At 35.0% G+C, this 130,754-nt stretch overlaps 6 protein-coding genes, 2 long non-coding RNA genes and 1 pseudogene across 11 annotated transcripts; 4 read left to right on the top strand and 5 right to left on the bottom strand.

The window, feature by feature from the left end:
* The first annotated feature begins 9,391 nt into the window (after nucleotides 1-9,391).
* LOC126694557 (probable F-box protein At4g22030) lies at nucleotides 9,392-10,910 on the top strand (annotated as a pseudogene).
* An 18,413-nt stretch (nucleotides 10,911-29,323) lies between these two features.
* LOC126694556 (imidazole glycerol phosphate synthase hisHF, chloroplastic) lies at nucleotides 29,324-36,415 on the bottom strand. Its single transcript, XM_050390903.1, has 19 exons — nucleotides 36,153-36,415; nucleotides 35,975-36,057; nucleotides 35,643-35,737; nucleotides 34,961-35,064; nucleotides 34,059-34,228; nucleotides 33,823-33,937; nucleotides 33,485-33,540; nucleotides 33,352-33,390; nucleotides 32,996-33,094; nucleotides 32,753-32,815; nucleotides 32,608-32,670; nucleotides 32,406-32,488; nucleotides 32,124-32,232; nucleotides 31,959-32,012; nucleotides 31,225-31,312; nucleotides 30,776-30,813; nucleotides 30,481-30,586; nucleotides 29,983-30,149; nucleotides 29,324-29,696 (listed from the first exon to the last, which is right to left on the bottom strand). Exons 1-19 carry the CDS (start codon nucleotides 36,334-36,336, stop codon nucleotides 29,637-29,639), a joined length of 1,776 nt encoding a protein of 591 aa, XP_050246860.1. The 5' UTR covers nucleotides 36,337-36,415; the 3' UTR covers nucleotides 29,324-29,636.
* A 12,466-nt stretch (nucleotides 36,416-48,881) lies between these two features.
* Nucleotides 48,882-62,882, top strand: LOC126694555 (uncharacterized). 2 transcript variants are annotated; one of them, XM_050390901.1, is made up of 3 exons: nucleotides 52,966-53,426; nucleotides 53,971-54,125; nucleotides 62,777-62,882. In XM_050390901.1, exons 1-3 carry the CDS (start codon nucleotides 53,144-53,146, stop codon nucleotides 62,849-62,851), a joined length of 513 nt encoding a protein of 170 aa, XP_050246858.1. In that variant the 5' UTR covers nucleotides 52,966-53,143; the 3' UTR covers nucleotides 62,852-62,882. The 2 variants fall into 2 exon arrangements, with proteins under 2 accessions (XP_050246859.1, XP_050246858.1); XM_050390902.1 differs by lacking the exons at nucleotides 52,966-53,426; nucleotides 62,777-62,882 and adding an exon at nucleotides 48,882-49,346 and having other exon boundaries at nucleotides 53,971-54,464.
* Nucleotides 62,883-63,021: 139 nt separating this feature from the next.
* Nucleotides 63,022-65,257, top strand: LOC126694554 (uncharacterized). The gene is made up of 4 exons (XR_007645803.1): nucleotides 63,022-63,465; nucleotides 63,587-63,657; nucleotides 64,126-64,197; nucleotides 64,526-65,257. It is a non-coding gene; the product is annotated as an uncharacterized LOC126694554 (long non-coding RNA).
* A 2,022-nt stretch (nucleotides 65,258-67,279) lies between these two features.
* LOC126695845 (L10-interacting MYB domain-containing protein-like) lies at nucleotides 67,280-68,185 on the bottom strand. The gene is made up of 2 exons (XM_050392649.1): nucleotides 67,946-68,185; nucleotides 67,280-67,858 (listed from the first exon to the last, which is right to left on the bottom strand). The coding sequence occupies exons 1-2, from the start codon at nucleotides 68,183-68,185 to the stop codon at nucleotides 67,280-67,282; spliced, it is 819 nt and encodes a 272-aa protein (XP_050248606.1).
* Nucleotides 68,186-93,378: 25,193 nt separating this feature from the next.
* Nucleotides 93,379-95,403, bottom strand: LOC126695844 (mitogen-activated protein kinase kinase kinase 18-like). The gene has a single exon (XM_050392648.1). It carries the CDS (start codon nucleotides 94,795-94,797, stop codon nucleotides 93,379-93,381), a length of 1,419 nt encoding a protein of 472 aa, XP_050248605.1. The 5' UTR covers nucleotides 94,798-95,403.
* A 2,906-nt stretch (nucleotides 95,404-98,309) lies between these two features.
* On the bottom strand, nucleotides 98,310-103,981 carry LOC126694553 (aspartic proteinase-like). Of its 3 annotated transcripts, none has more exons than XM_050390899.1 (14): nucleotides 103,817-103,972; nucleotides 102,024-102,403; nucleotides 101,848-101,908; nucleotides 101,414-101,508; nucleotides 101,196-101,308; nucleotides 100,924-101,092; nucleotides 100,790-100,829; nucleotides 100,574-100,638; nucleotides 99,894-100,007; nucleotides 99,729-99,793; nucleotides 99,459-99,612; nucleotides 99,260-99,379; nucleotides 98,796-98,884; nucleotides 98,310-98,624 (listed from the first exon to the last, which is right to left on the bottom strand). In XM_050390899.1, exons 2-14 carry the CDS (start codon nucleotides 102,393-102,395, stop codon nucleotides 98,540-98,542), a joined length of 1,542 nt encoding a protein of 513 aa, XP_050246856.1. In that variant the 5' UTR covers nucleotides 102,396-102,403; nucleotides 103,817-103,972; the 3' UTR covers nucleotides 98,310-98,539. The 3 variants fall into 3 exon arrangements, with proteins under 3 accessions (XP_050246856.1, XP_050246855.1, XP_050246857.1); XM_050390898.1 differs by having other exon boundaries at nucleotides 103,782-103,918; XM_050390900.1 differs by lacking the exons at nucleotides 98,310-98,624; nucleotides 98,796-98,884 and having other exon boundaries at nucleotides 99,355-99,612; nucleotides 103,815-103,981.
* Nucleotides 103,982-109,472: 5,491 nt separating this feature from the next.
* LOC126694552 (uncharacterized) lies at nucleotides 109,473-112,295 on the bottom strand. Its single transcript, XR_007645802.1, has 2 exons — nucleotides 112,011-112,295; nucleotides 109,473-111,023 (listed from the first exon to the last, which is right to left on the bottom strand). It is a non-coding gene; the product is annotated as an uncharacterized LOC126694552 (long non-coding RNA).
* A 9,453-nt stretch (nucleotides 112,296-121,748) lies between these two features.
* LOC126695843 (uncharacterized) lies at nucleotides 121,749-123,258 on the top strand. Its single transcript, XM_050392647.1, has 3 exons — nucleotides 121,749-122,219; nucleotides 122,693-122,763; nucleotides 122,811-123,258. The coding sequence occupies exons 1-3, from the start codon at nucleotides 121,749-121,751 to the stop codon at nucleotides 123,256-123,258; spliced, it is 990 nt and encodes a 329-aa protein (XP_050248604.1).
* Nucleotides 123,259-130,754: the final 7,496 nt, after the last annotated feature.

Here is a 130,754-nt window from a genome sequence, read left to right as displayed (position 1 = left end):
ATATCGTCCAAGGCTGATGATTTATAAATATTCCATGCGAGCAATCGACTGGGAGTTAGGGAACTCCGATGGCGCTTTTGCGTACTTGGTTTCCCCATAGGCTTGAGTCCGAGGACCATGCAAGGCCTTGGTTCTGTCTAAAACTTGTATGCTTCTTTTTAAGTAGTTGGTTTCCCCAGAGGCTTGGGTCCGAGGACCATGCAAGGCCTTGGTTCTGTCCAAAACTTGTATGCTTCTTTTTAAGTAGTTGGTTTCCCCAGAGGCTTGGGTCCGAGGACCATGCAAAGCCTTGGTTCTGTCCAAAACTTGTATGCTTCTTTTTAAGTAGTTGGTTTCCCCAGAGGCTTGGGTCCGAGGACCATGCAAGGCCTTGGTTCTGTCCAAAACTTGTATGCTTCTTTTTAAGTAGTTGGTTTCCCCAGAGGCTTGGGTCCGAGGACCATGCAAGACCTTGGTTCTGTCCAAAACTTGTATGCTTCTTTTTAAGTAGTTGGTTTCCCCAGAGGCTTGGGTCCGAGGACCATGCAAGGCCTTGGTTCTGTCCAAAACTTGTATGCTTCTTTCTAAGTAGTTGGTTTCCCCAGAGGCTTGGGTCCGAGGACCATGCAAGGCCTTGGTTCTGTCCAAAACTTGTATGCTTCTTTTTAAGTAGTTGGTTTCCCCAGAGGCTTGGGTCCGAGGACCATGCAAGGCCTTGGTTCTGTCCAAAACTTGTTGGAGATCAGCCCCTAGACCATGGCGGGGGGATTTGGCCTGAAGCCGGAAGCCCCTAGAGCTGTCCGTGCTGTTGACACTGCAGGGCGTAGCCCCTAGCAAAAATTCGGGTCGGAGCAACGACGGCATGTCGCCGGAGAGTTGACTCAAACACCTCCTACGCCAACGCGCAAGCCTTCCCACAGACGGCGCCAATTGTAAGGACACAAAATCTTTAACGGCCCAACAACGATGTTGGGCTCGCACACGGAAAGTCCCTCACAATAATATTTGTAGAGAGTGGGCTTGAAAGGCCAGCGTTGGATCACAGGGTGACATTTCGGGCCGGACTATAGGCGAACCAATATGAGAAAGAGCTTTGGGCTGTATATTCAGGCCCTTCAATCTTGTATCTAGGAGGACTTGGCTCCTCGGATCATGTCCGAGGAACGATGGTGCTATCCCCGGTTACCCGTCGGAGGGTTTTTATGTGATGTCCGGCATGTATTATCCAGGTCTTCTCTTTCATCAAGTCTTTCTCCAGAAGCTAGATGGGAGCCCCCCCTCTTGGTCACATAACATTCTCTTTTATACTAGCCTACGTTCGTTGTCCTTCGTCCACGTGTAGGGTCGATCTTTCCAGGACAGATATCTGTCCCATCAGTCTAATCCCAAAATTACTGGAGATGATCCATAAAGCCTAAGATCCCGGCTCTGTTAGGGGCAGTGTCATGTCAGGGAAGGGCATTAAAGACAACTTCCCCAGGATATTTTCTGATCTTTCTAGCTTACTCGTGTTCCATTACTATCCCTGAGGTTTTGGGCCTGCCGAGGACGAAACCGTCCTCGGCTATGTCTTCGGGCTATTTTTATGTTTCCTAGTTTCGAGCTTGGGCCCTGGCCTCCTTCAGTTTAAGACCGGTGGGCTTCCCATAAGCGTGTGGGCCGGACCCATAAATTATTGGTCCCCACAACTATTTTTCTTTAAAAGATTGTATTAGCTATTCTTAGTAAGTGCAATAATTTCAAAACTTAATATATTTCAAAGTAAACAAACTTTCCATATACATCTAACAATTATAAAAATAAAAAATCATAAAAAATAACACATATCTCTCTTAAATTTAAAAATAACAATTTTTAAGGAAATATAATTGTATGAGTAAGAAATTTCCAAAAATAAGTGTTAAGTTTCATTCTAATGCTATAACTCACAACCAAACTAATGAATAAGTTTAGTTATTACATTACAACACATTTTATTCCTAGTAATAAAGATTATAATTCCTATCATAATTCTCATTTAGTGTACCAAACGTACTCTTGGTGAAGGGATAGAATCATTTGCAAAGGTTTCAATTGTTAGAAGGATACGAGATTGTGACTTTTTATGAAGAGATGGATGTGTATATAAATAGGAAAGTACACATTGTTGTCAAACAATTAATTTGAGTGGTGTTCTATTAATTCATTATTTCATTTAGATTGTGGATTTTGTGTTAGTAAGACAATACAAGATAGTGAAAGACAAACGTAAGACAGTAAGAAAGATACATGAATACAGAATTCTTATTTTTTTTTTAACGTTCAAATTTCACTTTTTAACATTAAACAAATGGAACGTTAATCAAACATTTAAAATAATTTGATCATCGTACACCCTTTGTGTGATGGTTACTCCACAAGTATAAGTGCCTGTGAAGTGTGAGGGGTAAGGGTCGATATTTAAGTCTCTAGAGGGAAATTTCACACTTATACACTTAGATTAAACTAGATTAAAATTCTATCTTGTATAAAATAAAAAATTGTTTATTTATTTTTGTTAATGATGATTTCTAAAACTCTTTAAACACTTCATTATTTTTGAATGTGTAGTTACTTAGTTCTATACGCACTAAGTAATTATTCTGAAATCCACATTTTCATTTAAAATAAATAAATAATTACAAGGAAGATTTTCTTAGATTAATCTCAAGATATTGTATAAAGGTTTCGAAAATAAACCCACATGAATCTCATTAGTCTTAGTATCCATTAGACCGACCATGGATTCAAAAGATTCCTTCAACAAGCTGGGAAGCCACACCAGTACATTTGGTACCCTCCACACCGTCCAAGGATCCAAGCCAAAGTGCAAAAACCATTTTTGCTCATTATTTGGCCAACGGTTTAGGTGCAGTGTGGTTTTGTACCATTTTTAATACTACACTTTGCGATACGGTTTAGCCAAAATCATAATTACGTACCTTATTTCTGCGGTAACATGTGCAATGTAATGCGGTGCAGTACCAGCCAACACAAAAATAATAAGAAAAAGAAAAGGAAAAACAAAGGCAACAAGTACAAGTAACAGTAACAACGCGTTTCATAAGAGGCCGAAGACCTATGACTAATCAGGAGCATGGACTTCCATTTCAAAGTTTGGTGGACAAAGACCGGCGATTACCCAGACCCAAAAGTCACAAACATTATCATTCAACGTCAACCTCCAAAGTAAAAACAATAAACAAAACTATTTTGTGGACTGTGTGGAGTGTCTATTTTGTGGACCATGGAGTCTCAAGCTTAAACCAAGAAATAAGGCGTTTGATAATGTTGAATCAGTAATATTGTTTAAATACTGTGAAAATAAGTGCGAGTAAAAATGTGTTATGAAAATACGCATTGTGTTGTTTAAATAACGAAAACTATTGTTCTAACAATGTTACCGAATATGTCCTAAATAAACCATTTTGTGGACTGTGGAGTCTCAAAAAAAAAAAAAAAAAAAACATTTTGTGGACTCGGAAGTTTCAAGCTTTCCTGACCCACACCATCTACTTGTATGGTGCACTTGAGCCTAAAAGCCGAGGTGTGTCATGAATCATGATTACTTAATAGAATTTTTGGACATGTTATTTTAGTAATGTTATTTGTATTTTTTTTTAAATATATGTGGGTGAAAAAATGTATATTATTGTTTAAAAACTGAAAACATGTGTTTAAACACATGTACCAAATAGACTTTCATTTAAAATTCGATGGCCCCATTAGTTTATTTTAGAGTTTTTATTTTATTTTATTTTTCAAATTAAATAGTTACAATGAAGAAGGATAATTTAAATCTTAAATATCTTCATTGAAAATAGTTAGAGATGTCACTAGTTGAGTTATAAGACATTTGACGTTAAATTTTTATTTTTAAATTAACAATATGTGAAAATAGGATATTTTTTCCCTAATAAATAAGAATACAATATTTAATACACTTTTAAATTTATTATATTTAATTTGAATAATAAAATGAATCTATTATAAATGGAAGCAGTTTTCCTTCTTATCAAAATCTTAATTTTATTTTGGGATATTACTAAAATATACTTTAAATAAATTAATTAATATAAATTACAATTTTTTTTCCCAAACAGATGGATTGGCATGTAATTTTAACCAGATGTGTACTTATATTTTTTATTAGTTAATTCTTAAGTCAAGTGACTTCAAAACAATTCATGTTTTATAAGTATTACGTATATAATTTTCTCACTCTTAGATCTTTTTTTGACCATGTTTCTTCTTAATCTGATTAAAAGAATTTTTAAAAAGTAATTTGATTACACGCAAGCTATTGAAAAAATTTGTTACAAATTATAGAATGATTTTTATTTTTTAATGTTATAGAAAAATTACCCACTATGTAAGAATAAAATAGGAAGAGAAATTAACAATAAGAATATTAATTGAATTCGTATTATCATGTCAGAAATTTTTTTCACTTTTTAAATGTCTTTAATAATTAATGTGATTTTCTTCTTTTTCATCAATCGTCACTTCTGTTTTGTCCTCACATTTAAAACCTAATTGTTCATCCACAAAAAAAAGAAAAAAAAGAAAGATCGGTTGTAAAAAGCAAAAGAAACAAAATTGTACATAAAGATAATTTGATGTTAGCCAAAACCAAAAGGCTAAGACAGAAAGGTATAACACTATTACTTGGCCTCTTCTCTTAATAGATTCTTCTTTTTCCCATAATGCAAAATCGGTTGTAAAAAGCAAAAGAAACAAAATTGTACTTAAAGATAATTTGTTGTTAGCCAAAAACCGAAAGGCCAAGACAGAAAGGTATTATGTTAAAGATAATTTGTTGTTGCAAGCTTTTCGAAGAAAACATATACAACATGTTAAGCGAATTGGAAATAAGCCAGCACACACTTTGGCCCATCATGCCAAGGGAATAGATGACAATGTTGCTTGGATTGAGGAAACTCCACCATGTATTGAACCTATTGTTTTTCAGGATGCTCTATCCGTTTAGTAATAAAATACACGTATTTCTCATTAAAAAAAAAAACTAGTTTTTATTTTATTTTTTTATAAAATATTTCTTTTGAAGACTAAAGAGACAAGTGGGACAATTTTATTATAACTCTTCACACAGAGAGAGAGAGAGAGAGAGAGAGAGAGAGAGAGAGAGAGAGAGAGAGAGAGAGAGAGAGAGAGAGATATTTATTTATTTATTTATTTCAATGAAGACAAAGTTGAGCTACAACTCCACTCAAATTTTTTTTTTATTAGATGTGAATTTTGATAAATTTACCATTAGATTACACTTTCTTTTTATATCTTCCATGTTTGTAAAATTTCAAAAGATTAAATATTAATAGTTATGTCATCAATTAAATTTTAAATATTTAAATTTTAAGTTTTTGTAGTTTAAAATTATGCATGAAAAATAAGTTTATGTATCGAATAGAAAATAACATCCAATTGATACAAAATTTGACAAGCGCATTAAGAACATAAAAAAACATGCAAGTCATAATTAAAATTTCAAAGTACTTAAGCATGTTAATTTTTTTAGTGAGAGTGGTTGTCATTCTTTGTCTTTCAAAATAAAAGAGCAAAATTTAAATAGTCAATGATAAAATAAGCTATCACGAGTTATGACTCCATTCCCGTGTCACACACACTATATATATATATATATATATATTAAAAAAAAAAAACCCTTAATTAACTTCTCTTTCAACCCTTGAGGAGTCAGACTCAGTTGTACTACTTTAATTAGAGGGGTAATTTCATTTCTTCTTTTGTGGCAACCCCCAGCTTGCCTCTGTAATCCGTAGTCTGGGCACACATGTGAACAATGTGTGGCATGTGGTACATGAGAGATTACTAATTGTCATTCTGGCTAGGTAACTTTTGTTGATTCTAATACCTTACAGATACAACTAATTGGACAATTGCACTGCAAAAAATCTTATACTTCTCCTAGACAAAAATGTCCATTAACTTTAATTAAAACGTGCAACTATATCAGTGAACAAACGTAAAAATATCAAAATATTATTTGCATATCATGCAAATATAACAAATGCCACCATAAGTCTTGTTCTTACATGAGCCTGTAGTGGTGTTTATTGGGCTATAGCAGTGTTTTACAAATGCCACTATTGATCCTTTAAAGAGCAGCCGAATGAAAAAAAATTAAAAACAACCTGTAAGTTCTGGTGTTACAAGGGCCTATAGTGGTGTTTATTGGACCATAACAGCTTTTTACAAAAGCCACTAGGTCCTTGTAAGACAACCACAATGACTCCAAAAAAAAAAAAAAAAAAAACCCCAAAATTTTTAAGTTTGCATTGGTAATTGTTTAGTCTGCTTGTAATATCAAGCAGGACTATTTTTTAAGTAGGGCCATTTCAGATTCAGCAAAAAAAAAAAAAAAAAAAAATAGGGCCATTTCAGTACTAAAATAGCATGGGGAAATGGAGAAAAACGTCACTGTCAGGCAGCATAAGAAATATCAAGCATTTTTGTTTTTCTTTTTTTATGAGAATATTGCATTATTAATTCAGAAAAAAAAAATGTTGCATTATTTCTTAGGAATAAATTTTCCCCACCTACCCCTATTATCTCTTTGCCAATAAATTTTCTCCACCTACCCCATTCTTCTACTCTTACTTGTCCTTTTGCATTTCAGAAACCCATTCAAAATTCAAAATTCAAAATTCAAAATTCTCTTTGGCAATAAATTTAGTAGTTTACCCCACCTTCCCCCATTCTTCTCCCTTTTTCTTTTGCATTTAGGAAACCCATTCAAAATAACTAATTCAAAACTATTGCTTCTCTATATTTGACTTTTTCCCTTTTCTTTGTCTTCTTGAGATCTCCGCCTTTCTCTCTTCTCTCACTCTCTTGTTCCTCTTGGCGGTGGTCATCGGTGGTGCTTTTGTTTTTGTTTTTTGTTTTGTTTTTTAAATAAAAGGTATGAGCTTATATGAGGTACATACACACATACACACCAAAAAAAAAAAAAAAAAAATTTGAGTTTAGAGATGAGAGGACTTAATAAATTTTTAGGGGAAAAAAATTAGCAAGAGGGTTCTTTCTTCATGATTATGATTCGGGGAATTTCCTTGAATAATTAATATAGCATATATGGACACCACCTAACTCAAAAGATTTAAGTGTATGAATTTAGACTAAATTATATTATATTAATCATTCTCTTTTGTCATTCTTATTTAGTATTAACTAAATTCATTGGCGGAGTTAGGATTGCAAGATTACAAAGAACATTGAAAAAATAACCAAAAATATATTAACCTTTTTTATAATTAAAGTACTAACCCATATTAATAACAAAATAAATAAAAATGTGCAAAGTTGTACAATCTCACTGTCTCCGATCATTTTTTAAAAATATATAGAATTCAATATTTCTTTTTCTATCTTTCTAAGTTTTTGAATGACAAAACAAAAAAAGGTTTACAACAAAAGCCTACACTTTAAAATTGTGATAAAGTAAAGATATGGATGAAAAAAAAATAGTGGAGGCTTTAGGGTTATAATACATTACAATGACATTAAGTATTTTTTTTAAAAATTATTTTATTTAAAATGTAGGATGGATTGATATGAGATAAAAGAAAATTTTGGGATAGTAGGGTTATAGTACATTACAAGGATATTAAGGTTATGTTTGGTAACAGATTTTGTTTTCTATTTTCAAAAACTTGTTTTTGGGAATATAAAGAAAAAACAATTTTCTTATATTTTTGAAATAAAAAACATGTTTGGTAAGCTAAAATTAAAAAGATAGTTTTTTGAAAAAAAATAGAAAATACTAAAATATGTTGTTAATAGGATTTGAACTCTAATACTACTCATTAAATAAAATAGATTCATTAAATTAAATGCATATTTTCATTAACTTTTGAAAATTAGAAATTGAAAATAGCTTTTTGCATGTTTTCAATTTCCTTTACAAATTAAGTTTTAAAAACAGTTTTTGTTTTCTATCTATTTTGGGTTGCCAAACAAGTTTTTTAGTCTCAAAAATAGAAAATTATTTTTAAAAACAGAAAATAAGGAGAAAAAACAGTTATCAAACATACCTTAAGTTTTTTATTTTTTTTATTTTATGTAAAATGTGGGATGGATTGCTGTGAGAAAAGGGAAAATTTTGAGATAATAGGGGAGAAGAACTCAAAAAAGTGCCGTGAATACTGAATAGTAGTGAAAAGTGAAAATTGAGATAAAGTTAGCTTAAAAAAAAAAAGAAAAAGGTTGGTGTGTGAAAGAGTCTTTTCCTTGTTATTTAGGTAGTAAACTGGTTTGTTATTCTTTAAAGAGAAAATTTAGGGACAATAAAATGTCAAAATATTTTAACAAAATTCTTATATTTAGTTTGTAGTAGATCCTATTCTAATATTTCATTATTTTATTTTGATCTAGATTGAAGTATATCAATTGTTACGAAAATATTTGGTTGTATACATAACACAACAATCATTTGAAATAGATATACTTTTTGTTTTTGTTTTGTTTTGTTTTTTTTTTTTTTTTTGGTTTTTTATACGCTATCAATTTTTGATTGGTTTAAAGTGGGACTAAACTTTTTGTTTCTTTTCCATGTCAGGAGGGGCAAAGCATTAAGTTTTGGTTCAGGCATAGCATAAAGACTGTCTTTTGAAGAAGTCAGATGGGGGCAACTGCCGCCTCTGCAAGTGGAGAAAATATATCCTGTAACATGTGTATGTTTCTCTCCTCTCACAGTTGGTAGGTTATGGATTCTATTAGCTTGTAAGAGGGAGGAAGCATACACTTGCAACAAAATATACTTCCTCCTAAATTTAAACAGCATTCTAAAAGAAATTAGTCACGTAGAAGACAAAATACTTGATTTTCTTCATTGGATTGCCATAAGCAATGATGCAATGTAGACGAAATGGTAGAAAAGTATAAATTTGATTTTAGACCTCACTATATTAATCAATATTGGTCGCCTTGAAGCAGAAACAAATTAACTAGCAAAATTACTGTACTGTAAGCGGTATATATAGCTCGGGCAATGACTTCCAACATTTATATATGAAAGCTTTTTATTCAAAAGTTACTGTGATTGCATGGGATTCACGATAAAGTGTTAAATTCATTAAGGACAATAACTCTTTGGACTCTGGGTAGCGCGTGGAAAGTTCACTTCAAGGTTCACATGGTTTTTCCTTTTGAAAGTCAAAAAAGTGTAACTGTTGGAACAAAAGCAAAGGTAAATAAATGTTGATGAACTAGTCCAACCTCCCAACCCATGAACTCATTCCTTATGTTTCAGACAAAAAAAAAAAAAAAAGAACCCATTCATTACGTTAAAGAATGTGGCCCACACGTCCATTTCACGGTACGATCTTCTTCTATATATTTCAGAATTAAGACTCATTCATTTCACTACAACACCTTCTAGCTCAATTGTGTTAAGCAAGAAGTAGGTGATCATATAGCTAGTCTTCATGGCTACTCTTCAAGCTGCTTCTTTTTGTTCTTGTTCTTCTTCTTCTTCTTCAGCTTCCTTCAGAAAAATCAAAGCCACCTTAAATGCCCAAAAATTCCTATCATCAAATCATCATTCTCTTCCTAGGCTCCTTGCTGATGAGTTGAATCAAAGTAAAAGGCTACAAACCTTTAAATCTGCTTTAACCCAAATAGAAATGAAGCCTAAGATAGAAACAAAGGCAGTGAAAGAGTTATATGCAATCATGGAAATTGTAGCAGATAGAACAGAAATGCACAAGAATATAGGGTCCCAGAGAGATAACTGGAACCGTCTTCTGCTAACTTCTGTTAATGGAATGACAGTCACAGCAGCAATATTGCTGGACTTGTGGCTGTGAGTGGAGTTGGAGTTTCAGCACCAGTTATTTTGGCTCTAAAGCTCTCTTCTAGTCTTCTCTATATGGCTGTCACTGGTATTTTACTAGTGATGAATAAGATTCAGCCTTCTCAACTTGCAGAAGAGCAAAGAAATGCTTCCAGACTATTTAAGCAACTTCATGAGGATATCAAAATGACTTTGGCTCTTCAAAATCCAACTGAAGATGATGTAGAAGATGCTATGAATAAAGTTTTGGCACTTGATAAGGCCTACCCGCTTCCCTTACTTGGGACAATGCTTGATAAATTTCCAAAAAAGGTTGAGCCTGCTGTGTGGTGGCCAAAACATTATTTGAAGACTCAACAAGAAAAGGGTAATGGGAAAGTAAACAGAAACGGGTGGAATGAGAAGCTTGAAGAGGAAATGAGAGAGGTTCTTGGGGTTATGAAGAGAAAAGATGAGGCAGAATATGTGAGGCTAAGCAAAGTAGTACTTAAAGTTAACAAAATTCTTGCAGTATGTGGTCCTTTGTTTACTGGTTTGGCTGCAGTTGGGTCAATATTACAGGGATTACCTTTCATTGGCTCATGGGGTGCATTTTTGGCAGTGATGTTTGGAGCTTTAGCCACTGTGGTTAACACTGTGGAGCACGGTGGGCAAGTTGGGATGGTGTTTGAGCTGTATAGGGACTCAGCTGGGTTCTTTAGGCTTATGGAAGAGACTATAGAATCAAACCTGAAGGAAGAAGAGGCTGATAGGAGGGAAAATGGGGAGTTGTTAGAAGTGAAAGTGGCTCTTCAGCTTGGGAGAAGCTTGTCAGAGCTCAGGGACCTAGCCAGTAACACATCATCTTTGTCTTCAAGAATTAGTCCGGACAAAGAAGAGTTTGGAAGCAAGCTCTTCTGAGTTTTGATGGGTTGTCTTGATTGATTTTGAGTAATTAATTGTATACTTGTGTAGCATGTATTTTGATAATACTCTTGACTAGGCGGATCACATACATATATAGTTATTTGATGAGTTCAATTTTTCATGTATTCAAGCTTTACATGATTGAATGGAAATCAAAGATAGTTTTTAATTTTTTTTTATGTTGTGATAAGATTTGAAATCTATATAGTCAGTTTTATAATAATGGCTCTTTATTATTACATTAATATGTTTTGCCAAAAGTTTTATAGTTTAATGACATTGTTTAATCTTTCTTATGAAAAGAACTGTGGTTCGAATTTCTATCCCTCATGTGAAATAAAAGCCTTGATTAGATCGGTTTGGTGGCCAAATGGCAAAGCTAGTGGTAACCATATATCCTATTGATGAGGATCAAAATGTTTCAATATTTTGTTCTCTATTTTTCTGATGGATTCCATTTCTTTACCTTGAAGATTCAAGATATTTTAGGGTTTAGTCGTGTACTACTAAGTTAAACTTATTGTAACTCTTTGTTAATGTTACGTTTCTTATCGAATTATTAAAAAATTCTACTGTTGGATTAAACTTTCTTGTTTTTCTTAATGCATTTGTCAAATTTTGTATTAGTTGGATGTTATTCAATCTATAAACTCATGTTTTGTGCATAATTTAAAATATAAAATATTTTATAATTGGGATGATTATTGATCTTTAATAATATTAAAACTTCATAAATATGAAGTATATAAGAAGAAAATGTAATCAATACCATTAAATTTGTTAAAAGAGTCCAGTAAGCAGGTGTCCTTAGAGCATTTTAGGAAATTTTTTATATTATTTTCATAAAAAATATAAAAAGTTATCAAAAAAAAAATCAGCTGGTTTTTCTCTTTTCCTTTAAAAGGTTTTTAAAAATATTTTTTAAACTAATGCTATGGGGACATCCCTCCAACTATTTCCTTGTTAAAACACGCTTCCAATAAAAAAATTTGACAGTGTAAAAGGGTGGGGGCAATTGCGCCCTGACCTTCCCCAAAACACCTATATAATAATACCTACAAAGCAATTAGCCCCCTGTAATTTTGCCCCATATAGAAATGAGAAAGTCTAATGAAAAGCAGTGTAATCACTTGCCACCATTCCCAAAATACCTGTATAATAATGCCTACATAGCAATCTGCCACCTATCATTTTCATTCATCTCAATTTGCCCCTCACACAAATGAGAAAGTCTAGAGAAAAGCCATATGTCCATATAACACATATTACTTTTTCATCGATCTATATGTTACTAAAAGCCGAAGCGTAGTGTTTAATGTTGTTACTTTTATGTTGCACTACATCAGCTGCCACGTCATTTTATTTTTTTAATATAATTTGTTCTACAATTTTAAAATGATTTTTATAATTTTCAGCCCAATAAATGCAGCCCACTACTTATTTATTTACTTCCACTATCACCTTATAATAAATTTGTATAATTAATCTAGCCCACCTCTTAGTTATTTAGTTTCACTATCAAGTCCAACCCAAATCTGTTTCAGTTGAGCTTTAAGGTTTTGTGTGAGTCTTTTCATCTTAATTTTTTTTTTTCAATTTTCTTATAATTGTTTTTAACATTTATATTTTTTTAAACTTACACTTCTCCAACCTTTTTCTCTCCCTTAGCATTTCATCTCCTCACTACATCTTCAATCTTTCTCCCTTCCTTACCTTTTCATCTCCCCACTACCCTCTACATTAATATCATTCTTCCTTTTTCCCTTCATCTTCTTTTATTTTTGTCTATTCTTATTCACACTCTCTTACTATAAATTTTTCACTATCTCTTCTATTCTATGCATAGTTTTCCCTCACAAAAAAAAAAAAGGTTCCCTCTCTCTCTAAATTTTTTGGTGGATTTTTATTTTTTATTTTTTATTTTTCTTGCATCTCTACTTTAGGATGATAATTTTTTATATTCTTTAAAACTTGATTTTGGGTTAATACGATTTAGTTTTGTTTTTTAAATTGTTGTTGTTGTTGTTGTTTTTTTTTTTTTTTTGTTAAATGTTATCCTATTGCGTTCTAAGGAATTAAATATAGCATATAAAAATATAATATTATTCTATTACATAACATGATTTGAATAATTTGGTATTTATTTTGTTACATAGCATGATTTTTTATAATGCTCAATTTAGATGTTAAACTATGAGACTTTACTAATTTTTTATTTTATTTTTTTATTTTCTAATCATTTGTGGTGGCCAAAGTACTCTTAATAGTTGTATTAGAAGTACTCTATAATGCCATTTATTTAAAGAAAATTAAAGGTTAGCCAAACGAAAATAATCGGATAGGTGACAAATTTTAACTTTTGCAATTTTATTATTATTATTATTATTTTATAATAATGCATGTATAGAAATTTAATTCTTAGATTTTGCTAATAATTGTTTATTTGATAATATGTTTTGGGCGGCCGAAATTATAATTTCTACAAAGAAAATAACCTTAATAGATTATCAAAAACAAAATTTTATCCTACTATTGGTTCAATTAATCATTGTTAAGTTTTATTAATTTTTTTTAGTTTATGTTTTTTTGGTGTTTTGGATTATTCCTATATTGCATTTATGATTGTTTCTATAATAAATAAAAATATAATTACGAAATACATTACTCATTATTAGATTAGTTTAAATTGTAAATTTTTTTTTAATAAAACCATCATAAAAATAATTATCACGCGCAACGCGCGGGTTTGCGGCTAGTTTATAATTAAAACAAAGTTCAATGGGTCCCATTTAAGACTCAAAGTTTTATGCATTTGATATCTTTTCATAACTTATAAACATTTTGACTTTTCTCACTGCAATTCCAATACTAGATAATGCTATTTGCACAACATTTTTTACAATAAATCTCATCATTGTTAAAGAAGAAATATTACATGCACAGTATTTATCACAACAAATTTTATTACAACTGAGTCTATAAGTTGTTTGGATCTACCACTGACACTATTTTATTGTTTACCATTTATGGTTTGCCAATTTAGTGATTGTGAAAAAATTTGTTAAAAATATTTTAATTTTAGATTTATTGTTGTTGAAGTAATCTAGTATGAATAATAGAGAAAAACAATAATGCTGGTACTACATACAAAATACGTACACTTTGTCACAATTTTCCTATGTGGCACACTTTATCACAATTATTTTTACTTTTCATTCTCAAAAAATTTTCTTACTTTCAATCTTGCCTCTCAAAATCTTAGCTTACAATTATTTTTACTTTCAATCTTGCCCCTCGAAATCCTAGCTCCGGCTACTATAACATTATCAAAAGTGATCACAAGTGATGAGAAGTAAAGATAGCTATCAGCCTATCACTCTCCACACACGCATTGATAAAGCAAGGTTGAGAGAGGAAAATGTAGATTCTTCACGATTTCTTTAGGCCAGAAGATAGCTAAAGCAAAGTGGACAGGACCTACCTTATCAACCAAAATGAATAGTGGTTTGTCGGACATTTTACGAAATTTCAACAGCCAATGATGTGTGAACTTTTACATTAAAAAAATGATATCCTTATCAAGAAAATGGTATCAGTGGCTTCATAACAAAATTGAAAATGGGTGATGCCTGATTGATCTTATCAAGAAAATGGTATCAGTGAGTTCACAGCGTGGCTGTGCTGTCATTGGTTTCAGGAGGAGCATGTGAGAGCTGACCCAAAAGCTCATGTGCAATGCAAGTAATGGTAAGATTTAATTTGGTTAAAAAAGCTTTTGAAAGAACATCAAAAGTTGGTCAAAAAGAGGGAACAATCGTTTATTTGTAGTACAGGAAACACGTGATGGGCAACAACTAGTCATTGTTTTGTGTTTGTTTTAGAAGTGCACTGAAATCACCAATGCAGTGATGGGAAGCAACTAGTCAATACCGAGCGCACTGAAAAGTTAAAATATTAAGGGTATGTTTGAATACTGCATTGTTTTGGGTTTGTTTTAGAAGTACACTTGAAATCACTATAGCAGTGATAGGAAGCAACTAGTCAATGCCGAGCACGTTGGAAAGTTAAACACTAAGGGTCTGTTTGGATACCGCTTATTGCTGAAACCGAAAACCTTGTAGTAAAATAATTTTTAAATGTGTGAATAGTGTATTGGGACCCATTTTAATGAAAGTTTTGCTGAAAAAAGAGATTTGTGAGTCCCGTGAACAGTGCATGGGACCCACATGTAAAACGTTGGACGCGTAAATGCTAGACGCTTACCGCAATCCAAACGTTCACTAAAGCAGTGACAGGAAGCAACTAGTCAATATCGAGCATTGATAATTGTAAAGTGGTGGGCTGTGCTAGTGGTGTTGGGTTGCTTCCTGCGGCACTAGGCCTAAGTTTTCTGGATAAGGGAGTTGGGACCGGTCTAGCTGTAACTCAAGTTGGGCTTGTGCGCAAACTAGGCCAGGTTTGCCAAGAACGTGCTTACGGTAGGCAGAACTGTTTCAGACAAGTTGTGGCAGACAAACATAATAATAATAAAATAAATAAAATATTTGCTCACTCAGTGGGAAATGACCAAACAACCCTTGAACACAATTACAGCAGCAATAACAATCATTTTTACGGAAGGAAAAGAACAAAACAGAAGTGAACAAGTATTAATATATATATATGGGTTAATCAAAATGTTAGGAAATCAACTAAATTCCGATCCGCAGGAGCAAAGCCAGAGAGGAAAGAACGTTCCTTCTCAACGCAATTAATCTCTCAGGAAAAGTCCTGCTGTGGAGATTAACTGCCCTGAGGGAAATGGACCTGAGTGGTTTATGCACAAAAGCTCCTTGTGGTTTTCATAGAGAGCAGGACTTCATGAGGGAGAGAGGGAATCAATCTACCAGTGCATGCCTGCCGTTCTAATTCTCACTTTGTTTTCTTTTTGGTTGTTTTCTTTCTTTCTTTCCCACTCGTTTCTTTTTCTATTTCTTGGTTTCTCTTTTCAAATTCCTATTTCTTAGTCAAGGTTCCCGTTGTTACTCTCTATTTTTTGTTCACGGTAAGATCCTCTTTTTATAGTGCCTGCCGTGACCGGATTTTACTGTTTTAGCCCTTAACCTCCTTTGTCTGGTCTGGGTGTACTGGCCGACCATCACTGTTCCGTCTGTGTGCCACCCCCTCATCACTAGACAAAGAAGGGTATTTTGTTTGCTTGTCTACCATGGCACCCTTTCCTACTACGGTCTGGGTTCTTTCTCTCTCCCTATCCCTTATGGCATGCATCTAATGGTTCCAACTCAGCTTACTTCTTTTGGGTAGTAAGCCATTCCAGCAAGACACTTTCCCGAAAGAGCTTGAACCAAAACCTCAAAATAGATTTTTCCCCTCTCCCCACCACCAAACCATGCCCTTTGAATATCTGACCCCCGACCTCACCATGCTCTGTATTGGCTGGGTATAGGCTGGCGGTGCCTGGGCCTTGCACATGCCTTCCTTCTATATGTGTCCAAAATATGTCTATTGTCTATTCGTCTGTCATGGTCTGGAGGCTTGCCTGCATAGCCTACCGTCCGTTTTCTTTGACCTTTTATGTGGGTTGCTTTTCAATTTTCCGCTCCTTTTAGGAGCTAGGCCTTATTTGATGATGGACCTTATATTTCTTTGGCCCATTTCTTGATTTCCCTCATTTCCTGCCATATTGTTCTGTTATTTCTGCTGTAATGACTCAATCCTACTGGACCTCTTTAGGCCAGCCGTTTACTCTTTCCCCCAGTGGCTTGGTATGGCCACTGGTTTTTTCTTACTTATGGGCTCCTTTTTCTCTTTTGTCTTTCTCTTGGGCATCCTTGGCCCACTTGCTTTCTTTGGGCTTCCTTATCCCTTTTACTAATTCCCATGGGCTTTTACTAACTTCATTGGGCTTCTTTGGCCCAATTACCTTATTCTCATCCTTGGGGTTCATAAGCCTGCCATAAACCCCTTACTTTCTTTAGTTTGCATTACTTTGGCCTGCGGCGGCCCTTTCTCACTTTTCTACATCATACACTGCCCATGAGATGTTATTTCTCTCTTTCCGGGCTTCTTTAAGCCCTCTTGCCTTTTTAAGACCCATTTGTTTATTTCATGAGCCTGTGATCCATTATTCCTGCCGCTTGGGCCTAATGGTTTTACTATCTGCTTGCCAATTCTTTGCTGCCCTTGTTATTGGGCTTTTCTTCTTTCTATCTGAATTCTCACAAATGGCCCTCAACAATAATCAATATTGATCAAGAAATGCAAGCCAAAAAAACAAAAAAACAAAAACAAAGTAGACCTAATGGACTGAATCGGACTAAAGTAGATCAAAATAGATTGATGGACCGAAATAGACCAAATACACTGAACTAGACTAAAGTAGACCAAAATTGACTGAATGGGCCTAATTGGACCGAAGTCGATTGAATAGATTGAATTGGACCAAATTAGACCAATATAGACCGAAGAGGACCGAATGGATTGAACTGGATCAAAGTCCACTGAATGAAACAAGTAGACCGAATGAACTGAACTGTACCGAAGTAGACTAAATAGACCGAAGTGGACCAAAATAGACCAAACCTGACTTAAGTGGACTAAATGGACCAAATTGGACCCAAATAGATTGAACTAGACTGAAGTGGACCAAATGGACTGAAGTAAACCCAAATAGACTGAACTGGACTAAAATGGACTGAAGTAGACCAAAATGGACTGGAGTAGACCGAATGGACCAAAATGCTATGTTAATGTGGCTCAACAGAAACATAACAACAATAAATACTATGTTTCAGCATTTAGATATTTATAGATTTGGCACTGGTCACTACTTAGGATCATAGTATGGAAACAACATTACCAATACACTACAAATCCATAAAGATTCATAACCATGAAATTTGTTAGTGAAGTCATCTTGTATTGTACTAGCACTTCACTAATCTGGCCAGGTACAATGAAGCAATTGCAAACCGTTGCTAGCTATCTTCCCTCAAACTCAACTTTGATTTATTGATACTTTTAGGATTTGATTCGGAGAATCTAATATGCTTCGGCATCTAGATTCCATTTGTTTTAAAACATTCTAATATAACGGACTGGAGATTTAGCATGCCTCAAAGCACCTTTGTACGTACAAGCCTAGATCTCTTTCTTCATGAGACTCCAAATTAGTCTGTGAAAATGTTAATGTATATATGGGCAGGAAGCAGACTAGTTATTGCATACTTAAAATGTTACGAGTATAACCAAGATTGCTAACGAACACTTGGCACTATATGGCAATAGAATTCAAGCAATTATTCTGACATCAGAGAAGTTGAGACTCGAGTAATCCTCTCATTCTCATATGAGTGGAGACTAAGACAAAAATGGTTAATTCGTTACCTATGTTCTTGTGCTAATTACTCCTTTTTCTCATGTCTCCCAAAATTATGAAACACCTAATTTAATCTATGGAACATTGATAAAAATTAAAAAATGGCTTATATAATTTATGGAATATCGATAAGGGTAGTTGGAACATGGGGATTGGAGAGAGGAGAGTAGAGTGGAAGGTAGTCAGAATATACTAAAATATCGGACATTCCAGTCACTTTTTCTCGTCTTCTCCTCCTATCCCTCCATCCAAACATAAGCTAAGGGAAAAAATGGAAGTGAATGAATAATGACGATCTTTATTGTTTTGAATCATGCCAACAATTACAAGAGCAAAAATGTTCAAACTGCTAGACTAATATGCCGGTGAGATCTTAATCATTGAGTACTACACAAAAAACAAAAGGAAAAACATTTTGACGTGGATCAAACCACTACAGAACAAGTTTAAATAAACAACACATGCCCAGCTAAAGCGTCAGAGCCCCATCTAATTTGGCCTCTGGCAGAATGAATCTAATGCCTCTATAGACTTGCCTCAAAACTTCTCAAAGATTGGGTTAGATTCTGACCTCAATGCCTTCCTTTAACAAGTGTTCTTACACAGATTGTACAGGCACCTGCAACCCATAATTGAAGGAACATAGATAAACCACTATGGCGTTGATAGGAAAAAAAAGGTAATGCTGGTTAAAGGTTTTTAATATATTAAGATGATAAGTAATAAATTGAAAAAGGAGAGAAGTGGATGACGCTCATAAAAAAAGAAGAAAAAAAAAATTAAGATGATAAGGAATAGCCTCCGTAAAATTTTTTAAAAAAAAAGAAAAAAGAAAGAAAGAAAAGAAAGACAGAATGATAATAATCTCCATCAGCATTTGCATACAAATGAAGTTCGAGAAATGTTTCTATAGGATTGTACCTCCTTCCTATGGAAGATGCCAGCAGCAAGGGCAGCGGATGCATTTGTTTTCGTGAACACTTCTGAGAGAGAAGTGCACTGCTCAACAGCACCAGCACCAGCACCAGCACCGGCACCACTACTTGCAATCACAGTAATGCTTACAGCATCTTAGATCAACTTTATTTGATCTATATCAAAAGATCGTTATTAGGTACCCACGCAAATCATCTGAGATCAACTGAGTCATAGATTTTCGACTATCGAAAACCAAAGAGAAAAGTACTCTAGGTGTCTATCAAAATAAATTTAAAAAATTCATGTACAAGTTGTTGTTGTTTTTTATTTTATTTTATTTACTTTTAATTTCGATTTGGTCTTTGGTTTTGATAATTGACAATTGTCAAAAATGCTTGTAAATATAGATCATCAAGAAAATTAAAAAGATCATATCACCAGATATACAATTGTTGATTCACGACGAACGCCACGTTCTTCAGCTTTTCAAAATGCCAAAGCAACGTGTGAGGGACAGTCAGTGAGCGTGAAGTGTTGAGCTCTGCCAAGGCTGCAGAGAGTGATCACGATGAGAAATGTGTAGTTTTGGGTTTGGAGTGATTAGGATTGGGCCGGGCCATAGATAGTGAATGCAGCAGTAAGTCCAGACTATGGGATAATTTCCCATGATAATTGATTTGTGATAATTATGGATCGGTTTAGCTAGGCCCTTTGAAAGATTAAAAAAGTGTTTTTAAGCCCAAAACTCCATTTTGCAAAAGTAACAATTCGTAATTCTTTTTCTATAAATGCTCATTTTAAACTCAAAACATAGTTTTACAAACGGTTTAAACAAACACAATTTATATCATAAAAGCGACATTTTAGGTCTCGCTTGAGTTTTTCTGGAGTCAATTGACCCATGCACAATCACATGAAACTTTTTAACTACATGAGTCTTCTCCACGGATCCGAGAGACTTAGATTGCCTCATCTCCCCTTACCTATCCCCTCTTGCCCAGTGGCGACGCCACATTGGAGTCAGGGTGTTCCTAGGAACACCCTGGCTTGAAAAAAAAAAAAAAAAATTATATGTAATAATTAAAAAAATTTTATTTGTTTATCCTTAAAAAAAAATGAGGAACACCCTCAAGCAAAATGAGGAACACTCTCAAATTAAAAAAAAAAAAAAAAATTGTTCTACTTTCAAGAAAAAAAAAAAAGCCCAAAAATTTTGAACTAAAATCTGAAGAAAAAAAAAAAAAAAAAACCCAACAGATGGTAAACAGTAAAGCAAACCCACAGATTCTCAAAAAAAAAAAAAAAAAAACCAAAACCCAATATACACTGCAAATCACTAAATCAGAAACCTCAAATCACTAAATCAGATATCACTAAAGCAAACCTAGAGACAAAAACATCAACAGAGCAACATAGCCAACACTGCAACACAAGCCAACAGACGGATCGGGAATCACCGCATCGGAGATCGGTCAGCCAACACAACTCGAGCTTTAGTCCAGAGCACATCGCATCGAGATTCGGGCATCGGAGATCACTCACTGGATTGGATCGGAGATCGCCGATCGGTCACGTCGCTCGTCGCTCGACTCAGTCACATCGCTCGTCGCTCGACTCAGTCACGTCGCTTGCTCCGTTGCTTATCGCTTGCTCCATCGCTCATCGCTTGCTCTGTCACTTGTCACTTGCTCCGTTGCTCGGCTTGCTTCGGTGCTCAACCTCAACCTTAAGGTATTTCATATTTCATAACTTCTCTCTCTTTTTTTCTCTCTCTCTCTCTGACTCTCTCAATCTCTCTCTCTTTATCTAAAAAATTAAATTGAAAGTGTTTTTTTCTCTCTGACTCTCTTAGTCTCTCTCTCTTTATTTGAAAAATTAAAATGAAAGTGAAATCTGAAATGAAATGAATGAGTCTCTCTCTTTATTCTTTTAAGACTCTAACAGTTTAACTTTAATAATTTATTTGATTCTTTTGAACAACTGTGATTGGCTCAGCTTAGCTTTAACTTTATTAATATTTTGGCCCTGTTCTTGACTTTTTCTTTTTGGCTTTATTCGTTGGTGTTGGTGTGTGTTGGTGTTGGTGAGACTTGGTGAGGTACAATTAATTGTTTTATTGTGATTTGTGATTGTGAAATTTTCCGATTGGCAACAGGCTCTTGTGATGGGAGTTTGTCTCATTGTCTGTTGAGTAGGGTGGGGGGTGGATGGGCACATCACATGGGGCCGGGTGAGGAATTTGAATTGGGGGAAGTAAATGCACATGGTGCAACTAATAAACAATAATTTAATTAATCAATAATTAATTAAGGAAAGCAACTAATAAATAATAATTAATAATTTAATTAATCAATATATTATAAAAGATAAACAAATTAAATTATGTTAGGCTAAATAATAATTAATAATTTTATAATTAATGAAACAACAATATAACAAATTATAGTTTATAAAAGACAAACTAATTAATGAAACAACTAAACAATAATAATTAATAATTTTATTAATATTTCAAATGAACTTATAGTTTATTGTTTATTTTTTTGCTAGAATTATGGACAAATATTTGATAAAAAAACCACGTACCCAAGATTCATCTCCTTGATGATGGCTTTGGATCTTTCAACTAAAAAAAAAAAAAATTTAGGAACATCTTGGGAAAAATTCCTGGAGTCGCCACTGCTCTTGCTTGCCACTTTCCCCTCATCTTCCCTGGTGGTTCTTGGAAAATCACAAGTCTACATTAATGTTTCGTCACGCATTGGTCTTCTTTAATTTTCTTTTCTTAATTTCTTTCTTGTAAGAATAGTTTGTTGCTCTGCTTTCATGGCCCTAACAACCTGTTCCGCATCATTCTCATCCATCACAAGTCCAACATGGGGTTACAAAGTATTTGTAAGTTACTATGGTGATGATACTCGCACAAGCTTTACAGACCACCTCTTTGCTGTTCTAAGACGAAGTCAGATTCGGACCTTTAGAGATGACACAGAGATTGAGAGAGGGAATGATATCTGGACAGATTTTATAATAATAAAGAGCAATTATTATAAAATTGACTATATAGATTTCAAATCTTATCACATCATAAAAAAAATTTAAAACTATCTTTGATTTCCATTCAATCATGTAAGCTTGAATACATGAAAATTTGAACTCATCAAATAACTATGTATGTGATCCGCCTAGTCAAGATTATTATCAAAATACATGCTACACAAGTATACAATTACTCAAAATCAATCAAGACAGCCCATCAAAACTCAGAAGAGCTTGCTTCCAAACTCTTCTTTGTCCGGACTAATTCTTGAAGCCAAAGATGATGTGGTACTGGCTAGGTCCCTAAGCTCTGACAAGCTTCTCCCAAGCTGAAGAGCCACTTTCACTTCTAACAACTCCCCATTTTCCCTCCTATCAGCCTCTTCTTCCTTCAGGTTTGATTCTATAGTCTCTTCCATAAGCCTAAAGAACCCAGCTGAGTCCCTATACATCTCAAACACCATCCCAACTTGCCCACCGTGCTCCACAATGTTAACCACAGTGGCTAAAGCTCCAAACATCACTGCCAAAAATGTTTTGAAACTCGATTTTCTAAAAATCGAGTTTCAATTTGAAACTTGATTTTTGGACAATTGAGTTATAGCGAACTGAAAAATAAAAAATTTTTGGAACTCAAGTTCCTTGAACTCGAGTTACATGTGAAGTACTCGAGTTCACAGAACTCGAGTTCCTTGAAAAAATTCAAGTGGAACTCGAGTACTTTACATGGAACTTGAGTTGCAGAATTTTTTTTTTTTTTTCTAAGTCCACGTTCGCTATTACTCGATATTCCAAAAATCGAATTATACATTTGAAACTCGATTTTTAGAAAATCGAGTTTCAAAACAGGGACATTTCCCTAATTAGTTTTAGACATCGAGCATTTTGCTAGATATTTTAAAAAGAAAGGGCAAAAGCCCATTTTCTCCATAAAAATCAACCAAATAATTATCCTACAAATTCCGATTTGCGAGCATGTCGAAGCACGTCAACCCACCGTGCACCAGCAACTACCGCACCCACCTTGGAAACCACCACACCTACCGCAAAAATCAAACAAAAAAATAATCACAAACCCGACAACTACCTCACAAATCAAACCAAACCTATCACACACCGCCCAAGGCAAACAAATATCAAAACAAACCAACAAAAATCAACCTTTAGACACCCAGATTTGCCACTGCCAGATCAAGCATCCACTACCACCAAATCATGATCAAAACTTCGTACGACCACCACTGATTGATGTTGATCGGTGCATGAGAGACAGAGACATAGAGTCAGGTGAGAAAAGAGAATGAGTTAGCAAGGAGAGGAGAGAGCAAAGAGAAAATAAAATAATAATTTTATTAGTAGTATCGAGCAATATGTCTCACTAGTTGTAGCGATTCAAAATTGAATGTTAAATTTTTTTTGGCAGTTTGTTGAGATTGATGCGTGGTCTTTTTGTGGATTTTTAGCTACATTTTTAACATTAGGCTAATTTGTTAAGACTGATGTGAATACTTTAAGAAAAAAAAAAAGATTGCTTTTAAACTTTAGAAACTAAAATTGCTTCTAAAATAAACTTTAGGATGGACAATATATTTAAGTCTAAAAATTTTGAAAAGTCCACTATTTTGTTATTTTCAGGGGTAAAAATACTCTCTTTCTTGTGATAATGGTTGTTACTCTATTCATTATCTGAAAAATAAAATGAACTCAAAAAAAAAAAAAAAAAAGCCAGAAAAGGCATTACAACAGAGGAGAGCAACATGTGCAAAACCGATTGTGGGATATTAGTGTTTCATTCTCTTATTCATGGTTAGTTTCATCTTATATATTAAATGATCATCAAACTTGGATTTTTATTGTAGTTACAATTGGCAGTTTCGAGACAAGGTTTATAGAGGACATTATTGAAGACATTTTGAAAAAACTAAATCTAGCATACTTCCCTGATACACCCTACACGGTTGGAATTGAGTCTCGAGTGGAGGAACTTAATAAGTATTTAGACCAGTATTCAGATGATGTTTGCATGATTGGTATTTGGGGGACGGGTGGCATTGGGAAAACAATAATGGCCCAAGCTATTTATAACCTTCAAAAAGGTAAATTCGAAGGAAGTTGCTTTCTTGGAAATGTAAGAAAAAGAGCGCAGCAATCAAATGGTTTGATTGATTTACAAGAGAAAATCTTCTCCAGTGTTGGTGTAAATTCCAATAAAAGAATTTGACATGTTGATGAAGGAACTACTGCTATAATAGACAACATACAAGGTAAAATGGTTCTATTTGTTCTTGATGATGTGGATCACCTGGAACAATTACATATACTAGCCATTAGGCACGATTATTTTCAATCAGGGAGTAGAATTATCATTACAACAAGAGATAGAGATCTTCTTAGTATGGCTATGGTGGATATGGTGTATAAATTACCAGCACTAGATTACCGTGAGTCTATTCAGCTCTTTAGTTGGCATGCATTTGGAAAATACCCTCCTAATGAAAATTATATGGATCTCACATTGGAAGTAGTATATCATGCTAGAGGGCTTCCATTGGTGGTAAAACTTTTGGGTTCTTGTCTGTTCCGTAAGAGTGCATCTGAATGGAAAAATGCATTGAAAGAATTAAAATAATCTCATCACAAAATGTTTGAAACTTTTATGGTGAGTTTTCATTTACTGAGTGACAAGCAGCAGAAGTTGTTTCTTAATATTGCACTTTACCATGTTGGGATGGAAAAGAATTATACACTGGGAATACTTCAAGACTCAAATTTATCCCTTGAACGTGAACTGCAAGTTCTGTGTCGTCGATTTCTTGTAACAGTAGATTGCTTGAATCGGCTAACAATGCATGATATGGTTAGAGAGATGGGTAGAGAAATTGTGCGCAGACAATCTCAAGAAGAACCTGGAGAATATAACCGTCTATGGTCTCATGAGGATGGCTTTGGAGCACCAAAATATCACACGGTAAGAATAAGAGACTTCCCTTATCTAAAACTACTAGTAGTAGAAGCTCAATCAAGAATCCATATTACATTCTAATTTCCTTCTAAATGTCACAGATCCTTCTAATTGCACTCAATTTTAATTAGAATACCACATGTGACCGGATTTTAGTTACTAAATAGATCATGTGAATATGTGATAACACACTAATGATTTTTTAAAATACCGCGTGTATTGGTTTGTAATTTAGACTGATTGGAAGGAAAACTTTTGTCTCAGTCTCTCAGATACCTCTACTTTTACGTTTATGTTGTGTCCATTTTATATTTGATTCATGACTCTCCATTTGTTTTTGGGCTTCCCCATATAGGATCGATGTGGTTGGCCTTGCTATTTCCATAAAAATCCGTGGAATAAGTTCTTTGAGGGCGAGGCTCCCTCTGAGCACAACATGTACTCGTCAGGCTTTCCAACAATGACTTCTATGAGCCAGACTGAGTGCCTGGAAAGTCTAGAGGGTGAGCGAGTGTTGTTGGAGGCTGAGCCCCAGCTACTGCGTCGTCAGTTGGAGGATGCGGCTAGGGCTTCTAGTCAACTAAGAGTTCTGATTGCAGCTTTAGAAAATGAGAATATACGCCTTCGTAAGGCTTTAGAACATGCCAGGAAATTTGCTCCACAGCTCTACACGAATCTTCCCCTTCCACACTTTGAATCCGAGAGTGCTTCTTCTTCCCAGTTTGCCATTGCTTCTTCTTCATCAGCCTCGCTCTACTCAATCTAATGAGACCTAACACTCTTGATTTGGAATAAGTTCTTGCAGTAAGTGGACATTGTTTACTGGTTTGGCTGCAGTTGGGCCAATCTTTCAGGGATTACCTTTCATTGGCTCATGGGGTGCATTTTTGGGAGTGATGTTTGGACAGTGGAACAAGGTGGGCAAGTTGGGATTGTGTTTGAGATGTATAGGGACTCAGTTGGGTTCTTTAGGCTCATGGAAGAGACGATAGAATCAAACCTGAAGGAAGAAGAGGCTGATAGGAGGGAAAATGGGGGAGTTGTTAGAAGTGAAAGTGGCTCTTCAGCTTGGGAGAAGCTTGTCAGAGCTCAGGGACCTAGCCAGTACCACATCATCTTTGTCTTCAAGAATTAGTCCGGACAAAGAAGAGTTTGGAAGCAAGCTCTTCTGAGTTTTGATCGGTTGTCTTGATTGATTTTGAGTAATTGTATACTTGGGTAGTATATATTTTGACAATACTTGACTAGGCGGATCACATACATAATTGCTTGATGAGAGTTCAAATTTTCATGTATTCAAGCTTACATGATTGAACGGAAATTAAAGATAGTTTTTATTTTTATTTGTTAATATTATTTTATGATATGATAAGATTTGAAATCTATATCATCAATTTTATAATTATTGTTCTTTATCATTACACCCACGTGTTTTACCAAAAATTTTGTACCTTACTAGCATTGTCTACTCACTCTTATAAGAAGAATTAGGGTTCGAATTCCCACTCCCTTACTATCAATAATAGTTTTGATTTTTTGTTCTTAATTATTCTAGTGGATTCTAAATCTTTAACTTGAGAATTCAAGGTGTTCAAGGGTATTAATCTTTTCTATGCTATCACGTTGCGTAATGTGGAATCAGAGCCTTGATTTGTTCGGTTTGGTGGCAAAATGGCAAAGCTGGTGGTAACCATCTTATTGAAAACTACCAAAATGTCTCAATATTTTGTTATCTATTTTTCTAGTGGATTCCATATTTTTACCTTGAGGATTCAAGATATTTTAGGGTTTAGTCTTGTATTTCTAACTTATACTAATTGTACCCATCAAAACTTATACTAATTGTAACTCTTTGTTAATATTACATTTCTTATTAAATTATTAAACAATTCTACTGTTGGATTAAAATTTCTTGTTTTTCTTAAGACTTTTGCAAATTTTGTATTAGTTGGATGATATTCAACCTATAAACTCATATTTTGTGTATAATTTAAAATATAAAATATTTAGAATTTAAATATTTTATTATTGAGATAATTATTGATCTTTAACAATGTTGAAATTTTGTAAACATAAAGAATATAAGAAGAAAATGTAATCAACACTAGTAGATTTGTTACTTCTGAACTGAAATTCTGCCTCCGCCTACAATAACGTTATCAAAAGTGATGCAAAGTAAAGCATGCTAATAGCCTCTTACTCTCCATACACGCATTGATAAAGCTAAGTTGGAGGTAACTGAAAAAGTAGATTTTTTTATTGGGCCAGAAGATAGAGAAAGCAAAGTGGACATGACCTACCTTAACATAGAGGTTTGTTGGACTTTGACACCCCATTTTTGGGCCCGATTCTCCATATCAACCAATATATGAACATTTTACGAACCTTAAACAGCCAATGATGTGAGAACTTTTACATTAAAAAATGATATCATTATCAAGAAAATGGTATCAGTGACTTCATACTTCATAGCGTGGCATGCCGTCATTGGTTTTAGGTTGAGCATGAGAGAGCTGACCCAAGCTCATGTGTTGCAAGTAATGGTAGGATTTAGGTTAAAAAAGCTTCTGAAAGAACATCAAAAGTTGGTCAAAAAGAGGGAACAGTCGTTTATTTGTAGTACAGGGAAACACGTGATGGGCAACAACTAGTCATTGTTTTGTGTTTGTTTTAGAAGTATACTTGAAAGTTTAACACTAGAGCAGTGATGGGAAGCCTTTAGTCAATACCGAGCATTGATAATCATTGATCAAGCAATGCAAAAAAAAAAAAAAAAAAAAAAAAAAAAAAAAAAAAAAAAAAAAAATGAAGAAGAAGAAGAAAGGTCGTTTGTATCATGCTACTAAAAGAAAGGCTCTAGGTACTGAAAGAATGCATTGCGTTTTCGTATGGTTTGACTTGTTTGATTTAACATTTGCTTGAATTAAGCAGTTAATGTATCCATGCTATCAACAATTTGTAGTTCCTATTTGTGTAATACTATTTATTACTAGGGAGACTTGGTTTAGGTTCAATGCATCTAGTGCACTACATCCAATAAGATGGTGACATGTGTACAAAAATTGACACGTGTCACCATCTCAACGAGTTCAGTATCACTAGACATTGGACCCAACCTAACCCTTACTAGGAGATGAGCATGTGCTTGTTCTTACCCCTCTCTACCAAGTAAACAAGTATTAAAACATACTAGACCTAAATTGATTGAACTAGATTGAAGAGGACTAAAATGGACAAAAATGCTACGCTGATGTTGCTCAATAAAAGTGGACCGAAATAGACTGATGGACTAAAGTAGACCAAATGAATTCAACTGGTCCGAAGTAAGCCAAATGGACTGAATTGGACAGAATAGACCCAAATAGACCGAACTTGATTGAGGTGGACTGAAGTGGACCAAACTGGATCAAAGTAGACTGAATGGACCGAACTTGACCAAAATAGACCAAAATGCTATTCTAATGCGGCTCAACAAAGCGTAACAACAATAAATGATACGTTTCAAGATTTAAATATTATATAAGTTTGACACTAGTCACTGGTCAAGATTGTATGGAAACGCCATTACCACTACACTGCCAATCCATAAAGATTCATCTCAATAACCACGAAATCTATTATTGGGATCATCTTGTATTGTATCGCTGCACTTCACTAACGAGCCATCTTCCCTCAAACTCAACTTTGATTTACTGATACCTTAGCATTTGATTCAGAGAATCTAATATGCTCAGGCATCCAGATTCCACTTGTGTTTAAACATTCTAATATAATGGACTGCAGATTTAGCATGCCTCAAAGCACCTTTGTACATGCCTAGATCTCTCTCTTCATTATAGGCAGGAAGCAGACTAGTTATTGCATACTTAAAATGTTGAGCATAACCAAGATTACTAGCGAACACTGGGCACCATATGGCAATAGAATTCAAGCAATTATTCTGATACCTGAGAAGTTGAGACTGAGTAATCCTCTCATTCTCATATGAGTAGAGATTAGAGACAAATATGGTTAATTCATTACCTTTGTTCTTGTGCTAATGACTCCTTTTTCTCCTGTCTCCCAAAATCATGAAACACCTTATTTAATCTAAGGAACATTGATAAATTATAAAACGCCATATATAATCTATGGAATATCGATTAGGGTTGTTGGAACATGGGGATTGGGGAGAGGAGAGTAGAGTGGAAGGTAGTGGGAATATACTTAAATATTGTACATTCTAGTCACTTTTTCTCCTCTTCCCCTCTCCCTCTGTCCAAACATAAAGTAAGGGAACAAATGGAGGTGAATGAATAATGAAAATTTACTAAAGAAATCAATCTGATATCTTATTGTTTTGAGTCATGCCAACAATAACAAGAACAAAAATATTCAAACTACTAGACTAATATGCCAGTGAGATTTTAATCATTGAGTACTACACAAAAACAAAAAAAGAAAAGAAAAGGAAAAACATTTTGACATGGATCAAACCACTACAGAACAAGTTTAGATATACAACACATGCCCAGCTAAAGTGACAAAGCTCTGTCTAAATTGGCCTGCGGAATGAATCTAATGCCTCTATAGATTTGCCTCAAAACTTCTCGAAGATTGGATTAAATTCTAACCTCAATGCCTTCCTTTAACAAGTGTTCTTTTACAGATTGTACAGGCACCTGCAACCCATAAATCAAGGAACATAGATTAAGTGATGAACCACTATGTCATTGACAGGGAAACAAAGGTTATGCTGGTTGAAGGTTTTTAATATATTAAGATGATAAGTAATAAATTGAAAGAGGAGAGAAGTGGATGATGCTCATTAAAAAAAGAAGAAAAAAAATTAAGATAATAAGGAATAGCCTCTATATATATATATATATAATGAAGACAAAATGATTATAGTCTCCATCAACATTGGCATATAAATGAAGTTCAAGAAATATCTCTATAGTTTTGTACCTCCTTCCTATGGAAGATGCCAGCAGCAAGGGCAGCGGATGCATTTGTTTTCATGAATACCTCTGTGAAGTGCTCAACAGCACCAGCACCACTACTTGCAATCACAGGGATGCTTACAGCATCTGAGATCAACTTTATTAGATCTATATCAAATCCTTTTCCTTGACCTGTAAAAAAATTTAACCATGAAACAATAAACTAATTTAAGAATGAACCAAGTACAAGGTAACTGTTACAATCAAAGCTGCCATCTAGAGGAAGACAAAGAACTAGTTTGTCAAACCTTCAAGAAGTTCGCATCGTATGGTCACAAAATCTTTACAAAGAAAAAATTTTGTGAAAAAATTGGATTGGTATACCGTATAGCAAAATGTATGGCGTAGATATAAACAAATGGGTTCTGTTACCAGTTTCAAATAAATGCTTCAAATTATGATTTGATGGTCAAAATGAAAACCTATGGGGGCATTTTCTAACAAGAACAAGAGTTGGATTTACCATCACAATCAATACAATTTAGTAGTATTTCTCCAGCTCCCAGCTCTTCAACTGCTTTTGCAAGCTCATAAGCTCCAATTGGTCGACCTTCTCGTCCACCATTAACCTTAATGACAAACAAAATAGAGTTGAGTAAGACCAAAAAAATCTTCTAAAAAAGGAAGCAGGCAAGTAAAAATCTATAATTACAATGTAGAATGACATGTAAAACGTAGCATTCCCAAAATACAATTGCACTTCTACTCCATCAGCAGTGGAGATGAGTGCACTTACAAAGAAAGCAATGAAGACTTACAGTGCACTGGTACCAGGCATACTCTTCCCCATTTGGACCTGAATTCAACATAAGAAAGATGGTTACAAACACACTTCACGAAAAATGGAAGACAAGTGGTACATCTTTGCACCTGCCTGGTTCTCTCTCTGATACAGGTAATTTGTTTCACCCTGGGGTGGGGAGAAAGGAGTAACAAATTTTCTTCTTTATTGTTGAAAACTGACCATATTAACCTCTCATATTTGATAAAAGAATCAACCGGGTGGCCCAATAACATTAGATTAACAGGTTCCTAGGAAAACTAGCTAAAACTTATACTGACACCAAGTCAGACATGGCAATCCAATATGTACCTAGCAAAAGAATTTTCAGTCTTAAATGGGGTTTTCCAAGCACTAAAAATATGAATTTACAGAGAAAATAAAAAAAAACAACAAATAAGATTTTTTATAGTAATTTCCTTTTACCTGGGTTTTTCAACTTAACAGCCTCGAACTCTACATCATTGGGATTCTTGAGGTACACCCTACGAGGATCAATACTTACAACTACAGCCTGAAAAGTAAATAAATAATTAACCAACAGTAAAGGCAGCTTCAATCATGCATCTTGAGAATAATGACTACGCAGTCTAAGCACACAACGCAAATTACATCCCCTAGGAATAATTACAAGATATGTCCTACTAATGCAACAATTAAAAATGAAAAATCCAGTATGTAGTTTATGCTTTCAACATTAAACTTACAAAAGGAAAAAAGTTTTCGCTATTATTTTATGTTTCTGGAAGATCACTGATTTTTCCAACGGACAAAGAAGAAAGAACACGGAAACCAGAAACTGAAAAAAGGCTCAGCACAAGCAACTAACTAATTTTACAGGAGTAAAACCCACCAAAAAGAATAAGAGAGGTGGTATATTTTTCCTTAATATACTTCACCAAAAAAACATAAAGAATGTATATACATGGATTCTCCATGAATCATTTTATATACAGGAAGCACTTCTCTCCCCTTTTATGGATTCTCTAAGAATCATTTTAAGAACAAATGCAAAGAAATGCAACAAAAACATTGGATCAATTACTCTCGCATTTGTATGCTTAGGACATTTATTTTGCATTAGATTAATGCAAAGAATGTATATACATGGATGACGGGGTATATGGACATGCATGCATTTATAGCGAGACATGAAGTACCTGATTTCCATAAACTCTTGATATCTGCTCTAAGCTAGTCTTTCCAGTCTTTACCTGAAATAAATGACACAATTTATCAAAAGGGACACACATGCAAACACTCATGCACAGGCTTGCATGCAAATTTGCATGGATTGTTAGGGAATTAAAAATTGGGAAGCATACTCCAGTTCTTAAATATTCTTCAGCAGCGTAAACAGCATCACTTCCAATGGAAATCTTATCAGCACCAGATCTGAAATATTCTGAAGCAACTTCCAAGCTAGTATAGTGCCTGAAGAAAGGGAAACGGGGGATGCCTTAAATATGAGACTTCACTAAATTGTGAATGATCAAGTAAATAATTATAAAACTACAAAATCAGGTCATTTCTAAAGAGAACCATTGTTATGGAAATTAAAATCAAACATAATACACCGGCAACAAAAGTAACACCAAAGAGTATACCTTCCATTTGCATCTGTAAAATCTCTAATGCCACCTCCAACAGTTAATGGTACAAAAACATTTTCTGAAGTGTATCTTAATACCTACAATAGAAAGCAGATTAAAATCAGAGAACAGAATCAACATATAGCATTTGTAGTAAAATAAATTTATACTGTTACATTAAAAGATTAATGTTGGATGTTTTTGCTGCAAAACAAACCTGCAGCATTGGCAAATCGCCTAGAGGAAAGTCTCGGAAACCAGTAATATTCAGAAAGCTAACCTGCAGTTTGATATTACCACTTTATTTAGAATATAATTGATAAGTAATAATGTATAAGCATTCAATTCTGTCCAAAGCATACCTCGTCAGCCCCATCTATGTAATACTGTCCAGCAAGCTCCACGGGCTTGCCAAGGTTTCTAACCTACAAAAGGTTTATGACAATTTGATTAAATTATACCAAAATACAACAAATTTGGGAGGGAGTTAGAGGCAGCTCCAATATCAGTTTAATTAATTCTCTTCAACTTTTATGACTTAATGATGCCAAATGAGTGCACAATGTCTGTACCCATAAATCAGATACAACAAGCCATCACAATACCTCATTCTCTTCTGTATGCTCTCTTACATCATATTGGTCTCCTTTGGTTACAACAAGATCACCTTTATCATTTGCCCTCACATCAAGACAAGCAATTACCTAGACATAATATAGTTAAGCACGGAGCCTTTGTCAGAAGATCAAAATACAATAAAATGACGTAGCCACTAAAAGCATTAAAAAATAAGGCTAAGAATTCTTTAAAGCCCCATGATAACATTAAAAATTGACACATGTGCAAGCAAGCGCACATGCACGCACACACACACACACACACACACACACACACACACACAAAAAGGGGCAGTGGGAAATTTAAATGAAGAAACAAAGGTTTTATTTTAAACTACTATTACCCTTTTTGCAAGTTTTGAAGCTTTTCCTTCAGTAGGCTTCTGTCTTCACATAAACATTTCAGAATGTTAGATAGTTTAACTGAGAAGTTGAGAAACATAAGAGATGCATATATATCAAAGGTACGAAGGCCACCTTTGTCGTGGTTGACTTTGGATACAAGAATCTTCTCAATATTGAAAGACCAACATCTGAAACATTCATTTTCAGGTATTACAGATGTTAATGGAGTGGTAAATTGATTTATAATATGTCTACATCATTTTCTCAATCTATCTATTAAAATGAGACTTGCAAAAAAACCTATTTGGTAATCAAATGGTGACAAATTATTACATAGCAAATCAGATCAGGAGGAACCCACTAAAAGGAAAATATGGAAGACTTTTACAATTATCTTCAATGCCAACAGGGCTGAGACTAGAATCTGTACACTTTGAGCTACCAAAAAGTGAGAGTAAAAGATATCTTGCCTCCACTCTTTTCTGGATGGAACTGAACTGCATGCACATTTCCTCTTCTAATAGATGCTATAAAATTGTCACCATAGTTGCAGGTAGATGATATCCACTCTTTGTTGTCATCTGACTGGAGAAAAAATTGTCACTAATTTACATGCAAATTAATGTCTGTGTAGTTGAAGCATGCAACAGCTAAGAAGACAGCCTTATTAAATTTAAAAGAAAAAAAAAATAATTAAAGCACATACTGGCATAGCACGGTAAGAGTGAACAAAATAGACATGGCGGTTTCCAATATCATCCAAAATTTCTGAGTTGTTTTTTATCTGCAAAGCATTCCAGCCAATATGGGGTACTCTGAAGCCATTTGAAGAGTCAAAACGCCCAACCACACCCGGTATTAAGCCAAGACCATTTACTGAGACATATATAAAGCTGTTAGTTGAAGGTAAAAGAAAGGAATATGGAAGTACTGACTGTGTTTACATATAAAGTGTTGAAAAATTGTAATACATTCAATTCAATTCACAGGGCATTTATACCCACCTTAATAGGTTTGTATATTTACAAATCTTTTGCTTCTATATTTTACAAATTTAGACACCTCCATAAGCTTCACACAGCTCCCTCTCTCCGAATTTTTACCCTTTTAATATAATTTATGGATTATTTAATATCACCATCAACATCATTATAATAAATCCACTAAACTGCACAAAGCTGAATACCGAGCATGCAAATAAGATGAAGAAATGATTATTGTTTTGTAAAATAAATTTTAAAAAATCAAGCCAAGAGCCTTGTACTTCGGTAGCTGTGCATGATCACCTTTTTGATGAGGACCAGGGCTCAATTTCCCCCTTCCCACTTGTTGTAAAAATTGAATTAAAAAAAAATGTTTAAAAAAAAATCAACATAGAGAAGGATTACATAAATGAATGCTTTCACTACCAAATTTTGTTCACATTTCCATACACTTCTAAATATGTCACAGAGTCTTGTAGCTCAACGGCATTACTAGTTCTTCCATGGAGGAGAACCTGGGTTCAAATCCATCCTCTCCCAGTTATTATAAGCCAAAAAAAAAAAAAAAAAAAAAGATATATGTTCAGAGGAACAAAAAAATTCACATAAATCAGATATGACTAACCTGGTCCGTTCTCCTCACTGGACTCGAAAAGTAACTGAAGTCCGAGACAAATACCCAAAAAAGGGCGATCCTTCTCAATATAGGAACAGAGTGCTTCAGCCATCCTGCAAAACATCAAAACACCATAAGCATCTACACTGAATTAAAATATTTATTTATTTTTTAGATAAGTAGCATCTACACTGAAAATTGAATATAAATAGCTTTAGTCAGATCAAAAAATTGAAAAGCTTCTATATGTAGCTCAATTTGCACCACCTAATTAACCTTAAAGTTTCTGTTCAAAGTGATTGATTCCAATATTACTATATGATTCAGAAAAACAACTTTCTTCTGGTAATAACACAAACACCCAATGGGTCTTAAACCTACGACCTCCCCATCCACCTTGCTCTTACAAGGGAATGCTACAAGGGGAGGAGGGAGGTGTCATTTGAGCTAGAACTCATGAGCTCTGTATAGCATCTGTGACCATTACTTTTTTTTTTTGGAATAAAAACTATGACCATTACTTGTATACTTTACAAGGTTAATTTTTGTTTGATAGACGTTTCATAACATGTGAATACAACCTAAAGCTGTATAAGTCACACATTTAAGAGTCATTACCACTTCAAGGAATTAGACAAGCAATTGATCCTAATAAATAGTGCACACAAAATTCAACGCAAAAAACAAATACCCATTTTTGTTCAGCACATCCATGGCCGCTGCAAATGCCCCCACACCCGGAAAAACAAGTCGATCTGCCTTTAAAATGTCCTCCGGAGTTTGCACCTAAATTTCAAATTATATAAAGAAAATTAATATACTATCCTATATATTCATCCAATTTAGGCAAACTAGAGTTATTTGCACACTATACTTAAAACCCGTATTAAAACTAAACATGCCTTCTCTCTAATTCAAAAACAAATAAATCAAGTATAAATAAATATAAACTACAACAAAAGCACTAAGTGAAGCAATTCTGCGAATTCAATTATTAAAAAAAAAAAAAGTGAAAAAGATTACATCTTTGATGTCAAAGCCGAGATAGCGGATCGCATTCCTCACGCTACGAACATTCCCAGCTCCATAATCAAGCAGCGTCACAACTTCAAATTTTTAATTAAAAAAAATTAATTCATTAAACAATTATCAGAAAAAGCTTAAAATTAATTTTTGTAAAAAAGAGAGAGAGAGAGAGTACCAGAGTCTCCGGAGGCTCGGACGGAGAGGTTTCTAGGAGATTTGAATTTGGCAGAATAGTGTGTTTTGCTGAAACTATTGCGACGAAATAAGAGAGATGAAGAAGGAGACGACGAAGACAATAGTCGAGCTGTTGAAGATAACGGGGACGAGGTACAAGAAGAAGAAAATGGAGGCGCCTCCATTGTCAAAGACCGAAACTGCAGCTCTCTCTGTCTCTCTCAGTCTCTGTGTGAGTGACGACTCGAAGAAGACAGAACGGTTTGTGTTGTATAGCTGTCTCATTGACTGGGCTCTATGTCGTGTTTTAGTTTGGGCCTCTTGGATCTGCTTTAAACTAGTCCATTCTTTGTTTTGTTTGTTTTAGGCCTGAACCCCAACCTGTTGGCACACAGCGGCAAATCCCCTTTCCTAATTTTTTGTGTTTCACTTTATCATAAACTTCGAAGCAAGACTAAAATTAATATGAACACTACAAAAGTAGGGCCATGGAGGAGACCAAGAAGCCATACAATAAGTAGCTCGAATGTTAATCCAAACTAAAGCCCAAAAGAAGCAAAGGTTCCAGAAGTTGGACAAAATAAAAAAACAATAAGAAATAGGTAATGAAGTGACGTGGATTTTTAGATACATAAGATGTTGTTGATTGAAACAACATGAGTGAACGTTGTCTCGAATCTTGTAGTTTAGTGATATTGTTTACTCTCTTTAACGAGAATTCGGGTTCAAATTTCTCGTCCATTGTTCTATCTATTGAATTATCAAAAACATAAGTGAACTTTGTGTTTATATTTCATGCTGAAAATTTACTTTTCTAGCGTACATAAATGTGTAGATGGATGTGTGCTTGGAATAATGTGATGCATCACAGAGATTGAGTTGATCAATTTCTCTATAATTTTGTTTATCACTAAATGATTGGAACTACCAAGCATTAAGTTTTTTCTCCTTCTACATGGTTATATGCTGTCAAAGAGGTCACACACATCAAATGTATACATAGCATTTCAATATATGAATACATCCGTGTTTTGGAAGAAATTTGGTACTGGAACAAGAAAATTGATGCCATTGGATCAATTTCATGAATTACTTGTGGTACCAAAATTTTATGGCCTATTTCAATATATGAATTAATCTGTGTTGAACACATTTGGTAAACTGAAAGGGGATAACGACATGAATAGTAATCTTTATTATTTGGAATAAAATGTATTGTAATGGAATAACTAAACATATTTATAAGTTTGTTGTTGTTGTTGCTTTTTTTTTTTTTTTTGAGATCATAAGTTTGGTTGTGAGTTATAACATTAGAATAAAAATTAAAATATATTTTAAGAAATATCTTACTCATAAAATTATATTTCCTAAAAAATATTATTTTTCTAAATTTGAGAGAGAGATTAGTTATTTTTTATGATTTTTTTATTTTCATAATTATTATGTGCATATGAAAAATTTGTTTATTTGAAAATATATTAATTTTAGAAATTATTACACCTACTAAGGAATAGATTTTACACCCATTTTGGAGACGAATAATTATTTCTCATTTTAAAGAATAACTATTCATAAAGAATGACTATTCACTGAATAAAAACATAACCAAACTACCAAATAGCTAAATTATAGGAATAACTATTATATTATAATATCTATTACAGTTTACCACACATACCTTAGGTGTATTATTAATGACTACCGTTTCAGTATAAATGACAAATTTACATATAAGATTCTACATATATCAAACAAATTTGGATTGATGCGGGATGCAGAAGCCATAAGAAGCAGAACACGTATTTGCTTATGAAAGATAATCTCAAACCCAGAAGGGTTCCTCGAATCCACTAGGATCCTTGAATCCATGAAGAAAAAAAGATTCTAAAGTCCATCAAAGAACTCAATAGACAAAATTTTGAATTTTATTTTGATTTTTGCAACTTGTACCAGTTTGTGGTGTAGGTCATTGGCGAGCATGTGTAGCACTTTGCTCTTGATGACTTTCAAAAGAAACATAAATCTATTTCCTAGTGGTTAATGCAGCATAGGAAAGATGATAACCCTTAAAACTTGACAAACAAGAAAATATATTCTAAAATATATCCTAATTAATACTTAACCATAATATAAACCAAGTTTGACTTAAAAAGTATTTAAAACACCTAAAAACAAGGAAATAAATACCATAAACTTAAAATAACGAAAATTACATTCAAAAAAATTCCAAAATTAATAAATTGAAAAAAATTAAATAATAGTTCCTGTCCTACATCAACAAGTCGAACATTAATTCTTCAAAAAAAAGAAGTCAAACATTCATGGAACATCCAAAAATGTTTCTACTATTTATATTTGATCCCATATTAATATCCTAGTATATAGCTTAAATCTATGTAACACAAACTCCAAATTTACCACAATTTTTTTTTTTTTTTTTTTTGTGAAACAAATTTACCACATATTGTAAGGCCATTTTCAGCAATTATCGAAAAGAAGACTCAGAGCACGATTATCCATGCTGTATAAAAAAAATAAAATTAAGGGTCTGTTTGGTAAGAGATTTCTAATAACGTTGTTTAAGTTTTGTAGAAATATGTGTAGATGAAAAAGTGTGTGGAAATACATGTTGTGGTGTTTAAACACTATTACCAAACGAAGCTTAACTCTCTTTGTTTTTCTTAAGAAGCAATGCATTTTCCCCTCTTTGAAACACATCAAAATATGGTGAAATAATAATAATAATAATAATAATTGCAATTGTTATATATATTGTAGAAAGTTATATAGTGTAGAAATGACAAAACTCTAGCTTTAATGAGAAATGACAAATATTACTATTCATATAATACTATTCTTTCCTTAATGGAAGGAAGTCAAGGAACAATAGAGCAGAAAGATGATAAGTAAAGAAGACAATAGTAATTTAATCAATCAATTCCATCTGTAAGGACCCGTTTCGCAGCCCAAGCCCAAGATGTATGATCCTGGCACAGTGAGCTTAGTACAATGAATTTGTAGAGAGTGGGTCAAAGAACTAGGCCTTAGCGAGTTGGACAACAGCTAGTACTGGATTAAATGACAATAAAACACAAATAAGAGATTTTGATATTAATGGATTTATAATCCGAGGAGGTTTCACTTTTATAAATTGATCACAATTGGGTACAAATATAATTTAGATTGCTACAGTGTTCTCTCTCCATTTTTTTCGATCCCTACCTGACAGAGGGTCTCTTACACTATATAGCTCCTTCTGGACCATCTTGATCCTACACTTGTTGATCATTTGAGCCTTCACTTGAGTGCCTGTCCCATTAGACACCCTCTCTGGTTTTCTGTAAGTTGGTAGCCAAGACAACACTGTTTAGTGGTCTCCTTAACATCAATGCGGCCAAGAAAGTAGTTGCAGTGCATTCAATGCAATGGTATCAATTTTCCCTAAGATATTTCTGAGGTCCTATTGTCCTTGGACGTTCATGATACACATCTTTATCACTGAAGCTTCCTGGAAGGTCATCGTGATTGTTGGAAAACGTATTTGAGACGTACTTATCATATTCGAGGAGATATTCCTCCTCGGACTATCCTCCTATATGTATTTCGCTCATTAAGTCCTGGGTTTGAACCATTCATTACCATTCACTCGTCCTTAGATTGCTCACGTTCTCGATTAAGGCCCAAGGCCCAATACATGATTTGGGCTCTTAACCCTACACCATCTTTCTAATTATTTTATAATAAAAAAAGAAAATTCACTAGGTTTATATTTATTTTTATTTTTAATTTGATGCCATTGTTATTTTATATAATGGGGCACGTTCTCCAGGAGTAATTGGCATCTCTAGGTTGTTCAACGCACTTGCAACATATATTGCCTCCAGCCACCTTCAAGACAGAGCTATTGTGGATTAGATACAAGAATTCAACAACAAATAACTCATCAAGAAAATAAGTGTGACATTGTTACAAACATAATATATACTAGTGTGGGGGTAAAAGACCAATAGGCTCATGTCAATGTCTACATTGGGCCAAGGGTCCAACTCAAGGAAAAACCCCTCCTCGGCCATGGGGAGGAAAAACCCCTCCTCGGCCATGGGGAGACTCCTCCTCGGTGTGGGTGTAGCCGAGGATAAAGGGGGCAAGTTGCCACTGGTAGTGACACTCCAGACCGTTCCACAGAACAGGAAATGTACTAAAGCAGAACAGGAAATGTACAACGGAGAAGATGTACTAAAGCAGAAAAGGGGGCAAGTTGCCACTGGTAGTGACACTCCAGACCGTTCCACAGAACAGGAAATGTACTAAAGCAGAAAAGGACAACGGAGAAGATGGAAGTGTCTGAGGGAAAGGCTGCCATTATTGCATTCAGTACCTGGTGCCTGATACAGCCATACTTTTCTGCTTCTACAACCACTCCCAACAACTAGAGGGAAGGGCTGATGGGACAAGTACCTACCCTAGGGACTCCATTCAGGAGGAAGGAAACTACTATAAAAAGGGAGTGGAAGGAGACAGAAGGGGTAGGACAGAGACCCCCCAACACACCAGAGGCACAAGAAAAAGCCCCCCGGATCGTGCTGAGGACCAATCCTCTCTGGTGAACTCAGTCCATCTTAACTTGATCAAGAAGAACACCGTGATAACCGTCGTCCATACACTAAAGCCTAGCTCTTTGGCCCACCCTCTACAAATTCATTGTACCGGGCTCACTGGTCTAAGGTCCCATGCATTTTGGACTTGGCTTGAAAAACGTGCCCCTACAATTGGCGCCGTTTGTGGGAAGAGCTTGTGCGTTGGCAAATGCGACGGTTAATCACGGTCAAGCTTCTATCAGCAAGAGTCCCTCGAGAGGACCATTTTGGCGGTGGTGCAAGCTACGCGAAAGCCCCCCCCATCATTTCCAAGAACACACCGTCATTGTTATAACTCAGCTTCCACTTAGGTCCATGCTTCGAAGTGTTAATTACGCGGGAAGGATTGCTAAACGGAGCGCAGTTCTAGGGACTTCCAACGTCAGGCGTATGCCTCGGGCACTCGTCAAGGGGCTAATCCTCGAGGGTCTAGTGGTCCGGTTCGCTGAAGTCCCTTCGGAGAAAGAAGCAGAAAAGAAAAGGGTATGCAAAATGAAATGAAATTGTCTTTTTATTAGATAAAGAAGCAGTACAATGTACATAAAAGGGCTTAGACAAGCCTATATCAGAAGCTAACTAAAAAAAAATAAAAAAAGGTACACGGGAACAATAAATCCTCGATCTTGCTCCAGCAGCAATCGAACGAGCATGGATGGCACTGGCGGTGGAAGAGAAGAAGAAGCAGGGACGCCAAATCCCCATACTTGCTCTAGCAGCAATCGAGCAAGTATTGCTCTAGCAGCAATCGAGCAAGTATGGATGGTACCGGCTATGGGAAGTCCAAACCCTCACATGCGTGACACGCGGCACCGGATGAAAGTCCCAATACTATCGCACCAAAAATCTGATGCGACCTCCACCTGCTTCGGATTTTGGCTGAAGGAAGAAGAGACTCCATTCTTGTCCTATCGAGGAGAAGAGATATCTTTGGCCTTTGTCTCCCTTGCCCTGACCGGGCCATTCTGAATCTCGGAGACACCCAAGGCTTCTGAAGAGGGGTTAGTTCCTTCACCCTCATCCTAACCATGACCATTTCAATCCCTAAATCTCAGTCACTCTCATAGTGGGGACTTTGGGAACATTTGGAGAGTCAGAAACCTGAAGGACTCAAGGGTCTGCGAATAAAGGGGGATGATCTCCCACCATGCGTCTTATATAGGGGCAAATCTGGAGGCAATCAATTCGCCCCAAATTTCCAAGAAGGAATTACAAGCGAGATAAATCTCGCTCAAATTCCAAAGTAGTCTTCAGCCGTTGGATTTATGTCACCTCGTGAAGAGGCCCTAATTAAAGAGCACCTCGTGTACCGAAACGACAGGAACGCGGTTTGAATAGGCTAAAAAGTGTCTCATAGCCAGGAACGCGCCTCAGGCAAGCGAAGAGGCTCTGGCATTAATGGAGGACAAGACTTGGCAAGCCGTGACAGAGGCCCAATGTCACCAAAACCCTCATCTCCGTCCGAGGAGCCGGACAGCAGGATTTTGAGGGGCTATTGTGGGGGGTAAAAGACCAGTAGGCCCATGTCAATGTCTACATTGGGCCAAGGGCCCAACTCAAGGAAAAACCCCTCCTCGGCGTGGGTGTAGCCGAGGATAAAGGGGGCAAGTTGCCACTGGTAGTGACACTCCAGACCGTTCCATAGAACAGGAAAAGTACTAAAGCAGAAAAGGACAACAAAGAAGATGGAAGTGTCTGAGGGAAAGGCTGTCATTATTGCATTCAGTACCTGGTGCCTGACACAGCCATACTTTTCTGCCTCTACAACTACTCCCAACAACTGGAGGGAAGGGCTGATGGGACAAGTACCTACTCTAGGGACCCCATTCAGGAGGAAGGAAACTACTATAAAAAGGGAGTGGAAGGAGACAGAAGGGGTGGGGTAGAGACCCCCCAACACACCAGAGGCACAAGGAAAAGCCCCTCGGACCGTGCCGAGAACCAATCCTCTCTGGTGAACTCAGTCCATCTCAACTTGATCGAGAAGAACACCGTGATAACCGTTGTCCATACACTAAAGCCTAGCTCTTTGGCCCATCCTTTACAAATTCATTGTACCGGGCTCACTGGTCTAAGGTCCCATACATTTTGGGTTTGGCTTGAAAAACGTGCCCCTACAACTAGTATGTAGCCCCGTGCATTTGCACGGGTACAATTAAAATAAATTACAATTATATGATTCAAATTAAACTTTTTTGAGAGGTTCAAATTATATATGGTATTAGTTTACACTTTTTTTTAAACTATACATTTCTAAAATATGTAATGGTTTCTCATTTGTGTGTGTGTATATATATATATATATATATGATTTAGAATTTAATTGGTTTTAGATTCTTCTTTTTTTGCACCAAATAATTCACTTGCCACAAAAATTAAAAACTTAGATGGACACGTGGCGAAAAATTGGATTTCAATTTAGAATGGATTTGGACTTTTCGATTTTTACACTTAATAAAAATTAAAAATTAAAATCCAATTAAAATCTAATTGGATTTTCTCTAAGTTTTAATTTTTTTTTTTATTTAAGATAAAAATTCTACTCTAGCATAATCTAAGTGTATATGTGTGTGAAACTCCTTCCTGAAGCTTTAACTATTATTATATGTTAGTGTATAATCCGTGCGTATACACAATACAATTAAAAACAACACAATTACACATATATGGATTCAAATTATACCTTGTTTAAGTCATAGATATATACATGAACTTTACTCTTTCTTTCTTCTTTATTATTTTATTTTATTTTATTTTATGGATATACACATGAGTTTACTCTTCTTATTGAGTTTTTTATTTTTATTTTTTTATGGTTTATTTATATTAGACTTTTCATTTTTTGCACAACATTAACTCACCTAGAAATAAAAAAAAAAAAAAAATACATCGTAACATGTACAAACACCAAAATATAGTACTTCACTTAAGGGTCATTACTCATTATTTTGTAATAAAGTTGTAACTTGATTTTTTTTTTTTTTTTCATAAACTTCAATGCATTAAATTGAAAATTGAGAAAGCAAGACGAATTGGATGCAAGAGCAAACTTAGCTGCAGTGTGAGCAGCACAGTTGTTGCTTCTACAAACTCAAATAAAATCACAAACTACAAAACTTAAAGCTAACTCTCAGATGTTAGCCACAAAATGAGAAATAGACCAAGCAGAATAGGGCTCCTTGTTAGCAGCTGCATCATAGCAGTCCTTTGAATCTCCTTCAAACAGAGAATGTGGCTCCATTTTGCAAGCAAATAGCTAGCTGGACCACCCAGTGCAGGATGGTGAGAACTACAAACTGAAATATACAAAGTAGAGTTAGTAACCTCATTACAAACAGCTTTAGCATACTTCAAATCTTCTACCCATTGGTATTCTGACCAGAAGTTCTCAAAGTAAAGTCCTAGGATACATTCATTCACAAGATTACGAGAACACCATTAAGTTCCAAGCACACAAAGGATAAATATACTATTCTCTTTCCAGCACTAACAAGTGTGGGAATTTGAAAGATATAGTTCAAGAGTTTGGAAAGAATAATGGAAAGTAGACAAACAATACGTACATTTAATTCATACAGTCATGCACCATACCTGTTCATCAATAATAAATATTATGACAAATGTTTCTTCCAAAGATGCAGTAGATTGTCTCTCAATCACTGAGGGCATTCTGACAACAGTTGCCTCTAGCAAAGATTACTTATATATCAATTGTACCTCCACCCTTCACCTTCCGCTTGGGCACGTATCTAGCCCAATATCTGGGACAATTTTTCAGGGGTGTAGCTATGTGTAAGGGTGACCCAAAATTTAGAATTTTTAAAAAAAAAAAAAAATATATATATATATATATAATTATTTTAATGTTTTCAAAATTTAGTCTACAAAAATAAGAGTTGGCCCCCTCAAATATTTGATTTAGTCTAATGATGCTCTTAAAAAAATAATTAGTTTAATAGTTATAGAGACATAACATTATTTTTCGCAATTCTATTTTTTATTGTAAAATGTGATCTTATATCTGTTAAATATTTGATAAAGTTTGGCATCAAACATATTTGAATCTATATCTTTTTCAATCAGTCATGAGGCAATTAGCAAGTCATTGACTCATTAAAAAAATATTGTCACTAAAACTACACATGAAATGTCTCTTTAGTTATCACATAATGGGTTATAGCAAAATAGCTTCAAATATGTTTGGAACTTCTTCCTCCAAGTTTTAGATCATTTATGTTTTTGAAAATTTTATTAGTTCAATTGAAAGATTATTTTACTTACTTTAGTATAAAATTTGTATAAAAAATGAAACCTTTTAAGAATTCCACTATAAAAATGGTAAAAAGGAATTTTATTTTATGAAAGATTGCTATCAAACATAATTGTGATTGAAAATACTAAATTTTTTTTTTGTGTGTGTATATATATAACTTATCAAATAAAAAAATGTGTGTATATAATAAAAAAAACATTTGTATATAATAAAAAAAAAAACATTTGTATATATGTGTGTGTGAGGTTGTCTTGATAAATATATTAGTGCTGCAACTTGGCCCCCCCAAACAAAAATTTCTGGCTCCGCCCCTGCAATTCATGTTAGCTCATTAATCACCATAATTAAAAAAAATAAAATAGTCTCTCTCCTTTTCAATATGGGATTAAACATTTTCACTAACTCCTCATTTTCCATATTCACTTCCATATCTTTACATTTATTTTGTAATATTTATTCATTTTAATTATTTAATATTAAAATGCTCCAACACTTTGTAAGTTGAAGTCAGATCTTTCATTTATTCTGCAATATACAAATCACAATTGTCAACTCTACATAGAAGACTGGGATTGTAACGATCTTTCTAGCTAAAACAGCATACTATGTTGATGTCTCTAGTAAACCAAAGCGATTGTTCAGTAGCTATTTTGATTCAATCTCTTTCATACACATCATAAATTGAAAATTTAGCCACGATTTGAAATACTCCCTTCTTTATTTATCCATGGATCTTTTACTCATACGAATTGAATTGGAAGTAATTGATGCAATCAAAAAACAACTAAGTATCGTGACAATGCAGGGCATTTACTAGAATGCACGGACGCGGCTGGGAGGGTGCCGCACCCGAGTCCGACGCGGTAGACCGCGCGTCGGTGCCGCGTCTGCTTTTTTTTTTTTTTTTTTTTTCTCAGATTCGCGCCGACTCGGCTCGATTCGCGCCGATGCGGCTCGATTCGCGCCGAATCGGCTTCGATTCGCGCCGAACCGGCCTGTTTCGGCCTGTTTTGGCCATATCGGTACATATCGGCCGGCGACCGATACGGCCGATACGACCGAAACAGGCCGAAATCGGCCTTGAAACTCGCCGGAGAGGCCGAATTTCTGACCTCAGATGCGTTTCTTGCCTTATTCTTTCTTTGTTTTGTGAATCAAGTATATTAATGTATTTTTTAAGAATATTTTAATAGTAAAAATATATAGAAAATATAAATAAAAATATTTTTAATCATTTTTAATCGCCGAGTCCCGCCGCACCCGCACCCTATTTTTTCAAAAATTGCCGAGTCCCGCACCCGCACCCGCACCCGCACCCGCACCTGCACCCGAGTCCCGAAACGCACCCGTGCTTCATAGGGCATTTACTGTTAGGGATATCAGGCCCAAGACCTGAGCCTATTGTAATTGGTCTAGATTCAACGTAATAGAACTTATGTACAGGCCGAACTACATTAATTTTACCTCCACTCTCCATTTCTCTCTTCTCACTATATTACGACTCTAATTTTGCTCATTCAGTTATGTGTCAAAGATTAATGAAGTAAAATTTTCAAATAAACCTAAACCAGCAAAACATTTGAGCTCTCAAATAGTTAAATTCTGTATATCATCTAGCTAGTACTGAGCATATGAGGAGGGAAAAAAACCCCCAAAAAAAAGAAAAAGAAAAAAGAAAAAGAAAAAAGAAGAAGAAAAGAAATAGAAGAAGATAAAAATTAGGCCAACCTGATTGTTACTTAGCCACGAAGAAACTTCTCTATGTTCCCTTTAACTCAATCACCATAAGCATTATTCCGGTTGGCATATTTGACTTTCACACAAACCCTAGACACCATACATTTGTTCTTGTTAAGGTTAGAAGGGTTGGTTTTTTGGGATTGATTCCATGCCTGCAAAGTGATTAGATTAGGTTTCAAATAGAACTTAAGGAACCAATTAAAGTCAAATTAGCTTAATCAAATCAACTTTAACAGTCAACTTTAGCTTTATCTTTCTCAAAAAAAAAAAAAACTTTAGCTTTATCGGTTGGTCATGAGCTATTGAGGTCTTGGGTGTACTGCCTAAAGCAGCCCCATTTTGCATTACCTCCCAACATCTAATACTTTTAAACCTAGTAGTTAATTGCTGCAGTTTGTTTATCTTAATTGCCGTTGTGCCTTTATGCACAGTTTGAAGAATATTCCAAGCAGTATGAGCAACCTCAACATTAGAGATTCTCTTGAATTCCTCCATAGAAACAACATTAAAAATAGCATTTATGGCTTTACTATTAAAAGCGGCTGCTTCTTTCTGAGAAGTTTGTCACTCACTAACTGGAGTAGTGGGCTTCTCCCATCCGTATTCAACGGAATTCCAGACTCTCTCATCAATAGATTTTAGGAATGATTTCATTTTTACTTTTCGGTAGGCATAGTTATTCCCATCAAAGTGAGGTGGATCACAAGAGAGTGGCTGTGTTCCATGACAACAGGGGTCAATGATTAAGTCTTAGATCAAAGGATCTAAATACTAGAGCTAACCCATTCTGATACCACTTGTACGTTTTTAGACTCTTTAAACACAAATAGATTAACCTAGTTATTTAGCCAAGTGATTAATTTAGGTAAATTATTCAAATCTAGGTTAATACAAGTAAATCATATCAAGTAAACAATGCGTAAAATAAAGAATACAATGATATGATAACCATGGAAAACCAAACCGGTAAAAAACCTGTGGAGGATTTAACCTAGCGCTATCCTCAAGGTAAAACCGGATCCACTATGAAAGAATTAAAGTTTTACAATAGCGACTTAGACCACTAACATCCTATTGCTATGTGGAGTAGAAAACTTACTACTACAACCACGTGACAGCTCAGAGTCCACGGACTACTTCTTTCCTTGATCCACAGCAACCACAAGTACTCCCATTTGTGTTTTTCTTTAAGCTCTTTATGTAGCAACTGAAACGATCACCAAGCTCTCGATATCAATCTTGATCTTGATAACCTTAAATATGTATGAAAGCAAACACCTCTAGATCTCACAAGAGATTCACACACACAGCATAAACAACAACTTAAAAACGTGGTTGGGGTTTTTCCTTTTATACTTAAGGCAGAACATAAAACCCTACACGTCATATGGGCTTGAGCTTGAATTGGAAAAATATGCAGAAAAACATTCTGTACGAGCTTCGATTGATCGAGTCTAATTTTTGATCAATCGAGCCTTGCAGAAAGTGAACAGTAATTTTCTGCAATCACTCGATTCTAACTTTACAATAAACATACTTTGAGCAGCCTAAATCTAGACTCTAAGTTTTGATTATGGTTTGCCAACATTACGCATTGAAGTTCTAAAACATTTAGATCATAAATCCTTAGAACCTAACATGTTTATCCTATACAACTGATTTGTATCATTCCTCTTCATATACGCAAGATCAACACACATAAATCCTACCTACAAGTGAGTATTAATATTACATAAATTCTTTGCTACACAAAAATATCACCTCTTTTGATACACAAAATATTATTGCATATATTCTTTGCTACACAAAATATCACCTTCTTTAAAGTTAATTTATGTGCTTTTCTTTTCCTGAATAGAAAGTTTATATACTTGCATGAAGAGAAGTTGCCCTATAAATTACGTAAGCCATTGCTTCACTAGCAAAATACAAAGGAATAGGATAGAAGTCTTAAAAGAAATGAGAATACTACATGGGGCAAAGAATATATTTGACTCAAAACACACACGTCCTTAGGAAATACATATAAAGCATGTTGACGTTGATTTCTCACTTTAAGCTATTCTGTACCTCCTAGCCCTAGGGTCATGGAAAGTATAAATTCTTGGATTGAACAAGGTGAATTCCAGAAGTAGATACCAGGCCAAAAGTACCATAAAATCATACGTAATATAGGCTCACTTTTTGGTCATCTACTTCATCATAGAAAATCAACCATCATTTCTGCAAAAAGAAGTAAAATATTTTGGCAAAAAATTAGCAAATATGATTCAACTTTTGTTTACGCTTGTATTGGCGGAAATGGCACTGATTATGACCCTTTTGTTTAGAACCCCGCTAAGGAAGCTAGTACTCATGGGGTTGGACCAGTTGAAGCAGGGAATGGGTTCCTTGGTAGCAAAGAGTGTGGCAGGGACAATGGTGGTGGTGTTTGGGTCTAGCATTTATAGTGTAATGAAAATCCAGAAACGTTCTGCGGATGCTGGCATAGTTAATCCAACTGATCAGGTTCTTACGGCATATCGTCAACTAGAAGTGTGTCTTATAGGTAAATTTCTATATGTATAGCCTCCAACATTTTTTTTCCTTAGTTTTTGATAGAAGTGTTTTGTTTCCATTCTAATGTTCAGGCAATTGTGCCTGTCATGAATTAGGATCCTAACTATATTCATTATTGAATAGGTAGTTAATAATTTATTATATAATTTTTAGTTTAAATAGATTCCAAAATAATACTAATAAATGTTTGTTTGGATACCATGATGTGACAAAATTTTAACAACTGTAATTTAGATTTTAAGAACTCAATATTAGGCTTACCTTAAGAAATCTTATCTGTAGTTGTTTTATTAATGTTCTTGTATCTTTAACATTCTTTATTCTATCATTTGTTTTATGTTTTTTAAACATTAGGACTGATTTTTAATGTGTACACAACCTCAAGATGAAGCTTTCAAAGAATGCATATTAGAACTGAGCACCAGCTATGATTGAAGAGGCTGAAAATTGTTACTAGACAAGTAGAAATTTTTTTGGTTTATAGATTTATGCTGTGTTTCTCTTGTTAAACTTGAAGGTTATTAGTGAAAATCTTGTCCCTTGGATTGCACAGGGTTTTTCTTTTTCCTTGCGTTGATGATAGACAGACTACAATATTATATTAGAGAGCTCCAGCATCTGAGAACAAGCTTGGAAATGACAAAGAAATTAATGGAAATTTGGATTGGTATACACATTTAGCCATGCAAAGAGTCATGTCCTATCTTATTGTTACCACAACAAGAAATTTGATGGCATTGGTAATACCAAAATCTCAGTCCTACTACAAGGTGCGTCAGTGACTGCTGCTTCACTCAAGAACCTATTAAGGAATCTGTAATGACCATATTTACATATTAATTGATGAAGGATGACTTCACACATAATATTCTACATCAAACAAACTTTGACAAGTTGAACATTCTTGGGCCAGCCAAAAATCTTCTTAATATATTTGATCAGCCCCATGAGGTTACTTTGGGGTGCCCTGCCAAGTTTCCATTTGAATATCCTAGCGTAGCTCAATCAATGTTATACAACATCCAAATTTTGGCTAAAATAGATATTTATTCCTAATTTGAGAACTATGTAGCCATTTCAAAAAAAAAAAAGAACTATGTAGCAAAATGCCCCTGTTTTAAAAATATTTAGTAAAATGCCTCTGTTTTTGGAACTCGATTTTAACAAAATTGAGTTACATGTATAACGTGACGTTACTAATGTCGAGTTCTATGCATATTTTATTATTTAAATTTTTTTTGAAAATTTAAGTGGAACTAGACATTGCTAATGTCAAATCCTACTTAAAAATATACATAGAACTAAATTTTGAGAATATCGAGTTTTCTACAGAACTCGATTGTGTTAAAATCGAGTTCCAAAACAGAGGCATTTTTTTACACAGTTTTCAAATTAAGGGTAAATACTCATTCCCCCCCCCCCCCCCCCATTTTAATCTCCTATTCCTTTTTTTTTTTTTTTTTTTTTTTTTTTTTTTTTTTTTTTTTTTAACTTAACATATTAGATTTTCCTCTCTTCAAGACTTCAACAAAATCTAGATTTGGTGAAAAAAAAAAAACCTAGAATTGTATTTTTTATTTTGTAGAAAGTCGTATTAGGGGCACAAAACTCCCGCTTCTATACTTCCAAAAAGGTAATTAATTGGTAAGAAATATCATTAATATCCTTTCATAAAGATGATGAATTTACAAAAGATATGTGCTCCATCTATCTTTCTTTCTTTCTTTTTCTCTCTCAAGAAATCACTTCTTCTATGGTTGAAATGAATGTAAACCTTAACTATATTTATATAGGCATGCAAATTTTAAACGCTTTCAATGCAGTATTTAATTTAGATAATATGTAACATATTAGAATATTACACGTTGTTATGTGCTATGGCTACCAAGAGAGAAATTATTAGGTCCACCAGGAGGACAGCTGATATGGTCCTCTCTGACTTTCTAACCAATAAAATGCTGTTATTTATACAAATGTGATATCATCTGGTAATTTTTATTTTTTATTACTTGTGCTGATTAGGAAATTCACACATGCATTTCCATAGATAGCATCATTTCATTGGTCAGGGAGGACTGCTAGGTCCTTCCGATGTAAATAATAATTTCTCCTACCACGACTCATCCATTGCTCAGAATTTGAAAAGCAATTGTGTTGTTCCTTCTTGAACAAAGCCAACTATGGGAAAACATTAATGTTCTCATTCACTTCCAATGTTTTACTCAATTTTGCCAAGATTCCCTGATAAAATTATATATCTAATATCAAAATTAATTAATTATTAATATTTCATGTTGTTTCCTGTCTTTCCTTTTTAAGCAAAAAGCAAAAAAACACAAGGGACGTTTCCTGTCTTTCCTTTTTAAGCAAAAAGCAAAAAACACAAGGGACAAGTAATGTGGTTTTGGCAGGTAAAAGAGAAGTAATCGTGACTGTAAAATTTGGCAGTATAATTGAGAGAGTGATGCTATATTACTCGTGCATTCACCTTATACAGAAAGAAAGAACGAAAAGGGGGGGGGGGGGGGGAGAAGGAAAGAGAGAAATTTCTGGTTAGTTGATTTCATAAAAGACACGAAATCCATTGTTTAGATTTCTGATTTTTAAAGACATGCACTTGCAATGTTGTGTTGAAGACTCATCTAGCACTATATGACCTTGCTGGTCTTGGATGTAATAGATATTGCACTGAACCTGGCCTTAGGTAAACCTATACCAGTAGTTTCTAAAAGCGTTGTTATAAGTCTCCTACGGTGGTGGTTTTGAAAAGTGCCAGGAAAAAATGCCCTTATAGGACGAGTTTTTTTGTAGTGTCCCCATTACCACCAAAAAAAAAAAAAAAAAATTTAGTGTTTTCTCTTTCCTAATACTATGAACCGAACATATTATTTCATTTGTAGGAGCCTAAATACGAAGTCATTGGCTCACCAATCAAAGGTAAAAATAATGGGCAAACCTATACAAGTTGTCCAGAGGATATTCTATTTTTAAAAGTTATCTTATACGATTGATGTGTATAACATTCCTCTTCATATACTCAAGATCAACGTACATAAATCCTACCTACAAGTGAGAGTATTATTATTAATACATATATATTCTTTGCTAAACAAAAATATTACCTCTTTTGATACACAAACTATTATTGCATATATTCTTTGCTACACAAACATCACCTTCTTAATTTTGTTTACATAGAAAGTTTATGTGCTTTTCTTTTCCTGAATGGAAAGTTTATATACTTGCATGAAGAGAAGTTGACCTATAAATTAAGTAAGCCATTGCTTCACTAGCAAAACACAAAGGAATAGGTTAAAGTCTTAAAAGAAATGAGTATACATAGGGCAAAGAATATAATATTTGAATCAAACACATATTTAGAAAATAGAAAATGCTAAAACCATAACTTTTGTCACAACTTGCTCATGTGACAAGTTGTGAGTGGTAGAGTAAAAGTGGTGGTGGGTCCACAATCTCACCACTCACAGCTTGTCATATAAGCAAGTTATGACAAAAATTGTTGTCCGCATTATTCCTTAGGAAATACATATAAAGCATGTTTGACGTTGATTTCTCACTTTTAAGCTATTCTGTGCCTCCTAGCCCTATGGTCATGGAAAGTATATATTCTTGGATTGAATCATGTGAATTGTAGAAGTAGATACCAAAAGTACCAGAACATCACACGTGATATAGGCTCACTTTTGGGTCATCTACTTCATCATACAAAATCAACCATCATTTCTGCAAAAAGAAGTAAAATCTTTTGGTGAAAAATTAGCAAAGATGATTCAACTTTTGTTTACAATTGTATTGGCGGAAATGGCACTGATTATGACCCTTTTGTTTTGGACCCCGCTAAGGAAGCTAGTGATCATGGGGTTGGACCAGTTGAAGCAGGGAAGGGGTCCTTTGGTGACAAAGAGTGTGGGAGGGACACTGGTGGTGGTGTTTGGGTCTAGCATATATAGTTTAATGAAAATCCAGAAACGTTCTACGGATTCCGGCATAGTTAATCCAACTGATCAGGTTCTCATGGCATATCGTCATCTAGAAGCGTGTCTTATAGGTAAATTTCTTTATTTGTAGCCTCAACATTTTTTTTTCTTTAGTTTTGATAGTTTTTTGTTAATTTTCATTCAATTCTAAACTTCAGGAAATTGTGCCTGTCGTGAATTAGGATCCTAATTCCTAACCATTCATTATTAAATAGGTAGTAAAGATTTTATTATATAATTTTTAGCTTAAATAGATTCCAAAATAATACTAATAAATGTTTGTTTAGATACTATGATGTGACAAAATTTTAATAATTGTAATCTTAGAAATCTTATCTGTAGTTGTTTTATTAATGTTCTTGTATCTTTAGCATTCTTAATTCTATCATTTGTTTTTTGTTTTTTTAAAACATTAGGACTAATTTTTACTGTGTACACAATCTCAAGATGAAGCCCTCAAAGAATGCATATTAGAATTGAGCCCCAGCTATGGTTGAAGAGGCTGAAAATTATTACTAGACAAGTAGAATTTTTTTTGGTTTATAGATTTATGCTGTGTTTCTCTTGTTAAACTTGAAGCTTATTAGTGAAAATCTTGTCCTTTTGATTGCACAGGGTTTTCCTTATTCCTTGCATTGATGATAGACAGACTACATTATTATATTAGAGAGCTCCAGCATCTGAGAAAAAATTTGGAAATGACAAAGAAATTAAGCCAGGATTCTGAGCGACTGGAAATGAGGAAATTTGAGGAGACGAATAAGCCACAGGTTAAGCAACTGGAATCTGAATCAAAACAAAGCCAAAACAGACAAATGTCCCAGAAGCCAGCGCAAGGATCATAAAAGAAACAATCAGGAAGAGGTTGTGGAGGGCCTTATAGTTTGCTTGAAGTGTAATATATCTCTCATTAAGACCCAATGTGGATGTATGTATGTTTACTTATCCCCCCAAAAAAGAAAAAGGCATATATTTTATATATGATAGAGATGCAACAATGTTGTGCATCATATTAGATTAATAAGTCATTGGTATTCACCTGTAAATTGCATATACGTGGTGCTAATTAATTGTTGTAAAAATGTAGTGAAAATACTGTTGACATATCATTTCTTTTTCTTTAAATTATGAAGATGAGAATCATAAAGCTAAGGTGCTCCTATAATCTTGTGATTTTCTCCAATCCTTTGAAGAGAGACTGCACAAAAACTATGGTTAGGAAGGGCCACTCCAAAATTCAATCAACGGCCTGTTTGGTTAATCGGTTGACATTGACTTAATTAATCAAATTAATTTTATAGGGAAAGTGATTGTGTTGTGTAAAATGATCATTCCGAGTGGACCGTTGAAGATCTTGATTCCCAAGACAACTGCAGTCTACTTGAACATCTATATTAATTTAGACCATATTGTAAGGGTATAATTCAACACATGAACCTCAGATCAGAATAGAAGTAACACTTAATTTTCTCTTATTCTTTTGGAACAGAACCATCAATTCTCTCATCTCTTGGCCAGAAATGCATATTAGCATTCTTTTTTGGGTCTAAAAGGAAGGTATGGAACGTCTGAATATTTCAAACCATTAGGCGGTTCCTTTAGTTATGAAATGACAAAGTAAATAAAAACAATAAAAGTACTAGTATAATTCAACCAAAGAAATCCATTTTATTACTTATAAAAAAAAAATCCATTTTATTAATGCAATTACATTTATTATCATATATATATATATATATATATATAATTTCTAAACCCAATCTATAATATATTATAACGGAAGATTGTTCAATTCATGCCATTTCCTCCAAGTTGTATGTATTCTCAGCAGATGCACCTTCCATCCACCTTCAAAAGTACAGATATAATACTGATTAGATACAATGAGTAGAAAATGATAAATCAAGGTAAAAAAATGATTATGTCCAAGAAAAATTTAAGAATTGACTTAGAGTCTTGAACTTTTCACATACCTAGTACTAACATACAATCAGAGTTAGAAGAACCTCTCTTGAAACTCTACCATGAATATCGATCGCCTCTTTCGGCCTTGACCTTGACTGCCAATGCAAAAATCTTTACGTCCAAAAATCATTTTAAACAATGGATAGCCAGTCATAAACAAGAAGAATTTCACAATTGAAAGGTGTTCCATCTCTCTTTCTTATTCTCTCTCAAGAAATCACTTTCTTCTATAATGGAAATGGCTGTGAACCTCCAAGTTTATATAGGCGTGTAGACATTCCAATGCTTTCTTTACAGCAATAAGCATATTGTCAATGTGCTCACAATTTCAAAAGTTGTCATATTATTGTTCCTCGTGTAAACCAACTAAGATTTTTTTTTTTTTTTTTTTTAATTTTCCCATTAACTCCCATTTTTTACAAAATAATATTGCCAAGATTACTTGCCAAAATTATCTAGGATTGGTAACGATGATTAAAATTTTCAAATGCACGTCCTTCATGCCTTTCCTTTTTAAGCAAACGCAAGGGACAAGTAATCTATATTTGGTAAGTAAGGAACAAGAAATAATAATTGTAGAAATTTGGCAGGGTAATTGAGTGAGTCATGGCTACTTGTGCATTCACCTTGCGTGAAAGGAAAGACTCAATATCAATAAAAGAATTTTTTTAAAATTATCTTCCTTCATTTTTTAATAAAAATAATCCAATGTTTAGATATCTGATTTTTAAGGTATTAATTGCAACAAATTGATATTGTAATAATAAGTATGTAATGGAAACATGAATTTTTTTAGGCTAGGGATCAAAGCTATTACACACAAAGTATTTTTGTAACAAGATCTAACATATATTATTTTCTTTTATATATGGGAAAAAATTGCCAAATGCCCTTTTCGGGCAAAAATAGCAACTCTTTGCCCCCTTTCCCAAACTAATTAGGGAAATGCCCCTCTTTTGAAACTTGATTTGTGATAAATCGAGTTAGGTTCTATAGCAGCGTTTTTAAGGAGCCTATAGTGATGTTTTCAGGACCTATAGTGACGTTTTGTAACTCGACTTCTATAAAATCGAGTTATAGGTAAAAAAAAAATAAAAAATTGCCTATAGCTCGATTTCATGGAGGTCAAGTTACAAAACGCCACTATAGGTCTTTAAAACGTTACTATAGGTCTTTAAAAACGCCGCTATAGGGCTCCAGAAGTTTTTACTTGATTTATCTCAAATCGAATTACAAAAGAGGGGTATTTCCCTAATTAGTTTGGAAAATAGGGCAAAACGCTGCTTAGTTTGGGAGAAAATGGAAATGCCATTTTCTCCTTTATATATGTATAACACAAATATTTCGGTCATGTTAGTCTTTACAAAATTTAAAATAATATATTTTTTCATTGAGTTAGTATGTAAACTGTGAATTATCTTTTAAATAATATTAATCACAATTAGTATTTTAAACATTTTATATCAAGATATTTCGTTAAATGATTTATAGATTTCATGGTTAATTTGTATACACTAAAAATTTTAAAAATTAAGAAACATATAAAATTTAATCAATTTAAATAATAAACATCATTTTACATTCCTCGACATATTCAAGTCAATATATATAAGAAAAATAAAACAATAGTACAGCCTAAAGAAAAAAAAAAAACAATTTTTTTTCCTTATAGAGAACATGTACATATGCAATATGGATAGGTAACTTCTAACAAAGAAATTTGCAATTGTCATTTCTTCTTAAAAAATAGTGTCTATATCTCTAATTCTCCGATTTAAAAATAAAATAAAAGGTTTTAATTTTTAAAAAACAAAGAAGACAATCCAAAATCATTATAATAATAATTGTTTCTAAAAAAAATCATTCTAATTCATCGTTTTAGGAAATAGCCTTGTAAAGGACAGATAGTCATGGGCCTTGCTTTCTTCTTTTGTGGGCTTGGAATTTTTTATTTCTTACCTTAGCAGCTTGGGCTAGCTGCTGATTGTAATGTCTACGGGTCCACTCACATCTCCTCCGTACCCAATTTATGTTTTTGAAAAATAATGTGATGGGCCAGTTTCTCTTGGCCTTCTGTTTTCTTTTTGTTTAATATTTTCCTTTATTTATTTTTTTTAAATGGTGCTGAACCGAAGGGCTAACGAGTAGGGAAAACCTCATTTCTTTACCAGCCCAAATTCAATTATTTTATTTCAAACAAAATTATAGTAAAGTTGGTACGACACTATGGTTATTAAAAAAAAAAAAAAAAAAAAAAAAGGCCTTTTTTCCTCTATGCCATAAAAATTGGTAGCAAAGAGCTTTTTCCTCCAATTCGGTGGACGAGTGCTTTTATATGAATCTTTTAATTGTCTAGCATTGTTTGAGGGCCATTTGGAATTTGTATCTCAAGCATTTCAGCACACACAGTTTTCTAAGTTCTTTTAGTGAACCCAACCATTGTCTCACCCTCGATGGGCATCCCTATGATAATTTTCACATCTTGCAATGTGATCGTCATCTCACAATGTGGTAGGTGGAATATATGGGTCTCTGGGCACTATCGCTCTACAAATGCAGTGATCAATGCATGATCAAGCTCTATGGATGGGACCATGCGCAAACCCTCTAGATCAAGCAACCTCACAATGGCGATGACACGATCATCTACCATAGGCTCTTGACGTGTCAACTCTTCATGGTGACTTTGACAATGCAGTGTGCCAGGAGGATTTGCAAATGTTATAACAATAGATAAATATCTTATAAGTTTAGATAAATACTGTAGTCAAGTACACAATATGCCATTAAAGAACAACTCAACATTCAAAAGAAGGTGCATAATCTATAAGTTTAGATTAATGCTTTAAAATTATAAAAATAAAGCTTGTTTACATATTAGTCCTCAAAAATGTCACATTGTTGACATTACTTATTAACAAGAAGCATGATGTGAAAATTTTTACCTGGCCTCTAAGGTTCCAAGGTAACTCAGATCGATGATTTGCTTGTTCTTTCAAAATGCTACCATCAATGGGTCCAAGATCTATCGTCATGGTACAAAAAGATTTTATGTCATATCAAATAAAAGAGCATTATGAGACCAATTGAAGAAAATAAAGGAAAAAACCATCTATCGAAAACCGTGTATATATATATATATATATATATATATATAAAAAGGTAATCACTCAGTACATAGGGGACCAAAAACGCTACTCTAACTATTCACAATTGACTAAGCGATATTTTAAAAATCAATGACTACTCCTAAATCAATACAAATGAGGACAAAAATATTCCATGCACCCAACATATGGTCCTAACGCCATACCCTGTATTCAGCAAAGAAAGAAAAAAAACGCTATACCCTGTAAGTATCCTAACAAAGTCTTTTGTCTAATCTCTCTTGCATTGCCTAGAAATGTCTGCAACGACAACAAAATTTGTCAATTTTGAATTGTCTAATACATTTGAATCAACACATATAGCTAATTATGTACACACTTTCAGATCAATCCTCACGTGCCCCAATTATACAAATATAAATAGCCACATATCTTAGGCTACAAACTTAAGTGTACCTTGAGGCGCAACTTGTACAAAACTGCAAAAATCCTTATGTTAGATAAGCTTGATTAGATCTATTTGAAGCTTAGCTTTTCTTCCAATCAAACACTAACAATCTATTATTAACCCCCATAAGTAAGCATTTCATCCACATACTAATTTGATTTCAAAAAAAGTTCTAGAGAATTACTAAAATAAGTAAACCATTTAGCAAAACATTTCACATAATACAATCTTTTTGAGGCATTTTAACACATGCATCATGCATTATTGTTGCAACTACTCCAACATATAATCTTATGCTTTTATTAGTATTCAATTAGAAATTTTAAAAAATCCTACTATTATTATAAACCTAAATAAATCATACAATTAAAACATCCAATCAAATATATCATAAACAAACTTAAAGTAATTCATCTAAAAACATAAACAAATTATTTAGAACTAGGGGTGAGCATGGGTCGGGTTGAGGGGATTTTTTGACCCAACCCACCATGGTGGGTCAAAAAAAATTCAACCCAACCCAACTCATCACATAAGTCCAACCCACATGGGTCGGGTTGGGTCGGGTTGAACCCATGGGTTTGACAAATTTTTTTATTATTATTAAATGGAGTAGAAAAAAATATAAATATTAATATATTAAAAAAACCTAAAGATTAGTATCAATGTAACTCTTTAAAGGCAAACAACACTAATGACTAAACAACAATAGTAATTTATTAAAATTTGTGTGAACTAATTGGCTTTTATATAGGATAGGAAGTGTGGGGACCGGCCCAGAATAACAAGTTGGCTGGGCCTTGGGCCCGTCCGAGGAGGCGTCGCGGCCCATAATCCCTGCCCAAGCCAACTGGGGCGAAGAAAACACGTCCGAGGAGTAACTCCTCCTCAGACATTCCAAAGTCCAGGTCAATGATGCATCCCAGTTACTGTAACCCTCACTCCAAACACGTAAAAAGAAGGAAGGCTCAAAATATCCCAACAAAGGCTGTTACCACCACATTTAATGCACCACAACTACTCTCCTGGCCGCATTAATGAAGAGAAGACCCCTGAACAGTGTTACCTTGGTCACTGCAACTCACAAAGAACTGGTAAGGGCGTCTGATAGGACAGGTGCTAAAGTAGGGGTTTAGATGATCAACAAGTGTAGGGCCCAGATGATAAAAGAGAGCCTATATAATATGTAAGAGTCCCTCAGAAGGGGGGGACGGAAAAAGAGAGAGGAGAGAGAGGAGGGGAGCAAGGATTCACTGTATGAATGCATAAGCCATGAATAAAACTTCCACTTTCATGTCCATTTTCTGCATTCACGCTCCAACATCCACTATAGACATGCAACGAACCGTCTAAGCCAACTGTAACTAAGTTCTTCAGCCCATACTCTACAAGATTCATTGTGTGGGACCTTTTGGGCCAGGGCCTGACCGTCCAGGACCAGGTTAACTAAAATCGTGTCCCTACAATTGGCGCCGTTTGTGGGAAGAACTAAGGTATCAGCTAGCACGACGGTCGAGCATGGTAGAACTAGGTCCACACCAGGAGAATCCTCACCAGGCTAACTCTCAACAGACACAACCCATTGAGTCCCAGAGACAAAATAACTCTGCCAACCCAGGCGGCAGAGGGAATCGTGAAGGAAGCGTGCATGCTACCCAGACGAGCCAGAATCACACCCAAATAGGTAGTCACGTATCCCAGAGGCGAAATAGTCATCAGGCCATGCAGCGAGAGATAGATGACCTGAAAAGGAAGTTACGGCGTGTGTAGCGAAAACGATCTCCCTCTAGCTCAGATGGGTCCTCTAATGGGGAGGATGTGAGTTACCGGCGGAGGTCAAGGACCCCCCCAAGTGAAACCTTTTCTTACTAAAGGGAACCACGCCCTGTACGGAAAAAGAGAGAGGAGAGAGAGGAGGGGAGCAAGGATTCACTGTATGAATGCATAAGCCATGAATAAAACTTCCACTTTCATGTCCATTTTCTGCATTCACGCTCCAACATCCACTATAGACATGCAACGAACCGTCTAAGCCAACTATAACTAAGTTCTTCAGCCCATACTCTACAAGATTCATTATGTGGGACCTTTTGGGCCAGGGCCTGACCGTCTATGACCGGGTTAACTAAAATCGTGTCCCTACAGGAAGAATTGGTTATTTAAAAAAATTTATTAATTATATAATATATTATATATATATATATATATATATATTAAATTAGTATTAATAGGAGGAACCGAGAAAATACTGCTCTACAGCTAGTTTTTTTAAAAATTATTAAATATATATATATATATATATATATATATTTAAATATATATAAGTGCCCTACAATTGATTTAAAAAAAATATTAAATATTAAATATAAAATATATATTAAATATGGGTGGGTCGGGTCAGGTTTGGCGAGTTTGTAATTTATGACCCAAACTCAACCCGACCCGCTATAAATTTTTTTTTTGTAACCCAACCCAACCCACCAAGCCTTAAAATCGACCCAACCCGACGGGTCGGGTTGGGTTGGGTCAAGTTTGGTGGGCCGGTGGGTTTTCTACACACCCCTATTTAGAACCCAAAACATATTTACAACAAAACCCTTACAAAATTTCACAAATAAGTAAGGTAAAAAAGAGCGAGCTTGCCTTGTTTTCTAATGGAGTGCCGCTACTTGTCACTGCTGTTAACGGAGAGGCTGTCATCCGTTGAGCAAGAGGTAAGGGATGACACGGTGGCAGAACAAATAAAAGAGACGAAGGGACACTAAAAGAGACGAGAAACTAAGGGAGACGAGGGACTAAGGAAGACGAGTCAAAGTGAGGGAGGAGAGCAAGAGTAAGAAACGTCAGTATTGTGTGTGAGAGAGAGAGAGAGAGGGACGTTGTTATATTATGTGACTTGGGAAAAATAAAAAACTAAAAGGTGTAGGTTTACTGTACTAGTACTCAAGTTTACTATACTTGAGTTCCATTTTTAAAAAAATTACCTGATTGGAACTTGAGTATGACTCAAGTTCCATTTGGGTAAATTTTTACGGTCTGGAACTCAAGTTTAGCAAACTTGAGTTCCACGTGGTTTTATTTATTTTTTAATTACATGTCAAACCTATTAAAGTTGGACTTTGAGTTTGTTAAAGTTGATTTTGGGTTGGAACTTGAGTTTAGTAAACTCGAGTTCCAGAATCAGTCTACTAATTAAATAAGTTCAGACGCATGCTATTTACCTAAAATTTTCCTAAAAAGTTACTATTCAATAGATTTTGCCAAAATTGTGCCTACATGAATTAGGATCCTAACTATTCATTATTAAATAAGTAGTTAAGATTTTATTATATAATTTTTAGCTTAAATAGATTCCAAAACAATACTAATAAATGATTGTTTAGATACCATGATGTGAATAAAATTTAACAATTGTAATCTTAGATTTAAAGAACTATGTTAGGGTTAATTACCTTAAGAAATCTTATCTGTAGTTGTTTTATTAATGTTCTTGTATCTTTAACATTCTTAATTCTATCATTTGTTTTATGTTTTTTAAACATTAGGACTAATTTTTATTGTGTACACAATCTCAAGATGAAGCCCTCAAAGAATGCATATTAGAACTAAGCCTCAGCTATGGTTGAAGAGGCTGAAAATTATTGCTAGACAAGTAGAAATTTTTTTGGTTTATAGATTTATGCTGTGTTTCTCTTGTTAAACTTGAAGCTTATCAGTGAAAATCTTGTCCCTTGGATTGCGCAAGGTTTTCCTTATTCCTTACGTTAATGATAGACAGACTACATTATTATATTAGAGAGCTCCAGCGTCTGAGAGAACGAACTTGGAAATGACAAAGAAATTAAGCTAGGATTCTGAGCAATTGGAAAGGAGGAAATTTGAGGAGACGAATAAGCCACAGGTTAAGCAGCTGGAATCTGAATCAAAACAAAGCCAAAACAGACAAATGTCCCAGAAGCCAGCGCAAGGATCATAAAAGAAACAATCAGGAATAGGTTGCGGAGGGCCTTATAGTTTGCTTGAAGTGTAATAATCTCTCATTAAGACCCAATGTGGATGTATGTATGTTTACTTATCCCAAAAAAAAAAAAAAGGCATGTATTTTAGGGTCCGTTTGGATACAGCTTATTGTTGCTGAAACTGAAAACTTATTGCTGAAAACACTGTAGCAAATAAGTAGGAAAACGAGTGTGATAAATTTAGCTGAAAGTACTGTAGCGCTGCTGAAATTACTGTAGCATATAAATTACAAAATTTTACTCTGATTTTCTTTTCCACTCCTCACCGTACCCTAGCTAAGCCTCTGAAGCGGAGAGTTCCACGCCCATCCGAGATTGATGAAGGAAGACCTACATCGGTCCGACGCCGGCGAAGAGCCCAGGTGAGAAATCCATCTATCGGAAGACAACACCAGTCCGACGCCGGCGTCTTCTCTTCCTTCTAGAAACCCATTTCACCCTTTTCCCTCCATCCCTCGAGCTCCGACCCATAACACATCTCTTCCCATAAATATATGGGAATGTAAATTTTTTGATTAGCAAGATTTTTGGTTTTATCTGCAAATGGATGTCATATTACCCAGTACTGAAGGTAATTTTTTCCCCTTTCCAATCGATTTTTAAAATTCCATAAATGTTGCTCGGTTTTTTTTTTTTTTTTTAAATTTTTATTTTTTCCCAGTGATAATATCCATTGGTTTTGTCTTTTGCAGTGCCCATAATTTAATTGTTTCAGTTAACCATTGAAAGTGTTCAGAAGGCTGGCAATGGTTGCTCAGAAACTGTAATGTTTCTTTCAATCTCTTTGTTTCGTTTGACAATGTTTTTCTTTTAATTTTATTTTTGACATATACTGTGATCCCAAATATTCTCAACAAAGATGTTAGAATTGTGAATGCCCTCTCTTTATCTGATTTTCAATTGTGGTGTTCTTCATTCTGTGCTTCAAATGAAAAAGAGTTTTGCACTTTGATAAAAATGCACTTTCCAAGTAACAGGGCATTGCCCGACTGGTGTTGAGTGACTTTAGCATTTAAATATTTTAAAGACATTTATCATATGCAATTTCATGAATTATTATTTTTAATATTTTCTAGATGATCTTTCTCCTTTGATTAGGGATTGTGGATTGCTAGAATAATCTGATAGAGCTGAGTCTTGACCCTATTGGTTTTTTAGAGCTAGAGGTTTTATACCTGAAATGTGTGGACTGGAGTGTGAAATCTGAGTCCTTTTCATTTCCTGAATGTAGTTGCAAAGGAAGGCAGATTCATTCATACTTTCATTATGGAAAAGTTTGCCATTATAAAATTCGTAACATAAGGTAATACTGGATTGATAGCATCCTATATTATTCTTAAATATCCTGCTTTTGAAGATGATACGATTTTATATGTGGATTACTGGATTGTTATTATGTGCTTTGGGTTAAAGTAATACTGGATTGTTGGTTATGAATTTTATTGAGATGCACACAGCTTGCAGTCAGTTACTTACTTAGCCCATGTGCATAAATTAGTTAAAGACGTGTTCAAATAAGTGCAGGAAATTGGTGCTTTGTCTTATGGTTTTCCTGATGGTTTTTCTTGGACATCAGTGTGAATTTGCTCGATATATTATTATATATTTTGATAGTTTTTGATTACATTCAGCCCCCGAGAAAAAAAGACCACACTCACACCAAGCCAAGGTTTGATCAGAGAAACACAGAGAGAGAAAGAGAACAGGTTTTTCAAATTCTTCAAAGTCCAAGGTGAGTCCTCCTCTCTCCCCACTTTCCACCTCCAAAAACCCTAATTTTCCCAGCTCCAATAACTTCTTTTTTCAGATCTTCATCTACATATAGAATTTTTTATGTATCCATTTTTGTATATGTACTCACACACATGCATAAGTTCTTTTTGTTTATCTTGTATGCTATAGATGTTGGGTTTTGTTGGTGGGTTTTGATAATCTGTTTAATTAGGGGGAAAAAGATTCAAGAAGAAATGGGAAATTCAGTAGCATTTGAAGATTACAAGTTTCTTTTCCCCTTTTTTCTTTCCATCCTTTTTATTATCTATCTACCTGTTTTTATACAGTCACATACTTCAGTAGTTATTGACATATGTATTGAATACGACATGGTCAATTATAAGCCAAGTTTGATAACCCAAAAGACAAAAAACAGAACAAAGAAAAAAATATTATTGTTTCACAACAATAGTACATAAAGGCTATTCAATTACAAAAAAAACACATGTACACGATAGAAGAACCAAAAGCTGAAGCTAGAGAGATAGATAAACATCAAATGCAGTAAAAAATGGGGGTTTAAGAGTGATGGGGTTGGTGGGTTAGGAGTTAAGGCTTACCTTAGTGCACTTTCCTTGCGTGTAGTACAAACACATGGGCTAACTCATATGACTAGCCATTGGAGTTATGGGGACATTTCAAAAGTTACAAACTCTAACAATGAGCATGCTCTTCTGGACAAAATTTTAAGATGACTACCATTAAACCAAAAAACAAATTGTGGCATAATAACTCCTAACTTCTACTGTTTTAATCCCACCTACTCTTCCTCTCCTCTCCCAACAGCTTACTAGAAAACCACCATTTCAAACCATAGGTAGCTCCCAATGCCTAGTATGCCCACTCTTATCAATTGAAGGGGGTCCCCTAATCCACCTCATGTACAGAGGCTGTGTACACAAAGTACCCTACTCTTGTAACTTTGGCCAATTGCTCCAATATCTAGGGAAGGCTATAGAACTTTTTCCTTTTTCAAAGGAAAATAAAAATAAATATTGAGAGAAAGATACAAGGGATCGGGTAGAGATCTCCAAAAGAGAAAAGGTAGATAAAAGACAACCCAAAAAAGAGGAAAACACAATGAACAAACAAACAACTAGATGACCAAAATCAAAACAAAGAACATATCAAAAAGAGGGGAAAACTTAGGCAAGCCTTATTCCTAAAAATTTATAAAAATGAGAAGTTGATTGAGCACCTATAATAGGCAAATAATCAGCCTACTCAGTAACTGATAGGGGAATCCACCCCAACGACCTATAGAGCTAGAATCATGTGAGTAAACCTCCACCACCACCCTACTGTGGTTCTGCTTATTAACCCACACAGTGACATCATTGCCATATAGGTTGGTACCATTTTATTCATCAAGCACAAAACAAGCCTTGTTATACTGCAATTTTGCTTCCCAATGATCCTAACTCATTGTCCAGAAAGGGAAAAAAAAGGTTCATGCGGGTTCACACAAAAGAGAGAGAAAGAAAATTAAAGTGATAAAATCCCAAACATACTCTAAAATCAAATTTAGATGCTTTGTTGCTGTTATTATTTCACATTGCATAAAACTCTAAAAGGCCCGGCACTTTCCTTTTCTATAGTGTCGGCTCAAAACATTCTCTATTTGGTTTCTTTGACAGTTAAGCAAATATTAAACAGTTAAGCAGGCAGCAATACAGAACCAGCAAACATTCTCAAAAGCCACTCCACAAATTTCATGAAATAAATAATCTTTGATTTAAAAAATAAAAAAAATTTGCAGACAGCAATACAGAACCAGCAATACAGACAGCAATACAGAACCAGCAATACAGAACCAGCAAACATTCTCAAAAGCCACTCCACAAATTTCATGAAATAAATAATCTTTGATTTAAAAAATAAAAAAAATATGCAGACAGCAATACAGAACCAGCAATACAGAACTAGCAAACATTCTCAAAAGCCACTCCACAAATTTCATGAAATAAATAATCTTTGATTTAAAAAATAAAAAAAATATGCAGACAGCAATACAGAACCAGCAATACATATAGCAATACAGAACCAGCAAACATTCTCAAAAGCCACTCCACAAATTTCATGAAATAAATAATCTTTGATTTAAAAAATAAAAAAAATATGCAGGCAGCAATACAGAACCAGCAATGCAGGAAGCAATATGCAGGCATCTCAAAAAATATGCAGACCAACAGATGTACGAAATCACACAGGGCAGCTCTTATTACCAAAACTGTGAAATGGCTCATTTTCTCCATTAATATAAAACTTGCGTCTAGCAAAGTCAACCATCCATCACAAACTCCAGTTACCAGCAAGAGAAGGGCTGAATTCTAAAATATTAAATGCAAAATTCAGATAAAAGAAGCATTGGACAAACATATATAAATATAGCTCAAACACATAGGAATGATGAGCATTGTCTTACATACACACTCATAACAAGCATTAGTTTCTACCAATAAAAAAGAAAGAAATATAATAGTGCAATAGATACAACACTGAAAGTTTGATTACTACACCAAGCCTACACAACCCTATCGAGACAATCTATTGTTCCTTCACGAAAAATGATAATCAGGGTGCCTTTGGTACTCTTTTTCTAGCCACTTTAGCTAGATATCCTTGTTATCGGAAAGTGCTGCAAACATGTGTCTACCCGACTCTTTTTCCATGAAGTAGATAGTGCTGAACAAATGAAGGTAATGACCCGAGTACACCCCAGGAAGACTCAACACTATGTCCAGAATTTCTTTAACCTGAGCCGTTGCTGTGGGAGCAGATGGTGTACGGGCACTTAGACTAGATCTTTCAACAATAACATTTGAGATACTCTTCAAAGAGTCCGACATCTCTTGCGCGGTTGAACGCCTTTTTTTTGGTTTCTTGGAAATTGGCTTGAAGATGTGGACACTGGTTGCTAGGCCTTTCCCCTTATTCATTGCTGGTCCTACCCTCGACGATGATGGACCTTCAACCTCCATTGCGTCAACATTCACAACGGGTTCACATTGGGGGTCAACAAATTCTATGCTATTACCGGAGTCCCCAGACCCTTCGGTGGTTTCCGTTGGTATTGGACCACTCGTGCAGAATGCATTTTTTCCCATTGCAGCCGTGCCTCCAAACATGATGTTCAGAAGGTCACGATTAGGCAAACCATTCGTTTTCAAGGTTTTTGCATCGGGACATGCCTATATGTGGACAACCAGTAGTTAGAACATAAGAATATAGTTTTAGACACTAAATTTTTTCACAATTATGTATTGATCAAAACTAACCGCAATCTTTCGATTCCACCACTCATCAGGTGCGTCAAACATCCCAGTTATAGGATCATAACCCAACCCAGTCTCATTCTCCAAACACTTGTTATAAATCTTCCACCTTTTTCTCAAATGATCCCATTTGTTTTTAATCTGCAGCCAAGTCACTACTTTTTCAATCTCACCCAACTGCCGAATCACTTCACTTTGGCCAATTTTGGACAAAAATCCAGTGGGCTTCCTTTGGCCCGCCATGACTTGAACAACATAAAACCGACAAAAAGCCTCTAGTTCCTTAGGGTCTTTCTAGTCAGCTCTTTCATCATTACTACCACCCTCCATTGATTTCTTCTGCTTAACCATTTTTCCTACAACTCCCTTCTATACTCATTGAGGCATTTAAACCAACAGTTTGGGTGCATTTTAGAATCAGTTAGGCAAAGTAACAGAAATGGTGTATCCAAATGCAAAGTAAACTCATATGAAAAATGCAAAGTAAACAATGGTATATCCAAATACAACAGAGGAACTAAGAGAAATAATGGTATTAGACAAGGATCAATAAACCCACACTAGTGTCATGGAAAACAGAACAGAAGATCAACAAAAAAAATCTTATTCCACCCTTATATGATTAGTAGGGAAAAAGTCTACAAACTGTTATTAAGAATAATTTTACAAATTTTGAACTTTGATTTGACTATAATTAAGAAAATCAAATATATATTTCATAATTATGATGCAATAATATGATAGAACCACACAGAGCAGTTGAATACAAAAACCACACACAAACGGTTAAACCCAAAAAACCACAAATTGATGAAGCATTGGACAACTACCTTCTATACTCATTGAGGCATTTAAACAAACAGTTTGGGTGCATTCAGTTAGGCAAAGTAACAGAAATGGTGGATCCAAATGCAAAATAAACTCATCTGAAAAATGCAAAGTAAACAATGGTATATCCAACAGAGGCACTAAGTGAGCGTTTTGGTATTAGACAAAGGATCAATAAACCCACACTAGTGTCATGGAAAACACAACAGAGAACACACAGAAGTTGAATACAAAAACCACACACAAACGGTTAAACCCAAAAAAACACAAAATGATGAAGCTTCATGGAAAACAACATACCCGTGAATGCAGAGATGGGGAGTGGTGGCGACGATGACCCAAGCGGAGAGAAGGTGAGCTCGAGTGTTTGTTGAACAGAGGGGATCTTTTCTTTTGGTTCTGCCTACTGGGTTTGCAGTAATCAATTGCTGTGCTCTGTTTTGACCCAAAGCTGGTTGGTGGGTAGGTGACCGACATTGAAGACGAATTGGACGGAGCATTGAAGGGGATTGAAAGCATTCTGCCACTGGTAGTTGAGAGAAAAAGCAGAAGCCGTGAGAATGGAAATAGCTGTTACAATGGACTGCGTACCGTTGATGCTCTGTTTTGACAGCTTCTGCTTGTGCACCGTTTTCCTCAGCATTTTGAGACATGAATAGTACGCGCAAGAGGCAAAATGGGTTGATTGTTTCAGCTCTTGCATTGAAACGGTGCGTAGAGCTTTTTAAATGAAACGGTGCGTGTAGGAGGATAAGTGAAACGGTGCGTGTAGAGGAAACTTGCGTTTCTCAACAGCAGCAGACTTGTGTTTTTCTTCAGCTCGCGTGCGCGTGGGTCCCAGCAGAGCAAAACGTAAACGCAGCAAAACGCTAGAAACCTTGCTATCCAAACGCTCACTTATTTATGATAGAGATGCAACAATGTTGTGCATCATATTAGATTAATAAGTCCTTGGTATTCACCTGTAAATTGCATATACGTGGTGCTAAATTAATTGTTGTAACTCTTTTTTTTTTTAATAAACAATAATATCTATTAGAATACACACGGAAAAAATATTACTTAGTGTTTTAAACCAGGTTTATAATATATTAATTGTTGTAACTCAATTGCATCTTCCTATGTCAATTTCTCAAATTAGGAAGATGGGAATTATAAAGCATTAAGGTTCTCCTATAATCTTGTGATTTTCTCCAGTCCTTTGAAGAGAGGTTGCACAATAACTATTGTTAGGAAGGACCACTCCAAAATTCAATTAACAGCCTGTTTGGTTAATCGGTTGACATTGACTTAATTAATCATATTAATTTTATAGGGAAAGTGATTGTGTTGTGTAAAATGATCATTCCGAGTGGACCATTGAAGATCTTGGTTCCCAAGACAACTCTAGTCTACTTGAACATCCATATTAATTTAGATCATATTGTAAGGGTATAATTCAACACATGAACCTCATATCATAATAGAAGTAGCACTTAGTAACCCTTTATTTCCCTTATTCTTTTGGAACAGAACCATCAATTCTCTCATCTTTTGGCCAGAAATGCATATTAGCATCCTTTTTTTGGTCTAAAAGAAAGGCATGGAACGTCTGAATATTTCAAACCATTAGGCGGTTCCTTTAGTTAAGAAATGACAAAGTAAATAAAAACAATAAAAGTACTAGTATAATTCAACCAAAGAAATCCATTTTATTACTTATCAAAAAAAAAAACTATTTTATTAATGCAATTATATATATATATATATATATATATTTATATATATAATTTCTAGAGCTAATGTATAATATATTATAAACGAAGATTGCTCAATTCATGTCGTTTCCTCCAAGTTGTATGTATTCTCAGCAGATGCACCTTCCATCCACCTTCAAAACAGATATAATACTGATTAGATACAAGGAGTAGAAAATGATAAGTGAAGGTAAAGAAAAGATTATGTCCAAGAAAAATTTAAGAATTGACTTAGGGTCCGTTTGGATACAGCTGAAAACTGAAAACTGAAACTGAAAACTGAAAAACACTGTAGCGAAATAATTTTTAAATGTGTGAATAGTATCGTGGGACCCATTTTTAATGAAAAAGTTGCTGAAAAGTGAAATTTGTGGGTCCGTGAACAGTACACGATGTGCTGTGATTGGTCCAAAAAAATTTGAAAAGTCAAAGTTTGCGGCTACTGTTCATTGAACAGTGCATAAACAGTAGCCGCAACACCCAAAACGCTCCAAAACGCGTGAAAAAAAAAAAAAAAAAAAAACAGACAAAACGCAAACGCAGTTTTTTTCAGCCGAATCCAAACGCGCTCTTAGTCTTGAACTTTTCACATACCTAGTATTAACATACAATCAGAGTTAGAACAACCTCTCTTGAAACTCTACCATGAATATCGATCGCCTCTTTTGGCCTTGACCTTGACTGCCAATGCAAAAATCTTTATGTCCAAAAATCATTTTAAACAATGGATATCCAGTCATAAACAAGAAGAATTTCACAATTGAAAGGTGTTCCATCTCTCTTTCTTATTCTCTCTCAAGAAATCACTTTGTTCTATGATGCAGTTGGCTGTAAACCTCCAAGTTTATATATAGGCATGTAAATATTCCAATGCTTTCATTACAGCAATATGCTCACATTACTCATATTTACATACCATACATAGACTTGTCAATATGCTCACAATTTCAAAAGTTGTCATATATTATTGTTCCAATCCTCGTGTAAAACCAACTAAGAATTTTATTTTATTTTATTTTAATTTTCCCATAACTCCCATGTTTACAAAATAATATTGCCAAGATAACATGCCAAAATTATCTATGATTGGCAACGATGATTAAATTTTCAAATGCATGTCCTTCATGCCTTTCTTTTTTAAGCAAACGCAATGGACAAGTAATCTATATTTGGTAAGTTAGGAACAAGAAATAATAATTGTAGAAATTTGGCAAGGTAATTGAGTTAGTGATGGCTACTTGTGCATTCACCTTGCATGAAAGGAAAGACTCGATAAAAATTTTTTTTAAAAAAAATTCTTCCTTCATTTTTTAATAAACATAATTCATTGTTTAGATATCTGATTTTTAAGGTATTAATTGCAACAAATTGATGTTGTTATAATAAGTGATGGAGACATGATTTTTTTTCATGGATCCAAGCTATTACACTTACAGACAAAGTATTTCTGTAACAAGATCTAACATATATTATTTTCTTTTATATATATATATATATATATATATAACACAAATATATCAGTCATGTTAGTCTTTACAAAATTTAAAGTAATTTTTTTTTTCATTGAGTTAGTTTATAAACTGTGAATTATCTTCTAAATAATATTTGTAGGGGTACAATTCTAGTGGCCCAATCCTTGTTGGTCAAGTCTTGGTTCAAAAAGTCCCACACAATGAATTTTTTGTAGAGTATGGGCTAAAGAACTTGGTTTCAGTTAGCTTAAACGGTTTGTTGCATGGGTTAAGAAAATACATAAAGAAGAACGAAAAAGATGGACGTGAAGAGAGATCCCTCTTAAGTGATCAGGCCCGAAACTTCATTCCTAGGCATATATCAATATAGTAAAATTTCTCTTCTGTGTTCATCCTCTCCTCTTTTTTCCGTCCCCCTCTCTTGGGGGACTTTTACATATTATATAGGCCCTCTCCTATCATCTGGGCTTTACACTTGTTGATCATCCAAAACCCTACTTAAGCACCTGTCCCATCAGACGCCCTTATCAATTCTTTGTGAGTTGCAGTGGCCAAGGTAGCACTGTTCAGGGGTTTTCTCTTCATTAATGCAGCCAGGAGAGTAGTTGTGATGCATTTAATGTGGTGGTGGCAGCCTTTGCTGAGATATTTTGGGTTTCCTTCCTTTTACGTATTTGGGGGATGGACTACAGTGACTTGGACGCACCTTTGATCTGGATTTTGCAGTGTCCGAGGAGGGATTCCTCCTCGGACATGTTCTCTTTGCTCCCAGTGGGCCTAGATAAGGATTGCTTGGGCCACGATGTCTCCTCGGAAGAACTGGTCCTCGGACGGGCCTAAGGCCCAGCCAACTTATTATTCTGGGCCGGTCCCCACAATATTAATCTCAATTAGTATTTTAAAACATTTTATATCAAGATATTTCGTTAAATTATTTCTAGATTACATGATTAATTTGTATACACTAAAAATTTTTAAAAGTAAGAAACATATAAAATTTAATCAATTTAAATAATAAACATCATTTTACATTCCTCAACATATACAAGTCAATACATATAAAAATAAATAAATAAAACAATAGTACAGCCTATCACAAAAAAAAAAAAAAAAAAAAAAAAAAAAAAATTACCTATAGATAACAAAGGCAATATGGATAGATAACTCCTAACAAAGAAATTCGCAATTGTCATTTCTTCTTAAAAAATAGTGTCTATATCTCTAGTTCTCCAATTAAAAAATAAAATAAAAGGTTTTAATTTTTGAAAAACAAAGAAGACAATCCAAAATCATTATAATAATTGTTTCTAAAAAAATCATTCTAATTCATCGTTTTAGGAAATAGCCTTGTAAAGGACAGATAGTCATGGGCCTTGCTTTCTTCTTTTGTGGGCTTGGAATTTTTTGTTTCTTACCTTAGCAGCTTGGGCTAGCTGCTGATTGTAATGTCTACGGGTCCACTCACATCTCCTCCGTACCCACTTTATGTTTTTGAAAAATATTGTGATGGGCCAGTTTCTCTTGGGCCTTCTGTTTTCTTTTTGTTTAATATTTTCCTTTAATTTGTTTTTTTAAATGGTGCTGAACCGAAGGGCTAACAAGTAGGGCAAACTCCATTTCTTTACCAGCCAAAATTCAATTATATTAATTCAAAAAAAATTATATTAAAGTCGGTAAGACACTATGGTTATTCAAAAAAAAAAAGGCATTTTTCCTCTATGCCATAAAAAATAGTAAAAGTAGTAAAGAACTTTATAAATTAACTGGTTTATAATCCATAGTGTTTTCAGTAGAAAAATTTAAAGCTCGAATTTCCCCACTTCCATATGATAAAAGAGAATACATTGAGAGAGAGAGAGAGAGAATTTTAAAATCGTATATAAACAAATAAGTTAAAATGCTAAAAGAAAAAAAAAAATAATCTAACTTCTCACCCTAGAAAAAAGGGGAAAAAAAAAATCCCCTCCCTAATCCCACGGATAAGGTCAATAAAATTGTTTTTAAGTGCCTTGTCCCTAATCCCACGGATATTCGTAACAGGCTCATAAAAAAGACCTCAACTCACCAACCAATGACCCAATGCCTAAACGTGTTTTCGAATTGCCACTTGCCTTCCCAAAGTCACTCTTGGACTCCACATTTTTCTTTAGTTGCATGGAGACTTTGACCTGCAAATTAAAGTGTGTCATTGCTTTGCTTCGCTATCAAAACAAAAACCAAAGGAATAGGTTCAAAGTTGTACTAACTTACCAACAGGAATGAGAGAATACTCAGAGCAATGATTGACTCTTGTGATTTTCTAGAGACAGAAGTATCTATTATCCTCCACTTGTCAAACGCACGAGGCCTTAGGAAAATCCCTTTTTATACTTTGCTAATAAAATTGTACACTATATATTCCTCTTCCTTGTGTGTATATTTATTTCTTCCTTGTGTGTATATTTATTTCTAGAAGAAATAATAAAACTAATAATAGTTGAGGTGAGCGACGAACAGGGCCGGCTCAATAGGTGATGTAATTGATGCAATCGCCTAAAGCCCCCAAATAAAAGAAGGCCCCATTTGTAAAAAAAAAAATTTATATATATAATATATTTTAGTTAAAAAAAATTTTAAGCATTTTTATTGGTCAATAAAATGCATTAAAAAGACCCCATTGTATCTTAAAATGCAAAAAATTAAAAAGGAAAAAAAAAAATAGTCAAACTTCAGCTAACAAAATTAAATTCTAGGAGCTAAATTTATTAACCCATTCTTGAATGAAATATGCTAAAATCAAAATTAATAGCAGACAAATTCATTAATAATACAACGTAATTGTCTTGAAATATACTAAAATGGATATTATAAATTTAAAAAACAAAAGAAAAACCTCTCATCTCTCTATCTCTCTGCCTCTCCATCTATATTCTTACGGTCTTGCCTTTCTTTTCTTCATCTTCATCTTGATTCTTGATCTTTTTCCATCAACTCAGTCAGTTAGTCTACCTTGAAATTTTTCTTTGTTGATTCCAGTGTACCAGTCGACGGTCACAAAGAGGTATTCTTCTTCTTCTTCTTCTTCAGTTCTTCCCCTCTTTCTCAGATTCTCTGTCCTACCAAAAATAAAGACTCAGGCCTATTTCTTTAACTTAAATTATATATATTTTAGTTTGCTTCACACTTTCACTGCAATGCACAGTTATTTCATGGGATGGGAGGGACACGTTTTTTTGCTATGGCTTTTTTAATCTACCCCTCTTTAGACCTTTTTCTGCCATATATTTGATACTGATAGTACACCTTTTTTCTTTAAATCTTAGCCATAGGAATATATGATGGTGGAGTACAGGCCGGATGGTTCTCACTTTTTTTTTTTTTAATCTTACACTTTATCTATTATTATAAATTATTATATCAATTAATAATTTGATGTGTATTATATCAACTCATTTGTATTATAGTGACACTAATTTATTAAACCAAGTATTAAATTAATTTTTATTTGTGCTGGTTTAAATTTTAAAGTGGTCACGACTTTAGAAAAATTGCAAGAAAAATAGATTTTAAATAAAAAATTTTAATACATATATATTATTTTATTAATATTTAATTATAAAAAGGCTCCCTTTAAAATTTCGCCTAAGGCCTCCAAAATTGTTGAGCCGGCCCTGGCGACGAATAGCGTTTACACCATTAGGGCAATGCCAATTTTGGGAATTTGCCAATAATAGTTAGAAAAGAAGCTCACTATTGAATATTGGAGATGCCTTTGAGGTAAAAATATCGATCAGGCCAATCCATTACAAAGGGATCTTTTTTATTAGTATTGGATAAATAATAATAGCAATATATTTTATTTGTTCAAACAAATTAATTTGGATTATGATTAGTTTTATATATTAATAGATTATAGGATGTTAATATTTATTTTTATCTATTTGGAAGTTGGTTTGGTAAAAATTCAAATTGTATTTTGATAATAAATGAATAGTAGTCATAAATTTTAGAATTCTAAATGGGTGTGACTTATGTCCAATGTTCCAGTGCACTGGAGCCGCACCAATTGAGACACGTCTATTTTTGGACACGTGTCACAATCGCAATGCGTCCAGTGCACTGAAGCACTGGACGTAAGTTGCGCCCGTTTTAAATTGTTAACTAGTTTAATGTGAAGGCCTAAACTTCCTTTTAAGTAGTTAAATTATCAAATTAGGAGGCATTGATTTCTTCAAAGTAACAAACAAAAAATGTTGGATGACTTGTATCCATAACAGTTGCACTACTAAAACTATCCCAAAAGTGCAGCCCAAATATGCATTCCGGCAATTAGAGTGACCCTCCAAGAAGCTCCCATGATAGGAACATATCTTACGAACATACTAGAAAGAAGGAAACCCTAAAATATCTAAGGGAAAGTTGCCACCACTGTATTAAATGCACTACAACTACTTTTCTGGCCACATTTATGTGGAGAAGACTTCCGAACAGTGCTGCCTTAGCCACCACAACTCACAGAAAGCCAGAGAGGGTGTCTAATGGGACGAGTACTCAAGTAGGGGCTCAGATGATCAACAAGTGTAAGACCAAGATGACCTAAAGGGAGCTATATAATATGAGAGACCCTTCATGAAAGGGGGATCGGAAAAATAGAGATAAAACATTGTAGTAATCTAAACTATCTTTGTATCCATCAGTGATTAATTTATACAAAGGGGGACCTCCTCGGACCGAAAGTATATTAAGACCAAAATCTCTTATTTGTGTTTGACTGTCATTCAAATCAAAACTATCTGTTGTTCAATTCATTAGGGCCTAGTTCTTCGACCTACTTTCTACAAATTTATTATAGGCGAAAAACACATTTTGGTCCCTACATTTTTAGCTGATTCTCGTTTTAGTCCCTACATTTTATTTTTACCGTTTTTAGTCCCTATCCTGAAAAACGGTTACCATTTTGGTCCCTGTTGTTACATCATAATCGGATATTGCTGACGTGGCAAACGGCATTGATAAATAATTATAAACTAATGTCCACAGTAGCCTATCTTGCCACTGTTAGTTACTCCCCGCCCTTAGTAGTTACGTGTCCCTCACGTGATAGTCCCTAACCCAAATAAAACCCCAAATCACGCCAACCACACCTGACGACAGACTTGCAGAATCCCTAATCTCTTACCTTACTCGTTGCTCATCACAAGACCATAGATTTGCACAAAAAACCCACAAATCGGCAAGCACAAAAAACCACAAATCGGCAAGCATAATCACAGATAGCTTCAGAGTGTTTGTGCTGAGCAGATTGCGAAGGTTGTATTTCTCTCCAACTCTCTCTCTCTCTCTTTCTCTCTCTCTCTCTCTTTCTCTCTCGTTATGTCTCACTCTCTCTGTGTGTTATGAATGCCATTTTAAGTGCTGGGTAATCGTTCTGGGTCTGAATCTCAACTGTTGGGTTTTGAGAATTTGGGAATTTTGAGATGTTATGTTTTGTTATTGCTCTGGAATTTCAATCTATCTCTATTTCTCTCTCGTTGTGTCTCACTCTCACTCTCTCTCTTCCTCTCTCCCTTTATAGCTTTTGTAGTGGACATAATACTGACTATGATAGTGGAATATTTTTGGGATTTGCATTGTTTGGCAGTTGTGTGTTGCTTTTGGTATTTGCAGCTTTGTTTGTTTTACTTTTTGTTTTACTTTTGTTTATCAGGGACCACAATACTGACTGTATTTTTGTTAGCAATTGCATTGTTTGTCTGTATTATGTGTCATTATTGTTTATCAGGGACCACTATATTGACCTTGATAAACCATGAAACTTTGTGTTGGTATTTGCATTGATTGTCTGTATTGTGTCTTGCTTTTCAAGAAGTGGCTGGGTCCATGTGATCCCTTTGTCGGTATTGTATACTTTTTTATTTGTTTATTAGCCTAACAAAGTATTATTAATGTCTGTTTTCATTTTCATTCTGTTTTCTTCCCGTGACTTGCATGCAGGATGGATGAGCTTTTTACTCTGCATTTCCACCATGGTGGGCATTTCATGTGGGACCCTCAAGTGTATGTGGGAGGGACAGTTGATATAGTAGATAATTGTGACCCAGATAGGTGGTCAAAAGTAGAGATTAAGAGTATCTGTAGGGAGTTTGGCTACACTGAAGTAGATAAGCTATGGTTTAAAATGCTTGGTGTGAACCCAGAACAGTTAAATTTCCATCAGGTGGTTGATGATGATGCTGCTATGTTCATGACTGACTTGGTGAAGGGATATGGGGAGATTCATGTCTTTGTGGAGCATCCAGTGCATGAACCACTTGAGTTACCAGTAGAGGATTTTGATCCCTTAGTTGCTAGACTACTTGGTAGTGAACTAGAAGGTGTAGGTGTAGATGCTAAGGCCTTAGAGGTTTTTGTTAGTGACAGTGTGCTTCAAAATGATCACTATTATGAGTATGATGATGAAGAGTACAAACCTGATTTTTCACAATTTGGAGGCCATGATAATGCTGAATTTACTAATGTTGACCATGGTGAGCCATATGAGGTAGATGCTGAGCAGGTTTGTGCTAGGAGGGCTGGCAAAGCACCAGTTGTTGATGACCAAGTTAAGGAGAGTAGTGAGGGTAGTGAGGAGTGACTTAGAAGAAGAGCCAGAAATGCAACCAATGAATATTGGTGAAGATAGTACTGATAGTTGGGACAATCAAGCTGAAGATGATGAGGTTGAACCAGGACAAATGGGTGGTGGTGTCATGAATTCTGACTATGAGAGTGAGGAGTTGCTTAGCCTTGACGAATCATCATCAAGCAATGAGGATGGTGATGATTCAAATGATGATGACATCCCTATTGCTGAGGTTGACAATTCTATTAGGAGGAGCAAATACCCAATCTTTAGGCCAGTAGCCAAAGCTGAGCACCTTAGGTTTGAGAAGGATATGTTATTCATCTCAGCTAAACAATTTAAAGATGCTATAACTGATTATGCAGTCCATGGTGGGTGGGGTATAAAATTTGTGAAATTGCAGTGTCAAATTGCTGTCTAAAACAGGATGCTGTCTCAAATTGCACAGTTAATATCAAATTGCTGTCTCCATTCAAAATTTACACTTGATGCACAGTTAATATCACAAACAAGCCTTTTATTTGTGTATGAAACTAAAAGTTTTGTTATAACCCTTTTAAGGCACTGTTCAAACTGCTTTGGCACAAACACTTCACAACAACGTAATAAATTGGTACACAAATCATAGATTAATTAAAAAGACCATATTCCATTTCTAAAGTCTCGGATTACAAAAAGAATTACACCAAAAATCAGGCCTTTTCCCACTAATACATACCAACATATTCCAACACAAATTATGACCTTTTTCCACTAATACATACCAACACATACCAACACCAAAATTCAGGCCTTTTTCCACTAATACCTACCCACCTAATGACCCATTCCCCCCCCCCCCCCACCTATTTAGCCAACCAAAAGAAGCATCAAACAGAGTAGCATCCCACTTATCACCAGAGACAGCCCCAGGCAAATGAGCAGCCTCTTCTTTCTCTTCCTGTAGCCTACAATGGAAGCTTCAAGGGTCAAAATCCGTTGCCTCTACTCCGGAATCAGCACCTTGCCACGCTCGCAAATTTCATCATCACGCCACTGAAAAAATTTACACTTGCGTCCAACCTGACAGCCAAGGGCCAGATAAATGATATTAAATGATCAACCAAAATCATGAAAAACAATAACAAATAGTATTAGCAAATACTACCTTACCAGAAACTAAAATAGTATTAGCACAATGTTCCAACACTTGTATTAGCAAAATACAAGAAAACCAATTTATATTGTCAGCAACAAGCTGAGTTTTTTTTTTTTTTTTTTTTTAATTTTTTTTAATTTTTTATTTATTTAAGAAAAGAAATTCTGGGTTCCCAAGACAAGAAAACCAACTTGGGTTTTCTCTACGAATTAGCAAAAAAATTTGGTTGTCAAATATTATGAAGCTGTGTTGGTTTAAGATCAAAATGACGGTCTTAGCAAGACAATAATGAAAACTAAGAGAAATAAAAGGGCTGTAAATGAAAGAGAGAGGGGTTAGACTTAGACTAAAGGGATCGCAAGATTGAAACGAAAATGAAGAAGGAAAACAGAAAGGCTAAAGGGAAATGAAATTGGAACCTGAAGTGCTTCCAAAGTTAAAAACCCAGAAACTATATAGAAATTTAAAAACATTACAAAGAGAGATACTACCTTACCTAGTAATTTGGACACCCGTAGAACCTTCTTCCAGGGTTGTCAGGTGTCCACGAAACGACCAAAACGGGTTTCTCCAAGCAGAAGCATCGGGTTGGGCCCCTTTTCCTCAAGCTTCCACTCGATGACATCGAGCTTGAATCCATGGAAAGCAGTTGATTTGAAGATGGTTTTCGGCTGTGTGGTGAGCGAGGAGCAATTGATTTGAAGGTGTTTTTGAGTTCGTGACTGGTGATGGACTTCAATATGTGTGGTGACTGATGAGCGAGGAGCTGAGGAAATTTGGGGGTTAGGGATTTCTATTTGGGTGATTTGGGGTTTTATTTGGGTTAGGGACTGTCACGTGAGGGACATGTGACTACTAAGGGCGGGGGGTAACTAACAGTGGCAAGATAGGCTACTGTGGACATTAGTTTATTATTATTTATCAATGCCGTTTGCCATGTCAGCAATATCCGTTTATGATGTAACGGCAGGGACCAAAATGGTGACCGTTTTTCAGGATATGGACTAAAAACGGTAAAAATAAAATGTAGGGACTAAAACGGGAATCGGCTGAAAATGTAGGGACCAAAATGTGCTTTTCGCCTTTATTATATTGGGCTCATTGGGCCAACATCCCATACATTTTGGGTTTAGACTGTAAATCGAGACCCTACAGTAGCAAAAATAAGCTGAAAAGTAAAATAATTTTAATTTTTCATCCGCATCCGAACGCACACTATGGTGAAATTGCTCAATTTATGCTTGCTTTTCCAAGTTGTATGTACTCTCAGCAGATGCACCTTTCATCCACCTTCAAAACAGATATTATACTAATTAGATACAAGGAGTAAATAATGATAAATCAAAGGAAAAAAAGGATTGAGTCCAAGAAAATTTTCAGAATTGATTTAATAATAACCAAAAACACAACTTCCACTTGAAATAGTCTTGAGCTTTTCACATACCAAATGTTAACATACAACCCGAGTTAGAAGAACCTCTCTTGAGACTCTACCATGAATATCGATCGCCTCTTTCGGCCTTGACCTTGACTGCCAATGCAAAAATCTTTACGCCCAAAAATCATTTTAAACAATGGATATCCAGTCATAAGCAAGAAGAATTTCACAATTGAAAGGTGTTCCATGATTTCCATCTCTCTTTCTTATTCTCTTTCAAGAAATCACTTTCTTCTATAATGGAAATGACTTTAAACCTCTGAGTTTATATAGGCGTGTAAACATTCCAATGCTTTCCTTATAGCAATATGGTCACCTCACTCATATTTACCTACCATACATAGACTTGTCAATATGCTCTAAATTTCAAAAGTTGTCATATATATTATTGTTCCTCCTCGTGTAAAACCAACTAAGAATTTTATTTTATTTTGTTTTAATTTAATTTTCCCTTAACTCCCATGTTTTACAAAATAATATTGCCAAGATAACATGCCAAAATTATCTATGATTGGCAGCGATGATTAAATTTTCAAATGCATGTCCTTCATGCCTTTCCATTTAAGCAAATGCAGGGGACAAGTAATCTATATTTGGTAAGTAACGAATGGCAGGGTAATTAAGTGAGTGATGACTACTTGTGCATTCACCTTGCATGGAAGGAAAGACTCGATAATAATAAATTTAAATCTTCCTTCATTTTTTAAAAAACATAATCCATTGTTCATATATCTAATTTTTAAGGTATTAATTGCAACAAATTGATATTGTTATAATAAGTGATGGAGACATGATTTTTTTTTTCAGGGATCCAAGCTATTACACACAAAGTATTTCTGTAACAAGATCTAACATATATTATTTTCTTTTATATATGTATAACACAAATATTTCGGTCATGTTAGCTGTGGGGCCCAATAATTTGTGACCCTGTCCCGTTTTTACATTGGGGCCCAAGGCCCGATTCGAGGAAGGGTATAGCCGAGGAGGTGTAGTATAAGCCTAGATAGTCTCGAGACGCCGCCGAGGATGATTCTGTCCTCGGCGGCGTCCAAGGTCCTCCTGGAAGAAAGGGCAAAAACGGTATAGGAACAGTTTGGAAAAAATCTAAAATATCTATGTCAATAAAGAGGAAGACGCTGGATAGAATAACGGCTAAGGACAAAAGGAAAGCTGCCATTACTGCCATTCAACGCTCTGCACCTGACAGAGCCATACTCTTCAGCCTTTACAACCACCCACAACCACTTTGGGTATGAGCTGATGGGACAAGTAACAGTTCTGGAAAGTCGAACCTACACGTGGACGATGGATAAGGGGTACAAGCTAACATAAAAGGGAAAGAAGGGATCCGGAGAAAGAGGCTGGGAAAAAAGGCCAAGAACGAGAGCCTCCCAGCCCGCCTCCAGGAGAAGGACTCCTTGAGGGAACACGATTTAATTCTGTATGAACACCACAACAAACCATCCTCCGGTGACCAAAGCCTAGCCTTTCAAACCCACGCTCTACAAATGATATTGTTTGGGCCTTTTTACGTGCGAACCCAATATCGTTTTGGGTCGTTACAAATCGTGTCCTTACATTAGCCTTTACAAAACTTAAAATAATATATATTTTTTTCATTGAGTTTGTTTGTAAATTGTGAATTATCTTTTAAATAATATTAATTATAATTAGTATTTTTAAACATTTTATATGAAGATATTTCGTTAAATGATTTATAGATTACATGATTAATCTGTATACACTAAAAATTTTTAAAAGTAAGAAACATATAAAATGTAATCAATTTAAATAATAAACATCATTTTACGTTCCTCAACATATACAAGTCAATATATATGAACTTCAATTCTTTCTAGTGGATTTGTTTACCTTGAGAATAACTAGGTTAAATCCTCCCCAGATTTTTACCTTGAGACAGTTCGTTTCATTAGTTTTCTTGGGTGATCATACATGTGTGTTATTTTCTTTTCCGTTTTGCATGATATGATATTTTACTATTTAACCTAGATCTCATAATTAACCTAAGTAAACACTTGACTAATTCATTAGGTTAAGCAATTTATTTTAAAGGGTCTAAATAAACAAATAGTTCATGCTAAGTAAAGAGACTTAGGTACAGGTGGGAATGGTCAATGCCTCAATGGTGAATTAGGAAACCATAAATTAAAAAAGAGTTATAATTTTCATCAAAAACATCTGGTCCCAAATAGGCCACCAAAGGTTGTGGCAGGCAGTCTCACTTTTCACAGGTCACTCTAGGACATTTTAATTGGGCTGCCAGCAATTTTGTAGGAGTGGAGAGAGAGAGAAATTAGGGAATGATACTACACAATTCTTATAAATGGGTACTGGTCACATTTATTGTTAGGTTGGTTTATAATCCTCTCTTAGTAAAATTAGTAATAAGTTTATAAAATAACACCGTTCATTATTAGCGTGATGGTTACTCCACTGGTCGCTAATTTTTACTGCACACAACCTCAAGATGAAGCCCTCAAAGAATGCATATTAGAACTGAGTCCCAGCTATGGTTGAAGAGGCTGAAAATTATTACAAGACAAGTAGAAATTTTTTTGGTTTATAAATTTATGCTATGTTTCTCTTGTTAAACTTGAAGCATATTAGTGAAAATCTTGTCCCTTGGATTGCACAAGGTTTTCCTTATTCCTTGCGTTGATGATAGATAAACTACATTATTATATTAGAAAGCTCCAGCATTTGAGAAAAAACTCGGAAAGGACAAAGAAATTATGCCAGGATTCTGAACAACTGAAAAGGAGGAAATTTGAGGAGACAGATAAGCCACAGATTAAGCAGCTGGAATTTGAATCAAAACAAAGCCAAAAGAGACAAATGTCCCAGAAGCCAGCGCAAGGATCATAAAAGAAACAATCAGGAAGAGGTTGTGGATGGCCTTATAGTTTGCTTGAAGTGTAATTTATCTCTCATTAAGACCCAATGTGGATGTATGTATGTTTACTTATCCCAAAAGAAAAGAAAACGAAGGCATGTATTTTATTTATGATAGAGATGCAACAATGTTGTGCATCATATTAGATTAATAACTCCTTGGTATTCACCTGTAAATTACATATACGTGGTGCTAATTGTTGTAACTCTCAATTGCATTTTCCTGTTTCAATTTCTCAAATTACAAAGATGGGAATCATAAAGTATTAAGGTGCTCCTATAATCTTGTGGTTTTCTGCAGTTCTGTGAAGAGAGGTTGCACAATTACTATAGTTTGGAAAGGCCACTTCAAAATTCAATTAACAGCCTGTTTGGTTAACCAATTGACATTGACTTAATTCATCCAATTAATTTTCTAGGGAAGGTGATTGTGTAAAATGATTCGGGGTGGACCATTGAAGATCTTGATTCCCAAGACAACTCTGATCTACTTGAACATTTATATCAATTTAAATCATATTGTAAGGGTATAATTCAACACACGAACCTTAGATCAAAATAGAAGTAACCCTTTATTTTTCCTTTTTCTCTTGGAACAAAATCATCAATTCTCTTATAGTCTTATCTTTTAGCCAAAAATGCATATTAGTATCCTTTATTTGGTCTAAAAGTAAGGCATGGAACGTCTGAATATTTCAAACCATTTAGGCAGTTCCTTTAGTTATGAAACAACAAAGCAAATAAAAATAATAAAAGTACTATAATTCAATCAAGAAATCCATTTTATTAATGCTTTCTCCTCCAAGTTGTATGTATTCCCAGCAGATGCACCTTCCATCCACCTTCAAAACAGATTTAATACTGATCAGCTACAATGTGTAAATAATGATAAATCAAGAGGAAAAAAGGATTATGTGCAAGAAAATTTTAAGAATTGATTTAATAATAACTAAAAATACAACTTTCACATGAGCTTTTCACACACCAAATGTTAACATACAACCGGAGTTAGAAGAACCTCTCCTGAAACTCTACCATGAATATTGATCGCCTCTTTCGGCCTTGGCCTTGACTGCCAATGCAAAAATCTTTACGTCCAAAAATCATTTTAAACAATGGATATCCGGTCATAAACAAGAAGAATTTCACAATTGATAGGTGTTCCATCTCTCTTTCTTATTCTCTCTCAAGAAATCACTTTCTTCTATAATGGAAATGGCTGTAAACCTCCAAGTTTATATAGGCGTGTGAATACTCCAATGCTTTCATTACAGAAATATGCTCACATTACTCATTTTTACATACCATACATAGACTTGTCAATATGCTCACAATTTCAAAAGTTGTCACATTACTGTTCCTCGTGTAAAACCAACTAAGATTTTTTTTTCTTTACTTTCCCCATTAACTCCTATGTTTTACAAAATAATATTGCCAAAATTACTTTCCAAAATTATCTAGAATTGGTAACAATGATTAAATTTTCAAATGCATGTCCTTCAGGCCTTTCCTATTTAAATAAACGCAAGAGACAAGTAATCCATATTTGGTAAGTAAAGAACAAGAAATAATAATTGTAGAAATTTGGCAGGGTATTGAGTGAGTGATGGTTACTTGTGCATTCACCTTGAATGAAATTAGGAAAGACTTGGTAAATAAAAATTAAACAAAAATTAAATCTTCCTTCATTTTTTAATAAATATAATCCATTGTTCAGATATCTGATTTTTAAGTTATTAATTGCAACAAACTCATATTATTATAATTAGTGATGGAGACATAAATTTTTTCAGGAATCGAAGCTATACACACAAAGTATTCCTATGACAAGATCTAACATATATTATTTTCTTTTATATATGTATAACACAAATATTTCGGTCGTTTTAGTCTTTACAAAACTTAAAATTTTTTTTTTCATTGAGTTAGTTTGTAAACTGTGAATTATCTTTTAAATAATATTAATTACAATTAGTATTCTTAAACATTTTATATCAAGATATTTCGTTGAATGATTTATATATATTACACAATTAATTTGTATACACTAAAAATTTTAAAAAGTAAGAAACATATCAAATTTAATCAATTTAAATAATAAACATCATTTCACGTTCCTCAACATATACAAGGCAATATATATATAAAAAAAATAGTACAGCCTAAAGAAAAAACAATTTTTTTTCCTATAGATAACAAATGCAATATGGATAGGTAACTCCTAACAAAGAAATTCCCAATTGTCATTTCTTCTTAAAAAGTAGTGTCTATATCTCTAATTCTCCAATTAAAAAATAAAATAAAAGGTTTTAATTTTTGAAAAACAAAGAAGACAATCCAAAATCATTATAATAATAATTGTTTCTTAAAAAAATCATTCTAATTCATCGTTTTAGGAAATAGCCTTGTAAAGGACAGATACTCATGGGCCTTGCTTTCTTCTTTTGTGGGCTTGGAATTTTTTGTTTCTTACCTTAGCAGCTTGGGCTAGCTGCTGATTGTAATTTCTACGGGTCCACTCACATCTCCTCCGTACCCACTTTAGGTTTTTGAAAAATAGTGTGATGGGCCAGTTTCTCTTGGGCCTTCTGTTTTCTTTTTGTTTAATATATTCCTTTAATTTGTTTTTTTAAATGGTGCTGAACCGAAGGGCTAACAAGTAGGGCAAACTCCATTTCTTTACCAGCCCAAATTCAATTATATTAATTCAAACAAAATTATATTAAAGTCGGTAAGACACTATGGTTATTCAAAAAAAAAAAAAAAAAAGGCCCTTTTCCTCTATGCCGTAAAAATTAGTAAAAGTAGTAAAGAACTTTATAAATTAACTGGTTTATAATCCCTAGTGTTTTCAGCAGAAAAATTTAAAGCTCAAATTTCCCCACTTCCATATGATAAATAAAAAAATGGTAAAAGAGAATACATTGAGAGAGAGAGAGAATTTTAAAATCGTATATAAACAAATAAGTTAAAATGCTAAAAGAAAAAAAACTTAATCCAACTTCTCACCCTAGAAAAAAGGAAAAAAAGAAAAGAAAAGAAAAAATCCCCTCCCTAATCCCACTGATAAGGTCAATAAAATTGTTTTTAAGTGCCTTGTCCCTAATCCCACGGATCTTCGTAACAGGCTAATAAAAAAGACCTCAACTCACCAACCAATGACCCAATACCTAAACGTGTTTTCGAATTGCCACTTGCCTCCCAAAGTCACTCTTGGACTCCACATTTTTCTTTAGTTGCATGGAGACTTTGACCTGCAAATTAAAGTGAGCCATCGCTTTGCTTCACTATCAAAAACAAAAACCAGAGGAATAGGTTCAAAGTTGTACTAACTTACCAACTGGAATAAGAGAATACTCAGAGCAATGATTGACTCTTGTGATTTTCTAGAGACAGAAGTATCTATTATCCTCCACTTGTCAAACACACGAGGCCTTAGAAAAAATCTCTTTTTATATATTCCTCTTTCTTGTGTGTATGTTTATTTCTAGAAGAAATAATAAACCTAATAAAAGTTGAGGTGAGCGACGAATAGCGTTTACACCATTAGGGCAATGCCAATTTTGGGAATTTGCCAATAATAGTTAGAAAAGAAGCTCACCATGGAATATTGGAGATGCCTTTGAGGTAAAAATATCGATCAGGCCAATCCATTACAAAGGGATCTTTTTTATTAGTATTGGATAAATAATAATAGCAATATATTTATTTTGTTCAAACAAATTAATTTGGATTATGATTAGTTTTATATATTAATAGATTATAGGATGTTAATATTTATTTTTATCCATTTGGAAGTTGGTTTGGTATAAATTCAAACTGTATTTTGATAATAAATGAATAATAGTCATAAATTTTAGAATTTTAAATGAGTGTGGCTTATGTCCAGTGCTCCAGTGCACTGGAGCCGCACCAATTGAGACACATGTCTATTTTTGGACACGTGTCACAATTGCAACGCGTCCAGTGCATTGGAGCATTGGACGTAAGCGGCGCCCGTTTTAAATTGTTAACTAGTTTAACGTGAAAGTAAACTTCCTTTTAAGCAGTTAAATTATCAAATTAGGAGGCATTGTATCCATAACAGTTGCACTACTAAAACTATCCCAAAAGTGCTATACACAACGTAGAGGCAGGGATATTGGTCGATGATAGTCTTGGACCAAAAACAAAAAGGATCTTGGTGGAATTAGCACATCTTGCTGCAAATCCTAAGCCTAACAAAAAAAGGTTTCTAGAGACAGTGCGACCATCATGGAGGATGTTAGGATCCAACCAGCCATGTCCCATCATATATATTATATTACTGAGTAGCCTTGTGACCACCATTTCAAGTTGTGCAAGAGCAAGCAAAAGTAGCGATCATATGCTTCATCAGCAGAATCTAGGCCTAATTTACTTATTTTTGCCACACACACAAAAACAAAAACCTTTGCTTTAGATTTTTGGATAAATTTAATCATGTGATTGCCCAATCTACCCCTAACAATAACTTAATAGTCCGTTTGGATTGAGGGAGAGAGAGAGGGAGTAGAGTAGTATAGAGTAAATTTAGCACAAAATTAGCTTATTTTTAGCCAACACTACTCTACTCCCCTCCACTTCCCCTCCTTTCCCCCTCCATCCAAACAGACCATAAGAGAGCATACCACCTACCAATAATTAAATTATCCACTTGGCTTATTGGCCAATCTTCCCCTAATAATAATTAAATTCAACTATGTTACCGATTGTATTAAAATCTAATGTGTAGGTCAAGACTCCTTAATAAGTGAAGTTGAACATGTGGTATTTTTAACTTTTTTTTTTAAAAAAAAAAATGGGAAATAGAGTGGAGACATGGATCGAACTAGATCACTTACTTCAATATATACCATAATAAATTACCGATTATCCTAAAAGCCTAATTATTAATAATTAGGCTTGAATTAGTACTAAAGGACAGAGAAATTATTAGAACAAAGTGTTCGAAGAGTTATTAATTAGAGAGTCTCACTGTCAAACTTGTTGTCGATGGTACTGATTAGGCAACATTGTGGGGACATCGGTACAAGATGGTAGAGAGAGCCAAATAAAAATAATTAAAGCAAGAAGTGGGTATTGTGTAATTTTCACACTCTAAAAAATTTTCTTCTAATTCTAGCAAAAATGTTTAAAAGTTCAAATATTTCCTTCACATTTTGAATATATATATAGAGAGAGAGAGAGAGAGAGAGAGAGAGAGAGAGAGAGAGAACATTTGCAACTATGGCTCCGGTCAAAGTTTATGTATGAAATTCCATATGTAGTACAAACACGTGTTTTTAATTTTTTTATAGAGTTCCTAACTCAATTTGTAATCTAATGTTTAGGTCAGACATACCTTTCTCAATTGACTTTTAGTCTAATTCCGATTTACAACATGTTGCAATTATATCTTCATAATTTCCCATTTGTTCCCAAGTTGCTCGTATTTGTATAAATTTATCTCTTTTTATTTATTTATTTATTTTTTTTTTGTTGAGGAAAGTATAAATTTATGTCTGTTATCTTAAATATTTCGAAAAAATGGTTGTTTGGATTTTCAGTTTTAATCACTCATAACTCTATTTCCGTCACTCATAACTCAAAATTAGTGGGTTCCATGGATGAGTAGTTTGTTTGGATGTGTTTTCAGTTTTTGTTTCCATTACTTAATTTTCTGATTTTTGAGTGATGAGTTATGGAAGTTGAAAACATATTTTAGATGTTTTCAAGTTATGGAAACGGAGTTATGATTGCATTTTAGTAAATACACATATTTGAGAGACCCATAGCATGTAAGTAATCAAATCCGGTCTTCTTCTTCTTTTTTCTTTTCCTTCTTTTCTTTCCTTTTCACATTGGGGTTTTTTTTTTTTTTTTTACTGGGTTCGGTGAATTTGGGTATTAAGAGTTGTAGGAAAAAAAAAAAAAAAAAAAAAGAAAAAGTAAAAGCTCCATTAAGTCAATCCGTGGGTCCCACAAAAAGTAATATTTTTTTAGTTATCAAAATTGGAAACAACTCCCTTAAGAAGTTGTGATATTTTCAATAATAAGTTATGAAAATTAAATGAGGAGTGATGGAAAATGGTTTTTTAAATACCAGAGCCCATAAGGCTTTCATTATTGGCTCTTACCCCTTTTTAAATGGTACTACGGTAGTACCATGGTAATAGTTGATTCTCAATTCTGTCTTTGTTTGTACGTGATACATACGGTCATCTTTGCTCATTGATCACACCCAAACATTATTTTATTGTTGGATATTTTCTTTCTAAACATATACTTCTTTTTCTAATTCTTTTAATTTTTTGGGGGCCTCAACTTATGCATATTTTGCAAACCAAATAAATAACTTGTACTTTTTGAGTTTTTTCCCTCTCCAAATGTAGGTGTTCACCTCTTACAGCCCTTTTAACTTATTTTTGTTACTATTCATAAGTTTCACTGCACTTTATAATACTATTTATGGGTCTCATTATACTATTCAGTTAACTTTTATATTTATCTACAGTACTTTCAACAAAAAGTTTTCAATTTCAACTTAAAAACTATTCCTAAACGGACACTAAATGTGTGTAATCTTCCCACTTCATACATAGCAGTATACTTATAAAGTGTCAAATAGAAGACTGAAATTCAAGATTTTATGAATTACTTGAGACTTAAAAATGACCAGACTAACTCTTACAATTACTTATACATATACTTCTTGTTATACTTATACACATACTTGTCGTTTTATTAGATTACTTTTATTGATGAACCAATTAGATTACTTTCAAAGGTCAAATACTAGACACCTCTGTATATTATAAGCTCAGTACAATATACTAGTAATTACTTAACTTTAAGACATTGGAACCTACCTCAAATTTCTCATGAGTCATAACCCAAATTCATTTTTGCGTAGATGAACTTGAAAACATATTTTATGTTAAGCTCCAGTGAGTCGGTGCTGAATTGAAAGGCTCTATAAAATATAAATAGTTTAATAATACAATAGTCATATGGATAATATAAACCAAATCACTAATAATAAAAAGGTTATGTTAATGATTTATTAAAAGACTATTTTAGAATAATTTTTATGAAAAATATAAAAACTTGTTAAAAGAGTTAGTTATTTTTTATAATAAAATTTATAAAATTTCTTATATTTTGAAAAAAAAAAAAAAAAAAAAAGGGGGTCAACGAACTGGTTGAATTCTCGAGTGCCGTCCACATAATTCCACGTATTCATCCATTCGAAGAACAAACGACAAAGTATTCACCAACCGATGACAAGAAAAGTGAGCCATGTTGACCTCCATCGTGTATTCCCAAAGTCTCTTCTGTTCACATTGGAAGCTTCTTTGCTTACCAAAAAAAAATAGAAGTTGACCTGTTAATTAAGTTGACTTTGTTAAAGTCTTTTTTCATTTTATTTTAACAATGATTTTGTTCGAAGTCTGGTCCTATAGATCTAAGTAAAACTTGAAAGTTCATACTCTGCCATTGCTTCACTTGCAAAAGACAAAGGACTCGATTCAAAGTTTTTGTTTTTATGGGAATAGAGAGCCGAAATTTGACTCTTGAGGCATTTTTGGGGAGATCCCTATAACATAAACTGAAAATCTAAAGAAATTGCAACAATTTTCTTTTCTTTTAAATGATAAGATTTGAAGACACTGTTGCATTATATGTATAATTTACTATCGGGTTAAGATGCATGTATGTGGATAAATTCAACCATAAACGGAGTTATCATACATTCTTTAAGATTGATTGATTTTTTTTAAGCATTCTTTATGATTGAAGAAAATATCAAATATGTTAGCATTAGTTAGCAGCCAAGTCCCATTTACATTTCCCACCAGACCCAACTACTTTTACCAAGAATTTCCTGTATAACTCAGGAAAATCACAAGGGGATAAACATTAATATAATCAACTAAATTCTTGGTTATTCAGTCAAAAAAAAAAAAAAAAAGCTACATTTATTGTGATTGTCCTGGGAGCAATGCTTACTATTGAGTCTCATGGAAAAATTATTGTGTACTCCCGGAGTACCATAAATGCGTACTCCATTTTCTCACATGAATAGTGGGTCTCACTAATTAAATTCATGATGAACCTACCATTTATGTGAAATGAAAGAGTACGCATTTATGATACTCTGGAAGTACCTAATAATTTTCCGAGTCTCTCATGATGTATTGCACTATTCATGTAAAATGAGTATGGATTGCTCCCGAATTATTAAATAATTTTCTTTTTAAACAAAATACAAGCCCAACTATGGATACATTAAAATCCCAAAAAAAAAAAAAAAAAAAAAAAAAAAAAAAAAAAAAAAAAAAAAAAAAAAAAAGCTATGGATACATTAATGACGGATTGGAATTATGTGGGAAAGATGCTTACAACCCACTATTCATAATAGTGTGGAGACAGCTAGCTAGTTGTGAAATTTGTATAACAAGACACTTCAATATTGGATCCAAAATAAAGGGGGTGAGGTGCATTCACCTATCCATTGTCTGGTGCATTGTTCATGCTAAGTAAAGAGACCTAGGTATAGGTGGGAATGGTCAATGCCTCAATGGTGAATTAGGAAACCATGAATTAAAAAAGAGTAATAGTTTTCATCAAAAACATCTGGTCTCAAATAGGCCACCAAAGGTTGTGGCAGGCAGCCTCACTTTTCACAGGTCACTCTAGGACATTTTAATTGGGCTGCCAGCAATTTTGTAGGAGTGGAGAGAGAGAGAGAGAGAGAGAGAGAGAGAGAGAGATAAGGGAATGACACTACATAATTCTTATAAATAGGTACTGGTCACATTTATTGTTAGGTTGGTTTATAAACTTCTCTTAGTAAAATTAGTATCAACTTTATAAAATAATACCGTGTATCTTTAGTATGATAGTGACTCTACAAATATAAGTGCTTGTAAGGTGTGCGGAGAAAATGCCGGAGTTCAAGTATATAGGAGGAAGCTTCACTAACATACAGTTAAATTAAACTAGGGTAAAATTCTATCTCACATTTAAAAATTAAAAAAAAAAAAATTTGAGTGTCCATTTGGAAATGGTCTTAAATGAGCCACAAAGAGAGGAAATCACTCAAAAGGGGGCAGGAACTCAATTGACCTCTCAAAGTCTACACCTAAAGACGCTTTTGTTAAATATAGAGACAAACTCCAAAAAATAAAGGAATTGACCCATTATAGGACTTGCTCAAAGTCAGTCCTCTACGCCAAAAGAGGGATAGAGAGGGTAAAAAAAAGGGCTGTTTCACATCGGAATAGATAAATCAAACTCTGCAGGTTTACCTTGGCTTTTCCAGCAAAATTAAAGGAATTGGGGGATTGTAAAGAAATTCTATTTGCAGAAACAAGATAAAGATCATATTGAATGAATTAGGATTCAAATGAAGTAACTTAGATGGAAGAAGACGAAAATTTTCATTATCAGATTCAAAATTTAAAATTGCTAATACAATATCATCTTTGACACTATCATATTCCATTACAAAGTCTCTCCTAATACTAATGGCACTAATACTGTCAACAGAGTATTCAAACAAATCCTCATCAAACATTAAGCCTCCAAACTCTTCCATTTGAGTAACTTGATCCAGGGCTAATTCAGATTCAGCTGTAATTTCATCCGCAAAGAACTCGTCGAATTTTTCAGCTAATTTCTCATTTTCCTCTATGCCATTGCTTCTCACTGTGATCCAATCTTCATCCCAAGTCCAATTGGGCTCACACGAAACTGATGAGATAGTCCTTCCAATCAACCTCTTGATCCTTTCAGCTGGAGAATTGGACAAAATACCTTCATGGGGTACATTCCTAGGACATTCCAACACTTCCATTGAATCCCAAAGACCCTGTTCCAATACACTAATTGGAGAACTCGTAGTAAAGTCCTTAACTTCCAAAGAAAGAGAATCCAATTCTGCAATAAATGGATGCTCAAGAAGCTCTTTAGCTGTCCACCTTTCCCTTGGATCCCTCCTCAAACACTTGCTCAAAAAGTCTCTAGCTTTACTTGACAACCACCTTGGAATCTCTGGCACCTCACCGGAAAAACCAATCCGATAAAGAGCTGATACCGGATTAGTCATCTCCGGCCATGGGGTACTTCCAGTAGCCATTTCAATGATTGTGCATCCAAGAGCCCATATATCAGCTGCAAAACTCTGCTCTTCTCCACGTGCCACTTCCGGAGACATGAACATCGGAGTACCGGAAATTGCTGATGTGGCAGAACCTCCATTGCCAGCAACTCTTCCCACCAATTTAGCACAGCCCAAGTCAGCAATTTTTGCACCATCCTTGCCAATCAATATGTTCTGGCTCTTTATGTCACAATGCGCCAAGCCATTCATATGAAGATATTCCAAGCCTTGTAGAACTTGCTGTGTGTATGATCTAATCATAGGCTCAACTAGACACCCTCCTTGCCTTTGAATTGCATCTTTAAGCGTGCCACCAGGTACATACTCCATGCAAAGATTGTACACAGGCTTGTTATTTTCATATGAAATGTCATAGCCTATGTACTTAACTATGTGAGGACAACATAGTTGAGACAAAAAATGTTGTTCTTTCTGCAAGAACAGAGAGGAAGAGAGCTCGGTGGTCTTGACGGCGAATAGCTCACCGGACGGGGCGGCCGTGGCTAGTGAGACGGTGGCGGTGGAGCCGCGGCCTATTGTTGGTCCTCTAGTCCACTCCATGAAGATAGAGAAGCAGCAGAGAGAGAACAAAGGAAGAAATATGAAGATCTATGGAGAGGTTTGGGTTGTTGGGTTTTAAAAAATGAGGTAGTGTATGTACAAATTTATATATGTGACTTTGCCCCTTTTGGCTTTGGTATAATTGTATAAACACACAAAATTTTACATATTTAAATATCTTTCTTGTAGACTTGGTTAGTTGGCCAATGTTACTACACTTTTTTTAAAAAAAATAAAAAATAAAAAATAAAAAATAAAAATCTTAAGGATTGAAGATTCTTAGAAACCCACGTGGCAAAAGGAGGGAGAGGGATTAGAAATTCACACAGCAAGAGCTAGCGGTCTTCAGACGGCGGTAACTTGGGTTTGGAATAAAGCCATCCACATGGTGACACATGAGCATGTGCAAAGATTGCGCTGTTTTAGAGGGGTCATGACATGAACACTGATTATTGGTGATTACCAAAAAGAATATAGTATTACTTACACCAGTTATTTTGCGGCGGCAAAGGGACAAAGCTAAAGGCAAGAAAGAAAGAAAGAAAGAAAAATGTGATATGTGTGTAATGTATATTCCAACGCGGAATTGGTGAATGCGATACTTGTTGGAAATTTCTTTTGTTAAATCAAAATATGTGAACCAATCTAAGTAATATACCAATGTTAATTTCTGTACTTAGTGACAAAGGGAAAAGGTTATAGGATCTGAATTCTGAAAAGAAAAGCAAGTTTTATTGAGAGGCTATTTTCAAATCGGTTCGGGAATATATTAAACTGTAAAGTAATTTTCAAAAGAAACACGGTTTCATATTCATGTTTTATATGTTAAATGCTTTTTTTTTTTTTTTTTTGATTAAATTTCCTCGGAGACTCCAAGTAGGCTCCTAGTTACCATATCTTGACGAGTTAGTTTATGTTGGAGGTCAAAGTCTCCTATCGTGTATTATTTATCGCATGATCAACGCTAGAAACCTGAGAAGGGTAATTAGAATGAACTTTTCAATGTGAAATTGGAAGATTCTTAGTGGAATCCAGTGGATAAACGCGTAGACGTACAATAGAGGAAATTCCAAAGAATTTTTATTTTAAGGTTTTGGCTTTTTAGCAAAGCAAAAACAAAGTCAGAATGGACCTAAACCAAGTCTAGACGTTAAGATTCCGAGTAACTGTATACAACTGTATCCCAAGTCCCAAAAAAAAAGGAGTGGATTTTGGTTAATGGGACGGTGTGTATTGCTGCAAAAGGATTCTGGATTTGGACGAGTAAACTCCAAGCAATGCCAAATATGAGTCATGCCTTTTCTTGGCCTCCCAACATTACCATATTCTATCCTTTGCCTTTGCCCACATTTAGTAGAATAAAATATACCAATGTTAGCACACAATGTGAAAACTCTGTAAAAATTGAAAGGGGAATGGATAAGTTAAGCGTGATTCGTTGTGTCGGTGAACAAATCCTTCAATGTGTGCTGTGCTTTACACCGCTCTTTAGTCTTTTAGCTTTACAGCTATACAAGTTGGCCAAACAGGAGTGTTCTCTTAATGCAACCCCCAGAAAGGACAGTGATAACAACTCACTCACTGACCCCCCTTCCCCCTTCCCCCTTCCCCCTTATCATATATCCTTTATGTAGAAGCAATCAAAACAACGAGGCAACAAAATTTTCTTGGGTAGATCTAAGTATTACAAAGATAATCTTGTACTTTTCATATATTAAACATGGAACTGACTTGGGTCCAGTGCTCTTGTACACTAAACCCATTGAAATTTGGACAAATGTCAAATAATTATCGCGTGCTCACATTTCAACAGATCCCAACCTTTGCTTATCAAACATTTCCCGAAACATCAGACCCATATATGATATACTCAACATTTGTTTTGCTTATTTAACTTATTTGTTTATGTTTTTTTTTTAAGCACAATATTTTAGTACAAACGTTATCCTTATTATACTTTTTAACCAATTTTCTAACAAATAAACAAAAAGCTAATCCAATCCCACTAATAAACCTTCTTTCCTTTTGCTCCTTTATTTTGATAAATTGGAATAAAAAACTTTACAAAGCGTATTGTGAGGTACAAGTACTTAAATAAGGCACCTGTGCCATGTGTCATATCCATGGCCGAGGAGTCTATTGCCAAGTGGAGGAGGCCATGAGCTCGAACAGTAAGGCCACATTAGTGGCACATTGCCAGAGAAGGTCCTATGGCTGAGAAAAAATTTCAGAGAGGAGTTAGCACTGACATGACTGAAGGGGTGGTGGCAGCCCCCACATTTAATGCATCTTACCAAACTTCCTAACTACATTTATGTGAAGAAGACTTCTGAACAGTGCTGTTTAGGCCACCGCAACTCACAAGGGGCTTGCAATGATGTCTGATGGGACAAGCACTTAAGTGGTGTACTGCACAATCAACAAATGGAGGATTGAGATCGCTTGAAAAGAGATATATAATATGAGAGACCCTCCAAGGGAGAGGGGAGGAAAATTTGTAAAGAAAACACTGTAACATTAAGAACAGCAAACTGTAATCAGATCTAAGAGAAATATATTCAAGAACTGCTCTCCTCGAATATTGCCGAGGAGGAAACTATGTACTACTTTGACTACCCATTGTTCTTCCTTGCTCTCTAATCCTCCTTGGCCCACTAAGGCTGTTATATTTTCCTTAAAGTCTAACTTTTTAGCCTATTCTCTACAAATTTATTGTATCGGGCTCTTTGAGTCTTAAACGGTACATTCTTTGAACCCAAGGGTTAAAGGCCATCCCTACACGTATACTTACTGGTCCGTCTTGCATTTAAATCAGTCCCGTCTATTCTTCTCATTGTCTCTATTCTTCGTCTGACATTACCTTGTAGCTTTCAACTTGTGCCCAATAATTCCCTGGTAAATACTAAATACTCCCAAATAAAATCTGTCACCCCACCAACAATTACTGTCCTCCGAATAATTCGAATAATAAACTCTATCCTTTAATATTTTGCCCATCATCCACCGTGAACCAATGAATATCAATTCCAAATCGAATGAATTATTTCTGAATTAATACTCTCATCACTACTCCTACCTCTTTCCATCCACAACCACATGCAATACAATATCCTTTCTTGTCAAATGTCATACCATAAAACCCTGACAAAACATCTTCTGGCTTTGCAGGCTGTGCTCAATGCATAGTCATTTCTACTGTCTCTCAAAAACAAAAACTATCCACATGCATTTTTTTCTCAAAATTTATTACTTTTTAAAATATGATTTAATAAATCAAGTTTTAATACACGACAATCTCATGAACCACCACGTAATGCATTAGAGAAGATTTCTCCGACCTGGTCTAGAGGAAAATTTAATCTTTTTTGAAATCTGACTGTTTTGACTTGACACTGCCTATCGAAAATCTTACAATTACAGAAGTATTTGCAAGGCAATCTTCACCAGTTAAGCCCAATTCGCAGTAGCTTGTAGCTCAGTTGCCTTTAGAGAAAGGCAAAATAATCAAGACAGACCATAGAAACATGTTTATATTATAACGTATAATTCTTTTAACATGATTAAAACAAGTTTGATGCGGATTCACAGAAACAAGCTTCCACATTAAGCGCACACATATTTACATGTAATTGTTATTTGGAGCTTAAGTTCAACACCAAGGACGATATTACAGTACAACTAGTATTTCAGAATGCAACGTGTTCGAAGAGATGGATAGACAAGGACAAACTGAAACAGCAGATTAGGCAGCTTCAGCAAACCCAACTCTCTGATTGCCATAGTCAAATACTGTATGGTAGCGACCCATGAAAACATCCCCCAGGATCCTGTGATGCACAAGAATTGAATGGATATAATAAGTTCCAGTCCAACTTTACCAGCAGTGAGATTATGCATCTCATTTTGAATATTAATATCCAATAAAATCATTGAATGGACTTATTATGACACATGAATCTTAAAAGGATAGTTAATCAACAGCAGAAGTTGGGTAATACCAGAGAGGTCCACGAGGAGGTGGCACATCCAGAGCAGTAAATCCACTAATGCATTGAGCTGCTTCTCCCTCACCAACTTTAAGGACATACTGATTGAATCATCCAAAAGAAATAAACTTGACGTTTAAGAATAATGCACTTCAAAGGTAGCAAATGCCCAAAATAACCAAAATGAATTACATATCCATGTTCACAAACAGCAATTTAAATAGCCATAGTCATCACTGTGCCATAATACAACAAGGGCAAAAAAATAAAAAAGAGAATCTAATTTTCCTAAGCCTTGCTACTGAGCATGTTGCAATTGGAAGAAAAAATTGCTCTAACGCCAACTGGAAAAGAAAACTAATTACATATATAGCATATTTTAGTGACTGGAAAAAAATCATATAGGATGCACCCAAAATCAAAGCAACAACTAAGTTCCAGAACCATTTTAGAATATTTAAGTAATCATATCAAACCTGCTCAGGGCTGAGATCAAAAACCCTTCCACCAATCGTAAGGGAAACATTAGGCAATGAAGACAAACTGTTACAATCAACTGCTGATTCTCCCATTGGACTAGGCAGCCGGTCACAGAGCTGCAATTATGACAGAGTATGAGCAAAGCACGTAATGGCAGAAAATGGGGAAAAAAACTGGATTGAAGGGTTACTTCACCTCATTGACATAAGTTAGTATACGGTCCTGTGTTTGATTCTGCTTAAGTTGGTTCTGCATCCAAACAACTGTCATCTCACATGTAGAGCACATTGCATCGCGCAAACCATTAGATGCTTTACGAGTGTTATCCACAACGCTCTCAATGTCCATACTGACCACGACATATTTGCAAAACTATTAATTAGTTGAAGAAAACACCCATAAAAATTGGTCAAATTAGTGATAGAAATGAATATTGCCAATTGCAAGAAACCAGTTAACTCTTACCTTACACCTCGAGTCCCATCAAAAGTGCACAAACCAATCTGTGAGCAGATTTTCATTGGTTGGTCCTGGCAAAATATAGTGTTGGTCATTAGAATTGAACAAGCATATATCATACAACAATTAGTTAAAAGAATGGTTTTTATAGCATGACAACTTGGTAAATACCTTTTCTAACAGCATCTTGATTATGGTTTCTCCATATTCTGCAACTACAGCCTTGCACTCTTGACTTACAACCCCAGTGGCTCCTATTGCATGATTGACTTCAGTGATGATAGTCTGCAAATGAGAAAAAACAATATTGATCAAACAAAGACAAACAGGATGAAAGCGTGCATATGTAACACTCTTTTCTGATGCATTTAAATAGCATGACCACCGCATTTAAAAAAGAAAAAAAGCATGACCACCACAGACACATTCAGGGTAACATCAATCACCAAGTAAAAAGTTGACCCATGACCTGAATTATCCTACAATGTAAGCAGCAACACAGAACAACAGCAAAAAGCCAGTAAAAGATAAATCACTTTTCCTATTAAAGAGTAATATGGAAAACAATCTCAAGCAGGAGATAATGCGAAAAATCCATGATAAAAACGGACGCACAAACCCACAAATTTCTTTTTTGATTGGACAAACACAAATCATCTGCTTCCTCATTTTTAGGTTAGCCCATATAGTAGATGACAAGAGGCAAAAGAGAAAAAAGAATGGACAATAAACAAACATGCACATCCAAGAACACAGCAGAAAAAGGAATTCCGTGTAACAGGCATGTTTAAGGCATCAAAATCGAGTGTATCCACACAGCTTTGAATCTACACATGAGAGGAGGTACTCACCGTTGGGCCTGCCAACAAAGATGTTCCAGAATCTGCAATTGCTGAACATCCACTGGCACAAAATCCTGAAATAGACATGTTTGAATCATGATGGAACCAGTAAATGCCACAGGAACAGCAACAAAAACTAATAAAGGCTAAAACCCACGTGTCCTGGGAAAAATAGTTTCATGCTCCATAAACCAAGAAAGCAACCAAAATTTCTATAAATCTTACCAGTTGTTTGACCATCAATCAATACATCACCCATGTCAAACTGCCAACAAAAGGAACAGGAACACATTTAGAAAATTGAGATTATCTACAAGAAGTCATTGATATTACAAGTGCATGAAATTTGGAACACCAACCTGCCAATAGCCTTTCTGTGTCACAGGAACATAAGTATGCTTCCCCTTGTAATGGTTAGGATCCACCCCACCAAAAACAATCTCACCCCCTTCTTCTTCATCAGTATTTCGGTTAAACCAAAATGAAAAAACTGGTTCCTTAACAAGACCTTGTTTAACCATGTTGTACCTGGAGCACTTCAATAGTTAGCAAACTTGGAATGGAAGATCAACAAAAATCAAAATACAAGAAGCAGTAACACATATGATAGTGAAGGTGCAATAATATATACCACACAGGTACAGCATTTCCAACTGAAATCTCTTTAAATCCAAGGCCAAGTATGCCATCAAACTTGGCCACCAAGAATGTGATGCTGGGCTCCCTAGTTGCCTCAATAAATTCCTGAGAAAGGCCACCTTTGTCAATAAAGGGAAACCAGCAAGAAGAATTTGTGTGTATGTAGAAAATATATGAATGTATAAAATAGTACTAAGACCTTGAAACTACCTGATTCTTGATGACAAGATCACCAACTTTCACATGGTCTTGACTAAAGTACCCAGAAATAGCTCCGGTTCCATAATGGATATCAGCTGGTTTACCTGCACAATGTATTAAAAACAAAATTCTTTCTTTAATTTGTAGGAAAGTGCCACAAATACAAGTAGGTATCCATTTTCCAAAAACCCAAGACACTCAATTCATCCATCCTCTCAATCTACACACTCAACATATTGCAGGCCTATGGAAACAGAGACACAAAATATTGGTGCCCATTTGTCACTAAACACACGAGCATTGCTAATATAAAATATCATAACTCATGATATGGGATACCTATCAGTAGAAGAATTGAATGCACACTAAAAGATTGAAAGAATTCCAATAAGAAATACAAGTATTTCAAGACCAGTAAACTGAAAAAGGAAACAGACACAAACCATTCTTCTTGTAGGTACTTGAACTGCTTGACTTGTACTTGGAATGGAAATAGCAAGCAACCTGGACCCAGAGGCAATATCATGACATTATCTCCTATGGAAGATTATGTAAAAAGTAATTCGAAGAATAAATCACACACAAATATCCAAAAAGAAATTAAATCACAGAAACTCACCGAGAAGTAACACTTGGAAGAGGGCACCCACAAATTAGAACTACCAGTGTCGAATATTACAGTGAACTTCTGAGGGGGAGTACCAATACCAATCTCTCCAAAGTACTGGGCATCCATGTAATTCTTTAAAGATACAATATCAATGTCCTCTGGATCTCCTGAGTTCCCACGGAGATAATATTTCCGAATAGAAGCACTCCGGACCTCTCCATCTTTTGACTCGAGCTGGGCAGCAACCCGGTTATTTTTATCAAGCTTTGTCTTTTTTAATCCAATTCTGACCAACCCGCCATTGGAAGCAGAGAACACCAGAGGAAACAAGAGGAAGCAAAGGAAGAAGGTAGCGACAACTGTTTTGAGTTTGGTACCCATCTTGCTACCTGTCAATTGAAAAGACAATTTCTTATATGAAGGAAAAACACTAATAAACTAATAATAACTTGTAAGCTGGGAAAAAAAGAAATCAATTTCTACACAAATGGTTTACAGACCAGCCCAAGTCCACCAGAGCTTGAGGCATTTCCCCACATGCTTAGGCACACACAGTTGCATATAAAAGCATACGCAATCACGTTATTAGACGAGTTCTCACTAAAAATACCTTTTGTTTTAATCTAGGACCTAAATATGCAATTTAAAAGTCCCTAAAATACATCAAAAGCATTATTAAAGAAAGAACTTCATATTGTTTCATTTTATCATAAACGGACATGTAAATTTTGATTCTTACCCTCTCTTTTGTTCATGAGATCACAGAGAATGAGCATAGATATAAACATAACTATCACTGATTTCTGGCAATTGATTTCCGATATAATTCATCATCTCAAATTAATAAAAGCCATGCGTTTGTATTACACTTGATTAAATGAAGGTTTAACCGTTTAACTTCTCTCTAGTCCCAAAAGTGGAAATCCAATTTTATTCCCCCACCCCCCCCCCCCCCCCAAAAAGGGAATTTCTCGGCAACCAAACAGAACTGAACTAAAGAAGCCCCAACTTCCTAACACGCAATGATCACCCTTGTATAACAACAAAAAAAAGTATCTAACCCAACACGTATATGCAACACTCTAATACCACAGAAAACACATGTAGACCCCACATGCATATTATGGTTATATGTTACGTGCAACCATGGCACAAGACACCAACTAGCACAACAGAATAGCAATACCAAACATGGAAAAATAGTGCCATATCTTACACGCCAAGCTAGAGTTCCAATCAATCAAAAAGGAAAAAAAAAAAAAAAAAAAACAGCTCGTCGTAGATAATGAGTTTTCAGTAGCAATCAAACCTTACGTTTGATTCCAGATAAAACAGTGAAATTATTCAGTAAAAAAATTACAAAATTTATTTATTTTTTTAATCCGAAATGTAAATTTCAACTTGATCAAGTCAAGGGGGCTGCGATTCACTACAATCGATTCGATGGAGGTACCTAAACCTAGCTTTAAGTTGATCGACCAAAAATAAAAAAACTAAAAACCTAAAAATTTAAGAATTCAATCATTTTATTTTCCCACCGTTTCTCAGCAACCAAACAGAATCGAAAACAGAGAAACTCAACCTCATAACAATCAATCATCAAATTCATAACAAAATTAAGAAAATAGAAGGTGCAACAATTAAAGCAACATCAAGCAATCACCCAAAAAAAAAAAAAAAATTAGATACAAATCAGTACAAAAATCAAAGATCATGATCGATTCAAAAAAGTAGGGATATGAATTTCAATTCAGGAGAAGAAATTACAGAGAACGATGGAGAGAGTTTGAATTTACTCACACGGGTCACACAGCTCTTGACTCTTTTTGAAGAAGAAAACAAAAAAGCACCAAACAATTTAGAAATGGTAAAGCACAACAAACCGTACTGGATGGTTCTGTTCGCTATAAACGAGGGAGATATTTCAGTGTAGGCTGGTATCTTTTAATCTGGACCGTACACGTTGATACGATGCCAGAATGGACGTACGACAAAAAAAAGTATATTCTTTTCTGATTTATCAAGGAGAATTTAGAAATGGGGCTGTGATTCTGTGTAGTGTTGTGCATGGAACTCAATAAATAACCGATAAGCATGATTAAGATTAACCCAGTCCAATCCAAGGTGATAGATTAGTTTTGAGAAGTGATAACCTTCACGACATTTTCACAATAAAATTTACGCGTTAAGTTATCATTGATTCTAATTTAAGTTCATCATTAAAATTATTTTTTTGCCCACAAGTAACCATTAGTAATAATCTATTGTTAAAGATTTATTATAAAAGTGTTGTAAAAATATTATAGACATAATATTTATCATTAGTTTCAAAACCGAATAAAATGAATCAATTTCTTCTATGATTTTTAAAATCTTATTCTTATATTTTGACATGACCATATAGAAATTTGGTAAAGTGGTTATCATTATTTTAATATTTAATTATTAAAATTTTTTATGGGAATTTATTTAAATTATTAAAAATGTGACAAATTCAATTCAACCATCTTAAAATAGAAGGATAGAATTTTGAAATTTTGTCTTTGAGTTATTTTGAGAACTTTATACAATGTTGACCCCTAAATTAGGTTGAACATTTTTTGTCTTGGCATAAAAACTGGCAGTTTTAATTTTAGAATAAAGTAAAATTGCATAGTATTAGAATCCAAGACCATCAAAAAAATGTATTTTTTTAAGGAATAAACCATCAAATCATATATTATTATATAATAAAAGTTAGGCTTAAAAGTCGTGATTGCGCTAAGTGGTTGCACTAAATTACAAGAATTTTTTTAGAATTTTAAAAAAATTAATATAATTTTTTTTGTACTTATCTTCTCCTATAATTTCTAAATTGATAAAAATCTCAATTTGATTACTGTAAGAACTCAATTTGTAACAACCCAAAATAATATTGGATTCGCATGTAAAAAATGCCCAAACAATATCATTTGTAGAGCGTGGGTTTGAAAGGCTAGGCCTTGGTCACCAGACGGTGGTTTGTCGTGGTGTTCATATAGAATTAAATCGTGTTCGCTCGAGGAGTCTTTCTCTTGGAGGCGGACTGGGAGGCTCTGGTTCTTTGCCATTTTTCCCAGCCCCCCCTTTTTGGCGCATCAACCTTCACATTATATAGCTCTTCTTGGTTGATCTTTGCCCTCCACTTTTTGATCAGGCAGGTGCCTACTTCAGTACCCATCCCATCAGCTGTCCCCCCTTGCTTTTTGTTAGTTGCGATGATCGAAGTCACCCTGTCCAGGCGTCTTTTCTCATTAATATGGTTAGGACGTTGGCGGGTGCATTTAATGCGGAGGGGACGTATTTACCCTGAACCAGTTTCGCACCGTACCCCCACGTGGGTCCCATTCTACTCGCATCTCCTCTAGGGGGCTTTTTGGGGGCAGCCTTCAACGAGATGTTGTTCTTCCCTTTGAAATCTTGGAGTGCCGAGGACAAGGTCATCCTCGGTTGTGCCCCCAGCATTTCGGTCTTTCCCCATTCGTCCTCGGCAAATACCCTCCTCAGCACGGGCCCTGGGTCCTAGTAGAGTGTGGGCCGGATCATAAGTTCCCTGGCCCCACAATTACAATTCAAACTCTTCATCTAATCCTTTTATTATTATAATTTATAATTTGATAAATTTTTTTTTTTAATTTGATTATAATTCAAACTCTTCATCTAATCTTATTTAAATTATATTACTATGTGTAAAAAAAAAAAAAAAAAACATAAAAAAACAGCAACAATCTTCATTTATTTATTTATTTATTTTAATTTAAATTATATTACTTCGTGTTAAGAAAAAAAGAAAAAACAACAACAACAACAACATAATACCCGTAAAAAATACAAAAAAGCAAACAGCAAATCTTTTTTTTAGACAATTATTGTTCATACCGATTTATCGAAAATGTTTTTGGATAAAGTTAAAAAAAATTGTAAATAATGTAATAAATATTTGAGTTTAAAGTAAACACCTTCTCTTTCTTCTCAAAAAAATAAAAATATCTATATATAATAAATGTTTGTTCTTCTAAAAGAAACATTTTTTTTTTTTGGCTATAAAAGAAAAGTTTTCTTTTTTCCATAAAAAAAAAAAAAAGTTTTCTTTTTTCTTTCTATTCATATGACCTTTTTCTAATCCACTTTTTATGGGATTTATGAGATTGCAATAAACAAATTGATTAGAAATCTTAATTCCAATAGGATTTAAATTTTATATCAAATGAAACTCTACCTATATATTAATATATAAATATATATATATATATATATATATATATATATATATATATATATATATATCCTTTTTGAAGTGAAGTTTATTCCAATGTGTGAATGTCTAAATCCCATGACAGGTATGCATTCTTTCTTCATTATTATTTTTTTATTTTGTTTAAGCTATTTTGCTTTAACTTAAAAAATAAAATTAATAAAAACTTCTCACATACGTTTTAACCCAATTCATAATATTAAACTTTTGTACTCATTTATTCTCTTCTACAATAATTGGTTCAAGTTTTAAATACATACTCACACTTTCATTTCTTAAAGTGATAGATAAAACAAACAGGTTTATTCTTTATTTTTTTTCTAAATTTATATCTTAATTTATAATTTGTGTTAATTTCTTAATTTTAAATTATGAATAATTTTGATTCTATTCTTTATATTGAATGTAAATTGTTGATTATAGGTTTTTGGTTGTGTTATATTCTTCGGAAAAAAAAAAAAAGAAATGAAACAAAATAAAAGAGTTTATATAAATTTGCCAACAAAGCTAAATAGATAAGCCTAAGAAATGTTTACTAATAATAGTTTTATTAGTAACTTTTTATTAACATGATTTAAAAATAAATTGAATAGAGAGATAATTTATTAACGTGATTTAACTCTACTAAAAATTTTTTAAGGGATTGGTTTAAAAAATTTTCAAAGTAATTTTCTAATTATTAACTACTATGCGCTAACTTCTAACTACCAAAACCCACAATTGAAATACTAATCTGTATGAGACATCACTTCCAAAAATTAATATCTTAACTATTATATATTACGTTGGCTTTTAAAAAAAAAAAAATTAAAAGAAGGGTTTTCTCCCTCCCTGCAAAACAAAGGGATTATAACAAGAATTAGCTAGACAGGGGTAAGACTATGCCACCTCTTTTCTACAATAAATGTTAAATTCAGATAATTTTTCATGCATCTACACACGCTACAGAAATGAATTATAACAAGAATTAGCTAAACAAGGATAAGACTATACCACATCTTTTCTACAATAAATATTAAATTTAGATAATTTTTCATGCATATACACACACATGTAGCGTGCAACACACAGGACTTAAACTTGGTAGGGTAAAACTCACTCAAGTTTCAGTACCTTCTTCCATACTTTCAAGGACAAAAGTTAAATTCTCATGTAAGTCTCTCTATACTTCAAATTTTTAAATGTTTAATAATTTAGATTTTTCTTAATTATTGAATTGAGATTTCACTTAAACATGATTTCAATTATTGTTTTGGATAATTTTTAACTATTAAATTCAAGGATTTTCCATTTAAATTATATGTCATTAGTTGAGCCTTAAAGTTCAATGTATTGTTGAAAATCATTATATATATATATATATATATATATATATATATATATATTTAGGTACCTCTACTATCTTCCATTCAATTATATATATATATATATATATATATATATTATATGTGTGTGTGCATTTTATGATACCTTAGTTTCACACAACATGCATTCATTATGTAGCTTAAAAGTAAAATGTTCATTTATTTTTATGTGCAAGACTTAGGTACAGTACTTAGGTACTGTTCCTTAGATTCCCCTCTTAAAATTCTGTTATGTGAATTTTTTTTCTCATGGATAGAAGTGTATTTTTTTTATTTAAATAGTCATATGGCTAAATCTTAAGAGAAGAACCTAAGGTATTATACCTAAATTTTGTCCTCTTTTTATTATTTATTTTAAGTAAATTAATAAAAAAATTATTTACATATAAATTTTGATTAAGCCGTGCATTGCACGGGCATAATGCTAGTGTATTAAGAAAGTTAGACATTTATTGGCCTTTATGTGAGGAGGTATAATGAGCTTAACTCTTCGCTCATGGTTTTATAGACATTTGTTTAAAAAAAAAAAAATTAACCACATACTTTCACAAATATACCAAAAACCCAATCAAATCCCACATTCACACCCTTAACCTCTCTCTCTCTCTCTCTCTCTCTATATATATATATATATATAGTTTCTCTCTCTCTTTCTCCCTCTAATTTGATATGTTGTTGGGTTGGGGTTTTGTTTTAGTTCTATCGTTAAGAGGACTAACATGTGATGGGGGAATTCATTTGGGTAATTTTTTTTTGTACATTTATGAAAGTTTGGGGTTTAAATTGTCTTATTTAAAAATCCAAAGTTTGATGTGTCCCAAGCATAAAAATACTAGGTGTTTTAGAAACTTCTTCCAATATTTTTTTTATTGCACGTGTCTAGTTTTATTTAGTACCTCTCATTTCATTTCATATACTTACAGTCTCACATTATGCCAATTATTTGATGGGTTTGATTAACAAGTGCTCTTAAGACATTTTATAATAGACCATTTTAGGAAAATTTTAATATTACTTTTATAGGAAATATAAAAAAATCTATGAAAAAATCAATTGCCTTTTCTTTTCCCATAAATATTTCTAAAAATAATTGCTAAACTAATGATTTCAGGATATTTGTTAACTTTTCCCTTATTTTATTACCTATGTTTCAAATTTGATCCAAAAACTTTAGGGCCCATTTGGACTAAGATGGGAGGGTGGGGGAGTAGCTAGAGTATAGTTGGCTGAAAATAACTAATTTTAGGTTAATTCCACTTTACTCTACTTTACTCCCTCTCCCTCTCCCTCATCCAAATAGACCATTAGGCTTTTGGATGTTGACCCCAAATACTAATTAAAAAAAAAAAATGCAAATAGAGTAAAAATATATGGCCCAATAGGCCTTGCAAAATCAGCCCAATGCCCCAAATTGATCCAAACTAATCACATGTGAGTTGGCTTGGATTAATTATTTAGCATTTGTGTATTGATTTGGGTTGGTAGTTTCTCAAGTTAACCCAATGAAATTAGTTTGGGTTGGAAGAGTCCTTCAAAGCTAACCCAAATCAACCGTCAATAAATAAGGATATAAAGGCTAGTCTTCAATCTTTTATTGTTTGGGACCGTAAAAATGTCTTCCTTAGTGAGAACTTTAATTGCCCAAAACCTGGTTGCTTGGGCAGTTTCTTGCCATAGGCCAGCTCTGTCACGCCCCAAACCCGATACTCGGATTTGTGACCATGACCAGCATGCTAATATCAAGCCTAAACCTGATATTAACAAGAACCAACTTAACTTTTTGAAAACTTTTACAAAAGCTTTCCTCTTTCTTTTCAATCCTTGTTTCTTTACTTAAATTATATGACCTTTCACTTAACATTCAGAGCATCTACATTGTACTCCAAAGGATAACATAATTCACCAGTTACTCAAATTCTGAATTTCACATAATACATCTCTTAATACTTTAAGGTACACACTTTCATTAGATCCTAAAATACACAGTACTATAAAGCTAAACATCAAATTGCTAATTTAGGATCTATACATATAAAACTAAAACCAGCTCCTTCCAAAACTTGACTAAGGCTTTCTCTGCTCCAAAATAAAACCTGCTAACTGAAAGAGTGGAAGGGGTGAGCTACACAGCTCAGTAAAGGTAAGATATATAAGAATTCAATAAGGATGCATGCAAATCAGATCATTTCATTCTATGAATATTCAAATAGGAGAACATCTTTTCATGCATAGTATTTTATACTATTCATAATAATAGCTTATACGCTTTTCATAGAAAATAATTGTTCTCCTTTTTCTCATCGGTTTAATATTACCAAAACCTTTCGGATTAAACTTCTTTCATTTCCTACAAAGTCGCCACATATATATTCTCATTACAAAATAATTATTTTAACTTAAATCAAATAATTGACAACTTTGTATTAAAATAGAAACATCTTGACCCAATAAGAAAATATTTCTTTATAAACATTTTCCCGAAAAATATTATAACTCTTATAGTCATAAAACTTAACATTTCATACAGAACAGGTATCTGATAACTTTTAAACATAACTTGTACTTTCTTCAGAAGCTTTATCTTTATAGCACAACAGAACTTTAGAAACTTTTATCTTTGATGAACAGCTTTTCTTTTCATCAGAAACTTCTTCTTGCCATGAGAGCTTTTGCTTTTCATAATGCATTTTAACAAAATAATTCTCTCATGATTAATAACATAACATAGCTGTTCATAAATAACTTATTGGTTAGTCCATATCTGATAAGTCTGTACTTATTTGGGAGGCTTCTAGCACCACGGTGTTAGGCATCCAGCATTCCCCACAATGCCAGGTATTCCCGGGATTACAGCATAATACATATCTTTCAATCATGGGGGTAGGTTGGCTTCCCCCACAAGTTGGTCGTAACCAACAAGGGGCGGGTACAGCAGAGCCAGTCCCACTTAATAGCCAATCATATAACATTTTCCATGGAAAACCAGTAATTAACCCCTACTGGCAGAGTTCAGATCACCAAAGGACATAACCCGAAAACATTTCATACTTTACATTTTACTGAAATTTCTTATTTTGCATAACATCTCATAATAATAGCATTTCCATTCTTTTCATTAAACATCATGTTCGTGGAAATTAGTAATGGCATCAATATACTTAAATCATATACATAGGGTTTCGAGAACTCACGAACATATCTTGTCAGAATAATGATTATATGCCATATCTCTAATCAAAACATTTTAATGCATAATATACTTTAAAATAATCTCATGACTTACCAAATATCCATATAACTTATCCCTTACTTGAAAGCAGAGGAATCGAGAGCCTAAAGTCGAAGGAGCTTAGACTTGGATATTGGTAACACCTAAACCAAATATCAAAGCTTATTACTATCTATAATTCCTTATCGTAAACTTCACATTCATCTCAAAGCCTATCTCTTAGAATCAAGGAAGTCCTAATCCCACCTCAAAGAGGTTCCCACAAATACAAATACATTCATTAGACAACATGATATACTAAATCATAGAGAAACCAATTCATAAAATTTATATATGATTATAACATATCAAAGGATGAGCATATTAAATTATAGCTCAAAACATTCACCCTAACTTTAGAATTAAATCCTCAAAGTTAGGCATGTCCCTTACTGTTCACTGTTCTATTTCAGCAGCATATGCCCTATTTGTAAAATACAAACGGGCTGTCCAAACACATCCAATTGTCGTGAAATTTTACATAACTACTCCCCTATATGTTCATTATGACCCATAAAAATTTCGGAGTCAAAGAATAAACCCATGATTTACTAAAAATCACACAAGACAGCATACTCAAATCCGTCCTGACATAATTTCTTGCAACTTAAAAATTAAACCATTATTTTTATATTAATCCAAATGCTGTGAAACCAATTCATTAACAACCACAAGTGTCTTAGGTTTCATAGGAATTATCCCTAGCATCCAAATTCACTATATGCAATTTAATACATAATTTATCATGCATAAACACAGAATCTGTCACAGTGACAGCTTTGTAATGTTTTATCGTAAATTCACAACAATTATCAAACAATGGTATTTTCATATGGGGATTTTTATAAACTCATTAAACGTGTTATAAAACACTTAAATACAGTCATTTAACCATTTAGAGCAAATTACACACAACCAAAAATCCCAGCAGCAGCATCAAAATACTCATCCTAACTTTTTCTTACTTCCTTAATCCTATAAAATCATTAATTAGTAAAAACCCTAACCTACCTTCAACAAATCCCCAACACAACTTCAAAGCTTCTTAAAACAGCATATATATATATATATATATATATATGTAGACTTACATGAAAGGATTTTCCTTTCCTAGTGCTAGACCAGAAGGTATGAGAGGTAGAGAGCTTGAGAGAGTTGAAAGAAGCTTCCTTCTTGCTGCTGGACTTTCTGTCTGGTGCAGCCAAGAAAATGAGATAAGGGGAAGACTTTTGGGGAGCTTCCTAGCACTTTCCTTAAGAGAAAAGAGTGTAAAGTGAGGTGCAAATTTCTGATTTGCATGGATCCGTGGGAAATGGGAGCAAAAGAGTTTCTTGAGTCTTATTTCTTTGAGAAAGTCAAAGAAGAAAATGAAGTGTTGCCGTATAAGTATAAGGAAAGAACAAAGAAATAAGACAAAGAAAACGAATAGGGAAAGAAGAATAAGAGATGAACCTCTTGGTGTAGTCAAGAAGTCAAGCAAAATATCTTGGGCAAACTATCTTGGGTGACATACGTATATTGCTAAGGAAAGGGAGGATAACTCATCTTTTCAACTTTCTTGCATTCACACTCACTTTTCTACCAAAATAATTTCTTGCATTCACACTTACTTTTCTACAAAAATAATATCACTTTGCATATACATACATACATATATATATATATATATATATATATCTTATAACTTAACCACTTAATATAGTTTTGTACATGCTAAGTATATATTTACAATACAAATAGTCATTTCAATTATTTATAATCTTTAAAATTCTTATTCAATGACATTATAAAATAATATGTTTATTAAATACTCTTATATTAATTTTTGTAAGTAAGTGGCTTAAAATATTAATAATACTTAACCACTTAAACACATAGTTTAATTATAAAAAATGGGTCGGGGTGTTACAAGCTCAATGCATTTTGGGCCATATGCAACAACCTTTTTTTTTTTTTTTTAAAGATAGTTTCAACCTATGGCATCCACTCTTGATGATGACTCTTTATAATTAGACCAAAACATCAAATTGGTTTTTAGTGTAGATGGGGATTGAACCCTAGATCTCTTATTCAACCATCAGAGACTTTACCAGTTGAGCTAACAACAACTTTAAGTGTAGTATTTTCTTATATTTGATTACTTAATTAAATAATATTTGTTGGGTAATAAAACTTAGGAAGAATTACTTAATTACAACACATTAGATTGTTTAATTAAATTCAAACACCTGGTTATATTGACCAATAAAATAGAAACAATATTTTATTTTCTAGTGACAATTAAATTTAATATAACTATAGGTTTGAATTCAATTAGAGAGCTGACTATAGAATTGTACCTAAGTTGTACCCATTTTCTTTTCTAAAAAAGTTGCATTTATATATACTATAAATTTTACTACATAAACCTTATAACTTAATGTGACACTAATAGAAAAAAAATCACTTTTGACATTCATGTATTATGTCATTAAAGTTCACTAACCATGGGTTTCAGTTAACTCAACTAGTTAAATATTTGATAGTTGAATAATAGATTTTCCTGCTTACACCAAAAACCAATTGGTGTTTTGGCATAATGATAAAGATGGCAATCACCAAAAGTGGACGTTATAGGTTGAAACTCTATAAAATAATAAATAAATAAATAAGTCCACTAATCACATTTCACTACCATATCACTTTGTAAACCTTTTATCATAAAACTAGTATGTAACCCATGCTTACGCATGGGAATGAAGAATCATAGTGGTACTATTGATATTAGCTTGAGCTATTAAACATATAGGATATAGTTTGACCAGTACATTTGGAGGTACTAAAAGTTTTTTCTTGCAATTTTCATGATATTGGTTATGCTAAATTTCTCATTACATTGCTATTACGCATGTAGGAACTGGATTTGGAAGCCCAAGCCCACTTAGAGTAATGGAGCCTTGCACTTCAACCCAAGCCCAACAATAGAATTATTTTAATGAAGAGATGGGAAAGCAATCCCAACACAGTAGTATATCAAGTTTCTGGCTAAGGATGTTAGTCACAGTCAAGGAAAAATGAGTCAAAATAAGTAAAAAAGCTCTCCTTGATCTTTCCTGAGGATGTGTTCTTATATAAGTCTTGTTGAGGTTATCTCAATTGTACATTATTCTTTTTCCTTTTTCTTTTTATTTTTCCCCCTCCAAAAAAAGTCTCCTCATCTCAGAGCTTCTTTCTTCTTATATACCCTATTTCTTAGTATCGTGACCTTCCACGTGTATGCCCTAGAACTCTCCCTCTGATATTTGTCCCATCAAGGCTTTGCTGAAGGTGGTAGAAGGGGTTGTTAGTTGTGAAAACACTGTTCAAGGGTCACCTCCTCATAAATGCAGCAGATAAGTTTGCTACAAGGCATTTAATGTGGAGGTGGTAGGTATGCCCTTTCAGGTAACTTCCTACAACCCACTGTATTTCCCCAAAATGCCACTTCTCCTCCTCGAGCGCTCACAAGACAGCATGCCTCTTCCCATCCTCTACTCAAGTAGGTCACCTTCTTGGGTCTGAGGCACTTTACAGATGGTTTGGTGAGGTATGTCCCGCTTCTCGCCCTTCTCGATCCTCGGACACCCCACGATGCATATAATTTTGAAAATCACTATTGGATCTACATATACAATATCAATTCACAATTATTATATGTGAAATTCTACTAAATACAACACAAAATAAAATAATAAATTGTTCAAATAATATTTCTTAAATTGAATGGGGATAAGTGTATGAGATCGTTCAGCTCAATTACAGTTTGTTATGTTCAATATCTTCGTATACAAATATTTGAATAAAAACTATATAAAAAATATATTCATTAGTTCAGAGCTAGAAAAAATAATAACAAAATTCTAAACAATTTAATTTGTATGGAAAGCTAACGAAAGAAAAATCCAATTTTAATTCTAATTGAATTTTCTATAAACTATGGTTTAATATTTATATATATATATATATATATATAACTTAGTTAGTAATGGACTGTACATAGTCATGGTATATTACATAAATGACTTATAAATTTGAATTGTTTTTAGTTATATGATTAGGTGTTTTATGGTTTATTTATATTGAACTCCTCATTTTTTACACTAAATTAACTCATTTGATATAAAAATTAAAAAATTTAGATTAGATGGGACACATGGCGCAAGATTAAATTCTAATTGAAATCCAATTTTTATACTAAATTAATTCACTTAGCATAAAAATTTAAAACTTAGATTAGATGGGACATGTGGCACAAAATTATACTCTAATTGAATTCCAACTTGAATTCCAATTGGATTTTTTTCTTAGCTTTATCTATTAATATATACTAGCTTGTAACCCCATACATATGTATGGATACACTTAAAGATATACAATAAAATGCACAATATAATTCATATATATATATATATATATATATATATATAATTTAAATACTATTGATAGTTATTTTTATATTTTGTTAATTCTTTAAAAAATTTTATAAGGATATTATTAGGTATAAAGTGTAAATTGTCTTTTTTAAAAAAAAAAAAAATTATTGTGAAGCACTTTGTAAGAGGCAAAATTTTTAAACCAATTATAAAATGTCACATCAAAGTTTAGTGGCAAATTCTAAATTAATGTCATTAAATTAGATGATGACATGTGTCATCCAAATTGGCATCACATTGGCATATCAAAATTTGCCACGTGTCATTTGGCCCACAAGATAAAGATAAATTTCCTATTTAAAATTTATAGGTAATTATTTTTATTAAAATAAGTAAATAAATAAAATAAAGATAAATTTTCTATTCAAAATTGGTAGATAATTATCTTTATTAAATAAATTAAATAGAGATAATTATTTATCTTTGTTGATTATTATCTTTATCAAAATATGATATTTATCAAAATAGATAAATAGAGATAATTATCTCTAAGAAGAATTTGGACCAATCAAAAGTCTGCTACATACTTTCAAGCATATCAATTCATAGTGGAGCTTATCCTCTGAAATCACTATAAATAGAGGACATCCCCTCTCATTTTCGACAGGAAGTTTTCAAGGGGTCCAAGCTCTGGAGAAATTCTGTCTCAAGAATCTTTGAAGAACTTGTAGAACATTCAAAGGGCTAGAAGAACAACAAATCTCTATCAAGCTCAAGGCTAGAGATTCATTAAGAAGACCGTTCAATCCATCTTCCAACCAAATTCAAGGAGATCTATTGTTCGAGTTCTTTGAAGTTCTATTGGAATTAAGCTAAAAAGCCTCCATAAACCTCAACAAACTCAAATCTTTGAAGCTCAACGGATCACGCCTCTAAAGCCCTGAAGAACTTCAACCCTAGAGCCTTCACATTCGAAGACTTGAAGAACAATAAATCTCTAATAAGCTCGAAGCTAGAGATTTATTGTGAATACCGATCAATCCATCTTCCAATTAAAGTCAAGAAGATTCTTGTTCAAGTCAAGTTCAAAGAAGATAGAATCAGAGGGTATTCTTTTGTAAAAGAATTGAAATAGAGATTGTACTCATTATTCATCAATACAAATTTATATTTGCAAACCATATTTCTTTTCAATTGTTTGATTTTCTATAATTGAGAAAATTTTGTGTGTACATACTTTTTTTTTACGATTCATTTATTCTAGACTCTTTGGTTTTTATACTTAATAACTCATATGGATAAATATTTATAATGTGGTCCCACATTTATGACACATGGCGCAAAATTTGAGCTCTAATTTGAATTTCTCTCGGCATCACCTATTATTATTACTAGCATGTAGCCCGGCTTACACATGGAAACATTAACAATTGTGATGATAAGATTTTCATCTTGGTAGATTTGGTTTCCACATTGAGCATTATAAATGGAGATAACTTGACACCAACATTTAAAAATCAAATTGGACACATAGCACAAAATTAAACTACAATAAGAAATTAATTTGATTCGATTTGAATACTAAAATTGTACTTCGACTTAATATAATATATATGATTATTTTTTTTTCCACTTTTAACAAACTAACAAAATCTTAATCCAAACACACTAAAAACTATTAAAAAATAAGATTCAAAGAAATCTTGGTTTATTTTTAATTTCTTATTTTGTAGATTTTTTTTTTTATGGTAATTTGAGATATTACTATAAGCTACAGTTTACAGAATGCTTCATCAATATATGAGATTATTGTTGCTGTGGTTATTTCAATTTTTATAGTTAAAAACCCAATTTCAATTAGTGGGATGGCAAGCTATAGGTTCACGATTGTTGGAACTGTAATGTATAGTGAAGCCAAGAACAAATTCAAATGAAACTTGTGTGTGTTATCATTAAGCTAGTGTTGAGGTACAAATTTTCGGGCCTTGATTTTATTGGCCCACTCACAAAATACCCACATGAGCCCACACATTATTTAAAACCCACATAAATATTTCCCATATATATTACCCAAATATTATCCATGTTATTGGGCCTTCACAAATACTCCGTACCCAAGCCCATAAATTGTCATAGGCCCTCTCACAAATATTACTTATTATATCCCACATATCATCCAACTTAAATTCTCCACAAAATATGCTCATCATATCACTACCAAAACTGGGCCGCAAAATTACACTATCTCCACACAAAGCCCAACATCATTTGGCTTGAGGGCAAAACTCAAAGAAAGCCCAAATTCCAAAAGTCCTACTACGATGTGGCTAATTCCAAAAGTACCACTACGATGTGGCTAATTCCAAAAGTACCACTACAATGTGGTTAATTCAAAAAGTCCCACTACGATGTGGCTAATTCCAAAAGTACCACTACGATGTGACTAATTCAATGTCCCACGACGATGTGAGAAATTCAAAGACCGCTACGATGCGGCACTATTTACAAAACCCACTACAATGCGACACTATTTACAAAGTCCGTTGCTACACGGCACCTTAAAGCCCGTTGCTACACGGCAATACTTTACAAAATCTCAAAATCATTTTCACAAAGCCCAAATACTTATTTGACATCTATTCCTACAAAGCCCAAATTCTAATTTGGCACTATTTTATAAAGTCCAAATATTATTTTGGTAACTCTTTCATAGAGCCCAAAGTACTAATTTGGCAATTATCTTTACACTATTTTTATAAAAGCCCAAATGCTTATTTGGCATCTATTCTTACAAATCCCAAATATTAATTTGGAACTATTTTATAAAGCCCAAATATTATTTTGGCATCCATTTTACAAAGCCCAAAACCATTCTAGCAATTATCTTACAAAACCCAAAATAACATTTTGGCAAAAACAATTACTTTATACTCAAAACCCAAATGTTAATTTGGCACTTATCTTGCAAAGCCCAAATAATCTTTTGGCAACTATTTCATGAAGCCCAAATGCTACTTTAACATATATCTACTAAATTCAAATATTATTTTAACATTTGTTAAATCCCCAACTCATGGGAAATACAAATTACTCATCTCTCAAAAGAATATCTCTTTCACAAAATTTTATGGGAACTATGTCTATTATTTCCATAATCAACTAACTATAAAGCCCATGAATATCACCCATGGCAAAACTACTCATCTTGTAGGGTTAACCAAGTCCAAGCAAGCTTATCAACAAAGCCCAGCTGGGTTAGGCCAGCCCACACACAAATCTCAGCAATTGAAGAACACGTGAACTGGTCAGCCAAATTTCAGCTATAATTAAATAGCTGGAGCCCCTTCCCATCAGGTCCTAACATGTCTAATCAGATCAGAAAACAAACACGTGTCCACCAGGGGATGAATCCTTTCTCCACAAGCTGAAATCCCATCATCTCTCAAGTGACATAAAGCTGAAGGTGATGTGACAAAAAGCTGGGAAAGCTGGGAAAGTTTCAGCCAGCTGTTACTTCTTTCTCCTTCAGCTCACTCAATCAAGAAACCAAAGTTGCCATGACCAGACCAGTGAAGCTCTTGAAACGACACAAAATCAGCTCATTTTCATACTAAAAATATGTATTCTCTGGTTCATGAACCAAGTACATGAACCCCAAATGGGGAAACTTAGCGAAATGTGGTTTGGAGGGCACCAAAGGGGATCCCAGCAAAGTTCTCAGCAAGGGCTCTAAGGTTGACACCTGACTTAGGGTGGTCCAATCTGCCCTGGGGAACTCTGATTTTAGTTGCAGCATATCCAAGATCATTATCCTAAAGCATGCTCTAATCCCATCAGCCAAGGCTAATCGGCATTTAATGCTAAAGCCAGAAACCCAGCTGTTATTGCCCAAAACAGCAGAAACCTTCTAAAGTTAAGCTTACTACTCTTAGCTAAAAATCTTAAGAACGATTCTCTAAGGATTTTCTGAAGATTGAGGAAGATTTAGCAAAGATTATTTGCTAATCACCCCTTGAAAACCCTAATATAAATGGAGCTCTCCATTAATGCTTTAACCAACCAACAAGACACTAAGACTTACACCAGAAAAGTTTCTGCCTTAACCTCTCTGCTTAAGCTTTCTCTAAGTTCTGAAAAAGCCTCTGAGTTCTTGGTTTCAAGCATAGAAACTAAGTTTCCCAGCTCCTGACTCACAAATACTTTCTCATATCTCTACTCTAAAACACTTACTTGCCCCAGTAGAACATTTTGGCAGTATTACTATACACTCTCACTCATTACTCATACTACTATACACTCTCACTCATTACTCATTTTTCTCACAAATGATTATCTCTACTCACTACATATATCATATTCATGAGCATGCCATGACACCATAATGATCTTACTGCGCTAGCCGGGATCTCTTTCTCTCCCTTCATCTCACACTAAGTTTTCTCCATTATTTGTCATTATAGAACCGATGATATTTACCTACTCATTTACTATCAATGGTTATGATGTAACTGTTACTATAGAGTTTTTCCCTCATATTGTTGTATTAGAAGACTTCTCTCCAAAGCTAACGGATGATGAGTCCAAAAACATAGATATTTCCCTTAGTCTGTAAAGTAACTAACTGCTGGAGACCTATCTTGTTTTGTTTTACTATACTGCTGGGCTATTTTCTACAGGAACACTTTACCACTGGGCTGTTTTCTGTAGAGACATTTCACTACTGGGCTATTTTCTGCGGAAACGCTTTACTGCTGGGTTATTTCTTGCAGTATGCTTTTCAACCATGATGACGTGTTCGCTGTACGGATTGTTCATGGGCCACTCTTGTCAGTTCCAATCTAAGCCCAAAGCATAAAATATAGTGGATTTCTTGGATTTTCACTGATAGCCTTTGGGCCGTGCATCGAGCCCATCGTCGAGTTTCGGTTTAGACCCCCCGACCCAACTTAAATCTTATTTGTCCGGAAGGAAACTTTTTCGCCCCCGACACTTTGGCGACTCCACTGGGGAGTCTACTGAAGCCAAGAGTTCTCCATGCCTCCTAGGTTATGGAACAGCCGGCAAGAGGGGACTAAGAACACCAGTATCCCAGCGGCACAAAGCCATCACAGTCAAGCTCCACAAGGAGGACAAGCTGACCAACATGAGGTCAACCAAGAAGATTCTGATCGTTGATTCTCTTTCCTCTTGGAAAAAATACAAGGAATGCAACAAGCTCAGTTTAAATTTGCTGAATCTTTAAAGGTCTTGAGAGAGACTCAAAGGCCAACGCCTTAGCCATTACATGAAGAACCAGATCTTAGAACATAGCAAGAAAGGGGATCAACCACTGGGAATCCTTAGTCTAGTGAGCAAAATGCCTCTCTTTCTCAATTTGTTACAATATTTGATCTTACTGCTTTGCTAGAAAGGGAAAGGCTTAGCCAGCCAAAGGAACCAAGGCACTTTGTTCGTAGGCCTCCCTACCTAGTTGAGTTACTAAGTAAGCCATACCCGGAGAAATATGAAACTCCCACCTTCTCTCTTTACGATGGGAGGAAAGGAAATGTGATTGAGCATGTCAACAAGTTCCTTGATTCTATGGGACCTTTCGCTGGAAATGATGATCTTTGCTTAAGGGAATTCTCAAAATCTCTTACCGATCATGCTTACACATGGTACTCTACTCTACAACCAGGTTCCATTGCTACATGGCATGACATGGTTGAAAGCTTTTGTTCAAAGTATTTTCACAGGAAGGAAAAGGTTACCATCCTCACTCTTCACAATACCAAGCAAAAGTCCTCCGAAGGACTCCTTGATTTCATCCGGCAGTTCTGAGATGCTGCTTTTGATTGTTATGGGCAGTTTAAAGAGCAAGAGCTGGTTGAGACTTGCATTGACAACATGTCTCATGAGTACCGAGCTCATTTAGAGAATCTTGATATTATTCAGTTTGCCCAGTTGCTCCAGAAAGCTTGTAAGACAGTCGTATCAGCCAAACCTTTCACAGCTGAAAGGCCTAAGCCAAAAAAGAAAAATGCTCCTCAAGCTCTTGCAGTCTCCACCAATGAGCTAATAGTTGGGGAGAAGCAGAAAAGGGAAGAGGAGGAAGAGTATCCTCCCATACCATATTCCGATGAAGAAATGAATGTCGTCATTGACAAATGGATGGTTGATGGAGTGCTTAGGCCCTTCAAGCCTATCTGTAAGCCTACTCAGGAAAATATGCGAAAACCCCTTTATTGTCGGTATCATTGATATGTGGGTCATGGAACTAGAGATTGTAGAACAATCTGAATAACATTTCATAAGAAGATTTCAGATGGAACTTTGAACCTCACTCGTGAACAAGAGGTCCAGTGGAACCTACTGCCTTAGCATCACAAAGGAAAAGCTACAGTCGCCGTACTTTTTCATAATGGGGTTGATGAGAATTAAACTGCAAGCGGTACAAGCATGCCTCCAACAACTATCTCTGCTCTTCAAAGAAGCCCTACCTTTCGGACTTTGTTCAATCAGTTAGGGCTCAATGAGGACTTTGTATCCATCGCTGCCACCTCTGGAACACACTGTCTCACAACTGAAGCTCATGCCAACCGTGCCTTCTTAGAGACTACTAATGTCATCACCTTCACCGATGAGGATATGGAGGTACAACACCCTGATCATAGTAAACCATTATATATTGCTTCTCAGGTTAACGATGTTCACATAAGAAGAGCACTAGTCGACACTGGTGCATCACTTAATCTTATTCCAGCCAACACACTTAAAGCAGCTGGTATCCCACTCAATAGAATAGCTGGGGCTCCTATTGAGGTTTTTGGTTTTGCTGGAATTCATGAATGTACTATTGGGAGTATACAGCTAGCTCTTAAAGTGGGGCCCATTGTCGCTCTCACCAGATTTCATGTTATCGACTCACTGGTTTCTTATCATGCTCTACTTGGGAGGCTATGACTCCACAAACACAAGCTTGTGCCATTAACTTACCACCAATGTGTCAAGGGGAGGTTTAATAGTAAGCCTATACGCATCCTTGCTAATCTACACCATTTGATGTATCCGAAGCACATTACTTTAAGGCTACTTTCTATAATGAGCTCGCCCTGAGTGGGGAAAATTTTACTTCAAGGCCTGTTAGGATTCCTTTACCCAGCTGGCAAGACATTGAGAATAATCCTGAAATAGACATGAGGTCTTTCCTTGATCAAAGGAAAAAGAAAAGAGAACGTGGGGAAACCTCCAGCAATGCCTCACAGCCACGTTGTGTACAAGTCCAACTGCCGGATGGTCGTTTGGGGTATCATTTATGACGGTACATGGGGCCTAGCTGTCTCAAACAGAAGGGTCCCGGACTGAATGAAGCAAGCACTACACTAACTTGCTGTTATACTCAGGAAACAAAAACCCTAGTGGTAGAAGAAAATCTACTCAGCAGTCTAGCAGAACTGTTTGAAGAGCCCCAGCGGTAACTAATTTTTCACCTGATGTGGAGCTAGAAACCATTAATCTCAGTGATGATCCTAATGTCCAGCGACCAACTTCAGTAAATGCAGCCTTGCCACCGTTGGAAAAGGCTCAACTTATTTCACTATTAAAAGAGTACATTGATGTCTTCGCTTGGGAGTACCATGAGATGCCCGGTTTGGATCCTAACCTAGTTTCACATGCTCTCAACGTGGAACCAGGGGCAAAGCCAATGGTACAGCCCATGTGGACCTTCCATCCTAATGTTGAAGCTCAAATCATTCAAGAAATCCAGAAGCTTCTCACTGTTGTGTTCATCAAGCCTATCATGCACCCAAAGTGGCTTTCAAATATTGTGCTAGTCAAGAAAAAGAATGGGCAAATACGATGCTGTGTTGACTTTCGGAATCTTAATAAAGCATGCCCCAAAGATGAATTTCCACTTCCCAACATGGATATGCTCATTGATTTAGCTGCTGGGCATGCTATGTTTTAGTTCATGGATGGCTTCAGTGGCTATAATCAGATCAGAATGTCATCCAAAGATGTAGCCAAAACAGCCTTTCGAACTCCTATTGGTAACTTTTATTACACCATCATGCCCTTCAGTCTTAAGAATGCCGGAGCCACATACCAAAGGGCTATGATCGCAATCTTTCATGACATGATGCACAAAGAGACTGAGGACTATGTGGATGACATTGTTGTGAAGTAAAAAACCAGAGGAGATCATCTTGCTATCTTACGAAAGGTCTTTGAAAGGTGTCGACTCTACAAGCTCTGCATGAATCCACTCAAATGTGCCTTTGGAGTTATGGCTGGGAAATTTCTGGGATTTCTTGTCCATCAAAGAGGCATAGATGTTGATCCTAACAAAGTGCAAGCCATTGCCACCATGAAGCCACCATGAAGCCACCTGCAACACTCACACAGCTCAAAAGTTTCCTTGGTAAACTCTCATACATCCGGTGGTTTATTTCGGGTCTTACTGCCCTCACGGCTGCCTTTGCACCACTGCTGAAGAAAGGAAAACCCTTCCTCTAGGATTCCAGATATCAGCAGGCATTTCTCCAGCTGTAGCAACTCATGACCAAACTGCCAACCGTATGTGCGCCCGTACCAGGGAAACCACTTAAGCTGTATTTGGCTACCAATAACGAAGCAATAGGGGCACTCATAGCCCAAGATGATCAAGAAGAGATTGAGCGACCGGTTTATTATGTTAGCAGAAAGTTAAAAGATGTAGAAACCCACTATCTAAGGGCTAAAAAGGCTTATCTTACTCTAATATATGTTGTCCAGCAACTGCGCCATTATCTGCTAACTCACACGATACAGCTCTTAACAAAATCTCATCCAATCCACTCATTCTTAAGGTGATCGGTTCTTTCCGGAAGGCTAGCACAATGGCTCTTGCAACTATCTGAGTTTAAGATCATAGCAATCACTCCAACAACTGTAAGGGATCAAGCCATCGCTGATTTATTGGCAAACTTTCCCGGAAAAGACAGCTAGGACATTACTGATGATGTACCTGGAGAATTGCCAGCAGTTGCACTGGTGGAAACAGCTAGGGCGGCTTGGATTTTACATTTTGATGGATCCTCTACTACTTTTGAAGGAGGGGCTGGAATAGTCTTATCCAAGAGCACCAAAGAAATAGTGAGTATGTCATTCAAGCTTGATTTTCCATGCACTAACAATATGGCTGAATATGAAGCATATCTCACGGGCCTAGTGGTAGCTCGTGAAATGGGCATCAAACGTCTTCGAGTAATTGGAGACTCAAATCCGGTTGTCTGCCAAGCTAGAGGAGATTTTGCACTCAAGGAACCATCTTTAGCTCCATATAGAGCTATGGTTCAAAGGTTGGAGGACTCTTTTGAAGAATTCAATATTGAACACTCCCTAAGGTCCGACAATCGCTTTGCCGATGCTTTAGCCACATTGGGATCAAAAATCAGATTTGAAGGTGCAACTACAGATGTCACTTTTGTAAAAAGGCCTATCCCAGTGGTACAAATGCTAAAGGAAGAATTCTCTGATCAACCGCTGGGACATATAGACTGGTGATCTTCCATTAAAGAAGCACTATTATCACCGGATGAGAAGGATCATTTGAAGATACTCAAAGATTATGCTCTAATGGCAGGGGAATTATACAAAAAGCTACCTGGAGGAGTTCTAGCTAGATGCTTGAGCCCTGGTGAGTCCACTAAGCGATTAAAAGAAGTTCATGAAAAATCTTGTGGCCCTAGCGGTTCTGTCAGTCTCTACAGGCACCTCCAACGGTTAGGCTATTACTGGCCAAAAATGGGCAAACAAGTTGCCACTGTCCAAGAGCAATGTACCGACTGCTAAAATCCTCTTGATAAGATGGAATCATGTGCAGTCTTTACCACCAGTGATTGGCGTGTACCCTTCCTTTAGTATCTCATAGAGGCCCTTTTGCCTGACAATCATGAAGAGGCCTACCGCTTAAAAAAATTGGCTACCCGCTATTTTGTGGAAGGAGGTATTCTTTTTAGGAAAGGGTTCAATGGGGAGCCTTTGAGATGCCTAGGGACCTCTGAAGCACAATCAATTATGCAAGAGGTGCATGCGGGTGAGTGTGGTGACCATCAAGGCAAAAGGCGACTTCTCTAGCAGCTACTCAATCTAGGGTATTTCTGGTCCACAATGAAACAAGATGCAGCTGAATGTGTGAAAACATGCCATACTTGCCAAGTCCATGGGAATCTCATACATACTCACCCCACCAACCTTCAAAACTGATGACTCCTTGGCCATTTCATACTTGGGGGCTTGACCTAATAGGCCCAATCAATCCACCATCCAAGGGTCATATTTGGATATTAGTGGCCACCAAATACTTTACAAAGTGGGTGTAAGCCATCTCCCTAAAGAAGGCTACAGGCCCAGCCGTTGCCAATTTCATCCGAGAAAACATAATTTGTAGGTTTGGCATTCCCTACAAGATTGTTATTGATAATGGCACTACTTTTGTCAACAAGGATGTCTGAAAATTACTTGACCATCGCCACATCAAGCACTGCAAGTCCACTCCTTATTATCCACAAGGGAAAGGTCAAGCGGAAGCCACCAACCGAGTGCTGTTGAGAATTCTCAGCAAGATGGTGCATGAATATGAGGGTGGCTGGACAGAACACCTGTTGGAAACCCTGTGGGCATACCGAAGTTCAAGCAAAACAGCCATCGGACTATCACCGTTCTCTCTTGTATATGGTACTAAGGCTATATCTCCTGTTGAGCTATTGGTTCCCACTCCAAGGGTTATTCATGGACAAGAAACAGATATAGATGCGGCCACTTGTGTAGAAATCAGAACTATAGACCTTGAAACCTTGGAGGAGACGCGAAATCTTGCCTATGACTGCACCCAGCAGTACCAGCAGCAAATGGCCAATACTTACAACAAGGCCACGAAATCCAGGGTTTTTGTCAAGGGACAAATGGTTTTAAAGGCAGCAGATCATATCAAGAGGAATCTCTCAACACCCTCTAAGTTTGCCCCAAGTTGGGAAGGGCCCTATCTTATAAGGGAAGCCAATGCCAGCGGTTATTATCGTCTAGCTACAACGGAGGGCGAAAGTCTCACGGAACCTATCAATGGCAAATGGCTTAAGTTGTACTATGCTTAATTCGACTTTCAAGTATGTGCCAAGTAACTCTCTTTTGTATGGCCTTAAGCTACTTCTACTATGCCAATAAAGAATTAAGCTTTGCCTTTTGCCTCAAACATGAATTTCTTATACTTACAAGTACTCTAATACTATTTTCCATACATAAATATGCTTACTCTAAACAGTGAATGAGATTACAGCCCTAACAGCTGGGCATTTTAAACCAAAGTGGTCATAAACACAATAAGCATTTTTCAAAACTATGTATATGACTTCCATGACCATATTTTAGCCTGAATATATTATTCTTTGATAAATGAAGTATTTTTCTCAAAATAAGTTCATATACTTATGCATAAACAAAGACAGAGCTTGTATAGCTGGCAAAATATTGAGTTACTACATAAAGTTCACATGGCTGGTGCACCTCTGCACAAAACACAGCCTACATTGTCAAACAAACCCAAAATACATAACATGTCTCATTACATCATATTCTAAAAAAACAAACTGTTCAAAATACCAAACTACTAATAATGATGAAAAAGCTAGTCAAATAAGCCATCGTCAAAGGTCTCCGCTGAGGGGGAAGCACCTCCAGCTGACGATGGCTGCATCAATGCATCTCTCTGACTTAACAAAAGTGCAAGCTCAGCTCTCTTTGCTGCTATTTCTCTCTCAAGATCAACTATTTTCCTTGAGAACTCATCATCTCGGGTAATGCAAGCCTCGGCAGCAGCCCGAATCTTGTCAAGGATGAATTGAATGCCGAATTTCATGAACAAAAAGTCTTTAAGAGATTTTTTCCACTCAAGTACTCTCTGCAAGTTTGAACTATCAAGCTTCGTACGCTACATGTCTAGCAGCACTGCAACAAGCAATTCAAGACCAGATTTCCTCAAAGAGGCACCTAACTTACATCCAGCTATGAAGTGGGGGTGTTTCCTCATAATTGCTGCCAGTAGTGGCTGGCCGTCTACCGGAATTTCTGACCGCTGGAATATGACAGTGTTACTTGAAAGAGGATGAAAGTCAGTTGCCACTTTTTCATTTTCTTCATCTTCTGCAAATCTTTCTAGAAATTCTTCAAGGCTCATTCCCTTAGCAGCACCACCAGAAGACTCAGGCCGTGACTCTACAAAAGAAAAGAGGCATGGTTATATCCTCAGCAATATCAGAAAAGCATTCGCACAGTCAAGTGTTATTGAACAAGAAGTTTATTTTACTATTCACATGAACAATTCAAAGTTATCATACCTGGAGGTTCTTTGTCATGATGTGCATCATGAACGGTTGGAGGAACAACTTGTCCTTGGCTGGGCATACCAGCAACAACTTCTCCAATAGTAATAGCAACATCCAGGTCCTTGCCAGTAGATTCCTCGCTGGATTCCTCAGCAACAGCTTCTCCAGTAGTGGCAGCAGCAGTAGGGCCTTCACCAGCCATCTCTATGTCTTCATCAGCTGGACCTAGAGAACAAAGGACGTCAGCAGAGGAAACATGAGAAGAAACCGAAGCGAGGAACAGTAGTTTACCAAAATCAGCAGCCGTACCCTCAGAATCATGCTCCTCTGATTGCATTTCTTCACCAGACTGTTACAGCCATAAAAACACACAGTTAACGCCAAAGAATGAAGGCAAAGAAGAAAAGAAAAAAGAAAAACAGAATAGAAAGACTGTAAGAAGATAAGGGATTCGAAAAGATACCTCTTCTGAAGTTTCAAGGATCTGTATCCTACCAGCACCGGTTTTCCTTCTATAATGCTTCGTTGGTGATGACGAGCTAGCAGGGGCATCAACTGGGGCACTGAACTTAGTAACCTGAGCAGCACCAGAGCTAGATTGAGCAACCACTGGGGGCTTGGGGCTGCCAACCTTAGACTTTTCAACACCTGCTTTTTGTCGACTCACCTTCTTGGGCTTGTCTTTGGATGAAGGTGATTTGCCACAAGGTCTTTTGGGTGCACCAATGGTTGGGTTGTACTCGAGGGCTTTTACAATAATGTTCTTTTCACTCCATTCCACGGGAACATCACCCCCGTGGACCACCCAGCCATTCAGATCAACTCTCCACTCAGCAAAACCCAAGTTCTGTCTAGCAGCCTAAGCTGAAGCTACCTTTGTGTTTGGAATAAGTTGGGCATTTGAAGAAAGCCCTTTCAGAGGAGGACCTATCACCACCTCGTCAACATCTCGGCTTTTCACATAACCTTCAAAGGTACTCATCACTTTGTTCCAATACAATTTCATACTTGGGGTTGCATACCCTTCACGATGCCTGCTCGGGACCAAAATTCTCTCTATTCTATTAGCCTAATACTCTAGGGTTGTACCATGCACTAATGGTTGCACTGTATCACTCAAAGCACAAACTGTGGTGTTAATATCTGGAACATCCTGATCAAACCCGAATTGTCTCATGACCCTATGTGGGTTGTACTGTGTTAAACCAAATTTGTCACCTATTGGGTATGGGATAAATGAGGGCAATGTGATGAGCAAGAGATTGGGGATCTTCTCATTCTCATTCAGCCCAAACTCCTGGGATCCAGGTCTGGCACTCGAAAATGGGTTTGGACATTGAAACCCAGCAGCAACATATGAGTAGGGCTTCCAAGCAAAGTGGCCTCCATCATCCAACAATGTTATGAAAGGGAGGTTCCACACTTTCAGCCCCATCCATTTCATCAATAAGGGTAAGCCATCTTCAAACCCAAGAAATTGAAGCTCACCATCAGGACCAGCAGGTCCGATCACCCAATTGCTTGCCTTTACATCACCAACATCTTTACCAACATAAACATAATCCTTCGAATGCTCCCACATGAAAGTTTGCAACAGTACAACATTGATACTAGACTCTATGATATGATAAGGAGATCCCTCAAGCTCATCACTACGCAACTTATCTAGCTCAGAATATAAGGTGCCTAAACATAGGGTGCCTAAAGGCAAAGATGCACCTCTACACAACACTACAATTAAAGGAAAAGTAAAAGGCTTCACAAACTGAATTGGGGCAGTATTAAATACACACTTACTCATCCATAAAGCCAAGAATGCTGCTCTTCTGACATCATCATTCCCAAAATTTCTAAACTCAGAGGTCCAAAAGGAAAACCAAGCTCTATTACCTCCCTAGGAAACGGAGGTACCTCTAAACGTCTCCAAAAACTTACCGGCATTCTCAAATTCTGCATCAGACAACTCCAATTCTAAAGGATTGACATCTCCCATGCTGGCAGCAAGCATATCCTTTCCACATCTTCAAGTGTGACCGTGGTCTCACCCCAAGGGAAGAAAAAAGTGTGGGTATCAGTGTGCCAACGATGTACCATGAATCGGAGTGCCATCACATCTCTATACATGTTCCACCCACGAGATAGGACCACGGCTTCGAATATTCTGGCATCCCTCAAAATTTGGCAAAAACCTTCATCAGCAACTTCTTGCTCCACCCAGTCAGACCAACCACTGGTTGTGCCACAAGGGCACAAGAACTGAATAGGAGTCGACAGGAACTCCTTTTGCTGAAACCGCAAGTCAAGTATACCAGTGGCAGCTGGGACCCACGCTGTCTCTGGACTGGGGGCTTCACCTTTCAAAATCCATATCTTTGGCACCCTAGGTGGATTAACCTCAGGGGCCCCAATCGTTGGGAATAGAAGGGATGAATAGTACCATGGGTCTTGTAACGGCAGTAAGGGCTCCCCTGGTTTAACCTTCACATCATCACTCCCAGCAGCTACCATAGCTACGCCCCTAGCTGTAGCATCTTTTTCTGGCACAGTCACCCCAGCAGTGTTGACACCACTAGGACCTAGCGGTTCTTCTCCTTTAGCCATGACTTACAGAACCAGAGGTGCTTTTTTTTTCTTTTTTCTCAAGAAAAAGAGAAAAGGAGCAGAAGAATACCCACGGCCACCACGGGGAGTAAGAAAAAATTATGGGTCTTTCTCTCCTTTGGCTGAAATCATTAAGGAAAAAGAGAAGTGATGCAGTCCCTTACTAAACCCTGGCTGCCGCTCTCTCTCTCTCTCTCACTCTTGGTCGAAGGCAATGGAAAAGAATAGGAAAAGGCTTTATTTCTCTCTCTGTTTGGCCGAAAATCTCAGTCACTCTCTTTACCTTGGTTGAAACTATTCTATCACCCTTGGCCGAAAATAGAAAAGGAAAGAAGAAAAGATGCTCTCTCTGCGTTTCCCACTCTGTTTTTCAGTCCAAGCAAAAAATAAAAGAAGGAATAGCCAAGGCCAACCCTTTACTGGTAAGCGTGAAGGGTACAGATGACAAGACATGGAGAAAAGACCAGCATTTAATGCCATAAACCTGAGGAGTAATTGAAGA

Source organism: Quercus robur, chromosome 8, assembly GCF_932294415.1.
Source record: "Quercus robur chromosome 8, dhQueRobu3.1, whole genome shotgun sequence".
Taxonomy (NCBI): domain Eukaryota; kingdom Viridiplantae; phylum Streptophyta; class Magnoliopsida; order Fagales; family Fagaceae; genus Quercus; species Quercus robur.
The sequence above is the reverse complement of the archived record's forward strand: the minus strand, read 5'-3'. Positions and strand labels throughout refer to the sequence as shown.

Bases quoted from the DNA above. Each gene is read 5' to 3' on its own strand.
- LOC126694556 (XM_050390903.1), bottom strand. From the start codon at position 36,336: ATGGAGGCGCCTCCATTTTCTTCTTCTTGTACCTCGTCCCCGTTATCT. The intron at 32,671-32,752 runs GTATGCTTTGGA...ATCAAACTGCAG, and splicing joins ACATAGATGGGGCTGACGAG to GTTAGCTTTCTGAATATTAC. The intron at 32,489-32,607 runs GTTTGTTTTGCA...TTTCTATTGTAG, and splicing joins GCGATTTGCCAATGCTGCAG to GTATTAAGATACACTTCAGA.
- LOC126695843 (XM_050392647.1), top strand. From the start codon at position 121,749: ATGCCTCCAACAACTATCTCTGCTCTTCAAAGAAGCCCTACCTTTCGG. The intron at 122,220-122,692 runs GTTTCTTATCAT...TGTTATACTCAG, and splicing joins TTCATGTTATCGACTCACTG to GAAACAAAAACCCTAGTGGT. The intron at 122,764-122,810 runs GTAACTAATTTT...CATTAATCTCAG, and splicing joins CTGTTTGAAGAGCCCCAGCG to TGATGATCCTAATGTCCAGC.
- LOC126694553 (XM_050390899.1), bottom strand. From the start codon at position 102,395: ATGGGTACCAAACTCAAAACAGTTGTCGCTACCTTCTTCCTTTGCTTC. The intron at 99,794-99,893 runs GTATTTACCAAG...ATATTTTGCCAG, and splicing joins TCAAGATGCTGTTAGAAAAG to GACCAACCAATGAAAATCTG. The intron at 98,885-99,259 runs GTTTGATATGAT...TGATTCAATCAG, and splicing joins TTGATCTCAGCCCTGAGCAG to TATGTCCTTAAAGTTGGTGA.
- LOC126695844 (XM_050392648.1), bottom strand. From the start codon at position 94,797: ATGGAGTGGACTAGAGGACCAACAATAGGCCGCGGCTCCACCGCCACC.
- LOC126694555 (XM_050390901.1), top strand. From the start codon at position 53,144: ATGATTCAACTTTTGTTTACAATTGTATTGGCGGAAATGGCACTGATT. The intron at 53,427-53,970 runs GTAAATTTCTTT...TTGATTGCACAG, and splicing joins TCTAGAAGCGTGTCTTATAG to GGTTTTCCTTATTCCTTGCA. The intron at 54,126-62,776 runs GTTAAGCAACTG...AATAAGCCACAG, and splicing joins AGGAGACGAATAAGCCACAG to GTTAAGCAGCTGGAATCTGA.
- LOC126695845 (XM_050392649.1), bottom strand. From the start codon at position 68,185: ATGGCGGGCCAAAGGAAGCCCACTGGATTTTTGTCCAAAATTGGCCAA. The intron at 67,859-67,945 runs GTTAGTTTTGAT...GTCCACATATAG, and splicing joins GGTGGAATCGAAAGATTGCG to GCATGTCCCGATGCAAAAAC.